The sequence below is a fragment of the Magnolia sinica genome, chromosome 12 (assembly GCF_029962835.1).
Source record: "Magnolia sinica isolate HGM2019 chromosome 12, MsV1, whole genome shotgun sequence".
Lineage (NCBI taxonomy): Eukaryota > Viridiplantae > Streptophyta > Magnoliopsida > Magnoliales > Magnoliaceae > Magnolia > Magnolia sinica.
This window is the reverse complement of record NC_080584.1, coordinates 46,870,882-47,015,060: the sequence shown is the minus strand read 5'-3', so window position 1 is coordinate 47,015,060 and position 144,179 is coordinate 46,870,882. Positions and strand designations below refer to the sequence as shown.

At 39.7% G+C, this 144,179-nt stretch overlaps 1 protein-coding gene across 4 annotated transcripts; it reads left to right on the top strand.

Annotated features, from left to right (window-relative positions):
• The first annotated feature begins 64,016 nt into the window (after nt 1-64,016).
• Nucleotides 64,017-107,117, top strand: LOC131221317 (uncharacterized). Of its 4 annotated transcripts, none has more exons than XM_058216534.1 (3): nt 64,017-64,179; nt 64,471-64,580; nt 105,506-107,117. In XM_058216534.1, the coding sequence occupies exon 3, from the start codon at nt 105,531-105,533 to the stop codon at nt 106,641-106,643; it is 1,113 nt and encodes a 370-aa protein (XP_058072517.1). In that variant the 5' UTR covers nt 64,017-64,179; nt 64,471-64,580; nt 105,506-105,530; the 3' UTR covers nt 106,644-107,117. The 4 variants fall into 4 exon arrangements, with proteins under 4 accessions (XP_058072517.1, XP_058072514.1, XP_058072516.1 ...); XM_058216531.1 differs by having other exon boundaries at nt 105,476-107,117; XM_058216533.1 differs by lacking the exon at nt 64,471-64,580.
• Nucleotides 107,118-144,179: the final 37,062 nt, after the last annotated feature.

Genomic DNA, 144,179 nt, shown 5'->3' with positions numbered 1-144,179 from the left:
AAGCTCTCCTTAAATAGGCAAAGAGATCCAACGGTAATAAAATAGTCAGTTTTTGATAGAGTTCGATATCATCGATCCATCTTCGATATCATTGAACGTATACTTTCAAAGCCATCGAGGGACAAATCGATGATATGATTCTAGTGACAATCACAGCTGAACCTCTTATACACAGCTCGATCATATCGAACATTCTTCGATATCATCGGATTTCGAACTCCGATTTCATCGAACCACGGTTCAATTTCTCGACAATGAAAACATGAGAGCAGGCTAAATATGAGATAACTGGCTTCGATATTATCAATCCTCCTACAATGTTATTAGAGTTCAAATGTTGATGAGATCGATACCTAGTTCGATTCATCAATATTTCATCAACATTTTATAGAAGATTCCTATACGCTCGCTGGACACTCCATTGTCCAAATTCAATGATATCGACATTGTTTAGATATGATTGATATTTGAATATCGATATTATCAAGGGAGTCTCGATTCCTCGAACATTTAAAGAGGATTTTCCTAAAAGCTTACTGGACAAGTATGGTCCAAATTCGATACAATTGAAGATCCATCGATATCATCAGAGTTTGAGTTCTAAGGATATCAAGGTGCTCTTTGAGTCATCGACAAATATGTGATTTTCCTTTACAGCTTGTTGGACACAAACTAACCAGAATTCGATTATATTGAGCCGTCTCGATGATCTTAGAATTCGAATGTCGATGGTATCGATTAGTCCATCGATTCATCGATAATTTTGTCCAGAGATTAAGTTAGTTGTTGGACACAAGAGGTCCTCAATTCGATGATATCGAGTGTAGTTTGATTTCATCGATACCAGGTGTCCGATCACATCGAGGGATCTCTATATATCGACAAAAGTTGAAAACTTAGAGATTTTCCTGATTTGCAAAATAGTTTTCATACATTAAACTCTATGTTGTTCTATCCATTTTTAAAGGTTTTATATTCCTGGGTGTTTTGGAACATGAGATGTGAGACTAAGTTTACCTTTAATGAGCACACATCCGGTTGAGGCAGACGCTTGAATGATCTTGCTATAGGGCTCACTTGACTTGCTGACTCAACACCCATACTAATTGACAAACCAGGGCACTTTCACATAGACATTTATATTTCTAATGGGGCATGGCGTTCATGTCCCACTATTTACATATGTTGTGCTAATTAAAGCCAATTATCAGATAATATGTCTGATAACATGCTAGTGTACTTCTCATGATACAATACATTGATAACATGTTTAGTGTAATGGATATCATGCCCAGTTATATGCCCATACCCATCATTTGTATGCCTGTTGTGGATGACGATTGTTCATAGCTTATGCCTTTTGGCTTGAGACGCTTAGGGGACCCCATACAAGATAAGGTCTCCCCACACGATCGCACGGTATGTGTAGGTTTGGTGCAAGACTTGGATAGTATGACTTAAGCATTTAGCATTTTATATGTCATGATTGACTCCATACCCTAGCGACATCGGGGTTTTGGCCACCACAAACATGTCATGACTGACAGGATTGGATATCGAAAATGTGTTCTAACACTTAGGCGTTATAGATATCCTTAGGTGAAAGTCCCTAAACCCTAGAGCACCGATAGGATACTCCAACGTCAAGATCGCCCAAATACCAAATACTAGTAGATCGCGTCTCCCACTATGTTGAAGTCAGGTGAAAAGAATTATGGCCTTATCCACCTAGGTGTAGGGGGTTATAAGTTAGGCTAAGTCTGACCAACTGATGAAATGGGTCCGTTATTGATGAGTCGGGTGGGAATTGACATACCACTAGCGAGACAAATAGTGAGGTTTTTTTCCACTCACTTGGTCATACGCATGATGAGCGACAACCAATGTCAAAGTGTAATAGACTCCCATGATGTTTCCAGTTACGAACTATTCTTATACATGGACTGGTTAAGGATTGGCATGTTTATGTTGCATCTCTAGCATATGACACTCGGTCATATAGGCCTTGCATTGCATAGCCTTGGTATGGCTAACGGCATCCATGAACTTGACAACTTAGCCCTCCATTTTTTGCTTTACTCTGATGTCTTTGTTATTGTCATATACATTGCGTATGCACACAACACTCTATTGAGCTTCGTAGGAGGCTTATGCGCATTTGTTTACGTTGCAGGTGATGTTAGGGCATATCAACTACATTGAGCCTAAAGCATGACTCTAATCTTTTAAATTTTGATTGCATTTTGTATCTTCTTTTCCAACACTGTACTCAAATATTATATAGTGGATGTGTGATGATAATGTTTTTGTGACCTTGGTTCATTTATGGTTATGCTCCTTTACAAAATAAATAAATAAATAAAAATCACCTTGAAAATTCTCTTTGTAGGATCTCAGGATTGGAACTTGGTATATAGAATGGGGTACTACAGAGGTTGTCGGCACTGAATTCGGCAACTGAGACTTTGTTGAACCTAGTTCCCGAGTTTGGGGGTTGACATATATTGTTCGGTCCCACCTGAGATTAGTTCCGTCCTACCGAATGTGCACAGAATAGTCCAGTAAGGAATTGTGATTTTTGAAAGAAACTCGGCTCGACACTTAGGTGCGACCAAAGCCATGTTTAGTGCCACCGAAGGAGAGTTCGGTCCAACCTAAGGGAGGCAAGATTTCAGATCTATTTTAAAGAAATTCGGCTCTTACCAAGAGAAGGTTCAGTGTGACCGAAGGTATGTTCAGCTACAACCGAAGAGTACAGTCGATGCGACCGAAGTGTAATAAAAGCGCATAAAATTGATGTTAGTTTCAAGTCAGTGTGAATTTTTCCTATTTAAAAGGGTGGATCTAGCCTCCTAAAACACGAATTAGGGTAAAAGGGGAAGAGTAAGGAGTTGTGGAGCTTATACAGATTCCTTCTCCTTCTCCAATCATTCGGTTCTTCTTTGGTTTTTCTATAGTTTTAGTTCAATCATGTCTTTAGTTGACTGAATCTCTTAGCTATACTAAGAGTTGAAGATTGTAGTTATTTTTAATATCTTAATTTACTTTAATTCATGTTATTGGTCTGATTGTTGAACAATTCATTGATATTTGGTTTGAATGAAGATATATTTTTAATTTACTTTGATCCATTGTCGACTCCAAGTATATTAGATGCTTAGGAAAAGCTAAAAGTAATTTCTTATCTTTTTAGTAAAGGATTGATTAGTAAAATCCATTTATCTATTGTAAACTAAGGGCATAATATATGCTTTGAATTCCTTGCAATCAATTTTTTGATGCTTTATGTGAGAATCAATTTTATTCAAGTTCAAATTTATTTTGGTTATGTGAATGATGATTTAACCACTCCTATTATCTGGTTGGATAGGATAGGACTTCAATTCCAATTGAGTTATATGATTGAATCAAGTGATTTAAACATTAATGGTGGCTATAAGTAGATCCTTGGCGCTTTAGTGTTTTATCTTTATTAATTTCCTTCTCAATTACATCATTACTTCTTAAATCAAAATTTCATAACTTAGTTTAGTTCTAGTTCTAGTTCTAAAGTGTTACAGTAATCACACAAATATAAGTCCATTTAGGTTTGACCTCGGTCTCACCGAATTATTACTACATCACAGCCCTGCACTTGGGGTTGTTAACCCTTAGGTTAGATCAACTTCCCTTTAGAAAATTTTTAAGAAACTAATGAATTGAGCCAGGTACATCGAAAAGGGTTACTTATTGTTTTGAGAAAAAAAAAGTGAAAAAAGAAAAATAAAATAAGAAATTTTAAAGATTGAAGAATGATGATATGCGATTGAAAAAATAAACAACAAGAAGAGAAGAAGAGAAGAATGAATAGTATGAAAGTCGTCACCATAAAACTGCAAGTAAGCTGGAATATCATTAAGGTGAACATCCACAAATCTCGCAATCCTGGATAGCTTGCAAGGTTTTGACTCAGTGACTTTGGTTGATCTGATCAATTTTAGTGATTATTGGTGTTAGCATTATTGTAGATAGCTAAACTCTTATTAGTGTTAAGTTTAAAAATCATTGAGCACCCCGGTACTCAATTTTTGAAAATTTTCTACTGGATGATTAATGACTTGAATTCAAGTTGATTATCCACTGAGGGTGCTAGAATATAGGCTGACATTATTCATAAAACTTTGTGCCTTAAAATTTTATTATTTAGGTCACTTAAAGGCTACATGAATCTATAAAATTTAATCTTCTAAATAATTTTTAGTCTTGGGTTTTTGAAGTCTTTTCGCATTCCTTTGCTCGTGACTAGAAAAATGTTGGTTGGGGTGTGCACGCGCGCACATGTGTGAAAACTGCTTAATCCTGCATGATAAACCTTAATTCCACATTCTTTTCTCAGATGAATTTCCATTGTGCAAAAGATTGATAAAAGTCCAAGACGATTTGAGCTGTTCATGAAGTCCAAAGCCCAAAAGTAAAGATGGAGTGTTAAAGTTATGAAGATTCCAAGTTTGGAAGATTAAAAGAATCGGCTATTTTCCATGGTGGAAATCATCGATTGTGCGCCTTTAATTCAAGTGTAGAACAGAGAGTTTTTTATTCAATCGATAGGATTTTCGATTCGATCGATGGTTCATTGATTGAAGTCGATTTGATCAAGAAAATTCTGAAAATTTGAATTTGGTCACTTGACGTTTTTGGGCACCTTCAATTCGATTAATGGTCTATTGATTGCAGCCGACTCGATCGAAGAGTCTGATCGATGATTCACATGGAATTGCATAAGTGTGAGATTTCTTTCTAAGTTGGTAAGGAACTCTATTTAAACCATGTCTAAGCGTGATTATGGCATATTGTGGATGGAGAGATAAAGCAAAAGCGGAGAATCTTTATCTTCATCTTCTTAGTTTTCTTCTTCCTTTTCTTTTTTATTTTAGGTTTTTCATGTTTTCTTCTTTGAGATTAATTCTTCTTAGCACTATGGTTGGCTAATCTCTTAGCTAAGGCTAAGGGGTGAACCTTTTTGATAAATTCTTAATGTTTAATTCATTTAAATTCAATATTAGATATTTGATTAATGAATTTTAATTGATTTGATTGAATTTCTACTTTGGTGAAAGTTTTTTATCTGTAAACCCCTTGATCTATTGTTAACTCCGGATATAGTGAATGTTTGGAATTCTCTGTGATTAATTACTTAGTTCTTCATGATTAGATCGATCGATTGTGATTTATATCTTTATTGGGAATTATAAAATAATTTAATTGTTTCATCTTCATATTGGAACAAATCCTTGTTCAATTCCAATAGAGTTATGATGTTGGATTGATGAATTAAGTATTGATGATTGATTAAAGGGGGATCTCTTAGGCCTTAGTTTTCTCTTATTGTAAGACCCATACCCCGATTAATCGACCTTATGCTTCAACTTCAGCATTGGCATGTTTTGGGTGGATCATATCGATGAGTTTTGATCACAACCCTATTTTAGTATTGCAACACCCCGAGACTTATACCCTATCGACCATGTGAGCGCTATGATTCCATGCCACATGGCACACCCCTTTACGACCCCCAGATTATAAGTTACAGTTTTGGCACAATTCGAGGTGGGTCACATAATGCATGCATGCCTCACTTGCACAAATTCCAAGGTTGTCCAATCAATCAATCCATCCACTAATCAACCCATCACCTCTCTCTCCCCATTAGTTAAAGAAGCCCATACCCCTACCCATGCAACCCATACCCTTGCCCATACTAAGCCACTCCTCTATCGTTCTCCCTCTTCCCATTTTATCCCTCCATCTTTTTCTTAATCCCCTCTCTATCCTAAAAGTTCCACCGTAAATCCCAAAATCTCTTTCATTTCTACACCTTTAGTAGCAAGAGATAGAGAGTAAGAAGCAAAGAGATTAGAGAGATTAGGGAGAGATCGAGAGGTTAAGAGGAAGAGGAGAGAAAAGAGATATTATAGGAGATTAGGAGTGGAGGGGAGCTTGGTGGATTATTCGACCACCGATCTAAACCGATCGAACTGTCCGTCTTCGTTGTGAGTGCATGTTAGGATAAAAACCCTCACTTTCCTTTGTGTTATCCTTTTTTAGTGGGCCCACAATGGTAGGACCCACCTTGAGCATGTATGGAGTTTATGCTGGACCCCCATATTGGTAAGGGGCCACCCCGATGGCCAGATATTTTTTCCATTGCTTTTTCTTTCCCTTTCCTTTCCCTTTCTTATTCTTACTTTGATGGTGTTGTGGCACCCACAAGTAGGCCACACTATTGGAGAGCGTGCCCTGCACGCTATCATAGCGTGGCCAGCTTTTTTTTTTTGGTTTAGCTTGCTAGTACACACCCATGTCAGTACACACACTCCATAGTGTGGCCACCTTGTATGGGCCACTATGATGTTTATTTTTCATCTAATCTGTGATTTAAATAACATCGATTTGGATGGTAGAAAAACACCAAGATTAGGTTCATCCAAAGCCCCTTGGGCCAGCCTCAAGCTGGCCCACTTGATGGATGGCTCAGATCCCCATGTGGACCCCACTGAGAAGGGGAAATAAATTTTAAAAATACATTTTTGAGTCCAGTCGCTAGACGTTCACAGCTCCTGGCGCTAAAATTATCTAGCATTGGACCTTATTAGATTGAAGGGAGTGGGCCCACTCTTGGGTCCCACCATGGTGTATATGTTTCATCCACACTGTCCATCTGTTTTTCGAGACCATGTTAGCCGTTGAGCCCAAAAAATGAAGCTAATCCAACTCTTAGGTGGGCTACATCAAATGACATTATGCATGGGAGTTGGGGAAGTGGGTTCCCACTCGTGGGACCCACATTATTTTTTTTCTTCAATCCACACCTTCCATCTGTTTTCCCAGTTAACTTTAGATGTTGATCCCAAACATGAAGATGATCCAACCAACAGGTAGACCACACTAAAAGGAACAATGGTCTGGGAGGCCACCCCCACCAGCGCCCCCATGCAAATGTGGGAGGGGTGTCCCCCACTTGTGGGACCCACCTTCATGTATTTGTTAGATCCACATCGTCCATCTGTTCCTCCAGATCATATTAAGCCATGGACCGAAAAATGAGGAAGATCTGAGTCTCGAGTGGGCCACACCGAGGGGATTAATGGTCATTGTTGAAATCTTCAAAGGCCCGTTGTATTGCCCATGTTCGTCCAAACTAGACCAAGTCAGGGCCTATTATGCCTCTCTCAAGTTGCTCAATCCTATGAATGGACTGGATCAACTAGCCTCACTTGTGTGGAAAAACATATTACTGAAAAAAAAAAAAAAGAGTCAGCCAGTGTAAGTGCCATTGTGCTTATTTAGCACCCTTAGTGTTGTCAAATTTTGTTGTGCCAAACCATCTAGTACATGTATCATGCTTTAAATTGAAGTGATCAGGTTTGCATATGTTTTAAAGTTCTCTGGATCCTCATCAAACTTGGCCTACAACTTCAAGTTGAAGTGAAGAATGTCAAAGTTCAATGATTTGAGATGGCCTTCATAAACTCAAGTTCAAGTTGAAGTTCTGTATGTTAAAGAATCAAGAACTCACAAGCGTGACTCAAGCTCAAGATCAAGAGGTTGAACTCAAGCATCAAGTATTACAAGTATTCAAGAATTTGAAGTGAATGATGCTTCAAGTGTTCTTACTCACAAACAGGTTCGGTTGACCCTAGACTGACCCTAGGTTATGTCATATTCATCGCATGTTTTGTATGGGTCATTTCATATATTTATAGGTCACTTTTCGACCAGTCGTACACCTGGTTCAACTAGTCCTGACACTAGCTCGACCAGTCCAAGGTTTGTTACTAATTTTTGGGATTTTCTATTGGACCCTTGACCAGTCCTGGAGACTTCTCGACCAGTTGAGTGAACAGTGCTCGACCGGTTGCACAGGACTCGACTCAAAGTTCAGCAACCATTTTTGGTCCCACTCAACCAGTCGAGCAAGCCACTCAACCATTCAAGGAACGATCTTATCTTATCACGCTCGAAAATTTGAAATTTTGTTGGTCCTTGGACCAGTCGAGTGAATAGTTTTTTCACCTATAAAATTTCAGAGTTTGGCAAGTCATTCAAGCAAAATCAATACACCACTCTGAGAGATAAGTTTATGATATTCTTAAGCTATATTGCGCTCATTTAATATTTTCTTTAATTAGCTTTTTGCATTTGATTTTAAATTCTTTATTCCAATCTAAATTGAAGAAGGGATTTAAGTTTTCCCCTTTTTTAAGATCAAAATCAAATCAAGCTAGCCCAAGGTGATTTAATCTAAAAATCATTTAAAACTTAGAACCCTTCCATAAGTGAGTATGGGCATTCAACAACTACATTGAACATCTACTCTGAATTGGTTCTACCGGGCTTCATCAAATGAGAATATCCAAATAAATATATATACATTTTTGTAAATCTCTTTTTGGTTTTTGAGGTTGTGCCAGAAAAATCTCTCTTTCCTTTTTGGTTTGTCTGAGGTGATCCAGAAAATCTCAGAGTGTGGGGTTTTTGAATTGTGTAAGCCCACCTGAAAGACACAATTGTGAAGGTTTTAGGTGAACCTTGAAAAACCTATTTTATAGTGAAAGCCAATATCCCGTGGGTGAGGATATTGGGAGTAGAGTAGTTGTGTGGCTGTTTTTTAACAGTTGGTGTACACACAAGCGAACTAATATAATTTCTAGTGTTGTGGTGGATGGTTGATTGTGGCTTTGTGTGAATGTTTATTTTATGCATTTATGGTGAATGATTGTAATTTTCTTTCTGTATATGTGATGAATGTTGTAATAGCAGTAGAAATTTATTTCTATTTTATTATATTTTCCTCTGTATCAGTTTGGGATTTTGATACACAGACTGTTCTAGAAATCAGGTTGTCCTACCATAAGCCATTGGTTTTTAGTGTAAGGTTGTCCTTAGAACAACATCTATATCAACCTCTCAGTACTTGTGCATTTAAGGTTGTTATTTATTTCTGCTATTTGAGATTGATAAGTGCTATCTTGTTCTAGTTCCTTCTTTATTCCGCATTTAAATTTTAATTTGACATAGTACTATTCACCCCCCCCCCTCTAGGACTTTTACCTCGGCCTTTTCAGCCAACAACAGACGCTATTGCCAATGTCCAAAGTAGGTGCACGCCCTCCTTGGGTGTGGAGTGGGGGCACACTCGTGGGATCCACCATGATGTTTATGTTTCATCCCTGCGTTCATCTAGTTTTCAAAATCATTTTAGGCCAAGGGCTCAATATTTAGGAAGATCTAAATCTTAGGTGGATCACACCGAGGGGAACCGCTGGGGCCAGGGGGCTGCCCCTGTTTGGCAGCGGTTAGGATCCCACTCGTGAGACCAATGTTTATGTGTCATCCACACCGTTCATCCAATTTTTTGGATCACCATAGGCCATGGGCCGGAATATCAGGCCGATCTAGACCTTAGGCGGACCCCACCGCGGGGATCTTGTGAAGGGTGGATTTCCTTGAGTTTGAAGAATTGGATTTGGAAGTCCTTTGGATTTGGAAATCCTTATTTGATAGTCCTTTGGATTTGGAAATCCTAATTTGAAAGTCCTTTGGATGAAGTCCTTTGGATTGGGAATCCCTTGGACTTGGAATTCATTGGGTTTAGAATCCCTGGATTTGGAAATCCTTGGATGTGGAGCCCTGAATTTGGAATCCTCTTGTTATCTTTGGCACTCTGGATTCAGAATCCTTGTAACCCATAGGTAACTATGTATGATACGTTTACATGGATTTATGCTTAATTTTAATATCTCTAATTAGTGTATGCATGTAATGTTTAACCCAATGGTTGTAGTAAGCATTGAAATATATATTTTGCCTGAAATGAAGAAATCACAAAACTCGGATGGGCCACAAGTATAGGATCACATCCTAGTGACTAACTGACGATTTGTAATCGACAATTTACATCGGCAATGTGCAGACGAAGTAGATCATCCTATAAAAGTAATTATAGTGATGTCATTACTAATATGATTATTTTGGGATATCGTCAATGGGCCATGTGCCCAATAGATTGGTAGCCTAGTGGCACACATGTTGCACATGTAGATGTCCACTTGGGTCACTCCTAATGGGTCCCACCTTGACATATGTATTTTATCCATGCCTTACATCTGGTTACTAGACCTTTTTATGGACAAGCTGCACAAGGAGCCAATGCCAATCTAATGTGCACCACACCACATAAACCTCTATATTTCTAGTGGGGCCCATCATTCAGGTCATCCTTTCTATATATGATGTGTCAATTAATGCTGATTATTACATGATATATCTGATAACATGCTGGTGTACTTCACCTAATAGGACACACTGATAACGTGCTTAGTGTAATGGATATCATGCCCGTTTATATGCCCATACGCATCATTTGTATGCTTATTGTGGATGAAGATTGTTTATAACATATGTAATTCAGCTTGAGACACTTAGGGGACCCCATATGAGAAAGGGTTGCCCCACATGATCGTGCAGTATGCACATGTTTAGTGCATGACTTTGATAGTGTGACTCATGCATTTAGCATTCTATATGTCATAATTGACTCCATATCCTAGCAACATTGGGGTTGTGGCCACCACAGACATGCCGCGGCTAGTAGGATTGGATACCGAAAATATGTTCTAGTACTTAGGCGCTATGAATGCCCTTAGGTGAAAGTATCTAAACCTTGTGGTACTAGTATGATGCTTCAACGTTGAGACCAAGTAGATAAATGAGCACCCAAGTACCAAATACCAGTAGGCCGCGTCTCCCACCGTGTTGATGTCTATTGGAGAGGCTTGTGACCTTATCGGCCCGGGTGTGGGGGGATATAACCTAGGTTGAGTTTGGCCAACTTGTGAAATATGTCCACTATTGACGAGCCGGATGGGCATTGGCATACCACTGACGATGCGAATAGTGAGGACTTTTCCACTCACTTGGTTATGCACGTGATGGGTGGCGGCTAATGTTGGAGTGTACTGACCCCGGTAATGTTTCCAGTTACAAACTGTTCTGATATGTGGACTAGTTGAGGTTTGGCATGTTTACATTGCATATTTAGCATATAACACTCGGTCACATAAGCCTTGCATTGCATAGCCTTAGCATGGCTAACAATATTCATTGACTTGGCAGCTTAGCCCTCTATCATATTCTGCATACTCTGATATTTGTATCCTTATCATATGCATTGTGCACACACACACTCTCTCTCTCTCTCTCTCTCTCTCTACTGAGCTTTGTAGGAGGCTTACATGCGTTTGTTTATGTTGTAGGTGATGCCAGGGCATATCAATAGCATTAAGCCCGGAGTATGTGCCCGATCTTTTGAATTTTGGTTATATTTTATATTTCCCTCACAACACTATACTCAAAGATTATATTAGTGGATATGTAATGATGATGATGTCTTTATAATTTTGGTACACTTATGGTTATGCTCATTTACAAAAAAAAAAAATTCACCATGAAAATCCTCATTGTGGGATTTCGGGATCGAAACCTGTTGTATAGGATTTAAAAGTCGAGAATTGGATACTACGGATGTTGTCAGCATCGAATTTAATGGACAGAAATTTAGTGAGCCTGATTCCCGAGTTTGGGGCGTGATGCTTATTATTATTTCTACGCAATTTTAATTTTCTCTAGTGGAAAACTCAGATTTCTTCCTCTCATTCTAATCGTGTGTTTTATTCCCAATCCATATAGTTCGATCTCGAATTCACTAAATACTTTACTACTCTACCACCTACACTTGAATATACAATATCACAGTTATAGTGTAGTATACTTGAGCTTTATATATGCCTTAATTTTAGGCTCATGCCCTAAAATCGGCCCACAAAATGGATGGATGGCATTGATAAGACACATATATCGCAGTAGACCTTGTAAGAAATTCACACATTCCTTAGTTTTAATGAAAATTACATTGGTAATTAATTATTACCCATTCACAGAGAGGAATGGAAAAACAGATCACCGTTAGAAAGTTTTTGGGTAAATCACAAATATACCTAATATCCGGGCCATTCATAAGGTGGGGTATGGTTGAAACGTATATTAGCCTAAAATAATAGAAACGGATTATGCCGATGTGACCAAGTTTTGTGGCCCACCTGCCATGATGTGTGTGTTATATCCAACCCATCCATCCATTTTCAGAGATCATTTCAGGGCATAATAACACAACTGAGGAAGATCCAAAGCTCAGGCGGACCACACATAGAAAGAAGTGGGGATAATCAAACCTTCCTACGACCCACCATGATATTTATTCGGCCTCAAACCTCTTCATAAGGTCACACGGACCTGAATGAAGGGAAATATCAGACATCTGTTTAATCAGAAACCTCCGTGGCATCCAAGAAGTTTTCAACGGTGAGCAACTTGTCTCCATTATTTTTATGGTATGGTCCACTTGATCTATATATATGGATTATGCCATAAAATGATATTCGATAATAGATGGATGGTTTGGATACAACATATACATCATGGTGGGCCCTGTAAGACCCGTATCCTACCCCGTACCGTTCTATATGCCCCTGCGGTCCTCCCGGTCGAATTCCGGCGACCCGCGACCTGTAGATTTCATTTGCGCTCGACCGTGAGTCACACCCTGTTCACCCGAGTCGATTCGACCCAAGACCTATGCTATCGCGACCATGTCGCCGTTACGATTCCGATGCCACGTCTCGTGCGTCAATCCGACGTCTAGATCCCAAGATATGACCTATGTACGATCATAGCGGTGGACCGCACGTTACGGGCCATGGTGTACACGCTTCCCCATAATCATAATGAGGATGATGTCATCCTAGGGATGACATCACCCTATTCTACAACCTAACCTACCTCCCTACCTAGCCTACCCCATAAATGCTTTCTTCTTTTTTCAAAACTCATTATTACACCTCTTACAACCCATCCTTTCACTCTCTCTATCATCTCACTTTCTCTCTCTTCTTCCTCACTTCCATTGCTAGCCATGGACGTCCCAAGCAAGCTCATTTTTTAGCCCTTTTACCTTTAGATCTCTCTTAATCTAACCCTTAGAAGCCCATCTCCACCATTGGAAGGGGTCCTAGAAGGCTTATGAACCCATGGGAAGAAGAAGAAGGAGAAGATCATAGTGGGTGCCTCTCCCTCTCTCTCTATCTGTTCTAATGTAGTGGGCCCCACTAATTTGTATTTTATTGGCATCGTCCATCATAGATGGTGGGGCTCCATCGTGCAGTGCACACCCAGGTCCATAACTCAACTGACAAACTGAGTGGAGATATCTCGTTTCAACACCTGAGCTCATGGCATCGATCCCTAGTGGGGGTGGCTAACATGGTGTGTGTACTGACGTCACCAAGCTGGTGAATGTGGACCCCACCACATGATGCATGTGTTGCATCAAACCATCCCCGCACGTGAGGCCCACCAGCAAGCATCAGCCGTCCGTCCAGCATCAAGAGACGCTGGACGTGAACTGGAAACAAAAAAAAAAAAAACTTAGCTTGAATCCAAACTTTTCAGTGGGCCACTCATGCAGGCCTCATCTTGATGTATGTATGTAATCCATGCCGTCTATCTTATTTTTCAACTCGTTTTAGGCGTTGAGCCAAAGAATGGAGCCAATCTGAAAGTCTGGTAGGCCACACCATCTAAATATTACTTTTGATAGTGGGGAATTGATAGGGCCCACTGCAATGTTTCTATGTGTCAAAATCTACCAATATCGGGCTGGTTAGACCCATCTTGAGCTAAGGAACACAGCCGACGGACTGGATTCCCTTGATGTGGGCCCCACCTATAAAAATCTCAAAAAAAAATATATTTAAACATAAAAAAAAATAGCAGACGCTGCTGCTGCTGTCAATGTCCAGAGGACGCTACAGCAGGCAGCGTCCGCAGCTTGTATTGGCATAGGGTCAGTGGGCCCCACCTCAGGCCCCACCGTGGTGTGGACCCCACATCAGCGTCGTGTATTTGTTAGTCCCTTAGGGGAGTGGACCCCCTCCAAATCTCATCCATATATCTGGCTCAGGTGGCCCACATCATAGGGAAACAGCGGGATTGAAAGGCAGCCATTGAAATCCTTTTTTTTTGTCACAGAAGTTTTAGGGCACTATGAAATTTGTTTTTCCTATGCATCCGGGTCGGAGTGACCTTATGAACGGATTGGATGGAAAGTGAACATTATGGTGGGCCCCACGTGGGACCCACTGTTGCACGTATGGTGACCCATTGTTGCAGGTATGGTAACCCACACCGTCCTTGGGTGGGACGGCTGGTGTACCTCACTCCAGCAGCCTGCTGGAGTTGGCGTCACTAAGCTATGTGGGCCCCCCTCCTTGTACCATCCATGTCGTCTAGCCATGGACCCCACCTATGATGCATGTTCCTTACATCTATACTGTCCATCCCACACAACAGCAACAAGCTGTTGCACTGACACAGCAAGCTCTGTGAGCCCCATCACGAGGTATCTTTTATACCCATGCCGGCCAGCCATTTCACACGTGTGGCCTACCCACACGTGGTGCACTTGTGGGATGGGACCCACTTAGATGTATTTGTTATATATCCAAACCGTCTGTCCATTTGGAGACAGCGGGACCACTGCTGCCACTGATGTCAACAAGTCCTGTAGGATCCCAGCATGAGGCATGTATATATATCCCAACTGTCCCACCGACGCACTTGATGTATGGGTCTGATCCAGACCGTCCAACATTTTGAACAGGTGGGACCCACCTTGATGCATTTATTTTTATCCACAGCGTCTATATAACAGTATTTGGACTCCACTGCAGTGCATGTCTTATACCCACCATCCATGTGGGATGTACGTGTCTTGTATCCATGCCGCCCATCTGTCCAAGACGTGGGGCCCACCTAGACATACCTGCAGCTTATTTACGTCGTCCAGGGGTGTGGACCCATGTGATGTATTTCCTCACCGCCCAACGAAAGCCACCGTGATATATCTGTCCACACGTCCAACCACCTGGATGGTGGAAAATCACGAATATCAACTTGGTCCCAAGCTGTGGGCCACGTGTGGGTGGAACCCACCTTGTTGTATCTGTTCTATTTCCACCGTCCATTGCTTGGACGGTGGGAACCCATCCCACGTGAGGTCCATATCCAGACCGTCCGTTAAATGGGCGCCTGGATGTTTGGATGTCCTGGACGTTTGGATGTATGATGTTATATATAAAATAAAATAAATATTATAGTAATAAGATAATGGTAATAACATAATATATGGATGTTTATGGAGGTGGGTACCACGTGGGGACCCACCATGCTGTATGTAATCTATACCCACCGTCCATGTGCTCTGGACGGTGGGGTCTTTGCATCTGGATGTGGGAAATCCAAACCGTATGTCCCTTCCATTTAGTGGGCCACACGTGTCGTGTGGACCCTACCATGATGCATGTGCTTTATCTAAGCCGTCCGTCCGTTCTGGATGGGCGGGGCCCACGTTGATGCACTTATTACATCCCTACCGTCCATCTGATTTTCAGGATGGTGGGTCCCACTGACATCAACCAGTTCTGTGTGGGCCCACCTTGTAGTATGCGTTGTACCCACATCGTCCCTCCATGGGACCCTGATGATGTATGTTTTGTAATCCACACCGTCCAGAGTGTCTGGACGGTAATGGACCACCTTTGGACAGTGCTGATAATGATTTGACAGTGCTAGCAATGTTTATGTCTGGATGGTATAGATTTTCCTGGACAATGATTGGACGGTGCTGATCATCATTAGTGGGCATGTGCCCCTTGGGATGATGCATATGATGAAACACATGTTGCACCTGCAACTGTTGAAATGAATTTTTAGATGTAATCCAAGCTCCCATCTGTGAGGCCTGCCTTGATGTATTTTATGGCCCATCCATCAGGCCCACCTTGATGTATTTTGTGGCCCATTCGAGAGGCCCACTTTGATATACTTGAGGCCCAATAGTGTGGCCCATTAATGTAGCCCATTTGATGTGAATAAGGCACATGCGTAGGGCTCACTTATTGTGTATTCGAGGCCCATGAGTTGTGGCCCAATGTGATGTACTTAAGGCCTAGGTACAGGGCCCACCTGTTGTATATTCAAGGCCCATTGAGATATGTGAATTTACCATGGTGCATGTAATGATGTTTATGTGGGCCACTCCTTGGGAGCAATGTTAGTTAAATGTCCACATTGATGGGCAATGATGGTTGGATGTCCACATTGTGACCTTCCATTTAGGCCTGGTTAGGCCCATTTTTACTAATTCCGATTATTGTGGCCGATTGCCGATTAGCGATCGAGGTTGATTATCATAACCGATTGCCGATTTTCGAATTGACGTGACCGATTTACCGATTTCGATTATTAATCGATTCCGATTGTCGTGACCGATTGCCGATTCCGATCGACGTGACCGATTTACCGATTTCGATTATTAATCGATTCCGATTGTCGTGACCGATTGCCGATTTCGATTGACGTGACCGATTTGCCGATTCTGATTATCGATCGATCCTGATTGTCATGACCGATTTACCGATTTCGATTATTAATCGATTCTGATTGTCGTGACCGATTGCCGATTCCGATCGACGTGACCGATTTACCGATTTCGATTATTAATCGATTCCAATTGTCGTGACCGATTGCCGATTTCGATTGACGTGACCGATTTGCCGATTCTGATTATCGATCGATCCTGATTGTCATGACCGATTGTCGATTTCGATTGACGTGACCGATTTGTCGATTCTGATTATCGATCGATCCTGATTGTCATGATCGATTGCCGATTCCGATTGACGTGACCGATTTGCCGGTTCTGATTACCGATCGAGGCCAATTATCATGGTCGATTGTCGATGCCAATTATTGATACCGGTTATAAGTATGTGACAGCATAGCATCATGATACATGCCCATACGCATCATCTGCATGTCTGTTATGAGATGTGGTTGATCATTGCATATGTCATTGAGCATGTTGTTATGAGACTCCCTGATAGGCGGAGGTTATCTCACATGAGCACGTGGTATGCGCAGGATTGATGCATGACTGGATTGTATGACTCATACATCTCGCATTATGATTACTGTACGCCCTATCGACATCAGGGCCGTAGCCTCCACAGGCATATCGTGGATGGCCAAATGGGACACCGGAAATGTTTGGTTCTAGCATATGGGCGCCATAGATGTCCCTGGGTGAAAATCTCTAAACCTCCGTGGCCAGGAGACGCCCCAACGTCGAGACCGAGTAGATACATGAGCGCCCGAGTGCCGAATACCAGGAGGCCGCGTCTCCCACTGTGTCGTGGTCTGTTGGGAGGGGGTGTGGCCTTACCCGCCCGAGGGTAGGGGGCAATACTAGGCTAAGTTTGACCAGCTCGTGAATGGGTCCGCTATCGACATGCCGGATAGGTATTGGCAGACTATTGGTCAGGCGGATAGTGAGGTTTCTTACGCTCACTTGGACTGTGCGGCTGGGAGAGCGGCAATGCCATTTGGAGTGTACTAAACCCCGGTGATGATCCCAGAGATGAACTGTACTGATATGTGGATTTAGTAAGCAGGAGTTGCATACTCATTCATGCATTCATTCATTCACTATCTACTCGGGTTGGTGGTGCGCAACTATTTGTTACACGTGCCTTCGCAATGGCTAGGATTTCTGTTGGGGCGCGCGACTAACCTGAGATCAGGAGTTTACCACATTGAGTCTGACTATCCAAATTTAGGTATGGGACTGGTTTGGATAGAAGTCCCTTGTGATGGGCCCCATAGCCTGCGATACTACGTACTATCATCCCGACTTCACACTCCAGTATGGTCATTCCATTCGCATCGCATATTACATAACATTCGTGGCATGCGGCATTTTAGGTTATTGTGTCTCTGCATTTATATGGTCTAGGTACGGCTGACGCTATTTGAGTTACTCATCAGGAATGTATATTGTATTACATCCTCTGCATCCGATATTTGGCTATCCATGATTCCTCATTTGCATAGTTGTTCTATATTGTGTATTCTGACATTGATTGATTCATGATCTTGTTAATATTTCTGCTTACTCTGATAATTCATGATCTCGTTAGTATTTCTGCTTATTTTCGACATTGTATGATTTATGGATTACCAGTATTTTCGGTATTGTATGACTATGACATTGTATTGGTTACTGGGCACTTACCTTGTGCACACACTTTCACCATCCATTAAGCTTTCTATAAGCTTATGCACGATAGATGCGTGCAGGTGATGTTAGGTTGCAACAGCATTGAGCCTGGAGCGTGCAGCGGCCTTCTGGAGCTTTGATTTATTTTATATATGTATTTCCCTTTCAGTATTGTACTCAAACGATTATATTAGTGGATATGTGATGATGATGTTACTTTTGTAATTTGGGTAATCTTATGGTTATGCTCATTACGAGATAAATGTACATTGGAAAGTCCTTGTAGGATCCCAGGATCAGAATCTGGCGTATATACGCTGGGAGCCGAGAATGGGGTACTACGGAGGCTGTCAGCACCGGATTCGGCGATCGGGATTCTTGCGAATCCGATTTCCGGATTTGGGGTGTGACAGGCCCCATAGAACTTAGTGACACCATCGAGAACTGGTGGTCTGTGGCACACCAAAATAACATTGTGCAGGTCAAACTCGTACGAGGAAAATAGGCGGACAGAAAAAAGGGACACGGATTGCATCCTACCGTGGTAATCTGTTTGGGCAGGGCTCTATGGGGCCCACCATGATGTGTCTTATCCACGTTGTTCATCACTTTTCTCAGATCATTTTAAGGTATGATCCTAAAAATGAAGTAGGTCCATATCTCCATTGGACCACACGAAAGGAAGCTGCATTGGTAACAACACCACCGTTAAAACCTTTCTAAGGGCCACCTTTGAAAAGGCCAAGCTATATGTCCTAGAGGGGGGGGGGGGGGGGGGAAAAAAAATATGCTAAATAAAATTTAATAAGCGGAATATAAATAATAAGATAACCAAATGAATTGCAAATAACCAAAGGAAATAACAACCTCAAAAATCTAGTATTGAGAGGTTGATACAAACTTGGTTCTAAGGACAACCTGACACAAAAAAACCAATGGTTTATGGTAGGACAACCTTACTCGAACGTGGGTGAGTATTAAAAACTCAAACTGAAGAGGATATGAAAGAAATAGAAACTAATCTATTACAACATTCACCACACAATTCTGAAATGTAAAGATTACAACATTCACATCCACAAATACATCTCACAATCTTAAATCCTAAAAGATAAAGAAAATAAACCATACATCCACCAAACAAAAAGCATTATAGTGGTTCGCTTGTGTGTACAGCAACTGTTAAACAACAGCCACACAACTACTTCACTCCTAATATCTTCACACAATGGATATTAGCATTCACAATAAAAATAGATTTTTCAAGGTTCACCTAAAAACCCTCACAATTGTGTCTTTCAAGTGGGCTTACACAATTCAAAAAGCCCCACACTCTGAGTTTTCTGGATCACCTCAGACAAACCAAAACAAAGAGATTTTTCTGGCACAATCTCAATGAAACCAAAATAAAGAATTTACAAAACTGTAAAATACCTGGATATTCTCCTTTTGATGCAGCCCGGAAGAACCAATTCGGAGTAGAAGTTCAATATAGAAGTTCAATGCCCACACTCACCTATGAAATGGTTATAGGTTCTAAACTGATTTTAGATTTAAAGCACCTTGGGCTAGCTTGATTTGATTTTAATTCCAAGAAATGGGAATACTTCAATTCCTCTTTCAAATAAAATTGGAATGTAGAATAAAAAATTAATTGTAAAGAAAGCTAATTAAAGAGAATATAAATGAGCACTAGGTAGCTTAAGAATATCACTAACTTATCTCTCAAAGCGGCGAATTGATTTAGCTTAAATTCAATATAAAATTCTGAAATTCGTGCTCTATTTATAAGTGCAGAAATCGCACTCTCGACTAGTCTTGAGGTTGGCACGACTGGTCGTAGGACCAACAAACTTTTGAAAATTTGGGGGCGATAAGATAAAGTCATTCCACGACTGGTCGAAGGACCTGCTCGACCAGTTGAGTGGCCTCCACGACCAGTCAAGTCCTGTCCACAACTCGTCATGTGGAACTTGATTTAGTTGCTAGACTTTGAGTCAAGCGTGCAGGACTAGTCGAGCACTGTTCACACAACCAGTCGAGCAACCTCCAGGACTGGTCGAGGCTTTAACAAAAATTCTTAAAAATCAGTAACAAACTTAGGACTGGTCGAGGAATTCTTGAACTAGTCGAGCCAGTGCTAGGACTAGTCGAACATAGTCCAAGACCAATTGAGAAACAGTCTATGCACTTATAAAATGACCCAATTTAAATTATGTATTCAAAATGACCTACCCTATGGTCAATCCAGGGTCATTCATACCTTATACATGATGTATGAACATTGAATCTTCTTTTGCTTCGGTTGATAGTTGATCTTTGAAGTTCATGAAGCTTGAGATCTTGCCATATGATGAAGCCTGAACTTGAGACCTTTTGAAGCTTGAAATCGTAATACGTTGAAGCTTGAGCTTGAGGTTCAAAGTATAGGAACTTTGTCTTAACTTGGACGAAGCTTTGAAAACTTGAACTAATGAAACTTGAAAGATTGAATTCACACTTGATGTTGTACTTGAACATGAACATATAATCTTGCATTTGAATTTCTTGAAGTAATGACTTTTGTCCTTGTACATGAGATGCACTGTCTCGAATATGTAGAAGCGCTACACAAGACAGATTCCAAGAGGTTTTGGCACTACAAAATTTGACAAGCATAGAAGCTAGAAACCATAGCACTTACAATCTCCCTCTTTGTCAAATTTGTGACAAAACACACTCCATAATAACATAAGCATTATACGCACAAAGAATCATGCACCAATTATAAATATAAACCAGTTACAACCTGGTTAAAGAATCATGCACCAGTTATAAATATAAACCAGTTACAACTTGGTTAAAGAATCATGCACCAGTTATAAACAGGTCAAAACAAATCGCATCAATTCGCATCAATTCTTCCAACAATACTCACCCTTACAAAAAAAAGAAGAAGAAGAAGGCTACCTATCCACAATCCACATGTCATATATCACAAGCATGACAAAATTCTCCCCCTTTTTGTCACAATATGACAAAGGAAGGAACTAATAATAGTGGAAGTAAAAAAATAAGGAAGAATAAGAAGAGTGATGAGTAGGAAATGAACAAGATAATTAAGAGATGAAATCCATAAGCACGCAATGTTCAAGCATAATCTATCATGTTCAACCAAATTAAACCAAGTTCAACTAAGATCAACCCCATAAGACAAAAGAAAGCCAAGTATCATAAAAGTTATTACAAACCAAGATAGCAAATACTAATCAGAACCCGGAGAAGGAGTAGGGATAGTAGGATCAAGTTTATGAAGTCCCTTGTTAAGGCGCCTAAGATATTTGCGCATATATTTGAACTGCAAATCATGGGACATATTTATGTTCTCTACCTTTTCCTCGAGTGAGCGCAACCGCGCATTAAAGTCAGATGGCTGATAGTCAGGATCATCTGTTGAGTCGGATTCGATCTCATCAAAAATATCATCCATGTTAATGTCATCTGGAGGTAAATCACCTTCCTCTTCATTCACTGCATCAGCTCCACCAACACCCACATTAACTTGGTCTGTGGCCAACCTCAGATTCATTTTATTTATATTGGAGTTTGTTGAAGATTAGGTGTTGAATGGGAGCTTCCCCAACAGGCATAGCCACTAAACAATGGGTGGCCAACACAGTCATAAGATACGCTAAAGGAATGTCACTGTGTCTAGGATGGAGACGAAATTGAATGATACAATGACAAATTATAGAAGGAAAGCATACATTGGTTCCAAAAATAATAGAATGAAGAATCCGAACCATGAAAGTAGTGAGTTTGGTTTTGTTACCAGAATGAGGATAAACATTTGAAATGAAAATCCTGTGAAGGACTCTGTATCTGGGTAACAAATATTTTGAGGGAAGCGCATTTCCATTAGTACTTCATTCCGTATCTTTATTACATAAAGCGCTAGTAAGCATACGCTTCTCAGATTCAGATGGTTTAGCCACTAGAGTGCTAATGGGAATACCTTCATCATTGACAGGTATGTCCATTAGACCAGAGATCAGATGTTGGTCTACTTCAACTGAACCTTCTCTAATTGCAATAATAAATGTCAGATTTTCAGTTGAAAAATCAGAAATACATGCATACATAACTTGCGTAATAGACCGGTATGCCAGCCTACCCTAATGTAAAATGTTATCCTACCCTACAATTGGAGGAGAGGAAAGATATTAAATGGAGCTAGATGTTCAACATGAACAGGTCATTCAACTATAACATTGCGCAACTTGATATCCCGCATATAAGAGGGATCATCTTCGTGTGACCGAAGGTAGCACACTGTGATAGGTATCGATCTAGAAGTTGAAGGACCACGAGAACTTTTCTTTTTGGCTCTACCTTCCATTTGCAACAAAGAAATCAAGGAACGAAGTAGTTACAAAAGAAATAGAGTGGGTTTTCACAAGATTAGATTTTGGAGAAGAAAACCCTACAAACCACTATGAAACAAGAAATAAATCACACCAAAGATGAAAAGGGAGTGCTACGAACTTGAATCTACAAGAAAAGTGTAAATAAAGTACTAACCTTAAAGAACTAGGAGATGGGTTCGACCGGTTGACTTAGGAACCGTTGGAGAAGAAACCCAAAATGAAGAAAAGTGAATTTTTTCCCCAAATAAAGTGTCAACCCGCGCTACACGACTGGTCGAGTACATGCTCGACCGGTCGTGCCACGACTGGTCGAGTATGTACTCGACTGGTCGTGCACAGCCAAAAATGTGCAATTTTCATATAATCTGAAATTTTAAACATATAAAATAACAAATATATATACATTATGATACAGAAATGAATGAATAATTAATTCAAATTTCACATACTAAGATCAAATTTCAATTTAGAAAACCTGCTTTTGTCAGGCGGTTTTGTGAATATGTCAGCAAGTTGAGTCTCAGTCGGAATATATTCCAAAGAAATTATCTTGTCTTTCACTAATTCACGAATGTAGTGATATCTAATGTCAATGTGCTTAGTTCATGAATGTTGGATTAGATTTTTAGATATATTAATTGCACTGCAATTATCACAATATAAAACCATCAAATCATGTGCAATTCCGTAATCGTTTAACATTCTTTTCATCCATACAAGCTTAATACATGCATTACCTGCTGCAATGTATTCAGCCTCAACAGTTGAGAGCGATATGGAACTTTATTTCTTACTTTACCAAGAAACTAAACAATTACCAACATAGAAACAACCACCATTGGTTGATTTTTGGTCATCAATGTTACCAGCCTAATCAGCATCCGTGTAACCAGCTAATTATACACTAGTATCATGTAGATACCAGTGACCAAGATTTGTTAAACTAGCGACATATCGCAAAATGCACTCAACAGCAATTAAATGTGACTCTTTAGGGTCAGATTGATATCTAGCGCAAATTCATACACTAAATGCAATATCAGGTCGGCTTGCAGTTAAACACAGTAAACTACATATCATATTGCGATACAATTTAAGATCCACTCTCTTACCTGTAGAGTCCTTTGAGAGTTTTAAAGTAGTACTTATAGGAGTATCAAAAAATTTTCCATTCTGAAATCCGAACTTTTTAACCAAGTTCAGAGCATATTTGGTTTGAGAAATAAAGAAACCATCAGGTTGCTGTTTAACTTACAACCCTAGAAAATAATTCAATTCTCCAACTATGCTCATTTCGAACTTAGATTTCATAAGATCTGTAAACTCAACAGTCATGTTAGTACAGATAGATCCATAAATTATATCATCAACATAAATTTGAACAATTAAAATGTGATCATTATGTTTCTTTACGAACAAAGTCTTATCAACACTTCCCATTATAAAGTTAAGACTTAGTAGAAACTTAGTCAACTTTTCGTACCATGCCCTGGGAGCTTGTTTCAAACCGTAGAGAGCCTTTTTTAGGCGATAAACATGATCAGTATTCTTTGGGTCTTCGAAACCCGTTGATTGTTCAACATACACTTCTTCATGTAAATCGCCATTCAAGAAGGCATTCTTTACATTCATTTGGTATATTTTGAATTTTCTAAAGCAAGCAATGGATATAAATATTCTGATTAATTCAATACAAGCTATTGTGGAAAATGTTTCATCATAATCGATACTTTCAATTTGAGTGTACCCTTTTACAACCAGTCTAGCCTTGTTTCTAATTATATTACCAAGTTCATCAGACTTATTTTTAAAAATTCATTTTGTTCCGATAATGTGTTTATCTTTCGGTCAAGGAACTAAGTACCAAACATCATTTTTAACAAATTAATTAAGCTCTTCTTGCATCGCAACTATCTAGTTTTCGTAGTAAGAGCTTCTTTTACGTTAGCCAGTTCTATCTAAGATGTAAAGCACACGTAGTTACATATATCTTCTACTTGTTTACGAGTGCGCACACTGGTGAGAGGGTTTCCAAGAATTTGATTAGTTGAAAGGTCTTTAACAGTCCTCAGTTCAGAGTTATTTTGACTTGATGAATCCGGTTTATCAATTAGGAGTACTTTATCATTTTCTGAACTTAAGACGGGTGTATTCAAGTGATCGTTAATAACCACATTAATGGACTCTTGAATTACACCAGTCCTCTTATTAAGAACTCGATATGCTCAACTATTTAGAGCATACCCTAAAAATATCCCTTCATCACTTTTGGTGTCCAACTTACCCAGATTTTGTCGGTCACGTAAAATGTAGCACTTGCTGCCAAAAACTCAAAAGTATTTAATAGTAGGCTTCTTATCAAATCACATTTCATAAGCCGTTTTACTATTTGATTTTCTAGTATAAACGCGGTTAATTATATAACATGTAGTATTTACAACTTCTGCCCAAAGATTTTTAAGGAGCTTCATACTATTTAGCATTACATTTGTCATTTCTTGAAGCATTCTATTTTTCTTTCTACTATACCATTTTGTTGTGATGTTTTGGGTGCAGAAAATTTATGTGATATTCCCTGATCACTGTAAAACTTCTCAAAACTGCTATTCTCAAATTTTGATCCATGATCGCTACGGATCTTACAGACTTGAGACTCTTTTCAGTTTGGATACGTCTACGTATCATTTTTACTTCATCAAGAGTTTCTGATTTGTCTCTTAAGAAGACTACCCAAGTATATCTGGTAAAGTCATCAACAATTACCAGTATGTACTTCTTGCCACCTTGACTCTCTGTTCTGGTTGGTCCAATAAGATCCATATGGAGGAGTTCGAGCGGTTTAGATGTGGTATTGGAGTCCACCTTTTTATGAGAACTCCTAATTTGCTTGCCAATCTGGCATTCGCTACATATTTTATCTATTTTCTGTATTTTGGGTAGGCCTCTTACTAACTCTCTTTTGCTTAATCTATATAAGTTGCGGTAGTGTACATGTCCAAGGCGTTTATGCCATAACTCGGTCTCATCGGTATGAACCATGTAACATGATAAGTTAGATGAGCTTGAATCTCTCACTATGTAGCAATTTTCAGAAGTTCTGCGACCAATTAATATTACAAAACCATTTTTATTTAAAATTTCGCACCCTAGGTTAGTAAATTTTACACTATGATTATTATCACATATTTGAGAAATACTTAATAAGTTATGTTTTAACCCTTCTACAAATAAAAATTTCTCAAATAAAGGGAGGTTAAAGAGTTGAACCGTACCTTGGCTAACAATCTTGTAGTTGCTACCATCACCGAATGTGACTGAACCATCAGTCATGTCTTTAAGATTGGTGAACAGACCTTTATCACCAGTCATGTGTCTGAAGCATCCACTGTCTAGGTACCACTTTAAATGACTTGTAGCTTTGAAAGCACTGTAGGCAACCAAGCAAGTAACCTTAGGAACCTATTTTATTACAGTCTTAGGTTTAGGAGTATAGTTGGTCTTCTTATGTTTGTAGTTAATGTAAGACCGACCCATTGAGTTAGATTTTAAGAGCTCCTTAAGTAAATCAACAATTTTCTCAGCTAAAGGATTATGATTCTGATTTTTATAGTTGATATAATTGCTTTTAGGTTTTAAGGATTGAAAAGTTTTAGCATTTTTAGGATAATTTTGATTTAAACTTTTCCCTTTTGGGTTTAAAGACTCTCCTTTCACAAACTTAGGAGGTGTATTCTTATGTTTGGGAGGAATATTTTTATCATATCCCAAACTAAATCGGTCGCCACATTTTTTGGATCTGGATAAGAGTTTTTCTAACTTAGGATCACCTTGGGCATACCTCCAAGTGTCTTTTAAACTCAAAAGTGAAGAGACTTCAAGTTTTAACTTTTCATTTTCAGATTTTAAATTTTCAACTTGGGAATTTTTGAAATCTAAGTCACACTTAGTTTTTTCAAAACAATCTAAAATGTGAGATTTTTCTAAAACAAGATTATCAAAAAAAAATTAAAGTTTTGAAAACTTTTCTTTCTGAAGTTTTAGTTTTACAGCAATTTTACAACTTTCCTTTTATAGGACATTATAAGCATATTCAAGATCTTTTTCATTTTCATGATCACTATTTAGATTTTCTTCACTAGTTGAATCATTATTATCTGAAAAAGTGAACTTGGCTAGAGTCATAAGGGATTTAACTTCATTACTCGACTCGGTTTTAGAATCTTCTGACTCAGAAGAGGCTTCAGAGCAGGAAGATTCATCCCAAGTAGCCAACATTCCTTTCCTTTTAGGTTTGTCCTTTTTAGGACATTTGTTTGCTAAATGCCCATATTCATGGAAGTTGTAACATTGACTATCGTTTAAAGATTTCCAAGTTTTAGATTTAGATCTTTTCTTTTCATTAGGTTTTTGAAAATCAACCATTTTTTTACTTTTAAAAATCTTATAAAACTTTTTAACTAAAAGGGCCATATCATCTTCAGAATTTTCTAAATCAGAATTATTACTATTTTCTTAAGAAATACATTTTGAAGATTTAAGGGCGATAGATTTACCTTTAGGAGCTTTAAAAGTTAACTCATAAGTCTGTAATAAGCCAACTAATTCTTCTACCCTCATATAATCCATATCACGAAGTTCCTGAATCGCAGTTACCTTTGAATTGAACTATTCAGGTAATGAGCGAAGTATCTTTGTACAGACTTTGCTTTCTGGAATTCTATCACTGAGACCCCACATAGAGTTGACAATGTCATTTAATCTTATATAGAAGTCCATGAAAGTTTCACTTTCTTCTATATGTATTTCCTCAAATTTGGTTGTGAGGATTTGGACTTTAGATTTCTTGATAATTGTTGTTCCCTCGTGTGTCATTTCTAAAACATCCCAGGCTTTTTTTGCAGTATCACGTGATATAATTCTCTTGAATTCATCTGGTGATAGTGCACAAGTGATTGCATTTAGAGCCTTTGCATTGGCACTACTTTCACTTTTCTGAAGATTGGTCTAAGTAAAATAAGGTGTTACTTTAACAGTTACAGATCCATCGGTACCAATCACTTCAGTGGTAGGAGGGGTCCAATTAATCACTGTGGCTTGTCACACGCTCTCATCCATGGATTTCAAGAAAATCCTTATAGCTCAGATCGATTAGCTCATGAAATTAATTCAAAAGAAATAATAATTAAAACGAGCTATTAGGCTTTAATACCACTTGAAAAGGCCGAACTACATGTCTTAGAGGGGGGGTGAATAGGACTATGCCAAATTAACTTTAATAAGCGGAATATAAATAATAAGATAGCCAAATGAATTGCAAATAGCCTAAGAAAATAACAACCTCAAAAATCTAGTATTGAGAGATTGATACAAACTTGGTTCTAAGGACAACCTGACATAAAAAACCAATGGTTTATGGCAGGACAACCTTCCTAGAATACAGGTGAGTCTCAAAAACTCAAACTGAAGAGGATATGAAAGAAATAAAAACTAATCTATTACAATATTCACCACATAATGCTGAAATGTAAAGATTACAACATTTACATTCACAAATACATCCCACAATCTTAAATCCTAAAAGATAAAGAAAATAAACCACACATCCACCAAACACAAAGCATTATGGTAGTTCGCTTGTATGTACACCAACTGTTAAACAACAGCCACACAGCTACTCCACTCCTAATATCCTCACATAGTAGATATTAGCATTCACTATGAAAATAGGTTTTTCAAGGTTCACCTAAAAACCCTCACAATTGTGCCTTTCAAGTGGGCTTACATAATTCAAAAAACCCTACACTTTGAGTTTTCTGGATCACCTCAGACAAACCAAAACAAAGAGATTTTTCTAGTACAATCTCAATGAAACTAAAATAAAGAATTTGTAAAACTGTAAAATACCTGGATATTCTCCTTTTGATGCAGCTTAGAAGAACCAATTCAGATTAGAAGTTCAATGTCCACACTCACTTATGAAATGGTTATAGGTTCTAAACTGATTTTAGATTTAAAGCTCCTTGAGCTAGCTTGATTTAATTTTGATTCCAAGAAATGGGAATACTTCAATTCCTCTTTCAAATAAAATTGGAATGCAAAATATAAAATCAAATGCAAAGAAAGCTAATTAAAGAGAATATAAATGAGCACTAGATAGCTTAAGAATATCACTAACTTATCTCTTAGAGCGGCGAATTGATTTAGCTTGAATTCAATATAAAACTCTGAAATTCGTGCTCTATTTATAAGTGCAGAAATCGCACTCTCGACTGGTCCCGAGGTCGGCACGACTGGTCGTAGGACTAACAAACTTTTAAAAATTTGGGCGCGATAAGATTAGGTCGTTCCACGACTAGTCGAAGGACCTTCTCGACCGGTTGAGTGGCCTCCACGACCGATCGAGTCCTCTCCACGACTAGTCATGTGGAACCCAATCTAGTTGCTGGACTTTAAGTCGAGCCTGCAGGACTGGTCAAGGCTTTAACAAAAAATTTTAAAAATTAATAACAAACTTAGGACTGGTCGAGGAATTCTTGAACTGGTCGTGCCAGTGCTAAGACTAGTCGAACATAGTCTAAGACTAGTTGAGAAACAGTCTATACACTTATAAAATGACCTAATTTAAATTATGTATTCAAAATAACCTACCCTATGGTCAATCTAAGGTCATTCATACCTTATACATGATGTATGAACATTGAATGTTCTTTTGCTTTAGTTGGTGGTTGATCTTTGAAGTTCATGAAGCTTGAGATCTTGACATATAATGAAGCTTGAACTTGAGACCTTTTGACGCTTAAAATTGTAATACATTGAAGCTTGAGCTTGAGGTTCAAAGTATAGGAACTTTGTCTTGACTTGGACAAAGCTTTGAAAACTTGAACTAATGAAACTTGAAAGATTGAATTCACACTTGATGTTGTACTTGAACATGAACATGTAATCTTGCATTTGAAGTTCTTGAAGTAAAGACTTTTGTCCTTGTACATGAGATGCACTATCTTGAATATGTAGAAGCGCTACACAAGACACAGATTCCAAGAGGTTTTGGCACTACAAAATTTAACAATCATAGGAGATAGAAACCATAGCACTTACAACCTTGATTTTTTTAAAAAACCATCCAACCTATTTATAATGTAATGTAGATGTGAATGAAGTGAAAACATGAATATCAGCCTGATCCGAAACTTCTCCAACTCCCAAGAAGTTTTTAATGATGGGCGTTCAATCCCCACTTTATGGTCCACTTAAGACCTGTACCTACCTCGTTTTTAGAATAATACCTTAAAATTATCCGAGAAAAATGATGAACGGCGTGGATAAAACACCTACATCACGGTGGGTGTTCAGGCGGGGGTAGGATGCAATCCATGTCCAAAAAAAAGGTCCAAGGTCCTGCTTGAGAAGTGTACTACCCTGATTTTGGGTACATGGCTCTTTTTTCAAAATGTGTACACGCTATGGGTGGCTTGGATCTCTGATAAGTGTTTTATCTCCCTTACATGGGCCCTAAAAATGAGTTTTTTCCTATATACTCCTCTTTTGAGCCACGTACCTTATTAAGCCCTTTCATAGTTACCTTCTAAGAATACTCCCCTATTGTATGGATGACTTTTAACAGGACCAAAATGCCCCTACTTTATCAATTTTACTCCATTCTCTCCCTTACACCCAAATACACGTCCGAACTCATCTCTATCATCCCTATTCCTTCTTTTCAACCATTTTCTTCATTAAATCTCCATAGAATCTCCATCCTACTATCACATTACATCTTCCATCTTCCATCCTACTCAAGGCTACCTTCATTCTTTTTCTAAGAGGACGCGAATGCATTGATAAATGTGAAATCTTAAAGGCTTTTCTCTAAAGATTGTGTTTCACATCAACGCACTCTTATTTTTCTTCTCAAACACGGGTTTCACTGATACGGTGGCTGTGGGAGGTAAAGATGTTTAAAATCTGAAGAATTTATCTAGAAGTTCGCGGTCAATTTCATGCACTTCTAAGTCAATTTCACACAGTTATTCATGAACTTCAAGAAGTTCGTGGTCAATTTGATGAAGTTCCACGGTAAATTTCACGATGTTCTCGGTCAATTTACTGAATTTATTGGTCTATTTCATGCACTATTCGATCAATTTCACGTATTTTACCATCAACTTCAAGAAGTAAATGGTCAATTTGACGATGTTTTGCCGTAAATTTAATTAATATCTCGGTAATTTCATGCACTTGTCGGTCAATTTCATGCACTTCTCGGTAAATTTCACACATTTATAGTCATTTTCACTCAAATATGACACTCATCAGTCAATTCACTCAATTCGCAGTCAAATTTTACTCACTTCGCGGTCAATTTCAATTAGTTTGTGCTCAAGTTCACTCACTTCGTGTTCAATTTCACTCACTTTGCGGTCAATTTCACACTCACTTCGCGATCAATTTCACTCACTTCGCGATCATTTTCAATCAATTCACACTCGAGTTCACTCACTTCACGGTCAATTTCAGGACCGAGAAGTGAGTGAAATTCATCGCAAAGTGAGTGAACCTGACCTAGAAGTGAGAGAAAATGAACGCGAAGTGAGTGAAAATCACTACGAACTAAGTGGAATACATCCCTGCAATTGATTGATTGAGAACTTCGAAAATTTGACTGATAAGTCAGTCATATTTGACCTAGTATAATGGTGGATTTCCTACTACTTGGTCAAATCCACCTTATACATATGAATACTAAACGAGTTATATCATTGTGTTTGTTTTCAGAAAATGGCTTCGATAATCATCTTATGGTCATATGGTGGGGAGTTAGTAAGCGAAAACAATCGATACACGTACAAGGGTGGAAACTCAAAAACTACTGTTGTGGGCGTTAAGACTACATATGATGAGCTTCTATCTAAAATGTATAGGATTGCAAAGAGTACGCCTGAGGATTATGATATTAGGTTGAAAGCATTGTACCCTTGCTCAAACCAATCAATCCCTCTGGCTGTAATTGAAGACGACGAAGATGTGAGAATGTTCTTGACAACACAGTCCCAGCATCCGGATTACTACATCTCTTTATTCATCGAGACAATGCAGTGCATTAATGAGGCAATACTCGAAGATCCAGTGGCTTACAGTGGTTTCAAATATGACGCCCCAGTAGTTGGAAGTTTGGGTGAGGAATATGACATGAAATATGAATATATGGCATCACATTCACAGGTTCCTCTAAGCAACACTCCAGTACCTGAACCAGCTCAGACATTAAACTTCATAACAAGTCAAGTAAGCGTGTCAGCTGACTTCAAGCTCAGAAGTGAATTTACGGCATCACCTTCATGTACAAAAGTAGATTTTCCCTCATTATCCAATGCCAGATATGTACGTGAAAGCAACATTCCATTGCCCGAGCAAGCTTGAACATCAAACTTCATCACCGGCCATGCCATTGTGCCTTTTGAGGATGATGGTTTTGCCAATGCATACATGTCACTGCATTCATATCCACTTGATGAACTGATTGATATAGTCGTTGGCCAAATGTTTAAGGACAAGAGCCAGTGTAAGTGTGTTTTGATCCAATTTGCAATTCACAATAACTTTCAACACAGGGTCTTGTATTCCACATCCAAGAAATTCACCATTGCGTGTATGGAAGATAAGTGTGAATAGAGGGTACACGCATCTACGGTGAATGATGTAGGAATATTCAAGATTAAGACTTATACGTCCATACATACATGTGGCATGTCATGAATGAAGAGTGATCATCGGCAAGCAAGCAGTAAGCTAGCCAGTGAACTAGTTGTCAATCGCATTGAGCAACGCTTGGGATTAAGGCTGATGGACATTATATTCACAAAGCAAGAGAAGTATAATATTCATATTAGCTATAAGAAGGCATGTCGTACTAAAGAGATTGCAATCAATCGCATAATGGGGTCTTATGAAGACTCTTATAAAGAATTCCCGATGTACTTGCATGAGTTGAGGAGGGCGAACCCGAGGACAGTGACTGCCCTGTTTGTGAATCCACAGACGATGAGGTTCGAGAGATGTTTTGTTGAGCTGGGACAGTGTGTTAGAAGTTTTCAAACATCTCTGCAAAGGGTCTTAGCCATTGACGGGACGCATCTAAAAGGTAAATACAATGGTGTTATGTTTGTTGCTACGGCCTTGGATGGCGACAATCATATCTTTCTTATCGCATTTGGCATCGGAGAATCAGAGACAGCAGCAGTTGGAACTGGTGTCTTACTTACCTCAACTGTTCGTTAGGGGATCTACCTGGTCTTGTGATCATATCAGACTGGCATAAAGGTCTAATGAAAAAAGTTCCCTAGGTCTTCCAAGCAGCAATCCATGGCTACTGCATTTACCATATATATCGAAACTTAGTGGACATGTTCAAAGACAAGTCATTAGAAATCTACTACTGGCAAGGTGTAAAGATTTGTAGTAGGGCTATGTTTAAAAAGTTAATGTACAATATCGAACTTGTTAACCCCCCAATACATGCATGGCTAAGAGCAATAGGGTATGAAAAGTGGGCATCTTTGCACTTTTCAGGGAAAAAAATCAATTTGGTCACTACAAACATAGCTAAGTGCGTTAATGTTATATTCAAAAAAGCACGAGAATATCCCGTGACTATGCTGATAGAGATGGTTAGAATTAAAATTTAAGAAATGTTCTATAAGAGAAGAGAATCAACATCATCATTTGTTGGACCGTTGACACCGTCGGCCAAGAAATAATTAAAGGATCTCATATCGAAGGCATGAGATGTTCGTTGCCATGCAATTTCTCGGAATGAATACTATGTCATGGGAGACTACAATGATACTGTCAAGCTCAGTGAGCTTTCCTTTACATGTCGTAAGTTTGAAGTAAAGGGATTCCCTTGTTTTCAGTTCTTTCAGCCTGTATAAATAATAATCTTCCTTATTATTCATACTGCTCCCCATTGTACATGACGAGGAATTACCAGATCACGTATGAAGATTCCGTGTACCCAGTACGGGACAAGAGCCTGTGGGAAATTTCTACTGGATTCAGGGAGTATTGTGCGAGTATCAAGCCCCCGCAACAGAGGAGGTCAGCTAGAAGACCGAAGAAGTCATGGATCCTCTCATGTGGAGAGGAACGAAAAACAGTAAAGTGCGGACATTGTAAACAAACAAGGCATAATTGTTAGAGTTGTAAATTTTCAATACCTCTGGAATAATGTAATTTGTAATGTAGTTTTTGTAATAGAATTGTGAATGTTATAAATCGAATACATATGTTGCTTTCTTAGAAATTGCAAATTTTTTACCACTACTATTCAGACTTTGAATAAATACTAATGATTGGTGAGATACTTTGTGAAAATCTATGTCCTAGAGGGATTTCAGGAACTTACTATTATTAGGCTTATATTCAAGTTTTGAAAATTCGATTTAGGTGGTGTGAGTAGGATTGCATTGAAATCAGTTCTAAAAAATTAGAATTCTTATCCAATATCTTTCTCAGCATAACCCGATTCATGTCACAAGCTCAAGTTCTTCACTAAGGCCACTTTCATTCAATAAGACATTCACTTCACGATGAATTCCCTTCACTTCGCAATGAATTCCATTCATTTCGCGGTCAATTCCATTCACTTCATTCACTTCGCGGTGAATTCCATTCATTTCGTGGTGAATTCCATTCACTTCGCAATGAATTCCATTCATTTCGCGATCAATTCCATTCACTTCATTCACTTCGCGGTGAATTTCATTCATTTCGCGATGAATTCCCTTCACTTCGCGGTGAATTCCATCCATTTCGCGTTCAATTCCATTCACTTCGTGGTGAATTCCATCCATTTTACGTTCAATTCCATTCACTTCATGGTGAATTCCCTTCACTTCGCGGTGAATTCCATTCATTTCATGGTCAATTCCATTCACTTCGCGGTGAATTCCATTCATTTTGCGGTCAATTCCATTCACTTTATTCACTTCGCAATGAATTCCATTCAGTTCACGGTCAATTCTATTCACTTCAGGGTGAATTCCATTCATTTCGCGGTCAATTCCATTCACTTCGTAGGCATGAGCTCAGTGATTTTCACTCCACATTGTGCACCCACATTGTGTTAAATACATTCTAAGCATGACACAAGTTCAACTCTTTCTCGGCATAACCCAGTTCATCATTATAAGAACACAAGACTCATACATTTTAGGTAACCCAAATTTTTTTTTCCTAGGGCCAATTTCATTTGATAAGACATTCAGTACATAAGTTGCAAAGAAACATGAAAAATGCATAAGGATGCTAACTAATACATGCAGACATATAAAGTTACTATCATGAGGATGCTAACTAATACATGTAAACATACGAATTGAGGGAGTCCATATCCATGACAACTCCCTACTGTGAGACAGAGTCCAACGAGGTAGGGGGGCACTCCCTCCTTTTGCACACAACACAACACTACCTTTATCGTGCGCTGCATACTCCACATCTTACATTTCAGGTAGTGTTGATCCTTCTTAAGATCGAAGATAATAGCCTCGATCGCCCCTAAATGCTCATCTAAACCTAGATGTGCATCAGGCACTTCACTTGCATCATCACCCTCTTCTTCTTCTTCAGTTCGATCCTCTTCGTCACCATCTTCTTCTTCTTCAGCTCGATCCTCTTCGTCACCATCTTCTTCTCCTTCAACTATCTCGTCCCCAATTTCTTCCAACCGTTGTGCCTCTTGTTTAGGGCCACATTGCATGAGATTTAAGGTGTCTTCGGTTATCACTCTTTCTGGCTGTGAGGGGCCGCTAGATGCCCTGAACCCATTATCTTTGGCTATCATGCAAAGCAGGCGGCCAAATGGGAGGGAGGATTGTTATCTTTTTGACCTCGTGGCCTTCATTATATGGTAAAGGATAATCGAGGGCAGACACACATCCTCCTCATGCCCCATTTGGTACATTATCTCTATATAGTAGATAAAAATCTCCGTGCTGTTTCCGCTCTCGAATATACATTATGTGTGAAAATGTAATGTAGCAATTTGTAAATTGAAATCATTTCTATATTTTTGAAACTACTATTTCTCCTCCACTCAATGTGGTGGCCACACAAGCTCATGCTAAGATCACTCCTATGTTGCGATGTGTTCAAGTCCTTAGTGTCAACGAAGATATGGACTGTTTCCAGTGACACGCTAAGTACGTTTGCGATGTGATGTACGTGGATGGGTCATATCCCGTCTCCATATGAAATGTCAAATCTGAGTGGTTTGAGACTTGGGTTAATGATTTGAGAGTAGAAAAACCTTACATCATGGTCATTGGCTCGAGACTTATAATTAAAAGTAGATCCCTAACCGCCGTGCAAGAGTCAATTTAGCACGTCGTTCTCGGCAAATAGTCGGTCCCCCACCGTGACTTCGAAGACCACTTCTCTATTGCGATATTGACCCGCATCCAATGGCCTAGCATTCTGATCATAAGCCATCTTCGCCCTCCTCTCACAATGTGGTGGTGAACAACTCGTTACATCAACATTGGCCCTCTTGACATTTCTTCGAACAGGTGGTGATGATGGACTCGCCTCATTCTCAACGGCCCGCCTCGCCCTTCTTTCGGTCTGTGAAGACGAAGGACTCGCTTGAACCACTCTCTTTTTCCCCATAGAGAGATAATCATGGGGATGAAAAATAACGAGGAAAAGAATGCAATAAATCCCATGAGGATGATGGGTTTGGAAGATGGGAAGATGGTTGTGAAAATAAGAATATAGGTTTGAAAGATGAAGAAAGAGGTGTTTGGAAGATTGTTTTTTGATTGTGAAAAGAAGAAAGAGGTGTTTGGAAGATGGTAAGATGGTTGTGAAAAGAAGAAGATAAGTTTGGAAGATGAGAAGATGGTAGAGGGTAGAGGGTTTTAGATGAAGAGAGTGTTTTAGGAAGGGAGATGAAGAAAGGGTCTGGGAAAGAGGCTTGTGAGGGTTTGGGCATGTGGGAGGCTTTTAATAGAGAGTGTACACCAAAATAGTGGGACCTACGATGGGACCCACCCAAAATTTTTTTAAAAAAAAGTGCCAGCAGCACTACCACCCAGACGTCTAGAGTCTGGCAGCACTACTGCCCGGTCACGTCCAGAGTCCGGCGGCACTACCGCCAGGACAGCAGTAGTGACGATGGCACTTTTTTTATAAAAAAAAAGGGTGTGGGTTGGAATAATTTTGGAGGGCCCCACACCTATTGAATTATTTAGTGGGCTCCACACATTAAAACCACGCCCTCTCTCTCTCTCTCTCTCTCTCTCTCTCTCTCTCTCTCTCTCTCTCTCTCAGGATTAGATACAGATGCTAAGAGCTACTTGCAAAAAAGTTGTTAACAAATTTCTTTAATGGTCCCATGAGCTACTTACTAAATCCGATCGTAGTGAATGAATTAACCGCGAAGTGAATGAAATTCACCACAAAGTGAAGGAAATTGAGCACGAAGTGAATGGAATTGACTGTGAAATGAATAGAATTGACCTTGAAATGAATGGAATTCACCGCGAAGTGAAGGGAATTCATCACGAAGTGAAGGGAATTGACCGCGAAGTGAATGAAGTGAACGGAATTCACCGTAAAATGAATGGAATTAACCATGAGGTGACGGGAATTCATCGCGAGGTGAATGGAATTGACCGTGAAATGAATGGAATTCACCGCGAAGTGAAGGGAATTGACCACGGAGTGAATGAAGTGAATGGAATTGATCGCGAAATGAATGGTGTTGACCGCGAAATGAAGGAAATTGACCGCGAAGTGAATAGAATTGACCGCAAAGTGAATGAAATTGACCCCAAAATGAATGGAATTCACTACGAAGTGAAGGGAATTCACTGCGAAGTGAAGTGAATTCACTGCAAAGTGAATGGAATTGACTGCGAAATGAATGAAATTCACCGCGAAGTGAAGTAAATTGACTATGAAGAGAAGGGAATTCACCGCGAAGTGAATGAAGTAAATGGAATTCACTGCAAAATGAATGGAATTTACCGCAAAGTGAAGGAAATTGGTCACGAAGTAAATAGAATTGACCATGAAGCGAATGAAGTGAATGGAATTGACTGCGAAATGAATGGAATTCATCGCAAAATAAAGGAAATTGACCGCAAAGTGAATAAAATTGACTACGAAGTGAATAAAGTGATTGGAATTGACCGCAAAATGAATGGAATTCACCGTGAAGTGAAGGAAATTGACCGCAAAGTGAAAGGAATTCACTGTGAAGTGAATGGAATTCACCGCGAAGTGAAGGAAATTCACCACAAAGTGAAGGGAATTCATCGTGAAGGAAATTCACCGCAAAGTGAATGGAATTCACCACGAAATAAATGAAATTCACCGCGAAGTGAATGGAATTAACTACAAAGTAAATGAAGTGAATGGAATTGACTGCGAAGTGAATGGAATTCACTGCGAGAGAAGGGAATTGATCGCGAAGTAAATGGAATTGACCGCAAAGTGAATGAAGTGAATGGAATTCACCGCGAAGTGAAGGGAATTCACCGTGAGGTGAATAGAATTGACCATGAAGTGAATGATATTGACTGCAAAATGAATGGAATTCACCCCGAAGTGAAGGAAATTGACCACGAAGTGAATGAAGTAAATGGAATTGACCGTGAAATGAATGAAATTGACCACGAAGTGAAGGAAATCGATCACGAAGTGAATAGAATTGACCGCAAAGTGAATGAAGTGAATGGAATTGACCACGAAGTGAAGGAAATTGACCCCGAAGTGAATAGAATTGACCGTGAAGTGAATGGAATTGACCGCGAAATGAATGAAATTCACCGCGAAGTGAATAGAATTGACAGCAAAGTGAATGAAGTGAATGGAATTAACCATGAAATGAATGGAATTCACCACGAAGTGAAGAAAATTCACCACGAAGTGAAGGAAATTGACCATGAAGTGAAGGAAATTCACCGCGAAGTGAATAAAGTGAATGGAATTTATCACGAAATGAATGGAATTCACCGCGAAGTGAAGGGAATTCACCGCGAAGTGAAGGAAATTGACTGCGAAGTGAATGGAATTGTTCGCGAAATGAAGGGAATTGACCGCAAAGTGAATGGAATTGCCCGCAAAGTGAATGGAATTGACCGCGAGGTGAATTAAGTGAATGGAATTAACCGCGAAGTGAAGGAAATTCACTATGAAGTCAAGGAAATTCACCGTGAAGTAGATGAAATGGAGAGATAATCACAACGAAATGAGTGAAATTCAACGCAAAGTGAAGGAAATTGACCGCGACATGAAAGAAATTCACCGTGAAGTAGATGAAATTAACTAATACACAAATAAATCAACATTTTTAATGAAATCACTATTAAGAAGACATCATTTATAACAAATTACATCAATTCACCCTGAATGTTTTGCAAGGCATCATTTACAACAAATTACAGCATTTCACAAATTTCTCCCATTCCTCTCATGCCTAAGACAAATATAACATCTTTTATGGACACCTAGGTAATCATAGGCTATTGAATTCCTAAAGATGGGAGTGAATTTCTGCAAGTCTGTCCCTGACAAAATCAAATCGCTGCAGCCCCAAGTGTAGGGTCACATGTAGTAATAATGTCGGTAAGACCAAAGTCAAATCGACAGGGACTGAAACTTGTATGTTTCTGAAATTAACTAGAATAAGATGTGAAACTATTTCTGAAGTATTTGAGAGAGTAATTGTGAATAGAGTAATTAAAACTAAGAATTTAAAAGTGAGAACTAGGGTGTCAAGGATCCACTTGTAGTAATCAGGGAGCCCTCTTACTTGATTCAAGTAATACAATTAGAATTGGAGTTCTATCTTATCCAATTGAAATATATATCAATAAAACCAAATCTGAACTTCCCTTAACCTAATTCTCAATGAATGAGAACTATGATAATTGGCAGGGATTCCATCACCAAACCATGCCTATGAGACAATGGCAAACAATAGGATTTACCAATCCCATAATCTCAAAACAGGAGAATTGTGAAGATTAGGAAGGATTTCATTACCCTACCATACCCAAGGGACGATGGTGAACAATAGGACTTATTAATTTCACAATCTCAAATCAGGAAAAGAGGATACTCAAAGCTATTGCAGATCTATTATAATTCAAGTTACAATAAACCATTAAAAACTGAAAGTATTCCTCAAATATCAAATTGAAATCCATATAGTTCAACATAAACATGAATCAAAGTAATAGAAACATCCCATCATGCAACAAGCTTCACCTTTTAGCTGTAGCTAAGAGGTTTAGCTAACCATAGACATGATTAGACCAAAGTCTCTTAAGAAAAACATGAAAACAATTAAAGAAGAAGAAGAAAAACTCTTGACAATGGTTTCTTCACCCTTTTGCTCAACTCCTTAAACCCTAGAAGATCCCTAAGAACATCTTAGAGAGTCCTATTTATAGTTGTGGAACTCTAACTTTCGCACCTAGTTGAAAAACTCTAGAAACTACCTCAAATTTACGTAGTTTGCTAAAATAGACTTTACTATACGTAGTTTCCTAAAATAGACTTCACTCTTCGTAATTTCATAAAATGATCCAGAGTTTCAGAATATACTTTTTTAGGACGATTTTAGGATTCCTTTTCTGTACTTCAAATCTTTGATTCTCTTCATTCCTCACTTGGTTTTCTTAGATCTTTGGCATATGAATTTTTCAATCTTGGTCTCCTAAAATCCATCCCTTGCCTTAGTGATTCTTGAGCATCAAATCCATGCTTTTAGCACCCTTTTCAATCCAAGCTCTTAAATTCACCTTATAACACAAACATGAGTAAAATATAACATTAAGTATTATCATGTTCATAAAACTAAGATATAAATGGGGGATAATATGCAATATTTAACCCTCAACACAATCCCTAACCAACATTTTGCTAGTCCCAAGCAAAGTATGCGAAAAATATTTCAAGAACCACAGGATAATTTCTATAAACTCAAGTATTTAAAAAAAAAAAAAACAATCCAGATAATAGAATTCTAAAATACATCAATGTTGTGCATTACCTTCTCCTAAACTCTAGCACTCAGTAAGTTTCATAATTAACTTCAAAGCATTAATCCTCCAATTAGAACAATTCTAAACATTGTGTTCCATGGGTGTATAATGAAGTCTAGAATTATTACAATCAAAGGTTCAATTCGTCACTTTTATGATAACATTGATAATTAAAAGAGCATTCAGGACAACCAAAACCTAAACTGAAACTTTCCTTACAGTTCATCTTTTAGTTCCCTCTTTTATTCGTCCATCTTTTGATTTTTCCATCGATGGCTTTCATGCTATATCAACCTTTTTAAAGATCTTTAATAGGTAGCCCTTTTCGACAACAATTATTTTTTAACTTGGTATTTTCTTATTCTTTCTTTTCAATTCTTTCCATTGAACATGATGAACAAATTTCCCAGGTTGGTTCCTTCCATGCTTAATAATTATTAAGTTAGCAATTCGATATCAAACTGACACTTTAATGTGTAAGCTGATATGACATATGAAATCATGACTCAATCAATGTTTAAAACTTCTAATCGAGGATTAATGAATTAACTTACTTTTGAGATCTCCAGAGTGAATAAAATCCAAGAGACATAAGGCATCAACATTAAGTATCTTGTAATTCTAATTCATGGATTAACTTCGAGATCACTTAAACTTGCTAAAATTTTAGAAAAATTTCTTAAATTTACACAAATTCGCCCAAAGACTAAAAAAAACAACTGATTAGCCTGCCTAATCCACACCCTCCAACCGAAAATCTACATTGTCCTTAATGTAAAAGAGATAAGTATTCAATGCAAATAAGGCAACGAAGATTAAAAGGGAAGTGGTAGAAAGGTAGTACCTAAAGAAGGAATTCTGAGATTTTTTTTCAAAATATGTTAATGTGAATATAAGTTAGCACAAGAATTAAACTATCAGAAAGCAAACTTTCCTAAACAACAAAGAGCAAACTATCCTAAACGACAAAAAGCAAACTATCCTAAACAGTGAAAAGCAAACTATCCTAACATTAAATTCTTTGAAAGCAATAAACCTAACTAAGAAAACAGGGGAAACCTACTTATTCATGCTGCAAGGTTCCTCCTCTAGCCAATATCTTGATAAATTTCTCAGTAGGTTTCTCAACAAGATCATCCAAAAGCCCTTTTTGCAATAGGCTTGGATGTCCTGGAGCATGAATTTCTAGAGAAATTTGTGGACATCAGCATAAAGTTTCCTTTGAATCTCCTGAGGTGTCCAAAGTACATATGATTCACTTGATATAAAGAAAGTTTCAAAGTTAGTGCAACATGGTAAATCAGAGACTACAAGTAGATAAAATTCAGAGAAACTCTCAGTAGTTGATGTAGTCTCAATATATTCTAAAGTTTCAGACTTTGATTCAACTTTCAACTCCTCCTCCCTTAATGGTAAACATTCAAGATATGTGAAAGGAAGGGTTTAAGAATAAGGGTTCTCTCAGTCAATAACAACTACTGAGGTATTGTTTTGCAAGGCATCCATTATTTCTTTTATCATGAAATCATTTGAATCTGCAAAATATGCCGAGCGATCTTTTAGAGAGTTGAGATAGTCAGTTAAGAGAGTCTCATTTTTCACATTGAGGTCTATGATGATATGCCCAATGGTTCCTCATCTTCTCTTAGAATAAAAGTAAATATGATCTCTTATTCTTCACCTTGGTGAGAGTCAATTGTCACCGGATACATCTCGCCTTGCCCTGCATAGACAAATTGTGGATCAGTAGGCACATTGATGTGAAGACTCTTTTCATTATTACTACTCAGTAGAGATATTATATCGTCAAGTGTTGACGGCTCAGAAGGTGACCTTAACTGAGTGATTTCAAGTACCAGAGTCATCTCGAGAAACTTATCAATCTCCCTAATCATATTATAATCTAAATCAAGGGAGTGGTCTACACATGCCTCAAAAGAGTCACGTGGTTCACTTGGAAAGGACTCTTCCTCCACATGTAAATCAAATGTGTCAGATGGGTGGAGTATATCATTATGGTCGATAATGTCTTGTATCTCGTGATCACTTTCCTGAACCATAATTGAAATAAATTCGAATAAATCTTGGGCAGTAAACTCATGATTCTCATCCCAATACTTATCATCTTCCAATTCAGTACAGTTCATAAGTGGTGTAAGACTCGTATCCTAACTCGTACCGTTCTGTAGGCTTCCGCGGTCCTCTCGGTCGAATTCCGGCAGCTCATGACCTATAATCGGCAGTTGTGTGCGACTCTGAGTCGTATTCCGTATTCCTGAGTCGGCTCGACCCAAGGCCTGTAGCAGTACGACCGCACCGTCGCCGCAATTCCGATGCCGTGTCTCGCGCGCCGAGGCGAATCCCGGGCCAGGAGATGTGGGCCCGCATTCAGTTCGAGAAAAATACTGCGCGTTGCAATTTCGAGAGAATCTCTATGAAACGTCACATCAATCAATCAAATCAAGTCAAGTACAAGCAACCATTCCCAAGTACAACCACCTCTCAAAAAAAGTCAACTTTCCCTTACCACAAGTACACCCATCACCTTTCACCCATCCCTCTCCCATTCCCTCTCTCTCATTCCCTCTCTCTCTCTCTCTTTCTCATTCTCTATGCAAGAATCGTCCAAGCCTCCCCATGAGAAGCCATGTGTGGCCCATTTCCCACCCCCTATCTCCACCATCCTAAGAACATCTCGACCGTTGAAATCGTCTCCTTGGAGCTTTAGATCATGTTGGCAGAAGGGGGAGATCAAGATCAAGGTGGGTGCTCCTTTTTTTCTCCTTCTCATTTTTTTTGTGATGTGTGGCCCACTTGGATGAACCCCACCTTGAGGTATGTTTTATCCAAACCGTACAAGTCATGTGGACCCTACCTTATAGTGGTGGAAACACACAAATATCAAGTTAATTTAAATATGGTGGGCCACGTTCATGTGGGACCCACCCTGGTGACACGTGGGCCACCTACACGTGGGACCCACCATGATGATTGTATTATATCCATGCTGTCCAACGTCCAGGGGACGCTGGACAGGGAGTGGCTACCGTGGTGTGCATGTACTGACATGGTGGTGTACTAATAAGCAAAAGAGAGGAAGAAGAATAGTGTTTTGAGGTGGGCCGCTCATGCAGGCCCCACCTTGATGTATGTATAAAATCCACGCCGCCCATTTCACTTCTCAGCCCATTTTAGGCGTTGAGCCAAAAGATGAGCTGATCTGACAATCAAGCGGGCCATATCATAAGAAATAGTGGTATTACCATTGAAACTCACTTTGACCCTCCTATTCGCCAAAAACACATTGCATATTGGTATCATTTGGTCGATCATGGGCCGTAGAATACAATGGATGAGTCGGATCGATCTAAAGTGGGCCCAACCCCAGAAAATCTATAAAATTCCTTATTTAAAAAAAAAATTTAGGCAGCAGCTGCTGCTGCCGCCGCTGACACCGCCCAAGGACGCACGCACCAGCGTCCTGCGCTAGCGGGCGGACAAACGGACTGGGCCTCACGGCCCAGCTGTGGGCCCCACCGTGACGTGTTTCGAACATCAACGCCGTGCATTGGGTGGGCCCTTGGGGCAGTGGCTCCCCTGTCAAAAATCAACCATATACGGAACTCAGGTGGGCCATACCATCTCAAAATCATGAAGACATGCCTAAAACATATAGAAATCACTCGGTGGGGCCTACCTGAGTTTTGGTTGTTGCTGAAACTTGGTCTGGACCGTCAGTCCAGTGGGACACACATAATGGGTGGACTGGATTTGGGGACCACAATCCAGTGGGCTCCCTGTCCATATGACCCAATCAACAGTTTGGGGAAAAAAATAAATATATATATATATTAAAAATAATAATAAACAAACATTACAACGGGCCCCCTCCCTGACCGTGAGACCCTATTGCAACAGGTCGGATGGCAATAAACATTACCGTGGGCCCATGGTCCACGTGACCAACAAACATCACAGTGGGCCCTACTTTGGTCCACGTGGCCTTATAAACGGTTGGGTGGAAAATAAATATTAAACTGGGCCCAGGTTGTGTGGCAAATAAACATTACTATAGGCCCCAGTCTGAATGACCTTATCAATGGGTTGGATGGAAAATAAACATTATGGTAGGCCCCACATGGGATCCACTTATGTATGTATTGTAATCCACATTCTCCATTAGTGTGGGCCCCATCATGATGCTTGTATTTCATCCAAACCGTCCAACCATTTTGGAGATTATTTAAGGCCCATTGTTGGGGCCCACCTTGATGTATTGGTGGTCCTTGTTGAGGCCCACTTTGATTTGTATAGGGCCCATATTATGAGGCCCATTGTGATGTATGCAAGGCCCATGTGACTAGGCCCATCTTAATGCGTTTGTGGCCCGTCGTTGAGGCCCACCTTGATATATATATATATATATATATATATATATATATATATATATATATATATATATATATATATATATATATACGAGACCCATGTATGAGGCCTATTTGATGTACTGGAGGCCCATGGGTTAAGGCCCGATGGGACGTACATAAGGCCCATTGTAGTGTAATCCCACCATGATGCATGTGTTTCATCCAATCGTCTAACCATTTTTGGAAAATGATTTTAAGGTTTGGGACAAAAAATAAGACAAATGTATTTATCAAGTGGACCATAGTGCACGGTAAGGATTGAACGGCTACCTTTGAAATCCTTGCGATCTTATGATTAGATTGGATGGGAAATAAATGTTATGGCGGGCCTTGGGAATTTTAGTAGTAGAGATCATTATCACCACTTATATTTGAGTGTGGCTCATTTGATATACATGTGGCCCATGTGGTGTGGCCCACTTACCATGTTTATGGCCCATTATTAAGGCCCACCCTGTTATATATGAGGTCCCTGTGATGTGGCCCATTAGATGTATTTAGGGCCCATGGGTCGAGGCCTAATATGAAGTATATAAGGCCCATTTCAATGTGTGATTCCGCCATGATAAATGTATTGTATATCCGCACCATTTAGCCCGCTGGATGGTGGGACTCCCCCCCCCCCCCCCCCGATGTATGTATTTTATATCTGCACTGTCTACCCGTCTTCATGGCGCAGGGCTCGCTTGCTGCATGTGCTGGGCCTGCCTACACTGTACAGGCCCACCATGCTGTGTGTACTTCACCCATACCGTCCACTTGTGTGGCCTGCCTAGATGTATGTATTTTGTATCCACACCATCCATAATGTTGGGATAGTGCTGGACAATGTTTGGTTGGCACCGATTTTCATGGATATGTTGGACAGTGCTGATCATCATACGTGGGCCATGGGTGTAATAATACACATGTTATACCTACAACTATTGAAATGATTTTTGGTGAGGCCCATAAAATGAGGCTCACCTTGATGTATTAGTGCGGCCCATTGTGACGTATGTAGCCCATTATGATGTGTTTGGCTCATGTGCGGGCCATCTGTTTGTCTTGTTAGGTCCATGAGACGTGGCCTACTGTGATATATCCGAGGCCAATGGGTGAGACCCACTTGATGTGTATGAGGCCCATTGATGTGGTCCACTTACTATATTTGAGGCCAACGGGTTGCGGCCCATTATGATGTAATGGGGCCCATGAGTTATGGCCCATTGAGATGTATACTCGGCCCATACATTGTGGCCCATTGTGATGTGTTTTTGACCCATTTAGTGAGGCCATTGTGATATATTCCTGCTCATATGATGAGGACCATTGAGATGTATTTTCCAGCCCATGTGAGACGGCCCATGGCGATGTGCATTAGGCCCATGTGATGCGACCCGCTTGATTTATGAGATCATTGTGTGAGGCCATGGGCCCATTATATGTTTGGCCTTATGTGGGTCACTCGTTCGGAGCAATGTTGGTTAGATGTCCACATTGTTGGGCAATGTAGGTTAGATGTCCACATTGTGACCTTCCCTTAGGCCTTGTTAGGCTCATTCTCTTCATGGGTTAACCCAAATAAGTGGGGCCCATTCGCCGTAGATGGATGACTCCGTGCTCTCGGAGTTGACATAACTACGGCCGAGTACCAATATTTATACTATGGTTGATCGACTGATCATTTATAGACCCCGCTTTGTTTATCTGTTGGTTATCGGTGCCATTGTCGTGACCGATTTGCCGATTCCGATTATTGACCGATTCCAACTGTCGTGGTCAATTACCGAATATCGATCGAGGGTGATTATCGACCGAGGTCGATTACCGATTTTGATTTGTCTTGACCAATTGTTGATATCGATCGAGACTGATTATCGATCGAGGCCGATTACCGATTCTGATCTATCTTGGCCGATTGCTGAATATCGATCGAGGCTGATTATCAATCGAGACTGATTACCGATTCCGATTGTCGAGGCCGATTTTAATTGTCGAGGCCGATTGTCGAGACCTATATGATGATATGTGATCCATAGTTAAGGCCCATTGTGATGCATTGGAGGGTCAGGCGATGGAGTCCATTATGATGTATGTTAGGCCCATGAGAAAGGCCCATTATGATGTGTGTTAGGCCCATGAGTAGGCCCGCCTGCTGTGTATATGTGGCCCTTGAGTAAGGCCCAATGTGTTGTATATCAGGCCTTTGTGTGAGGTCGTGGGCCCATTATATGTTTGGCTCTATGTGGGTCATTCCTTGGGAGCAATGTTGGTTAAATGTCCACATTGTCCAGGTCGATTGTTGATGCCAGTTGTTGATACCGATCATGAGTATGTGATAATTTAGCATCATGATACATACCCATACGCATCATCTGCATGTTTGTTATGAGATGTGGTTGATCATTGCATATGTCATTGAGCATGTTGTTATGAGACTCCCTGATAGGCGGAGGTTATCTCACATGAGCATGCGGTATGCGCAGGATTGATGCATGACTGGATTGTATGACTTATGCATCTCGCATTATGATTATTATATGTCCTAGCGACACCAAGGCCGTAGCCTCCACAGGTATATCGTGGATGGCCAATGGGATACCAGAAATATTTGGTTCTAGCATACGGGCGCCATAGATGTCCCTAGGTGAAAATCCCTAAACCTCCGTGGCCAGGAGAAGCCCCAACGTCGAGACCGAGTGGATACATGAGCGCCTAAGTACCGAATACCAGGAGGCCGCGTCTCCCACTGTGTCGTGGTCAGTTGGGAGGGAGTGTGGCCTTACTCGCCCGAGGGTAGGGGGCAATACTAGGCTGAGTTTGACTAGCTCGTGAATGGGTCCGCTATCGACATGCCGGATAGGTATTAGCAGACTATTGGCTAGGCGGATAGTGAGGTTTCTTACGCTCACTTGGACTATGTGGCTAGGAGAGCGGCAGTGCCATTTGGAGTGTATTAAACCCTGGTGATGATCCCAGAGAGGAACTGTACTGATATGTGGACTTATCGAGTAGGTGTTGCATACTCATTCATTCATTCATTCACTATCCACTCAGGTTGGTGGTGCGTAACTGATTGTTATGTACCTTCATAATGGCAAGGATTTCGGTTGGGCGCGCGACTAACCTGAGATCAGGAGTTTACCACATTGAGTCTGACTATCCAAATTTAGATATGGGACTAGTTTGGATAGAAGTTCCTTGTGGTGGACCCCATAGCCTGCGATACTACGTACTATCATCTCGACTTCACTCTCCAGCATGGTCACTCCATTCACACCGCATATTGCATTACATCCGTAGCATATGACATTTTGGGTTATTGTGTTTCTACATTATATGGTTTAGATACGGCTGATACTATTCGTGGACTCATCAAGAATTGCATATTGCATCACATCCTCGGTACCTGATATCTGACTCTTTATGACTCCTCATTTGCATAGTTGTTCTATATTGCGTATTCTAATATTGATTGATTGATGGAGTTGTCCGTATTTTGCTTACTTTGTTATCGTATGATTTATGATCTTGTTAGTATTTCTGTTTACCCTGATAATTCATGATCTTGTCAGTATTTCTGCTTATTCTGATATTGTACGATTTATGGATTGCCAGTACTTCCAGTATTGTATGATGACGGCATTGTATTGAATACTTCGCACTTACCTTGTGCACACACTTACACCACCCTCTAAGCTTTCTATAAGCTTATGCACGATAGATGCATGCAGGTGATGTTAGGTTGCAGCAGTGTTGAGCTTGGAGCATGCAGCGGTCTTCTGGAGCATGACTTTCGATTTATGTATTTCTCTTTCAGTATTGTACTCAAATAATTATATTAGTGGATATGTGCTGATGATGTTGCATTTGTGAATTGGGTAATCTTGTGATTATGCTTATTACGAGTTAAATGTATATTTAAAAAAAAAAATCCTCCTTGTAGGATCCCAGGATCGGAATCTAACATATGAATGCTAGGAGCCGAGAACGGGGTACTACGGAGGCTGTCGGTACTGGATTCGGCGATCGAGATTCCCGTGAATCCGATTTCCGGGTTTGGGGCGTAACAAGTGGGATGAGATCACTTTCCTCACACTGTTTTCTCAAGTTGAGTTAAGCTCAAATAAACTAGCATCTTCCTCCTCATTGAAGTCAAGTGCGTCATATGACTGGAGCGTGTCAGTATCATTATATTTGAAAGACACCTATGTCTCTTGATCATTCCTTTAGATAGTCCTCGAGATCGACTCTTTGAGAAATTGAGTCGTATACTCGTTAACACAATCCAACTCTTCATTCTCAATTTCAGTACTCACCACAAGGGAGGTAGGATCACTTTTCTCGCATTGCCTTTTTAGATTGGGTTAAGATTGTGATAACCTAGCCTCTTTAACCTTATCGAGGCGCAATTCAATTGCTTCCAATAATTTCATCATGCATGCAACATGTTGGTTGAACTATTCTTGATAGTTCGTGAAATTCAAATGTGAATCCTCTTAGATCATTTCTAGGTGGATTTCAAAGGTAGAGGATCCAAGAGAATAGTCACTATAATCAATTGTTAATTCATCTCTCTAATGTTAATGTTTCCACTGATCATAGTCCTATGGGTCATAGGTAGGAGAGTCTGATGGTTGTTGGTACATATTATTACCCATAATATAATCTCTCATTGTTTTTTCTTGTCTAATGGGTGATAATAGTTTTCACTCTCATAATTATGATAACCCTAACAATCACGTACTGTTTTCTTAATCTATGGGGTGTAATTATTCTCCTGCCAATGATCGCATAAGGACTTCTTAACTGGTGAAGCATTGTATTCTAGTTAGTTCTCTATAATAGTTTCAAAAAAATTTTGAGACAAGTTATTTCCTAACATAATCATCTAACAACCCTTCACAATTTCTCGCATTCTCTAGAACTAGCTCATCATACTGATGTTCTCACTCTTGCATATACATGATGAAATCCTAATCCTAAAACAGAATAAAAGAAAAATCCTACAGCAATATGGAAAGTAAGTAGAGGAGAAGTCAGAATGAGTTTACCGGTTTGGAGAGTTCTATGTTAGGATCCTATAAAACAGAAAACAATGTTAATTTCTAAAAGTAAATCAGAAAAAACCCTAACTTAAAAACAAAAGAAAAAGTTAGTCCTAAAAACAAATTAGTTTCTAAAAAAATATTAAGAAAGTTTCTAAATCTGGAAATATAAAGAAAAGTTAGTTTTTAAAAACAAATTAGGAAAGCTTCTAAATCTGGAAATAGAAAGAAAAGTTAGTTTTTAAAAACAAATTAGGAAAGTTTTCAAATCTAGAAATAGAAAGAAAAGTTAGTTTTCAAAAAAAAAAAAAGGAAAGTTTCTAAATCTGAAAATAGAAAGAAAAGTTAGTTTCTAAAAAAAATGAAGATAGTTTCTAAATCTGGAAATAGAAAGAAAAGTTAGTTTCAAAAAAAATAAAAAAAATAAAAATTTCTAAATATGGAAATAAAAAGAAAAGTTATTTTCTAAAAACAGACTAGAAAGAACCCTAACCTGAAAATATAAAGTAAATAAATTATAATCGTAACATAATTCCAAAACTATCAAATCCAGAAAATGCAACAGTCAATCTCTGACAACAATGCCAAAAACTTGTTCACAACCCTAAGTGTAGGGTCGCGATGTAGTAATAATCTCGGTAAGACCGAGGTCGAATCAACAGGGACTGAAACTTGTACGTTTCTGAAATTAACTAGAAATAGAACTAAAAGAAGATGCGAAACTATTTCTGAAGTATTTGAGAGAGTAATTGTGAATAGAGTAATTAAAACTAAGAATTTAAAGATGGGAACTAGGGTGCCAAGGATCCACTTGTAGTGATCAAGAAGCCATCTTGCTTGATTCGAGTAACACAATTAGAATTGGAGTCCTATTATATCCAATTGGAAAATATATCAATAAAACCAAATCTGAACTTTCATTAACCTAATTCTCAATGAAGGAGAACTATGATAATTAGCAGGGATTCCATCACCAAACCATGCCTAGGAGACAATGGCAGACAACGGGATTTACCAATCTCATAATCTCAAAGCAGAAGAATTGTGAAGATTAGGAAGGATTCCATCACCCTACCACGCAGATGGGACGATGGTAAACAACAAGACTTACTAATTTCACAATCTCAAATTACGAAAAAAAGATACTTAAAGCTATTGTAGATCTACTATAATTTGAGTCACAATAAACCATAAAAAACTGAAAGTATTCCTTAAATATCAAATTAGATTCCATGGAGTTCAACATAAACATGAATCAAAGCAATAAAAACATCTCATCATGCTACAAGCTTCATCTCTTAGCCCTAGCTAAGAATAGCTAACTATAGACATGATTGGACCAAAGTCTATTAAGAAAAACATGAAAACAATTAAAGAAGTAGAAGAGAAACTCTTGACGATGGCTTCTCCACCCTTTTGTTCCACTCTTTAAACCCTAGAAGATGCCTACGAACATCCTAAAGATTTTTATTTATAATTGTGGAAGTCCAACTTTCGCATCTAGTTTGAAAACTCTTTAAACCACTTTAAATTTACGTAGTTTACTAAAATAGACTTTACTCTGCACAGTTTTCCAAAATAGACTTCACTCTGCATAATTTTATAAAATGATCCAGAGCTTTAGAATATACTTTTTAAGGACAATTTAAGGATTCCTTTTCTTCACATTTTTTTAGAAAGTAACTTTTTTTTTTTTTCCAGATTTAGAAACTTTCTTAATTTGTTTTTAGAAACTAACTTTTCTTTCTATTTCTAGATTTAGAAACTTTCCTAATTTGTTTTTAGAAACTAACTTTTCTTTCTATTTTCATATTTAGAAACTTTCCTAATTTATTTTTAAAAACTAACTTTTCTTTCTATTTCTAGATTTAGAAACTTTCTTAATTTTTTTTTAGAAACTAATTTATTTATTTTTTAGAAACAAATTTGTTTTTAGGACTAACTTTTTGTTTTGTTTTTAAGTTAGGGTTTTAAGTTAAGAGTTTCACCATATATATGCAAGAGTGGGAACGTCAGTATGCTGAGCTAGTTTTAGAGAATGTGAGAAATTGTGAAGGGCTGTCAGATGATTTTGTTAAGAGTTTCACCATATATATGCAAGAGTGGGAACGTCAGTATGCTGAGCTAGTTTTAGAGAATGTGAGAAATTGTGAAGGGCTGTCAGATGATTTTGTTAGGAAACAACCTATGTCTTAAAATTTTTCTGAAACCATCATTGAGAACAAACCAGAATACAATGCTCCACTGATTAAGAAGCCCTTATGTGATCATAGGTAGGAAAATAATTACATCCCACAGATTAAGAAAACAGTACATGATTGTTGGGGTTATCATAATTATGGGAGTGAGAACTATTATCACCCATTAAACAAGAAGAAAACAATGAGAGATTATATTATGGGTGATAATATATACCAACAACCATCAAACTCTCCCACCTATGACTTGTATGACTATGATCAGTGGAAACACTAACATTTGAGAGATAAACTAACAATTGATTATATTGACTATTCTCTTGGATCCCCTACCTTTGAAATCTAATTAGAAACGATTCAAGAGGATTCACGTTTGAATTTCATGGACTATCAAGAATAGTTCAACCAACTTGTAGCAGGTATGATGAAATCATTGGAAGCGATTGAATTGTGCCTCGATAAGGTTGAAGAGGCTAGGTTATCACAATCTCAACCTAATCTAGAAACACAATGTGAAGAAAGTGATCCTAAATCACTTATAGAGAGTACTGAAATTGAGAATAAAGAGTTGTATTGTGTTAACAAGCATACGACTCAATTTCCCAAAGAGTTAAACTCAATAACTATCTAAAAGAATGATCAAGAGACATAGGTGTCTTTCGAATATAATGATACTGACATGCTCTAGTCATATGACACACTTGACTTCAATGAGGAGGAAGATGCTAGTTTATTCGAGCCTCAACTCAACCTAGAAAAACAGTGTGAGGAAAGTGATCTCATCCCACTTGTGAACTGTACTGAATTGGAAGATGATAAGTATTGGGATGAGAATCAAGAGTTTACAGCCAAAGGTTCACTGGAATCGATTTAAATTATGGTTCAGGAAAGTGATCACGAGGTATAGAAAGTTGTCGACCATAATGATCTACTCCACCCGTCTGACACACCTGATTTAAATGTGGAGGATGAGCCTTTTCCAATCGACCCTTCCAGCTCTTTTGAGGCATGTATAGACCACTCCCCTGATTTAGATTATAATATGATTAGGGAGATGAATGAGTCGCTCAATATGACTTTAGAATTTGAAACCACCCAGTTAAGGCCATCATCTGAGCTGTTAACCCTTGACGATATAGCGCCTCTGCTGAGTAGTAGCAATGAACTAATCTTCACATCAATGCGCCTACTGATCCACAATCTGTCTATGTAGGGCAGGGTGAGATGTATCCGGTGACAATTGACTCTCACCAAGGTGAAGAACAAGAGATCATGTTTCCATCTATTCTAAGAAAAGCAAAGGAATCATTGGGCATATCATCAGAGACTTCAATGTGAAAAATGAGCCTCTCCTAACTGACTATCTTAATTCATTGAAAGATCGCTTGACATATTTTACAGATTCAAATGATCCTATGATAAAAGAAACAATGGATGCCTTACAAAACAATACATTGGTGGTTGTTACCAATCGAGAGAACCCTTATTCTAAAGTCCCTCCTTCCACAAACTTTGAATGTTTACCATTAAGGGAGGAGGAGCTGAAAGTTGAACCGAAGTCTGAAACTTTGGAATACGTTAAGACTACATCACCTACTAATAATTTCTATGAATTTTATCTACTTGTAGTCTTTGATTCACTATGTTACGCTAACTTTGAAACTTTCTCTATATCAGGTGAATCATATGTACTTTGGACACCTCAGGAGATTAAAAGAAAACTTTATGCTAATGTCTTCAAATTTCTCTAGAAATTCATGCTCCAGGACATCCAAGCCTATTGCAAAAAGGCTTTTAGATGATCTTGTTGAGAAATCTACTGAGAAATTTATCATGATGTTGGCTAGAGGAGGAACCTTGCGGCATGACTGAGTAGCTTTCCCTGGTTTTCCTAGTTAGGTTTACTACTTTCAAAGAATTTAAGATTAGGATAGTTTGTTTTTCACCGTTTTAAGATAGTTTAATTTTTATTGTTTAGGATAGTTTGCTTATTGTCTGTTGAGTCTTTTGTGCTAACCCATCTTCACACTAAGATTATTGGAAAAGCCTCAAAATTTCCTTCTTCAGTTATTATCTTTCCGTTACTTTCCTTTTTTTTTCATTACCTCTTTTGCATTACATGCTTATTTCTTTTACATTGAGGACAGTGTAGATTTTAGGTTGGGGGTGTGGATTAGACAAGTTAATTAGTGTTTTCTTAGTCTTTGAGCAAAAATTACGAAAAATTGAATTTTTTTTTGAAAAATTAGAATTACAAGATGCTTAATGTTGATGCCTTATGTCTCTTGAATTTTAGTCACTTGGGAGATCTCAAAATTAAGTTAAGTCATTGATCCTCGATTAGAAGTTTTAAACATTGATTGAGTCATGATTTCACATGTCACATCCAACCTACACATTAAAGTGTCAGTTTGATATTGAATTGTTAACTTGATGATTATTAAGCATGGAAGGAACTAACCTGGGGAATTTATCCATCATGTTCAATGAAAAAAAATTAAAAAGAAAGAAAAAGAAAATACTCAGTTAAAAAAAAACTGTTATTGTTGAAAAGGGCTACCTATTAAAGACTTTAAAAAGGTTGACATAGTGTGAAAGTCATTGATGGAAAAATCAAAAGTTGGAGGAATAAAAGAAGGAACTAAAAGATGAACTGTAGGGCAAGTTTCAGTTTAGGTTTTGGTTGTCTTGAATGCTCTTTTAATTATCAATATTATCATGCAAGTGACAAATTGAACCTTTGATTATGATAAGTTTAAACTTCATTATACACTCATGAACTCAATGTTTGGAATTGTTCTAATTGATGGATTAAGACTTTGAACTTGATTATGAAACTTACCGAGTGCTAGAGTTTAGGAGAAGGTAATGCACAATATTGATGTATTTTAAAATTCTATTATCTGGATTGTTTTTTTAAAATCACTTGAGCTTATAGAAAATATCCTATGATTCTCGAAATATTTTTCGCATATTTTGCTCAGGACTAGCAAAATGCTGGTTGAGGATTGTATTGAGGGTCAAATATTGCATATTATCTACCATTTATATCTTAGTTTTATGAACATGATAATGCTTAATGCTATATTTTACTCATGTTTGTGTTACAAGGTGAATTTAAGAGCTTGGATTGAAAATGGTACTAAAAGTATGGATTTGATGCTCAAGAATCACCAAGGCAAAGAATGGATCTTAAGAGACCAAGATTGAAGAATTCACATACTAAAGATCCAAGAAAACTAAGAGAAGAATGAAGAGAATCAAAGATTTCAGTGAAGAAAAGGAATCTTGAAATTGTCCTAAAAGAGCATATTCTAAAACTTTGGGTTATTTTATAAAATTGCGTAGAGTGAAGTCTATTTTGAAAAATTACGCAGAGTGAAGTCTATTTTAGTAAACTGTATAAATTTAAGGCGGTTTCTAGAGTTTTCCAACTAGGTGTAAAAGTTGGAGTTCCACAACTATAAATAGGACTCTCTAGGATGTTCCTAGGCATCTTCTAAGGTTTAAGGTGTGAGATCCAACCCTAGTTCGCATGTGTGCATGTATGTGTGTGAGTATGCATTCTATCTATTTTGGTCCCGCGGTCCTACCGGTCAAATTCTTGTGACCTGCGACCCTTAGATTGTGTTTGTGGTCATCCTTGAGTCCGGTCATATAGGCCCGACTCAGATCGACACTAGACCTATGCCATCTCGATCGTATCGTCGCGGCGGTTTTAATATTGCGTCTTGTGAGTAAATTCGATGTGTCCATCAAAAGTTGTAGGCCGCATATTATTTGGGCCATCGATTATGATGTGAGGCCCAGTTTACCCATGTGCACATTTTTCCATGTGGGCCCACCTTAGGTTCCATGTGCCTAGCCTATGCTACACCTCCCTATAGCTAGCAATGATAAAAGTTCTCTAACCTAGGCAAGGATAGCCTCTTTTCAAGAAACTCATGATGTGTTGCTCTAACCCAAGTCGTCTTTTCTAGCAAAAATCTGGATTTTTCTCTTTTCAAGAGAGAAAACTCATCATTCTCCTCCTCTTTCTAGAAATCACATCATTTCTTTGCTATACCTCTCTCATTCCTCTTCTTTCTCTCTCTCATTCTCTCATTCTCCTCTCCTCCTAGCAAAAACTTTCAGCCCCTTCTCCCCTCTTTTCCAACCCTTTCTTCCCTCATTTCCTCTCCATCTAGCCATTAGTAACCCATCTACAACATTTAATCATCTTCCTCTTGAAGCCTAACACCTAGATCTTGGAGCTTGAAGGCATATTTCTAAGTGGGTGCTCTCCTTAGCTTCTTCTCTCTTTCTTCTCTTTTCTTTCACCCGCCAATCCATGGTGGAGGTCCTACATGGTTCCTAGGATGAGGCCATTGGCCTAAATCCTCCATATTTCTATCCATGGTGGGTCATTCTCTATGGACCCACCATGATGCTTCCTCCTCATTTCTTGCACCCCATGGGCCATTTAGGCCTTACATGCATGTGGGAAAAAGGATCCCTACCCTCCAGCAAGTTCCTTTGATGTATTATAGCATGCATATATCATAACATAGTGGACGGTATGGATTTGGGTGTGGGAGGTCCATTAGTGGCCGGACCTTCCACCAATGGCCAATTGCTTCTTCCTTCTCCCTTTCTCTCTATTTTTCTCATGTGTATTCTGATGATGTGTGGCCCACCAAGGAGAGGTCAACAACATTTCAGACCCTTAGCTAGATGGGAAGTCCAAGCCCACTACGCATGTATAGTTTGGGCGGCCTCCAAAATGGCTTTTTCATGGAGGTTGAGTGAGCTCATGGGTCTAAAATTTTTTTAACCCATCAAGGTGGACCCCACATGTTGAATCAAGGCCATAAACCCTTTGATTAATTTATATGGGCTGAAATATGGATAGCATATGTTGCTGTCCCGATTTCAGGCCCAGTTTGAGCATGACTTTTGAACTAATGTTTAGATATGTTTGTATGCCCTTTTCTCCCAAATTTCTTTAGGATTTTTCTGAGGCATGGACCCCACCTTAATGTAGGATGGGCCCCACATCATTTAACCCTTGATTAAGGCCTATGGGATGGGCCAAAGTAGGCTAGATGTCTAGAAATTTCTGGACAGTCTAGCAATGTTGCATGTTGGAGACGAGCCTATTGTACCTTGAATTTGGGGAAGTGGGCCACTCCAGTGGACCTCACCTATTGTCCTTACATGGGAGTACCAAACCCACCTATTTTCTCAGTGAATTGAGAGACCTATGCCCACCCCATGAGGTGTCAATCATGGGGACAGCAACATTGTGCAATAGCAGATTTTTTTTGGAAAACATTGCTGTCCAGAATTTGTATCAATTAAATAAAAAAATTTTACCACTTCAAAAATTCTAAAATTTTGCAGGAGGATGGATCATCTATAGTAGGATACACCTACAAAATCACAGGGCCAATGGATACTTGTACTCACCATGGCAATAGCTGAACCGGTCCACTATATTCTGGTGTCCAAATCAAGTAGAATCTCAGGATAGATTGTTTTCTTAAAATAAATTAAAATATTTATAGTTGTCCAAAAATCTTAAAATTTTGCAGAGAGGTGGCCAACTCATAGTAGGAACCATATACAAATTTTTGGAGCCAATAGACCCTTATGCACACCGTGGCAAGGGCTGGACCTGCCCACCACGTTGGAACATATAGGTCAGTCTAATTTTCTGGATAGACTGATTTCTATAAATTAATTAAAATACTTTTAGTTATCCAAAAATCATGAAATTTGTGTGGAAGTGTGGCCCACCCATGGAAGTATCATTATACAAAATTTTAGACCCAACGGACATTTGAGATGACCATGGTGCAGCCAGGAGTGGCCCACCAGTCAAGTACACCCAGGCTGGGGCGTCTAGCCTGGGCTGGCTATCCAGCCTGCTTCGTGGGCCCCCCTTGATGTGTTCTATACCCCACCATCCATCTATATGGGGTCCTTAGGGGATTGATCATCCTCCCTTTTTTGTATTCAATTGGGGTCCATTGGGTTGATTTTTGGGCCAGATACCCCAGGCCCATAGGGCTGCCTACACATGGGACGTCCCTGCCTTAGGCTATTGCTGGGCCTGCATTCCAATGGCCTGGCCCACTTGATATATGTGTTGCATATCCTCTCTCATCTGGTGGGGCCCACAGTATTGTGTGTGGGCCATCAGAGATTAAATATACTAAGAAATACTTTTATTGTTGGACTCTAACCAACCCAGAAATTTGGGTGGCCTGGAATTTGGCAATGGGCCCAATGTTGCCACCCATAAATGAATTGGGGCGGCATGGCCCACCAGATATGAGGAGGACTTATATCAGTTATCTTACCCTTTCTCTACAGCATTTTGGGGTGTGATTAGGTCCCAGCTAAGGCCCACCTAAGTTGAGTTTTATTGGAATGTTGCGTGTGATTAGTTGACTAATTCCTTAAGCCTTATGGACTAGATCCTTTTAGTAGGCCCATTGACCTTTGGGCCTATACTCTTCTACTTATTGTGATGGGTTTAAGGGCTACAGTATGCAAGTAGTTGGGCCTTTTGGCTGCCCACTAAATTGACCCTATACTTGGGCTAGGATGTGAGGCCCAACTCGCTTGTGTTAAGCGCAAAATGGCCCATGTGAATGAACTATTGGGTCGCCCATGAGGCCCACCACAATATGTGGACTTATGATGGTTGGGTCCAAACCTTGCTTGAGGGCCCACCATACTGTCTATGAGTTGGGCTCATGTATAGCCCATCAGGCCATGTATTGCTTAGGCCTTAGACCTTATTTTATATGCGCAATGGGCTACTTTTTGGGACCCATTTAATGTTGAATGTCCTTCTTGGTGGCCTTAAGGTAGGCCCATAGGGCCCTTATTGGTGGTTGAAGGCCCACCTTGGACCTTGTTAGGCCCGTCTCCTCCTTGAGGCTTTATGATTCTCCTAACTTGTGGGTTATCCCAAAGTACTGGGCCCCCACTAGAGGACTTCGCTTCTCCTTAGTACCTGTCTATGTACCTAGACCTTGTCCCTCCTTAGGATAGAAGAATACATTCTACAGGTAGCACACTTACATTATTATGACCCATATGCATCATCTGTATGAATTGATTGCATTGTATGGTGGTCATTGAGGGATGAAGCTTCTCTCCTTGTGCACTTTGAGTGCCCGAAGCTTGTGCATGATCTATATGGGTGACTCTTGCATTGGCATCGCATTTTATGATGATACCGCCCTTGCTTCATAAGGGCCTTGCCTCCACAGGGATATTCGTGGATGGCCGTATGTGTGGGCACCGAAAATATTGCTTGAGCATACCGGGTGCATAGGATGCCCATGGGTGAAATTTCCAAAACTCTTATGGTACTAAGGATCTGCCCCAACGCCGCGACCGAGTGGAAACTATGAGCGCATGAGGGCCTTATACCATTAGGCCGCGACTCCCACTGTCGTGTAGTCGGTTGGGTAGGGATGTGACCTTATCCGCCCATGAGGGAGGGCATTGCTAGGCTGAGTCTGACCAGCTCGTAAATGCGTCTGCTACCGTCAGGCCTTGCTGGTGATTGACTGTTTACAGGCGGGTAATGAGGTATCTTACGCTCGTTTGACTGTGCGAGGTCTATAGAGCGGCAGTCATTCAGCAGTATAATAGACCCCGGTGATTTTCTTATGTTTGGAAATGTATTTGACATATGGTTTAGATATGAGCACTTGCATTACTTGCATCGTTTTAACATTGGTTGTATAAGGCCCTTCATGCATTGCCTTGGTATAGTGCCCAGTACTCATTGCATCGTATTCATGATAAGCCTTGAAAAGGCTAGTGATATCCTCCTTGAGCATGATTCTCTTCTTGCATATCCCATTATTCTTTTGTATACCGTTGTCACACACTTTCACCACCCTCTAAGATTTTATAAGCTTATGCACGATTGATGCATGCAGGTGATCCTAGGTAGGTTCCGTAGAGCGGCAGAGCATGGATTAGAGCTGAGCTTGAGGACCCAGTGTTGCTGACTTTCTCCCCTTTTTTATTACCTTCTGTATGTCCTTTTGAACCTGATGTAAACTTGTAAAAGTTCAAATTCATAGTGGATTTTGTGATATGTGCCTTGTTACTCTTAGATATACTTGCTGTAATCTTCGGTATGCTCATATTATAAATAATTACACTGTTATGGAAATCCTTCTTGTAGGATCCCAGGATCGGAACCTGTCTCAGGAGCCGAGAATGGGGTACTACAAAAGCTGTTGCGACCAGAACCGGCCATCGGGTTCCTTATGAGTTCGGTTACCGAGTCTAAGGCATGACATAAGGAGTAGAGCAAAAGGGTGCAAAAGTCATCACCAATAGTTTTTCTTCTTCTTCCTTAGTTGTTTTCATGTTTTTCTTAAGAGAATTTGGTCTAATCATGTCTACAGTTGGCTAAACCTCTTAGCTATGGTTAAGAGGTGAAGCTTGTAGCATGATGGTATGTTTCTATTGTTTTGATTTATGTTTATGTTGAACTCCATGGACTCTAATTTAATATTTAAGGAATACTTTCAGTTTTTAATGGTTTATTGTGAATTGAATTACAGTAGATCTGTAATAGCTTTGAGTATCTTCTTTTCCTGATTTGAGATTATGAAATTAGTAAGTCTTGTTGTTCACCATCGTCCCTTAAGCATGGTAGGGTGATGGAATCCTTCATAATCTTCACAATTATCCTGCTTTGAGATTATGAGAATGATAAATCCTGTTGTTTGCCATTGTCTCCTGAGCATGGTTTGGTGATGGAATCCTTGGCAATTATCATAGTTCTCCTTCATTGAGAATTAGGTCAATGAAAGTTCAGATTTGGTTTTATTAATATATTTTCCAATTGGATAAGATAAGACTCCAATTATAATTGTGATGCTTAAATTAAGCAAGAGGGCTCCCTGATCACTACAAGTGGATCCTTGGCACCCTAGTTCCTATCTTTAAATTCTTATTTTTAATTACTCAATTCACGATTACTCTCTCAAGCACTTCAGAATTAGTTTTACATATTCTTCTAGTTCTACTTCTAGTTAATTTTAGAAACGCCCATTGAGTTAAATTGACCGTGAACTGATTGTGTTTGATCGCGGAGTAAGTGAAATTGGCTAGGGACTAAGTGAAATTGATCGGGGACTATGAAATTGACCGATAACTTCTTCAAATTAACATTTTGAATTGAGTTAAATTAACCACGAACATTGTAGAGTTGACCAAGAACTGAGTTAAATTGACCACGAACAACGTGAAATTGACCACAAATATTGTGAAATTGACCGCGAACTTAGTGAAATTGACCACAAACTAGCTTAAGTTAGAGAAATTGACCGCGAACTGAGTTAAAATTACCGCAAACTAAGTTAAATTGACTGATAAGTGAGTGACAAGTAGTTATCAATCAATTTCACATAGTTATCGGTCAATTTCAAGTGGTTATCGGTCAATTTCACATAGTTCTTGGTCAAGATGTCAGTTTCTTGCGGTTCCGAGTCAATTTTACTTAGTCCTCGGTCAATTTAACTCAGTTTGCGGTCAATTTAACTTAGTTCGCGGTCAATTTAACTCAGTTCTTGATCATTTTAACTTAGTTCGCGGTTATTTTAACTTAGTTCGCGATCATTTTAACTCAATTCACGGTCATTTTAACTCGGTTCGCAGTCATTTTCACTTAGTGTGTCAATTTCATTCACTTCGCGGTAGATTTAACTCAGTTCGCAGTTATTAAAACTTAGTACGCGATCAATTTAACTCAGTGGGTCTTCGGTCTATTTCACACGGTCTTCGTTCAGTTTCACATCGGTCTTCGTTCTTTGTTTAAAAAAGCCTCAATGTGGGCCATTTGAGCATTGAATTTGCGAATTTATCAGGACATTCCATACCATAAAAATGTTTAAAAAACAACTGGATTGTGGACCATGCAGATATATCATATAAAATACGGTGGGGTCCATATAATGAAAGCAAGGATTTGAAATATATTTGCCATTCGAAGCTTCTTTAATGGGAGGACCATTTTCATCTTATCTTGGGTTAAAAATTACGTGTGTGCTGAGTGTATTCTCGACCAAATAAAGATACACCGAAAATGAGGGTTTTACTACTAGGGTGGACAATCACAAAATGAGAGAGAAGAAAACAGAAAAATGGAAGTTTTACTGCTAGGGTGGACAATCATAAAGGGGGGAAAAGTAATCAGAAAATGGAGTTTTTTTTGTTAGGGTGAAGGATTAGGAAGAGGAAGGAAGAATTAGAGAGAGAAAAAAAGGAGTTTTTGAAGGAGATGCAGCCTGCAGCTTTCAAAGCTGCGTCTCTGAAGAGGCAAGGGCACTTTAGACTGGTGAGAGTGCGTTTGTATCGCAAGGGAGTATTCTTGGAAGGTATGGAAGGGCTTAGTAAGGTGCGTGGCCCTGGTGGTGTACATCGAGTTGAACCGAGTCGAGCTGGCCTCTGCTCGACTCGGCTCGGCCACTGGCTGACCTTAGTTCGAACTCGACTCGGCTCAGTCCTCGAGCCTAACTGGCCAACTCGGCTCGGTTTGGTCAGCAGCTCGGGCCAACTCGGGCCGAGTTCGAGCCAAGATCAAGCCGAGTTTGCCATTGAGGCATTTCCACAAACACCTGGACTGCACCTTCAAAACCCATCTGCATGTGAAATAGAAGCAATGGTTTTAGAGGTATTTTATTAAACACCTTTTAAGCAATATAAAAACCAAGAAAAACTAAAAAAAACCAAGAAAAAAAAGGTATTTGTTTCATGTACATACCTTCTTAGGGCCCATATTGATGGCATTGTCAGCATATGTAAAGTACTTGGGGAGCAATATACATGAAAGGAAGGTGGAAATAATGACCACACCTTTATTGATGGCACTGCACTAGCCAACATACATGAAAGTACTTGATGGCCCATATTGATGGCACTGTCACCAGCTACACTTTGTTGAGTCATTTTATCAAACACCAACATCAATGGCAAGTAACCGAGTCACCGAACTGGTTCAATCCAAGTTGGATTCGAGTTGGATTCGAGTTGGATTCGATCCGAGTCGAGTCGAATTGGGGCCTACTCGAACTCGGCTCCAACTCATTTTTTAGCTCAAAAAATCAGCTCGACTGGGCTCAAACTCAGCTTCAAACCATATTGAATCCAGCTCTTTCAAGTCCAGTCCAGCGAGCTGACCGAGCTAGCTCGGTTCGTGTACCCCCCTACATGGCCCAAAAGTGAGGAGTACAGTAGGAAAAAACTGCAAAAAAATCCCTAGCCGGGCTGAGTGGATCAGGTGTAACCCTCAGTCAGATCCAAATATCAAGTGAACCACGTAAGAAACCGTGTATTAGAAACTTAGCGTGGCAGACAAAAGTTTTGAATCAAGCTGCTAATATCTGTGTTTCACTTCATCCAGGTCCCTGTGACATTACAAATAAACATTACGGTGGACCACCATCTCCTGTAGTGTGGTCCACTGGAGATTTCTATCTGCATGATTTTTGAGATCACGCCCTAAAATGATCTTTAAAGACTGATGGACGGCGTGGATATACAACATATACATCAAGGTTGGCCCAACGGTCGGGAAAACACCCACGGACCGGATAACACCTGATCCGTTCCCGTGGTGAACTAGTACGGGAATGTTGTCCTCGGGCTTTATCAATTTTTTTTTTCCCCTATTCATTTCCCACCAACAAATTCCCGGCGAGAGAGAGAGCGAGGTGAAACCAGTACAGGAAATAAACCAATAAATCAAGATATTTACGAAAATAACCTTGTAGCAGCTGGCGCTCTTGACTCCTATAAAGCTGCTCCGCACCAGACACGAGCAAAGGTGAATCCTTCGAATCCTCGCTCTTGACTCTCTCTCCTTCCCATTTTCTTCTTTTATTTATTAGGGTTTCCCAAATTCCCTTTTGGAGCTCTTCTGTTGTCTTTCTTTATATTTTATTTTATTTTGATTGAAGATGTATTTTGGGAAATGAGAATATATATATATATATATTTTTAAATTCATTTATTGTGATGGTTTAATTTTTATTAATATAAGAACAAAGAAATTTTAATATTTTTCTTTTTTTTTTTTTTTTTTTGGTGGTTCGAATCATGTATTTTTGTTACGAAGTCCCCAACGATCGCAACGAGGAAACAGTTGTTTGGGGCTCTGAATTGTGAAAAGGGAAGGTATAATAGAAGAAATTAAAGAAAGAGTACAAAAGAAGAGTGATTATTTGGGTGAGTGATTGTCCACCTTCAATTTCTTTGAGGGAATATCATGCCTCCTAATTCAATTATTCATTCTTTTTTGCCAAAGAGTTGTGGGACTTCAACATAAATATGATAAGAGACTCAACCCAAAGGCTGACAATAACCCTAAACGACTGAACAAAATCCTATGTCAGTTGATGTGCAAGGGTCCCAGAGAAGTTCTTGAGCTATAGGAAAAAAGATCTTTATGGGGAGTGATGGAATATCTTGATGTAAAGCGAGGGTGTAGCCCTCTGCATCTGCATCTGTGGGTTGTCTTTATGGCATTTTTGCCTCTTTTTTCTATGGTGGGGCTCTCCAAATCAATGCTCTTGATCATCAAACCTTGGTTCCCATCTATATGGTCATGGTTCTGAATATTGACATTCAAGAATCGATCTATCTATCCATCATATTATTATTATTATTATTATTGTATTTTGGACATGTATATAATTGAACAAATTGAACAAATTCAAGCATGATTTGGTGACTTACGCCCAATTACATTGAGATACAACAAAAAGAAAATGAAAACATGAAACAAGGGCGATGGTCATGGTTTACCTTGTTTCAAAATTTTCCCATAATGTTCCATTCTGCTTCAATTCATTGAATCCCACTCAAGTATTTTGTTTTGATCCCCAAAATAGACCCAGATCTAGTCTAAAATGACTTTATAAGCTTCTTCCATGGTTTAAATGAAAAAAGAACAGGGAAAAAAAAAAGAGAAATTTGAAAAAAAAAAACAAATTTGGGTCTTTATGGCCGTATTGGTCCGTGTTTAGAGTTGTACATGAGTCGAGTTAGCTCGATCAGCTCACTTGACTCGACTCGACTCACCTCGGCTCGAAATTGGATTTAGACTGAGTCGAGCTGGTTTTTGGAGCTCGAAAAAATTTCAAGCCGAGTTCGAGCTTGTCCAAGCTCGACTCGACTCGGCTCGAACCCCGACTTGAATCGACTTGGATCAAATCGGCTCGGTGACTTGGTCATTTTGATCTTGATTCTACTCGCTGAGTGTTTGATGAAATGCCTCAACGAAGTGTTGTTTCTTGGATTGCCCTCATATCGGGGTATTCTCGAATTGGGTATATGAGGGAAGATTGAAGAAAAAAATCCCCACAAGAAAAAACTTTACAATTGTAGGATTGCCCTTATATCTTGATCTTGATGCTGCTTGCTGAGTGTTTGATGAAATGCCTTCAAAGCGCTTTTATTGATTTTGCATTTGAAGTGTGGAGATTGAAGATGCAATCTATGTGTTTGAGAAAATGTCACACAGGTTCGAACTTTGCTCAAGCTAGCCTGAGCTGCTGACCGAACCGAGCCGAGCTAGCTTGTTAGGCTTGAGGACCGAGCCAAGTCGAGTTTGAGCTGGGGTTGGTTGCTGGCCGAGTCGTGCCAAGCTCGACTCGTGTACACCCCTACCCGTGTCAGTTGTATCGAGTTTGAATCAACGGATAGAACACTTTTTCTTTGGGAGGGTTGATATGGCCTTGTATGGAGTATTGTATTGGGTTGATATGTATACAATTCAACTATATTGGTCGATACTATACATATGTTAATGTAGGCCCATGGCCCACTTAGGCCCACTATAGGGCCTTGCAATGTCATAGACTCACATCTCATCGTAGCCCCCAACATGTGTTGATCTTAGGACTGTTTATTGATATATAAGTCAATGATTGCAATTTACTATTTTTAGAAGATACGAGGGCTAATTTAAAGATGTGATTGAAGATATGAGGGGGATGCAATTAAAGATATAGGGCTGATTTAGAGATGTAACTAGGATTATTTTCTATTTTGCTTAACTATTATTAGGCTTTTACCATCTTAGGTAGATTAAACTAGTTTGAAATAAATCATGAGCGATTTGAAATCATTCTCTTAGCTGCAGGGATTTTCATTAAAGAATCATTTAGGGTCTATAAAAGGGGGTGGTGGTGTGGGAGTTAGTTCATTCCAATATTTTCTAAGTGTGATTTTTTCTTATAGTATTGTAAGAGAAGAAGTTTAATATCAATAAAGTTCTCTCCCTTTTTACTCTAATATTCTTGTGAGTGTTATTCTTGTCACTTCTTTGCGATTTAGTGTCGATATCTCATTGGTTCGATAACTGGGTTGCACCATTTTCGTATCATAGTGGGTGATCGTTGGGGAATTCCTAACTCTACATCATCTCGAGGTGACGACAGAAGAGTGTGTGCAATTAATCCAATTGATCCACACACTCATAGAGTGGGTAGATCAACTCACAAATGCAGTTGACAATCTCACTAATCAAGTGGGAGAGCTTTGGTGTGGAGGGAATTTGGAGATTGAGGTTGGAGCTTGTGGACACGTGGGGGAAGGTCCCCACTAAGGTCCTAACCAACAATGGGGCCACCCCTAGTTTATGACTACACCAATAATCGAATCCTTTGATTGTTGGAACATGACAAAGTATTTGGAATTCAATTAGAAATTCCGAAAATGATGAAGAGATCCACGGAGTCAAAGGAAAAGTTGACATCTAAAGTGATTGATGCATTAATGTTGGACTTACACTTGAATTCATCAATGGATCAATTGATTGATCCGATGATAGTGATAGTCAAATTGATAGACATGCAAGTTGGCCTCAATACTCAAATTGAAACACCTTTACAAAAGGTGATTGTGGCACGAAAAACGGCCAAATGTTTTAGGATCCATGAAGAACTTTTAAGTTGCACCAAACAAGTTGGCACCCACAAAAGTGTTGGCGAAAAAGACATCATCTACAGTGGATTCCAACAAAGGTTGTGCCGAGCCAATGCTTAGGGTTGCACCATCAACTTTCACCTAAGAAGAACGTGATTCGTTGTAGTGGTATTGCAAATCTAAAGGTTGAGATTGGTTTCCAACTCGAGGACGAGTTCTTTATAAGCCGTGTAGAATTAATGCAGGCCCACGACTCATTTAGGCACACTATAGGGCTTGGCAATGTCATAGGCCCATAGTCCATCATAGGGCCCAACATGTGTTGATTTTTGGACTGTTTATTGAGATATTTGGGGGCCTAAATCAAGGATTGTAATTTACTAATTTTAGAAGATAGGGAGGCTAATTTAAAGATGTTATTGAAGATATGTGGGGGATACTATTAAAGATGTGGGGCAGATTTAGAGAGTAATTATGATTATTTTCTATATTTGCTTTACTCATATCAGGCTTTTACCATCTTAGGTAGATTAGATTGGTTTGAAATAAATTATGATTGAGTTGAAATCAGTCTCTTAGTTGCGCAGATTTTCATTAAAGATTCATTTAGGGGGTGTTTGTTTTTTCAATTACATGTGTAAATGTAGGTAAATAACTAATAATTAATTCTGAAGGGTGTTTGTTTAAGAGGAAAGTAAATATGTAATTACATCTTGAAGACCGTGTCCAAAAGCATGAAATCAAGAGGGATTGAGAATAGTTAAAGTCTGTCGGTTTGTGGGTCCCACGGTAATGTATGTGTGTGATCCACACGGTCCATCTATTTTACCATCTCCTTTTAGGGCATGGGCAAAAAAATAAGACAAATTGGAAGGTCAAGCGGACCACACCACAGGAAAGAGGGGGTTAATGGTGTCCACTATTCAAAATTGAAACCTTCCTAGGGCCCATAGGGATGTGCATCTATCATGCAACCTGTTCATAAGATTTACATTGACATGTATGAAGGGTATATTAAAAAATCAGCTTGATCCAAAACTTCTATGGCCCCCAAGAAGTTTTCAATGCTAGGTGTTCAATTTCCACCATTTCTTATGGCGTGGTCCACTTGAGCTTCAAATTTGCCTCATTTTTGGGCTCATGCCCTAAAATGAGCTAGTGGAATGGATGGATGGATGGTGTGGATAAGATTCATACATTTTACATGTGAAAATCGTACAATTATATTTTCTAAAAGTCAGAAGCTTTGTAAACAAGCCCGCTGTTAATGTCAACCTCAGGACAACCATTGCAATTACACATGTAAATTATCATTATTCATTCGCAAGGAATTACACCGGCAAATGAAAAAAAACAAACACCCCCTTAGGGTCTATTAAAGGGGGATGGTGTAGGAGTTAGTCATTCTAATAAATTTTGTGTGAATTTTTCTTAAAGTATTGTAAGAGAAGAAGTTAAATATCAATAAAGTTCTCTTCCTCTCTACTATAATATTCTTGTGTGGAATTCTTGTCACTTCTTTGTGATTCAGTGTCGATATCTATTTGATTCGATTACCGGGTTGTACCATATATTCAAAATCATGTCGGTCGATACTATACGTATATTCAAAATCATGTGGGTCGGTATGGACCCTTTTTTTGGGTGGGTCGATCCGGCCTCATATCACATATCGTATCAGGTTGATATAGATACGATATGGCTCTATCGTTTGATACACGAGTTGTCATGTTTGATCACATAAGTGACTATACCCTACAATGAGTTGGAAAAACTTATGGACGACGTGGATATACAATACATGCGTCAAGGTAGGCCCCACGGTCAGTGCAACATCAACTAGTCTAGTGGTGCATGAAGCTTGATACACATGAAATTTTCCCACTTGGTATATTAATTTCAACTAAATTCATTAAAATGCGGACGCTTGTGAATATGTTAACCATTGAATTATGAACACTTGTTTGTTAAAATAGGACCATTATATAATTTTCATTCCTCATCGTCTAATAAATGTCAAATGATCTGATAGTAGGATGATGAAGTAAGAATGAGTTGGGACCATTGGATATTTTTCATTCTTCACTGTCCAATAAATGTCCACTGATCTGGGGCCAATTACATGAGTGGGATGAGTGCCAATAAATTAGATGAATTTGAGGCTAAGTTGGGGCATCAAGTAGTCCCCAAAATTTGCCCCAAATTAGTGACATATAAATTTAATTTCAATTTTTTCTTTAAATTTATTTTGGGAGAAATGATGTCAAACGCAGTCAGGGTAACCCACTAGTCTAATGGTGTATGAAGATTGATACACATGAAATTTGTCTACTTGGCATGCATTAAATTAAACAAAATCCATTAAAATGCGGACACTTGTGAATATGTTAACCATTGAATCATGGACACTTGTTTGTTGAAATAAGACCATTAGATAAATTTAAATCTTCATTCCCCAATCGATGTCAAATGATCTGATAGTAGGATGATGAAATAAGCATGAGTTGGGATCAATTGCTTAAGTTGGGACCATTGGATATTTTCATTCTTCACCATCCAATAGATTTCCACGGGTTTGGGGCCAATTACATGAGTGGGATGAGTGCCAATAAATTGCATGAATTTGAGGCCAAGTTAGGTCATTGAGTGGTTGCCAAAATGAGCTTGCCAAAATCAACAATTCTATTCATCTGAATTTAATTTCAAAATTTATTGGGGGAAATGATGTCAAATGGTTAAGGATATGTATTGGCGGAATTGGCTCCATAGCTTGCATAAATTTGGGGCTGATTTGGGGGCATTTGAGTGGCCCCCCAAATCGGTGGCAGTATTCATTCGAATTTAATTTTAATTTTTTCTTATAATTATTTGGGAGGAGTGCTGTCAAATGCTTAGGAATATACATTAGTGTGATGAATGCCATGAATTACATGAATTTCAGGACTATTTGAGGGCATTCGAATGGCCCCCTAAATTGGTGACATTATTCATTTGAATTTAATTTCAAAAATTTCTTAAAATTTCTTTCAGTGAATAATGTCAAATGCTTAGGGATTTATTGTGATGAGTGCTATAACTTGCATGAATTGTGGGCCATTTTTTTTTAAGAGTATTGAAATTTTATTGATAAACTGCCTCGACAATTATCGAGGGGGAAAAGTAGTACCCAAACTTACATTACATTCTTTGAAATCCCGAACCCTAGGTACCCAATCCAGGATGTCTTTTTTAAAGGGTAAACCAAAAAAAAAAAAAAAAAAAAAAAAAATCCTTTGCCAATAGTGAGGCCAATTTGACATCAATCTAAGCCTATTAGGTCAATAAAATCATCAGGTAGGCGGAGATGACATTGTCGCTAAAGAGTAGACCATGATGCATCATAAACATGATAAGAAATTTAAAAAAAAAAAAGAATACATATTTGGGACCCTCTAAATATTTGGGATTTCCCCCACATGTTTTTTCGGAATTGTTTGAGCCAAAAAAAAAAAAAAAAAGGAAGAAGAAGAAGAAAAAAAAGACCGTTTACGGGGGTTGTATCGGCCATTATCCCCCCATATTGGCCGATATGCATTGTGGGGATAAATATGTGCATCAAAACCCTGATTCGGCACACCTTGTTGTTATGGCCGACATTATTATTATGGAATATCTTGGTCTATATATTTGCTATCAAAGCCCCATCTAGGATTTGTCTCTGGAACACAGAGCTTCCTACAACTTTAAAAATACATCATCCAATACTTTCTGAAATCTAAATGCCTAGGTTTTTGTTGAAACCTTATGTGGGCCTCCAATTCGGTAGTAGGTGTAAAGTCCTTTAAACATTCTACTCCTTTCTTAGGGACAAGGGCAATAAATAACCCACCCAAGTTAAACTAAAGATGCCCTCTTTCAACAAACTCTAAAATGAAGGCCATTAAATAATTCTTTATCACCTCCCAAAATACCGGATAGAAACCTGTTTGACCTTGGAGCCTTATCCCTACCCAAGGAGGAGCCCACCTCTCTAACTTCCTCTTTGTCCATTGGACTTTCAAGGAATGCTGCCTGCATTGAAGATATATGATCAAATCGCAAATTGTTGAGTGTTTGTCTATGCCAGTGCTCTTCCCTTGGGCGATTCAAGTATAACCAAACAAAAACATCACAAACCTGCCTCTTATCACGCACCCTCTCTCTATCAACCACCACATCGTGGATCATATTATTTGTGAGTCTGTCACTGTTGATACTGTGAATGAATTTTGTATTCTGATCCCCTTTTAGCCAAATCGCCCTAGACTGCTGCTTCCATTTGATTTCCTCCTCCTTAAGTCTCTTGCTAGGCTCAAGGGAAAGCTGGCCGCTTTGCTTCTCTGCCGAAAGGATTTTCACTTCTTCCTTGATGCATATCCCGAAGGATACTATCTCTTTCCTCTTCTTAATTTTCTGAAGAAATTAGATTTCCATCTTTCAATCACCTTTTGAGGACCTTCAACTTCAAAGAAAGACAGTGACTGCTCATCCCTCCACCTAAAAAGAGTCCCACCAATCTTTCACCATTTGAGGGATTCCCTCCACCTCAAGCCACATAAGCTCAAAAGGAAACGGCCTCAGCCCTCTACTTCCAACAAAATTCGGTAATAATCAGACACCAGCCATGGCCTCATTGCATGACAAGAGGAAAGACCACCCAATCAGGGGCACCAAAAAATTGTCCAACCCAGACATGGCAAGCATCTCTTGACCATTTCACCATGTGAATCGTATGTCCTCCATTGGCAAATTAACAATCTCCTGCCTATCAATCCAACCAGAAAAAATCCCTCGTAGTTCTAGTGATCCTGCTCCCATTGAGCTTTTTGAAAGAAAATCTTACCTCATTGAAATCACGTTGATGCTGATCGAGTTCATCCTAGAACAACGTCCTCAGGTTCACATGATTCGGCCTAGACACCAGAGAAAAGAACCATCTGAAATCTGATGCTATATCCTGAATGAGTATTGAGGTAGTGTAACTGCCCTCTTAGGAATGTTACTCACTCCATACTAAGGAATCCTGCATCACCGCAATACTCCCAGCTGCTACTGCTGCATCTAAAGCCACCCAATCCTTGCCCTAGCAAGCCCACAATGAGTCTGCAACCCTGCTATACATAGACTGAAGTTTGCTCTCCTAGAGTGCCACTAGCTAATGCTTTTCACACTTATAAAACCTCCTAATTTGGGTTCTTTTCTTAGGGCAACCTAACCCCCTGAATTTTAGTCTTCTCTCTCTCCTACCTTTTGGAGACATAGGAATTTGATTGAGCTGAATTTCTGAGAGAGGAATCCGACTTTTAGCCGAAGTTCCCCTTCCATGTGGGCTCCCCTTTCCTCCGCCAGCTTGAACAATGCCACAAAATCCTCCTTATTGCTGAACTTTACACATACCATTCTCCCTATGTGATATTTTGCCTCCCTGATCCAACACATGCTTTGGGCCATGCTAATGCTAATGCTGTCCTAGTTTGGGATGGACAAGACATTGTGATGGGCCATATGAAAGACTGCAACTGCACATGGCTGTCAAAACCAACTGTCCTCTATATACTCGCTTAAAGCTCTGACCCATTGGGAAACCCAGCCTAGCTTACCTTTTCTCCACATTCCCATTTTCAACCATCTGGATTGGACAGACCATTGACACTTTCTCCACCAACAGGGCCTTGTTGTTATCAACCACGAGAGCCAGACTGATACCTTCCAACCTCTGATTTTCTTCCCTCGCCATCTGGATTGTAGCCTTAGCTTGAGAGGCATTGCCAACTGATACCTTCTAACCTCTGGTTCTCTTCCCTCACCATCTGGATTGTAGTTTTAGCGTGATAGGCATTGCCGAATGGCTGAATTGTGTCACTTACAAGAGCTAGAGCTGTCCAACCAATTGAATCTGACCCAGTCATATCCACATCACTTGAACCAATATTCATTATAGTTGTTATGCCCCTTTCCTCATCCTCCACCAAACATGTACACCCTTATGTTCTCTCCTTTCCGAGCCATCTCCTTGGCATCCACGTTCACCTTTCCGGGCTTTTGGGTTAGTACAGGGTCCAAAACGTTAGTTGGATTGGCCCTATACGCAATCTCAAAAGGGCTCATTTGTGTGGACCTATTGCATGAGCTATTGTAAGTGAATTCTGCATGAGGCAACATGAGGTCCTACTATCTTGGACGACGGTCTACCAAGCTATGAAGCAAGTTACCCAAGCTTTTATTGACAACTTTGGTCTGTCCATCTGTACATGGGTGATAGGCAGTACTAAAGCGTAGGTCTGTTCCCAACCTCCTCCACAACGCGCGCCAAAACTGGCTGATGGGGACATCATGCGCACACGTACGCCCCCCCTACGCATGTACACAAGGAGGGCCCCACCATCGATCTGGATCAATGATGACGTCTAGGGAGGGCCTCCTAGTTAGAGGACTACGTTTTGGTTCATTGGAGTGGACCCAATATTTATGTGAATCCCACCATGGGTTCTCATGATCGTGGCCCACTAGTCTAATTAAGCTAGTACTTTTGGGTTTTGCTTATTATTGTTATTAGGAATATCATGGACGGTTTAGATTGCTTTGATTAGTTGTTATTTTTTATTACTTCGTCTCTAAGTAATAAGTTGCCTACATGACGCGAGTTTTGAGGTATAGAGTTTTCTTATAAATAGGCATCCATTGTAGGTTTTTTCCCTCATTGAAGATTAATAAAATTTCTGCGTTTTTCTATTCTTCTAAATTTTTGAGTTGTGGAGATTCAATTGGTTATGAAAACCTCCCTTTTTTGAAGGGCTGACTACCGTGGTGCGAAGCCACAGCTATCCCGATTCGCTCTCACCTTCTATCATCCATATTTATCTTCTCCTATAATCATCTACGCTTCAAATCCATCCTCTATTGCAGCCGTTTTTCGCTTTACAGCAGATTTCTAGAATTTGGCCCTGCGGAGGGCTGAAACTTCGGTGGAGCACCACGCACAGACCGTGCATCGGATCAGGCTGAAATTTGGAGGTTTTGTGGCCCACCCCTGGCCGACTAGGGCCAAGGTGGCCGTTTTCCGATTTGTGGGCCCCACACACGTGCGGGACACCTCCAATGCACCTGCGCCTGGGCCTTCACCGCTGTCCACATGTGTGATGCTTTTCTAGTTCGTCTCTCTCCTCTCTTTTGAAAAGGCCAAGCTATATGTCCTAGAGGGGGGGTGAATAGGACAATGCCAAATAAAAACTTATAACAGCGGAATAATAAAGAATATGATAGCCAAAGTAAATCACAATGCAGTAAATTAAAATAACCTCAAAATTCAGATCTTGAGAGGTTGATACAAACGTTGTTCTAAGGACAACCTTACACCAAAAACAGAGTTTATGGTAGGACAACCTTATTTCTAGAAAGGTCTTTGTATCAAGTCTCAAATCGAAGAGGAATATAAAAAGAAATACAAACTGAATTGAAATAACTTGTAATTAAAAATGTATTGTTCTAGGGACAGCCATACACCATAAAAATGGCAGGGCAACCTTGCTGGAACAACTTTCAAATGAAATTAAAATATCAAGCTGATAAAGGAATAGCAGAAAATAAATTCTAAATTATTACAACATTCCCACAAAGCTTGAATTAAATGATTACAGCATTCACCACCATACATACATCCCACACAAGAATAAAGAATTAGAAGAATAAAACAATCATCCACAACACAAGGGTTTATAGTGGTTCGCCTGTGTGTTCACCAACTGTTAAACAACAGCCACACAAAATGCTACTCCACTCCTAATATCCTCACACAGGGGATATTAGCGTTCACTAAAAATAGGTTTTCCCAGGTTCACCCAAAACCCTTACAATTGTGTCTTTGTCCGTGGGCTTACACAATTAAAAAACCTCACTTCTGAGTTTTCCTGGCTTTCCTCAGATAACCAATATAACAAGATTTTTCTGGCAAATCTTGAAAGAAACCAAAATAATAGAAAGGAATTTACAATATGTAAAATACCTGAATATCTCCTTCGTTGTAGCAGCCCGGTAGAACCAAATCAAAGTAGATGATTGAATGTCCAAGTTCAATGTCCAGTACTTGATTACAATGGTTCTAATTCTAATAGATTTTAAATTAAACCAAATAGGGCTTGCCTTAATTGATTTTGATTCCAAAGAAAGGGAATAATAATTCCTCTTTATCAAATCAGATTGGAATAGCAGAAACAAAATCAATTAAAATAAAGCTAAGGAAAGAAAATATTAAATAAGCACACTTAGCTTAGATGGAGCACAGAATTATCTCTCAGAAGTTCGACGAGGATTGGCTTGGATACTTAAATTAATTCGATAATTTCTTCTGAGATTCGTGCACTATTTATAGGTGAGAAGATCGGGTCTTCGACTGGTCTAGAGTGCTCTTCGACTAGTCGAAGCCATAACAGATATTTAAAAGATTAGGCGGGATAAGCTTTGACCATTCTACGACTGGTCGTAGGTCACCTACGACTGGTCGTAGGTTTCCTTCGACTGGTCGTAGGTCCTGTAAACCTTCGCTGGACTTCGAGTCGAAGGTTGTACGACTGGTCGAAGATCAGTCGACACTGTTCCTACGACTGGTCGAACAGATTCCTGGACTAGTCGAAGGCTAATAGATTTTATCCGGAATATGTAACAAACTTACGACTGGTCGAGGAATATCTTAGACTGGTCGAAGCAAGTCTAGGACTAGTCGAAGAAGGCCTAGGACTAGTCGAAGAACAGACCAATCACATGTAAAATAAACATTCGGTTTATGTATCCGAAATGACCTACTTCTAAGGTCAACCTATGGTCAATCAAACCTCAAACATGAAGTATGGACATTGAAACATTCGGAACTTGAGACCTTGAAGTATAAGCCTTGTAATCTTGATGTAGATCAAACCTTGATGTAGCTCAATCTTGAAAGTGTATTAACTGCTTTGAACTCTTCTTGAAGTCTTGCAGCTTGAGTCTTGTCTTGTGAGCTTTGCTTGTTGTGAGCTTAGCTTGGTCATGGAGTCATGAATGTTGATCCTTGAGAGAGCTTCACTTAAGCAGGTTATATATAACATAACAGTGATTTTGGCACCACAAATTTGACAACAAACAGGGATATAAACTATAGCACTTACATCTTTCACCCCTCTTTCACCCCAAATCCCTAACTCTAACCCTAAATTGCTCAACTCCCCAATTCTATGCCCTTTCTTCAACCTTGGGGTTCCCTGAATTAAAATCTGTGAACCCCTTGGATTGGAGAATTATTTCTGCGCATGTGTGGATGAATTTACTCTCCTTTGATTATTGTTTGGTCTATAATTTTGATTGATCCAACCCTAGCTTGTGTAGGCCTGGGCCTACATAGATTCCCCTTGATTGAATGCTTGAACTTTTGTGTAATTGTTTCTAAACTAACGTGATCTAAAGCCTAAAAATCTTGCGCATCATATTTGAATTTCATATCTTGCATCAGTGGTCCATGAATCTTGGCAAACCATGCAATTGAACTAACTCCCGAAAATAAAGGCTGACCATATATGAAGCATTTGAAGTCTTCTTACAAGGAATGAAGTGTGACATTTTAGAGAACTTGTCAACAATTACAAAAACACTGTCCATACCTCGTTGGGTTTCTGGAGGACCCAACACGAAATCCATGCTGACATCTTCCTATGGTGCCATAGGAACGGGAAGTGGAGCATAAAGGCCAGTATTTTGAATATGACCTTTGGTCATCTGGCAAATATGACAACGTTCCACGAACTGTGTTACATCCTGACGCAATTTGGGTAAAAAATAATTTTATTCCACCAATGCCCTTGTCTTGTTGCGACCAAAGTGGCCCGACAAAGCACCTGCATGCAACTCTATAATGATCCGCTCGCGGAGGGAGCAATTTGGGACGCGTAGTCGTGCACCCCTAAATAGAAACCCATCTTGCATAAGATATTCTCCCAATTGCACCCATTGCACATTTGACCAAAATTTTTTAAAGTTTGGAAGAATTTTTTAAAGTCTGGATCTTCCTGATACATCTAGGGGAATATATTAAACCCAACTACGTGCACCTGCAAAGTAGCCAATAATGCCGCCTTTTGACTTAATGCATCAACCACTTTATTATGTGTACTAGACTTGTGCTTCAAAGAGAACATGAATTCTTGCAAATAAGAAATCCACATCGCGTGCCTGCGGTTCATTTTATGTTGCCCATTTATATATTTCAATGCTTCATGATCGGAGTACAAGACCAACTCCCGCTAATTCAGATAATGCGCCAATGTCGTAGGGCCTGGACGATGGCATTAAACTCGATATCATAAGTGGAGCACCGAGTCCTAGCTCCATTGAGCTTCTCGTTGAAATATGCAATAGGCCTTCCATCGTGGCTTAACACCATACTTGTGCCGATATGTGATGCATCCGTATCTACTTGAAACAATAGGCCTTCCATCTTGGCCTAACACCGCACCTATGCTGACATGTGATGCATCCGTATCTTCTTGAAATACTTTTTTGAAATTCGGTAGTGCCAAAACTGGAGCTTTCGACAAATTTTTTTAATCACATCAAAGCTATGAGCCACTTCCTTTGTCCAAACGAATGGACTTTGCTTAATACAATTCTTTATTGGTGCCATGATGGTGCTGGAATTTCTTATGAATCAGCGATAGAAAGATAACAACCCACAGAAACTCCACACTTCCGACATGCTAGAACAACCATCACCTTCTCATTATCAACTTTAATTCCAGCCATTGACACCACATAACCTAAGAATATCACCCTAACAGTCACAAAGCTACAGTTCTTAGTATTGGCATACATTTGCTTATCCCTTAGAACCTCATATATTCTCGAAGGTGTTGTATATGAGCATGCTCGTTTGAGCTGTACACTAATATATTATCAAAATAAACTACAACAAACTTGCCAATGAATGGTCTAAGCATGTAGTTCATCACTCGCTTAAAAGTGCTTGGTGTGTTTGACAAACCAAATGGCATGACAAACCATTTATAAAGCTCTTCGTGCGTCTTAAACGTTGTTTTCCACATCTTTCGAGCGGATTCTAATTTGGTGGTAACCACTTCTCAGATCTATCTTAGAGAATACCTTTGTGCCAATCAACATATCTATCATGTAGTCTAATCGTGGAATTCGGAATTTGTATTTTATCGTGATCTTATTGATGGCCCTACTATCAACGCACATTCTTAATGATCCTTCTTAGGTGCTAAAAGGGCCAGAACGGCACAGAGACTCATGCTCACTTTTATATAACCACGATTCAGTTACTCCATAACTTGCCGATTGAGCTCCTCGTGCCCTTTTGGGCTCATTCGGAAGGCTAGTCTATTGGGCAAACAAGCCCCTAGGACGATCAATATGGTGTTGTATGTCCTGCATAGGTGGCAATCCAACTGACAAGTCATCAATAAAAACATATGTAAATTCCTTCATTATAGGCTTCATTATATCCTACACTTCTATACCACTCTTCGTATCTTTCCCAACCACAGCAAAAACTATCCCACTCTCTTCTATCTTTGTTATAAACTATGTCATGGAGAGGAAATTCACGTCCCCTAATAAGTCGGGTTTCGTAGATTCCTTCTCTCTAGTGGGACCCAATACAACTTTCACATTATCTTTTCAAAAAGTGAAAGTGTTTTTCTGGCCATGACATACAACACTCCAATCAAACAACCATGATCTACGTAACAAAATGCTGCATGCGCTCATCGGGGCGACGTCGCACCACACGTTGCCATGGTACTTTCCTCCAATTGAAAATAAAATAAACGGGCTGAAATTGTCACCTTACTACCTTTCTTAAACTAAGAAAGGCGGTATGGCATAGGGTGCTTCTTTGTAGGAATTTTTAAGCTCTTTGATCACCTCCTAGGCCATGACATTCTCACAGCTTCTTTCATCAAAGATCATGCGACAACAACATCCATTAATTGTGCATCGAGTATAAAAGATACTTGTGCATAGCCAGTCCTCATCCTTTGGAGCCTTAGTTGCTAACAGATTCTTCCGGACTACAAGTGATTGGCCTGAATCGGCAATAAATAATGTCATTTGCATCTTCCGCCCCCACTTCCTCATCATGAAGAGGATCATCCAAGTCATCACCATCTGCTATCACATCACCATCGTCATCCTAGTGGGAAGTTCTTGTAATGCAGGGGCATTTTCACACCGGGCTTGAGTGGGGTTGCCTGTGGGATGCAAAGGCACACTCGGGGTGGGTGGCTTGTGTGAGGCGGGCCCTATCCGTGTGAAGCGGAATCCATGTGAAGTGGGGCCCGCGAGGGCGGTTCGGCCGAGGTCCTAACCTATGCAATGCAGGGCCTGAGCTATAAGATAAAGGGATTAATTTGCCATGCTATACCAGTTTGAGCTTTTAGAGTAAGTGGTTAATTGTCCCGCATCATCTTGTAATATGCACCTCTTTTTCTACATTTGGACGAAATATGCCCCATGCCTGATGTAGGACATGGAATTTTAAACATGATATGCGAGATTCCAGGCTTTAGATCATACTAGTTCAAAACGATAACGCAAAATTCCATATCCCACATAAAATCAAGCACTCAATTAAGGAGAGTCTATGCCGGTCCAGGCCTACACTTACTAGGGCTGGATCAGTTAAAATTATATACCAAACAATACTCAAAGGAGAGTAGATTCAGCCACACATGTATAAGAATAATTTTTCCAATCCAAGGGATTCACAAGTTTCAATTCGGGAAACCCTAGGGTTGGAAAAAAGGCAAAGAAGAGTTTAAGACAATTTAGGGTTAGGGTTAGGGAAATTAGGTAAGAGAGGAGTGAAAGAGAGGAGAGAGTGAACCTAAAGACCGCCCGCGCGTGTGGACAGCAGGCCATGCCTGACGCACGTGCGCTGAGGGCAGTCCGCACGTGCGTGGGGCCCACAAACCCAAAAAACCCCAACTTGGGTCTAGTCGGGGCTGGGCCACACAACCACCAAGTTTCATCTCGATCTGAGTTCCTGTCCGCGCATGGTGCTCCGACAAAGTTTCAGCCCTGTTGCAGGGCCAAATTTTGAAAATCTGCTCTAGGGAAGGATTGACTGCAAAATAACAATGGATTTGAAGGTTGGATGGTTGTAGGAAAAAGGTGAATATGGATGGCAGGAGATGGGGGTCAATTAGGATGGGTGTGGCTTCGCACCATGGTAGTAGCCCTTCAAAGAAGGGAGGGCTTCATACCCAATTAGGTTTTCACAACTCAAAAAGAAACAGGAAAATGTATAAATTTTATTCCAATCATTAATAAGAAAAAAAGACTACAGGGGGTGCCTATTTATAATAAAATCTTATATCCCAAAACTCGCGCCATGTGCGCACCTTATTACTTGGAGACGAAATAATAAAAAATAACAACTAATCAAAGCAATCTAAACCATCCATGATATTCCTAATAACAATAATGAACAAAACCCAAAGTACTAGATTATTTAGAATAGTGGGCCACGATCATGAGAATCCATGGTGGGATTCACATGACGATTGGGTCCACTCCAATGAACTAAAGTGCAGTCCTCTAACTAGGAGGCTCTCCTTGGACGTCGTCATCGATCCAGATCGATGGTGGGGCCCTCCTTACGTACGTGCGTAGGAGGTGCGCGTGATGTCCCCATCAATGCCTCCGCATTTAAAGTAGCGGATAACATCATTCTTTTCCCTTTATCGTCAATCTCGGTGCCATGTCGTCCTCCTAAAGTCGTGCAGTTGGTCCTGTGTTGCGCTCGTTCGACCTTATTATGTTGCTCCACACTTTTGGCACCGCTGCCCTTGCTAACCAATCCCTTATCCATCCAGTAACTTGATGACCTAACCCTTTCAAAGTCCTCTTTTAAAACTTTTCGATAACCAATGCATGTTGGTAAGCCTTCGTAACTGTCCACAATGGATGAACAACCAAAGCCTCCTGCATTGTCGACTTTATGATGTGGGACACATGCATGTGGCTAAATGGTGAAGTGAGATCAATCGGCAAATTAAATTAAATAATCAAAATCACAAATCACACTAAAATTATCAACTATCTTAAGAATCCAACATGAAACTATGAATAATCTAGACCACAATTAACAAACTACGTCATGTATGATCATTGAATACTAGAACTTGGGATCTAATGGATGTGAGAACACCCAAATAGCATAGGAATACACCTATTTCAAAATGGAAGAACTATTACCACCTATAGTTTGCTCGATGAGAATGTATGCTAACCTAGGGTTTGAGGAATTTGGGGGAAAAAGTAAAATTAGGGTTTGGACGGTTTGATTGGCTAAGGGATTTTGGGGTATAAGTATTACTTGAGGGGAGTTAGGGTTAAGTGGTTGGAGTTTTGGGGTTTTAGGTTAATTAGGGAAATTGGGATTTTAGGTTTTAGGGATTTTGGAATTAGGGTTTTTAGAAATTGAGGAAAATATGAAATTGGGGATCTAGAGTTTAGGGTAGGGTTAGCGATGGGGAATTAAGGGGTTTTGATGGGAGAAGCAAGGGGAAATTTAGGGATTGAGGGGCTGTTCGTACGGTCAGCCTAGAGGTTCACACATCTGGTGGGTTGTTGGCTAGGGTTTTGGGGTCCTCAATGGTTGGGTTCGGTTGGGGTTGAAGTTGGATGATGAAAGGTTGAAGTAAAAAGATGATTTGGATGGGAATGGAAGAAGAAAGATGAAGTTTTGAGAAAATGCCTCTTTTAGATAGCAAGGAAGAGAGAATGAAGATGATAGATGGGAAGCCTCACACCTCCGTTGAATGGGCAATGGAATCACATCACACCCAAGCTCCAAATCACATGGAGTATACTTCAAATCACAAGAAGAAGAGAAAATAAAGATTTTTTTTTTTTTTTTTGTTCAAAATAAAGGCATTAGGGCTCCACAGCCCCCTCCCCTCCCACTTTGTCATTTATAGTATCAGAAAGAGACTTTTTTACAAAAAAACATTTCTAAGGAAAGAATTCTCATAAAAAACCCTATCTCAAGCAGTGTTGTCATGTGCGACCGCATATGTGCATATCCATATGCAAATCGCATATGCAATCATGACACATGCGAAATTATGAGATCACATATGCAATGTATGCGATCACATACAACATATGCGATCACATATTGGCCATGGCACATTAAATTATTTTATTTTAGTTTTTTAGCCAAAAAAAACAACATTTTGACTGTAAAAAGGCTTGCAAATCTCCTCCATTTGCAATATTCTCACTTCAAAACTCTCGTACTCTCTTCTTCTCTTACATTTCTTAATTACAATATTTCCTACTTCCAAGTGATCTCTCTCTCTCTCCCTTTCTCTCCCTCACTCTCTCTCCCTCTCTCTCCTACATTGCCTCTCTTGGAAGTTGGAAGATCAAGATTCAAGCACTTTTAAGCGTCAAGGAAGATAGCTTGTTGATTTTCTACAATAATAAATAAACAGCTTGTTGATTTTGTTGTTACTTCTTGTTAACTATATTATTGAATGTCGATGACTTGATGTTTAATTCATTGTTTAATTGATTTTTCTCTCTCAAATGTATTTTAAATATGTACAATTAGTTATCTATTTACTTCGAAAAGTTCCCCTTAGTTTTTTTTTTTTTTTTTTTTTTTTTTTTTTTTTAACATTTTTTCAACACTTTTTTTTTGAAAATTACCCTATTACATATATATTTTTAAAAAATTTTTGAATTTTTTTTTTTTTAAAAAATATGCGGTCGCACATGATCGCATATGCGATTCGCCAACATTGATCTCAAGTAAAACATTAAATAGTCGAAAAACAATAAAATAAATGACAAACTACTCAAAACAAACAAATCTAAACTATCCTAAACTATTAGTGGGCAATGGGGTGGTCCCAAGTTGTTCTGTAACGGTAACGGTGGCCGTAACGGCTACCACCGTTACCTTTACGATACGGGTTGTAATGGCTGTTATAGTCTCTTTTTATTAAAAAAAAAATCCTGAAAAACCTATATCTGCCTCGTAATGTTGATTAAAAAGTATGGAAAACCTGTATGTTCCCCATAACAAATAATTGCAGGGCTCTTATGGCCTTTATGGGTCATTTTTTTCCATAACAGCTATTACGGCCGTTACGACCCCGTAACGTGTAATGGTTGCCATCGTTACCTTTATGTAACGGCCTTTACGGCCTCGTAATGGCCTTCACGACACACCATGGTCCATGATCAAGATGGGCCACGATTAAGAGTGGTCCCATGGTGTCCCGTATCGGTATCGGTTGGCGTAACGGTGCCCTCCGAAACCGATACGGATACGGGGGCGTAACGGCGATACGGGGGCGTAACGGCCCGTAACGGCGCAAATTTTTTTTTTTTGCCAAAAAAATATGAAAAAATATGGATTAAATCCAGAATATTCTAAGCATTCCAAATATGCATTCATTTATAAATTGGAACATGTTTATGGTGGTGTAACGGTCCACTCTTTGGTGAGAAGTTGTATCGGACTGTCTGATTAATTTTTTAACCAGGTAATTTGAATATGACTACAAAATTCATATATTGAATTTTTTAAATATGTAATTTATATACTTAACATCTTGATATCATTTCTCCCAATAGTTCTTTAAAAAAATGAAATTAAATTCAGGTAGATGGCATTGCTAATTTGGGGCTGACTTGGAGGACCAATTTATTCTCCAAATCAACCTCAAATTCATGTCATTTATTGTCATTATCCCACTTATAAATTGGTGGACATTTATTGGATAGTGAATCATAAAAAAAAATAAAAAATCAAAAGGCCCTATTTTAAAAAATAAAAGTTCACAAATTAACAATTAAAACTATTCAAATAATTTGATTTTGGCATTGTGAGTTAGCAATTGCAGTCCATAGTTTAATTGTCAAATTTCAAGTTAATATATGTCTCGTGTACAATTTTTTAAGGCTTGAATTAGGAGGGACTTGGATGTAAAGTGCAGCACACGTGTTAAAGTTTTTTGGGCCTCACCCGTGATGAATGTGTTATATCTACACCATCCATCCATTTTGCCAAATAATTTTAGGGCATGAGCCCAAAAATGAGGCACATCCAAAGCTCGGGTGAATTGCACCGTAAGAAACAATAATAATTAAACATTCATCGTTAAAAATTTGTTGGGGGCTAGAAAAGTTTTAGATCAAGCTGGCATGTGTGTTTTCCCTTCATCCACGTCAATATGACCCAATTAATATGTTAGAGTGAAAATAAACATTACAGTGGATTTTAGGAAATTTTTAATGGTGAGCATTCTGTAACCACTATTTCCTATGGTGTGGTCCACCTGAGATTTGGATATTACTAATTTTTTGAATCCTGACTTAAAATGACGTGGCAAAATGGATGGACGATATGGATAAAACATATATATTATGGTGGGGCCCACTCGGGTCTGATCTGATTGGATGGAAAATAAACGTGACCGTGCGCCCTACAAATTATTTAACCGTGAAAATCATTATCCCTGCTGCTATTTTTGGTGTGGTCCAGATGATCTCCTGATATAATTCATTTTTCGACGGGTGCTCTAAAATGATCTCTGAAAATAGGTGAACGGTGTAGATGTAATAAATACATCACTGTGGAGCCCATATAACTTTGATCTCCTTTGAACCGTTCGTACAACTCGGAGCTCGAGGAGTGTCAGCGCTCGTCTTTGCGTGACACGTACCTACAGCAGTCACCGCTGCAAATAAAAAAAAAAAAAAAGGAGAGAGAGGGAAACGAAAAGAAAAAAAGAGGGAAAGAAAGAAAAGAAAAAAAGAGGGAAAGGGGGGAAGAAGAGATTGAGAGAGCGAGAGAGAGAGGAAGAAGAAGAAGAAGAACAGGAAGCAGAGCAGCCGCAGCCGCAGCCGGGCGCAGCCGCAGCCGCAGCTGCTCGAGAAGAAGAAGAAGAAGAAGAAGAAGAAAGAGAAGAAGAAGAAGAAAAGAAAGGGAAAAAGGTAAGGTTTTTTTGTTTTTTGTTTTTTTTTTTTTTTCAGGGCCCGTAACAGTCGTTACGGGTTTGTAACGGCCGTTATGGCTCGTAACGGCCCCGTAACGGCTGTTACGGTCACAGAAATCCATAACGGCTGTTTCGACCCCGTATCGCGTAACGGGTCCTACCGTTACTGTTACGTATCGGCCGTTACGGCCTATACGTAACCGATTTGGGATACCCTGAGTGGTCCAAAGACCCATTGTGCGCTATTCAACAATCCAATCAATGCGGGCACTCAATCCAACGGTCCAGACTCCTCAAGAATGTATCCCACATGCATATTCCTAGTGTGGGGTATCCCACATACATATTCCTAGTGTAGGGTCTTTAATGTAAGTGTAGGGTCTTTAATGTAAGTGAATGTGCACACTTTTCTCCTCCTGTAGTGTACTATATGCTCTATTCTAATAAAACATTGTGTGTTAGGGCATGTTGGCTATTACACAACATTTTTCCCAAACTCTCTTCTTTCCTCTTCTTCTCTTTCACTCTTCTTCTCTTTTCTCAACACTATAATCATCAAATCATCTTTTACTTGGTATCAGAGCATGGATCAGGGCATTCCGCATCCAATAAGTTGAGAGGCGACATATCACTTTGCTGACGTCAGTGTTGTACGTACGCATGGACTTTATTTGAGCTAAAAGTTTAGAGCTTTGATAGATCTTGATTGTAGAAGATTTGTCATGATTTTTTCAGTATTTTTTAGACTTCCTTTCAAGGTGTTTTGATCAAAATAAAGAAATTCAAAAATTGGGTCTTTCATTCATTTTTCTTCCATCTACCTCAAATTGGTCAGTATTTCTTTGGTTTCATTGCTCAAGATGGATCGAAATCTTCCTCCCAAGCTACTCATGGAGGATTTTTTAAGCTATGATTCATGTTTGGGTGGATTTTAACCTCAAATGGACGTGCGGCTGGGTCGTTTTTCACTCAGTTGTGTTAGATCTGACTGGGTTTCTTGTTATTTTGGAGGATTACTAATTGGTTGAGGTTTATCTCTCATTCCCTTGAAGTATTGAGTGAGAAAGTTGTTTGAATAAATCCTTCTTACTTATAGTCTCCTATGGATGACAAAGAGCCCTCATCTCTTGTCTTGGGCTCTCTTGAATCCAACCTCTTGCAGATTACCTCCATTAAGTTGAATGGTGATAACTATCTTCAATGGGCGCAATCTGTAAAAGTGTTTTTAAGAGCCTATGAGAAGTTGTATATTTTGGATGATCCTTTAAGCTCTGTAGATGCTACCTACAAGTCCTAGACAAATGAGAATTAGCAAGTTATTGCATGGTTGTTGAATAGTATGATTCTTTGATTAGCCACTCAGTGATGTTTTTATCCTCGATTAAAGGCATTTGGGATATGCTTCATGATATGTTCTCAGAGTCTCAGAATTTTTCACGGGTATTCTAGCTCATTCAAGAAATTGGTCAATTCCAACAAAACTCAAGATCATTAAAAAATTATTATTCGACACTTCGGAGCATGTGGGATGAGCTGGACCTGTATCAACCTCTTCCTTTCAAATGTAAAGAGGATCATGAACATGCCCATAAGCAGCGGGATGATACTCGTATCATGCAGTTCCTAGCTGGGTTAAACTCTGATTACATCATGTTCGATGTCAGGTTGTTGTGTAGGATCCTCTTCTCCCATTGACGACAGTTTATGCCATGTGCTACCGTGCTATTCCGCTCTTCCTTCCCATTCATTTGTACCACCATAGCGTTCGGTACATCTTGCTGGCGACTAATCTTCTCTTCCTTTTGGCCTTCGGGCACAATCCTTGAGTTTATGACACATTTTTAGTCGTGGCGATCGTGGTAGAGGCCATGAGGGAGATCATAGTCGTGGCGGTCGTGGTAGAGGCCGCGAGGGAGATCACAGTTGTGGCGGCCGTAATATTCGTAGTCGTGGTAGACATGGACGAGGACGAGGACATGATGGTTTCCGCATTTTTTTGCATTACGGTGGAACCAATCACACCGTTGATTATTGCTGGCAGCTTCATGGTCGTCTTACGTGTGTTGCTGCTTTTATTGCTTCCACAATTGCTCCTGAGGGACCATCTTCCACCTCGACAGTTGAACAGTCTTCTTTAGGGGAGTCTCTCATCATTTCTTGGGTTGCATATGATGCCCTGATGCGGCTTCATGTTCATGATATTCTTGAGCCTTCTCACGTAACTTAGGCCCAGTTAGGTATTGTTCTTCTTACGTCATTCTCTCCTATCTCCTGGGTCAGACTCTGGAGCTTCCTCCCATATGACTGGTTAATCACAATTCTTTTCCTCTTATTCTTCTTCTCCCCACACTCAGTATGTCATAGTCGCAGATGGAACCCAAACTCCCATCTCTGGGATTGGTTCCATCTCTCTCTCCTTCCCTACCTCTGTCCTGTATCAGCCGATAGACTGATTTGGGCTTTCTTTTTTTCTTAACTAGTGCCAATACAACTCTGTATCACGTAATTGTATCGAGCCAATACGGACATGCCCGTATCAACTGATAACATATGGATATTTCAATACATGGTCTCTCTAGGGTCCTGAGAGTTCAGAGTTCATAGATCTCACCAGGAGATTTGATGCTAAACTAGAATGCATGTGTGAGCACAAAAATGATCTAGCGAAATAAATTAAGCAAATCAATTGAAATATTCACATTCCACATCATAAGAAAGATAATAATAAAGGGAACATGCAACGGTTGTAGACCATCATTACAATCCTGCGGTATTGTATTCAAATCATGCGTGGATTGGATCCGCCGAGGGATGGGACCTCCCAATCTTGCATGATTTCAATCCAACAATCAATGTAGCTTCTCTAGTTCAGGAAATCAAAGAATTTTTGGAATAGGGACGGCTAGAAAATCTAAGAGAGGGTTGGGATCAATTCTCAGTTTTTCAAGGTCAATAGCAACCAAAAAAAGAAAAAAAAAAAAAGAAGAAAAAAAGACTAGGCATAAAAAAAGTAGAAGAAGGTCAGAGGGCTAGAAATAAAAGTTAGAAGAAAAGAAGAGATTAGGGGAAGAGAAGAACTTACCACAGAGAGAGGGAAATGAGGCACCAAGTTTTCATTAAAAAAATATTATTAGATTTAGGGTAGAAAGCACCCTATTTATAAAATTCGCAAAACAAAGCTTTCAAAAAAATGAAAATAAAAAAAATCATGCGTAACAGATAAGTCTTCTAACTCATCATACACGTGTGCCCTCCTAATGTGGGGCCTTCAATTAATCTAAGGACACGTGTAAGGTCTTTAAAATCATCCTTAGTTTTGCGAGTAACCAGATCTTCAAAATCATCATTTAGTTGTGCAATAAACCATATCTTCAAAATCATCCTCGGTCGTGCCATAAACCATCATCAAGGCATAAAGATGTATTCGTCGGCCGCCTTCGTCTTTGATAAACTTTGAAGGGTCTGATGTCCACATCAAGATCACTTTGTAACCAGTTTATAAAAGAATGTTTGAGTCCTCTATATTGAACTTGTTATGGCAAATCTATGCATGTTGAATGAAATTTTCCTTGGGTTCCTGTGATGGGAATTTTTCTGTTGAGCTGAGAATCTGAGATGCTTCCAAACATCTAGGAGTGGAACTCCTCTTGTGGGTTTTGCTTGCGGTGAGACTCACAAGTACTTATCCACTTTATTCCTCTACTCTCTTAGCCAGCATTTGTGCTACTGTTTCTGCATGAGACTGCTTCCATCACTATAATGGTGTTGGTCTCAAATCTACAGTTGGAAATCTGTTTGAAAGTCACAGTCTGCAATTTTCACATTTTGCAGCAAGCAGGCCTCTCATTCAGGTTTGCAAGACATCGTCAGCAATGGGAAAGAATCCAGATCTCAAAATACCTAGATCCAGAATCCACACTACAATCGCATTAATGGTATAAAAGCAACTTCTGGTTCTGTTTCTTGACTTGTTCCTGCTGTTTTGCTGGACTGTCTATTTCCTTACTTCACCCTGAAGCCAACTCAGCCTTTATCCCAGTTCATGCATTCAAACCCTGGTCAAACTCCAAACCCGCAGCCCTTGTAATCCAGTCTGAAAATTATGTCCGGTCTTTACTCAACCTTAAACCTAAGGCCTATACTAAATCCAATTTCCTGTACCTATAATAACAGCTGCAACCTTTCTAAAATCCCAATCTAAACCTCCCCATCATAAAAAACCTTAGATCTACCAAAAGCCTGCCAAGATCAACTGCAGGATCGATACATCTAATACCAATATCCATAACCTCAAAAACCAGACCCCAACCTGCTGAAACTAGATCCAGTCCTGCCAAAACCCAGAAATCTCCAGCTCTGAACCTCTAGATCCTAATTTCCCAATTTTATCTCGTTCTCCAAAATTCCAAGTATGAAACCCTCTATTTCGGAGATCAAAACAAAATATTTGAATAGGATTTCTCTCCCTCCATTTCAAACCATAAAGCTTCAAAAGTCATCATTTGACTAGCAGATCAAAACAAAAGATTTGAGTAAGATTCCAAGAATCAAAGTGGAATGGATTATTATGAGAAAAAATGGAAAAAAATGGTAAACCTTAAATTTTTTTTTTTCATGTTTCTATTGTCCTTTTGTTGTATTTAAATGTAATTGACCCTAATTCAACCTACCCGGGCTTTGGGCGAACGGCAAGTGTCGTGGGTGTGCTCCACATAGACGCAAGTTCGATTCTCCTCTTCGAGATTACCAGATGCATGTGGTTTGCGGGTGCTTGCGTGCATCCGTAGGGAATAGTCTTGCCTCAAAATGGGTGGGGACACCCTGACATCATTAAAAAAAAGGCCCTAATTCACCAAATCATGCTTGATTTGTATTAAAGAATGGTTTGATACACTATTATATGATGTTCAAAGTACAACAAAAAATGATAGATTCTTGAATATCTCATTTTTCCATTTCCCGATGTTTCCTTAATTCTTTGGCTTAAAAAATGATCAAATACGAGCCAATACTAATGAGTGACACCCATATCGTATTGTTTTTAGACCGCACTGATACGCCTTCTGATACCGATATTCAAAACCGTGGCAATGAGGATGTGGGTGATCCTAAAGGAAGAGCTTCAAAGATGGTACGACAAACCGTTCATGCATCCAATCATTCCGAGATGCGGTGCTGCAAAAGGAGAAGATGATGAGACGGATCGAGTGATGGCATTAGCGAAGTTCTTGGATCATTTTGAAACTAGCAAAAAGTGATGGCATTAGTGAAGTTCTTGGATCATTTTGAAAATAGCAAAAAGGCTCGAAAGAGTCTGATTTGAGATTGGACGGTTAGATTGGATGATCTAAGTGGGGGACCCACAAACATACCCATGACTGGATCATTATTAAAAAATATAATTCAGAATAAAGTTTCTAGATTCATTGTATCTAGAGTGTGTCTAAATTTATTGTATCTAGATTGTGTCAAAGTTCGTTGTATCTATAATAAAGCTTCTAGATTCATTGTATGTAGATTGCGTCTAGATTCGTTGTATCTAGATTGTGTCTAGGTTCGTTGTATCCAAAATAAAGTGTCTAGATTTGTATTTTTCTATTTACAAGTATATAACTCTTGCAAAAGAGAACGGATCTTGATAATTCTTGCATATCAGTAAAAACTTCTTGGCTTGGTTTTCTTGGTGTAAACCTTGTTGGTAGAGCATGTTGAGACATGAAATCAACACTAGCAGGGTCGTATTGTACGTATCTTGCTTGTGTTAACTCTCTATTCCTTGTTATATTTTGCATTTGCGAGGAGTGACTATGCTAGTTAGGTATTAGAGCTTCCCAATCTTGATCCAACAAGGATCTAATTGATTCTTTCCTCACAGAGCAAGAGGTACAGGTAAGTGTGATGAAGGAGAAGCCAACTCCAATGTGCTCGACTCCTGTGATGTGGAAATAGAAGAGTTGAGGAGACAGGTGGAGATCTTGACCTAGCGCCTAGAGTGCATGGAACAGTTGGTTCATCATGATGATTTTAATGATGAATCAAAGGGATGAGATTTTTATAATGAGTTATATGATAGATAGCCAATTAAAAGACCTCGGATCGTGGAGCAGAGGTTTATTGGAGAGGAGAGAGGAAGAGAATTGGAACCTATTTGCTTGATTTTCACAAATCAAGGCCCTTTGGAAGATGAATAGTAATTGTGCACTATTCATCCATTAAAAAAAATTCCTTAAATTTCTCATGGGAAATAATGTATATAGATCAGGAATAGTCTCGCCTTAAAGGGGCAGGGACGCCCTATCGTCACAACATATATATATATATATATATATATATATATATATATATATATATATATATATATATATAGATTAGGAATATGCATTAATGGAATGAATCCCATGGACAAATTTTGAGCCATTTTTGGACCATTAAAGTGTACCCAGATCGGGCTGGCACTATTCATCCATTTTGTTTTTTAAATTCCTCAAATTTCTTGAGGGAAATGGTGTATATGGATTAGGGATATGCATTAGTGGATGAATTCTATGGATTCCACAAAATTTGGGTGTTGTTGGGCTATTCAAGTGTACCCAAATGGGGCCGACAGTGTTCACTTATTCATGAATGATTTATTAGCTGTTTTCTTTTATCTACATATGCTTAATTGTACTTGAAACATTCACATCATTTTATCATTTCATCCTTTTTATCGTATATTACACTTGTTAACTTGTCATTTGAGTAATTATGTAATCATTACTCATATGTGAACTTATAATCTTATGTATTGATATTAGATATTTAGAATGTTATATTAGAATTTTAAAGTCAATCAGGTGCTTTGTAGTTTGTACTCAACTTTACACTGGCAGCCTGACAAATAAGATTCTTACCAAAGAATGGCCTATTACACCATCAAATACATGTCCAACTCATCATTATCATCGAAGCCCTGTCTCAACTAACTGGGTTCGGCTATATGAATCCTTTTCTACCATTCCACTCTTTCAAGGGCCATAACTTTAGTTAGACCATAGATCATCAAGTCTTTTCTTACCACACTCACATCCTCTTGGGCTTTCCCCTTGCCCTTTTAGAGCCTTCAACTCGTACCAACTAACTTATTCTAACTGGCATAGTTCTTAGTCTCTGTTCCACACGACCAAACCATCAAAGTGTACTTTCCCATGTCTTATTTCCTATTGGCCCTACTCCTAAATTCTCTCAAATGCATTCACTTCTAATTCCATCCTTGTGTTGCCACTCATCCATCTAGGTTTAATAGTAGCGATATCGAAATCCCAAAAGTTACAATGTTTGTAGGTATCAATGATATCTTGGCGATACATCGCTGTGTATTGATATCGTCAAGTTATTGCCACCATGTCGAGTACAATAATGCTATGTATTGAAAGTTTCAGCGACACTATCACCCAGCCCCTCCCATTTCATCAGCCAGTGTGCGTAAAATAGAAAATAAGGGAAAAAATTTTAAAAAAAAAGGAAAAACGAGATTCTACCTTTTTTTTTTTTTTTTTTAAATTTTTTTACACATATAGGTTGGAACTTGGAGGGGGATTTCGGCACCTCATCTCCATACTGTATGGATATTGAATCTCCAATTTGGGTGAGAGTGGATCGGAAGCCTGGTGGGCTGGAATTACAAAAATTAGGAAAAACAAAAAAAAAAAAAAAAAAAGAAATTTTGAGTTTTTTAGGAATTATTTTGGGGATTTGGTTGAGGAGTGGATTCAAGCACTCCTCTCCAATTTTTTTTTTTTTTGTTTTGAATCAAATCTGAAATTTTTGGAGGGAAATCGAGAAGGGGGAAAATGTGCGTAAATAATGTGAAAATCAGTAAATTAAACAAAAAAAACAAAATTTGATTTTTAGGAAATTTTATGGGGATCTGGTTGGGGAGTGTATTTCGACCACTCTTCCATTTTTAATTTTTTTTTTTAATGTTTAAAATTTATTTAAAATTTTGAAAATGAGAAAAAAAACATTGATATTGTTTCATGAAAATCATATTAATGTTTTCTATTTATGGATGAATGCTAATGAGTGATGTGTTGTAATTTTTAGTAAAAACTATTTTTCAAAATTTTAAATATTATATAAAAAATTCTATCTACTTTTTAAAAATAATTATTTTATTTCATAATTATCTATGATTGTATGGATGGATGTATGATATGTGCATGTGTGGATGTGCGGATTGATGGATGTATGGATGTATCGTGGATGGATGGACGAATGTGTTGTGCATGTATGTATGCATCAATAGATGGATGGATGTATGTATTAGGGCATGTATGCATGGATGGATGGATCTTATATGTGTGTTTGTATTTATGCATGGATCATATATGTGTGTATCTATGTATGCATAGATGGATGGATGGATGGATCGATGGTTGAATGGATAGATGGTTGTTTGGATGGATGGATGGATTGAAGCATGTTTGTATGCATGGATGGATGTATTAATGTATGAATGTATGGATGGATGGAGGTATGCATTAATGTATGTATGTATGGATGGGTGGACGGATAGACATGCATGCATGCTTGCATGGATGGATGTATGGATTTTTCTTTGATTCAGAAAAAACTTAAGTGATTTTCGTGTTTCTAATGTTATTATTGGTATGAAATGGAGCCATTTTGGCTGCTATTGCACTGATTTTTTTGTTTTTTTTTTTTGTTTTTGACAGCACATGCTTTAGGCCCTTATGAAATGGAAATTTATTTTGTATATTTTTTAGTTCCTAAATATGTAAATATGTGTATTTTAGCATCTCCTGAAAATTTGCTGAAAAGTCCCACCGTTTCCCCCACGTTTACCCAATGTTTCCCACCAACGATACATTTTCGGGTATTAACGTTGACATCGGTGATATTGATACATGTTTCCGTATCCTCAGCCAGCGATACTTGTAAGGATACCGATTCTACGAACATTGCATTCATCTCAGCATTCTCATTTTTCAGCTACATGTCCCATGAACATGTTGTTCCTTAACTGCCCAACATTCTGCCCCATAAAGTCTCAGTTGCCCAACATTCTGTTCACATGAACATGACTGGTCTTATAGACATCCTACAAATTTCCCTTTCCGTTTTAGTGGTACATGACGATCGCATAAAAGTAAACTCCACAGGCACATTCATTTCTTCCACCCCACTTGAATTTTATGGGCAAGATCCTTCTCAATCTCTCCACGCTCATGAATTATTGACCCAAGATTCTGAAAGGGTCATTATAGGAAACTTCTTGGTCAGCAATCTTAACTAATTCTTCATTTCCACTCCTATTGTTACTAAAATTGAACTCCATATACTATGTTTTAGTCTGACTAATTTTAAATCCTTTAGATTCTAAAGCATCTCTCTATAAATCTACCTTTGTGTTTATGGCCTCCCTCGTCTTGTCAATCAAAACCATCATCTGTAAACAACATACACCATGGGATCTCTTTCTGCAAGTGCCTCATTAACTCGTCCATAACCAATTGGAAAAGGTACAAGCTCAATGCCGAGCCCTTGTGCAAGCCTACAATAATTGGGAACTCATGTATCTCTCCGCTAATGGTCCTTATGTTTGTTACTGCCCCCTCGTACATGTCCAACTCATCATCATCATTTTCTAAGCCTTATCCCAACTTACTGGGATTGGCTAGATAAATCCTTTTCTGCCATTCCACTCGTACATGTCCAGCTTAAAAAAAAAAAGACGAGAAAAAAAGAGAGATTACATAATCAGCTTCCTTGCACTTTTTTGAAAGATTTCCATTACCTTTTGGGATTTTATTTTATTTTATTTTTGTCCAAAAAAGAAAAGGAAAAAGAAAAAGAAAAAAGAAAGGCCGCCATTAAAAAGGCAGTATCTGCTATTAAGTTGGTGTACGAGGGCCAATACTGGTACCTAAAACCTTGTCCTAGAGTGATCTATGAAATCTGGACTCACCCTTTTCTAGACATTTAAAAAAAAAAAAAAAACTTTAGACCAACATTCCCACATGAACTTGAACAAAAAGTAGAATCTTAACAGCTGTCTATGACTATAGACAATAAGATGATTTCTCAAATGGCATGTGCTGTTTACACAATCAGCTCTTGCATAGGGGCATTCTTGTAACACGGTAAAACTTTGTCAATTGTTTCCTTCCCTCTGCCCTATAGATCACATATAAGGGTTGGTGCACCACATTTATAAGCAATTGTGGCCATCCAAATGGAAATAGTGGTCCATAGTTCATTGGAACATGACCAGGACTTGATTTGCCACATGTGTGACCCTTAAAGCAAGATTCATGACATGAATCCGTCAAACCACTCGAATGACAATCTTTGTTGAATACTTGGTCCCTTATGGGTTTTTGCTTTATATTGGGGCTGACTAGTCCTAAAGGGTATTGTCTGCTGTAGGACCTCAGATCCTATGGACTTAGAAGAAGGCTCTTGGAAGTGTTCCTTGGTCTTGCTTGTCATGTATTGTTGGTTTGACGACTCTGAACCCTTCCGATGAATCTGCTTTGCCTCACCTTATTCTTAGAGGGAATGAACCTCAAAAAATCACTAAGAGCTATCTCACTTTGATGACATGTTGATGAAGGATGATTAACCACTTGCTCTAAAAGCTTGAACTGATAGAGCATGGCGAATCAATCTGTTCGTCCCATAGCCCAGGCCCCACATCCCATGGGTTAGGACCTCGGCCGAACCCCCCTCGTGGGCCCTACATGATGGGGACATCTCACCCACATGCGCATGCACGCCGCCCCACCTACGCACGTACGCATGGACTAGGAGGGCCCCACTGTCGATCTGGCTCGATGACGACGTCCAAGGAGAGCCTCCTAACTAGAAGACGAAGTTTAGTTCAAAAGAATAGGTCCAATAGTCAAGAAAAGCCTATCATGGGATCTCATGATCGTGGCCCACTAGTCGGATTGATTTCATATTTTCGGTTTTGTTTATTGTTATTATTTAGAACATCATGAACGTTTTAGATTTCTTTGTTTGGTTTTTATTTTAGTTTACTTCATCGCCAAGTAATAGGTTGCATACATGGCACGAGTTTTGGGGTATAGGGTTTTCCTTATAAATAGGCACCCCTTGTAGTTCTTTTGATTCATGGAAGATTAATAAAAATTCTGCGTTTTCCTACTCTCTGAGTTGTGAAGCTTAATTGGGTGCGAGCCCTCCCTTCATCGAAGGGTTAATTACCATGGTGCGAAGCCACATCTATCCTGATTCACCCTTGTCCATCACCATCTCTACTACCCATCTTCCACCATCCTTTCTTCTCATCTCACCCCATCATCTACACTTCGAATTAATCATCTATTGCAACAATTCCCTTCCCAACAGCAGAATTTCAGAATCTGGCCCTACAGGAGGGTTGAAACTTCGGCGGAGCACCACGCATAAACCGTACATTAGATCGAGCTGAGATTTGGAGGTTTTGGAGTCCATCCCTGGCTGACCAGGGCCAAGGTGGCTTTTTTCTGAATAGTGGGCCCCACACACGTGCGGTCGGGATCACATGCACGTGCGTCTGGGCCATTGTTGTTGTCCACGCGTGCGGTACTTCTCTGGTTCTTCTCTCTCCTCTCTTTCACTCCTCTTTCACCCAAAATCCCTGAACCTAACCCTAAATTACTCAAATCTCCAATTTTATGCCCCTTTTCTTACTCTAGGGTTCCCCGAATTGGAATTTCTGAATCCCTTGGGTTAGGGACTGATTACTATGCACGTGTGGATGATTATTTCTTATCTTTGAGTATCATTTGGTTCATAATTTTTTATTGATCCTGCCCTATCATGTGTAGGCTTGGACCCGCATAGATTCCCCTTAATTGAATGTTTGGACTTTCATGTGGGATGTGGAATTAATATGGATTGTTTTGAATTATTATGATCTAAAGCCTGAGATCTTGGATAGCCTATTTAATTTTCTATGTCCTGCATCACCACATCATGTGTTTCAACTTACATGAGCCACCTGCCTCACACAGGCTGCCCACCCCGAGTGTGCCCCTGCATCCCACAGGCCACCCTACTCGAGCCTGGTGTGAAAATGCCTCTGCATTAATCACTCCCGGTGAGGAGTCTCGAACACGAGACCTCTCACTCTGATACCACTTTGATGTAGGACAATTAAGCACTTCTTCTAAAAGCTCGAACTGATAGAGTATGACGAATCAATCCCTTTATCTCATAGGCCAGGCCCCACATCCCATGGGTTAGGACCTTGGCCGAACCCCCCTCATGGGCCCCATCACATGCGTTTCGCCTCACACAAGCCACCCAACTCACACGGGTGGGGCTTGCCTCACATGGGCCGCCCACCCTGAGTGTGCCCTTGCATCCCATAGGCCACCCGACTCGAGCCTGGTGTGAAAATGCCCCTGCATTATATGTACTTGAGAACTAGATATAACATGTATATTTGGTTTAGTGGCTTATGAGAATTACTTTCATATATTCAATTACCCAAAGGAATAAGTTGCCTTAAATTATAAGTACAAGATACTTATATGCAAAATAAATCAAAATTACAAATTCCTCCTATGGACAAATAATAACATGTTTACATTTGGTAATGTTTTAGTTTAATAGTGAGGGACCCTTGAATCCATTTCAAACAGTCAAAAGTACAGCTTAACATAATGGATTTTTGGCATGAACAATGGGAGCACTATCCTTGAGGTAGTGGCAAAAATGTTGTATCAGGGCTTGGTAGTGTTGAAGAGTGACAAAGGAGAGGTGCCTTTAGTTTCTTGTGTGCATCCAAGGTGGATTATTCTGAATGGTGCAAAGGGTCCTAGAATCCTACAGGGATGAAGTAGGCCATCTTAATCTTTTCCAAGTTGCTGATTGTGGATGTGATTTAAAGAGAGATTTCTGGGCATCCATGATTATTCCCTTTTATCATCAATGAGATTAGATAACTAGTTTTACCATCAGGGCCAATTTTAATCACCATTTTGGTGTTCTTGTATATTCTTCTTATATGAACCATTCTATATGTGCATGTGTCACTCACACACACACACACACACACACACACACACATATAGATATATATGAAGGGTAACAATAAGTGCTGAGATGGGGCAAAAGCTACATCTTAAGAAAAAAATTTGAAAAATTACAATCTTGGAAGACCTCCATTGCCTTGGAAGACTTGTTGCGAAAACATCTCCCATTTCTTTCCCTCAACTGGCCCATAGAGAGGCTGGCAAAATTAGTCTCCAAATAGCTTTATTCTTTTCTCCCTAGCTCCACTATCTGCCAAAGTAAGAATGACTCTCTAATCAATTCTGGCATTACCCAGTGCATGTCGAAGAGTCTGAAGAAACAGCTCTGCACCTGTCTAGCAAACGGACAATGAATAAAGAGATGATCGACCGTCTCGATGTCCACCATACACTACGCACACACTGGGCAGCACCCATAATCTCCTCTGGAGGTTGTCAAATGGTACAAGTGATCACATGTGACCCAAGGGGGCTGTGCATATATGCGATCGCACAGCCCCCCAATTTTATTTTATTTCCAATTAGAAAAATCAAAGAAAAATGGAAAATTTTGTAAAAAAGTATAAAAACATTATGTAAAAGTACTGTTAAGTGTGGGGATTTGGTTTTTTTATAGTTTGGTTACCTATTTTATTAAAAATTTGTTATATTTATTATATCTTTTAGACTATAACAAGTCAACTAACAAGTACTCAAGTGAATGCATATATTAAAAAATGTGAAAAAGAACATAGAAATTTTATTGATATGATTTTGAACAGAGATAATTTAAACTAGAAATACATTAAGCAAATTCAAATAAAAAAATTTCAAAATTGGTTATACACATTGATCCCTAATCCATTGTGGCACATTCCACCGTTATTGACATCATCATTAGAGTCATCTTCCTCTTTGATGTGTTCTTCCTCTTCTTTTGTTTCTTTGTATTAGACTAAGAGTAGGAATGGTAAGACTAAGAGAGAATGAGAGTATTAGAGTAAGAAGAGAGTTAACTAGTTAAGTGGAATGAGTGTTAGGGTATGTTTGTTAACACTAAATATTTTTACTTAATGGGGAATTCGGAAAGCGTTTGGTGTTTAGTAGCGTTTGTTAATGCTGAACATGGAAAGCGCTCCCTAATTTTATGTCAAATTTTTTCGACGAACGAGGTCTAGCTTAATGGTGAATCCAGAAAGCACTCCGCGAACTTAAAAAAAAAAAAAAAAAAATCCAAAATTGCCCAACGTGTTAGAGGTTTTCTCCTCTCCTCTCTCCTTTCTCCTTTATGTAATACACAACCCAACTTTTAACGTGTGACACTTCTCTTAGCCCACCATGATTTATGTGTTAGATCCACACCATCTATCAACTTTTCTATATCATTCTAAAGCACGATCTAAAAAAAATAGGCACATTCAAAGCTCAAGTCAACCACACCATATAAAGTAGTGGGAATGGAATGACTACTGTTAAAACCTTCTTGAGGTCCACCGTGAAGCTTATTTGCCATCTAATCTCTTCATAAGGTCACATAGACCTGGATGAAGGGAGAACACAAAATTCAGCTTGATTAGAGCCTTCTGTGGCCCCAAGAAGTTTTCAATAGTAGGCCCCCAATTCCCATTGTTTCTTTTAGTGCAGCCCATTTGAGCCTTAGATTTGCCTTATTTATTTATTTATTTATTTTTTCATATTTTTTAAAATGATATGAAAAAATAAATGGACGGTGTGGATAAAACATATACACCATGTTAGGCCCCACAAGGCCCTTTAATAGTGATGTTCGTCTTTAGCTTGATCTAGTGGGGGTAGTATGCAGTCCCCGTCCGAATGGACTCTGATTTCATGCGAAAGCCTTTCGCATGAAGTTCCTACGCAAGGATGCTGGGTAGAGCCCACATAAATGTTTGTGAGAAATTCCCCCCGTCCATCCGTTTTGTGTGATCATTTCAGGACATGAGACTAAAATTTGGGTGTTACAACACTCAAGTGGGCCACACAAGAGGAAACAGTGGGCATTCAGTGAGCACCGTTGAAGCATTCTTATAGCCATAAAAGTTTTGTATCAAGCTATCCTTTTGGTGTTTTCACTTCATCCCATTGGGAATGACCTTGTAAATGGTTTGGACAGCATATAAACATCAAGTTGGAGCCCAGGAAGGTTTCAACGGTAGGAATTTCTTTCCCCAATTTTCCCCCTCGTGTGACCCACTTGAGTTTTGTATCCACTTCATTGTTGGTCAAACGTCCTAAAGTGAGCTCGCAAAATAGATGGACGGAATGGATTTCTCAAATGCAGTGGGCCCCACCCAACATCCTTGCGTAGGAACTTCCTGTCAATTGCTTTTGCAGGATATCTACGGAAGTGGATTGCGTCCTACCCTCGCCCGGACGATAATCTGTCCGGGCAGAGCTCTGTCGGGGCCATCGTGATGTAAAGGTCTTATCCACGCCGTCCATCCCTATTTACATATCATTTTAGGGTATGAACCCAAAAATGAGGCAAAACCAAGGCTTAAGTGGACCACAAAGTGGGGATTGAATGGCCACCATTAAAAGCTTCTTGGGAGCTGCAAAAGGTTCGGATCAAGTTGATATTTGTGTTTTCACTTCATCCAGGTCTACATGACCTTATGAATAGGTTGGATGATAAAAAAACATCATAGTGGCCGTTAAAAAGGTTTCAGTGGTGGGTGTCATTATCACTATTGCTTCCTTTGGTGTGGTCCACTGGAGCTCTGAACCTGCTTCATTTTTTGGATCATGCTATAAAATTATCTGAGAAAAGGGATTAATGGCGTGGATAAAACCCTTACATCACGGTGAAACCCACAGAGCCTTGCCCGGATGGATTATCGTCTAGGCGGGGGTAGGATGCAATCTGCTTCTGATATCTGCGTCCTGCCCGGAAATGGGAGTACGGATATGTGCGACCTTGGATTCACCGAGATGGGTGAGACCCACGACTATGGGGCCCACTGTGATGTATGTAACTACATCCACACCGTCCATCCATATTGAAAGCTTATTTTAGGGCTTAATAAAAAAATGAAGTAGCTCCAAATCTCAGATGGACCATTCTACAGGAAATAGTGGTAAATAACCATTATTTTTATTTATTTATTTATTTTACACATGCACACACACCACCACACACTCACGCCATGGTGGAATTTCACCACCTATGGGTACTCGAACCCTCAACCACGTGTTGAAACTACTAAGAGTCTACCACCGCAGTAAGGGTAAGGACCCACCATTAAAAATTTTCTTGTGGGCTACAAAAGCTTTGGATTAAGATGATATTTGTGTGGTCTCTTCATCGAGATCTTTTTGACCATATCATCAGGTTGGATGGAAAATAAACATTTCGGTGAAATCCATGAAGTTTTTAACAGTAGGGATTCAATCACAATTTTTTCATATGGGTAAATGCGTCAAATTAACATATTTCAAACATTTCAGATGTTGGTTAACAAACTGGTTGTTCTAAATTCACCACTTGTTTTCTGACTTTAGATTCAAACTTAAGATTCAGATTTCAGATTCAGACTTTGGAATTCAGATTTAACAAACAAGCCCTTGGTGTAAGAGAGGAGTAAAGAGGGTTGACTAGTTAAGTGGGAATAAGAGTATTAGAGTGTGAGCATATAAGAGAGTCAAGAGAGACTCTTAGAAAGTATGAGAGAGCCCATTTTGGGGGGGGGGGTGGGTCGGTCACAACCATAGAGACATTATGATGGCATCATTGCATAATTATGGCTAATGTGTTCACATACTTCTTTGTCCCATCACATAATGCCCAATGGTACAAAAACTGAACATACCATTTCTTTGTGCAACTGCATAATGGCTAACACTACAAACAAAAACTGCTTATGCCACCATGGCATATGCAGTTCGTGGTCTCCAAATGGCATACGTGATCACATATGACAACACTGGTCCCCACCTTTATGAGGAGCATGGGAACGCCCCTGAAGCTTTTGAAAAGCACACAAGTCATCAATCAAGATGGTTCACTCAAAAGTACCATTGGGACAAAGCCTTGGTGCAAGAATCATGCTGGTCGGATGATACCAACACTATGAATGAGGCCCTGTTTTGTATGAGCCATTGATCGCATGGTTAGAATTATCAACCATAGTGCTACTTGGGAATCATAAGCAATGCAAATGAGGTCTACCAAATAGATGGTTCAAGATGATGATTGGACTTTTTTTGTTTCAATCTTGACGGTCCATTCTGCGTGTTAATGATCAGATGCTTAGGATCATCTGATTGGTGTGAGTTTGTCACGATGGCTTGTCCCTTGTTGTAGGAAAGAATGGAAGGTTCAATCGACAGTTGATTGCCCCATGTGTCAATTAAAAGCTTTGGGGACATTGCTAACCTCACATGAAGGTGGGGATGATACACACACACGCACACATATTTATATATACATGCATATAAGCATGTGAATTTTGGTTGCTGATCTAGAGGGAAAAAGAAGGCAAAGATGTCATTTTGTTGTTCACATGGTTGTTATCATTGTAGCCTTCTCCTAGCTACTTGAATCAACTCTGTAATCCTGTTTCACGTATCTTCATAGGCCCTATTCTCAGCAAGTGAATAAGCATCTATATCCCTTCTCAGCACCTTGATTCAAAAGCCTTTCATTCTACCATCTTTCCAATATGTTCAACACTGATCAATGTCCACTCTCTTTACCAGAGCTGTCTCTGAACTTTGTAGCACATGGCCAACCATCTCAAGATGCTCGAACATTTTTAGGAGTGGCATTGGGCTGGGTGGTCTGACTATATAGTGCCAGGGCCTCGTTCCCTAATGGCTGGAGGGCAGGTCTCATGCCAATGATTAATGGTCATGTTTTAGGGCTACACCGGGCTTGAATCAATGATGAATGGCTTGGTCTAGCCTATGACAGGTCCTTTTTAAAAAATGGAAAGTAACAATATTTTATTAAAAAGAGTCGAAGAAAAAATACAATGCAAATTACACCAACAATGCCTGCTACAATGGGAAAAGATTACATTTTATAGAGGACTTAAGACATGAAGCCCACCCCATAACATCCAACTTAGCCCTTCTAATGGTCAAATACCTGCCAAAAGATTCCAATTCTGCATTTTGCATGCGCGTCACATAGATGTCGGGAATCACCATCTTTCTTTTCTGAAGATTATCGATTGTTAGCACTCTGTTTCTACCTATCAACCAAGTGAATGCTGCTACCTTAGGGAGTCACTGTAGTGCCAAATGCAAGAAGAAACGTTTAAGAACGGTTCCCATCCAACCTACATTTGCTTTTCAATATACTTGGATTTGGGTTGATGTTTCAATGGTCCTAAATCATCTGTATGACAGGGCTCGTCTTTTATGGTCCCTAGCAAAAAATTTTGATTGGACTATTTCAAAACTTTGATCATGTGACTCTTTTCCTTATGGGCCGGCTTTGTGGGGCACGGGCTATGGCTAAAGGCCCTTTCAGCCCGATTAGGGCAACCGTCGGGCAAGGTCCAGGGCAGGGCTTAGAGGAGTAGGGGCGGGTGAGGGGTGAGGGCCAACCCCGGTGCCACCCCTTGTTGTTTTATCTCTACTGCTAGGCAACTTAGGACAACCCCTTTTAATTATGTCTTTCAGTCTTCTCACACATCCATCTCAATGCCTTTATCTTTGCCATACTGAAATCTCTCTCAGGTTTCGTTCTAACATCTCAAAATTGCCCTATATCCCTATAAAAAATGCCTCATATAGCATAGCCCTAAAAAAATGCCAGACTCAAATCTCTCTCACGTTTCTTTCTAAGTGCTCAATACTTTACCCTATATCCCTATTAAAAAGTGCCTTATATAGCATAGCCCTAAAAGGGCAAGGGGAAGGCCCAAATGGACATAGGAGGAGGTACAAGATAAGGCTTGATGACCTATGATCTAACTGAAGTTATGGCTCTTGATAAGAGTGGAATGGTGGAACAGGATTAATGTAGCCGACCCCAATTTATTGGAGATGATAACATAGCCAGTTGAATATGCACAAAGTGAATGGAGGACAACTCAGGAGGCAGGAGGAAAATTTCCACTTAGCGATCCCCCACATCCTTTTGAATAATAGAACCAAGGTGACAAAGCAAATCTCTAAAACAAAAATGGGGCAAAAATTAAAAAATAAAACCGCAACTTATCAGAATATTTTGTCACTCAAATATCTATAGTTTTCTATGGGTCTGTATCAAACATTGCATGACACGGTGCTGTTCTTATCCTTGTCATAATATTTTGATACAAACTCCACATCACATTGCTGTTTATTAGGATAAGAATTGCACAAGAAGAACATTGGCCCATATGACCAGGATTCAATTGGGAGGTGGCACCCTTGGGCTCAATTGTCATTTTATCATTTGGCCCATGTCATCTCGTTTGTTGTGGTGCAGGAAAGAAAGGAGAGGAGTGGCCAAAAATCCACTTTTTCCTTTTGGGATTCTTGCTAGAATCTTGTAGCTTTTGCTGCTTTGGGTTTCATGAGGAACTCAAGTCTGCTGATCAGCTCCCAATAAATCAAGACTGGTAGAGTGCTAATATCTCACTTCCCATTTCATAAAATCAAAAGCAAGTTAAAAAAAAATAATAATGAAAAAATAGAGTGAGCCCTTGCAACCTATTATGAACACATCCCTCTGTTAAAACACAGCTAGTTTTTATTGGGCTTTCTTTGTCCGAACTCCAAAAGCCATACATGTGGCATATGATATTAGGTTCTGGATTGTTTATTGGATCACAGACCAAGAAAGAAAAACTGGCTGGACATTCCTAGCTGTCCGATCAACAGCAGACAAAGAGGCACTAAAATAAGCAGAAAATGATGCAATGGGTGAAACCCTTCAGTCCAGTGGATCAGGATAGTTGGATTTGTGTGCCCTTTGAGCTGTGGACCATCCAATGCAGCTAACCAGATGAGCAGTCAGGACCTCATACATATGTGCCTTGTGTATGTTTTCTGGAACCTGGGGACAAATCATATCCTTGATCAACTCACTCCTTTTCCATTTTTACAATCTTAGTTCTGTAATTTTATTTATTTATTCATGTTAGTTGAGTTAGGAAGGAGATTACAACAAATTGGTTCCCTTTTCCAGGAAATAATTGAATGACTTGAAATCTGGCAGACTGACCTTCATCAGTTTGCGAAAGATGACTGAAGAGAATCAACGAAACGAATCTACTGCTCCGGAAAGTGCCCTTCCTGTGAAGCGCGGGCGTGGCCGGCCCCGGAAGGATGACTATGTGTACCATGGTGAGAAGTCATCGGACCTGCCTGGATCTGATGGAGCAAAGAAAACCCGATGCCAAAATATAGATTCAACTGCAGATGAAGACAGTGCATTTGTTGGTCAGATAGTTTCAGGTGTTCTGGATGGGTCGTTCGATGCTGGATATTTGCTAACTGTGAAAGTTTGCAAAACCGACACTGTTTTGAGGGGTGTGGTTTTCGATCCACGGCTATCTGCTCCTATATCAGCAGAAAATGATGTGGCCCCACATGTTAAGATGTTTAGGAGAAGCAAAATTCCCCTTCCAATTGCTGCTAAACCACTGAATCAGGTGCCCCCTGTCATGCCCCAGAAGGAAGTAAAGAACGATCAGCCTGCAAATCCTCTTCAGTGCAATGTTGCCATTCTGCAATCAGAAGGATCTGTGAGAGGGCCACTGGATGAGACCAATGATATTCTTCCTCAAGCTGCACCGCAAGGCTCTTCACAACCCAAGGCTACCCTTCCAAAAGGATGGCCAGATGGTGTTGATCGGGCGGTTCTTGTTGCCCCTCAAGTCCACACGTCTCAGATTGAGAAAGGAAAGTCAGCCAACATATTGCCCAAGGGCGAGATTATCCTTTTGCCTGACAACCGGGTTGTGGCGCAGGCCTCACAATCAGAACTTAAGAATCAAGCAACGGTTGAGATGTTGGCTCCACTTTCAGAACCCAAAACTGAAAACTGGTCCACAGCATCGCAGGAAAACCAAACTTCGATTCAAATGCAAGCACTGTCCAATGGTGCAGCTGCTGCACCCACGGATACCAAGGTAGAAGCCAAGACAAAACAAGCGATCCAGATTGGGCGTGTAAATGAGATGGGGAAAGAAATGCCAAATGCTATAAAACAAGTGCCTGAGGCTGCAACCCATGCTTGTTCGGAACTTAAACCTGCTATTTCAGTTGGTGCGTCGAAAGGCGAGGCTTATCTGTCGGATGGCCTGCCTGTGCTTGCCTTGCAAGATTTAAACAGTCCGGTAACAAAATTCTGAAGAAAGACGAGGCGGCCCATTTGACCGAAAAGCTGTCAAGTGATGCTGTTGATGCAACTAACAAAGATTTATGATCTGGGCTTCTGGCTAATCAACTGACTGTTCCTCAAGGGATCACAGGGCCTGAGATTCCTAACCTGACCGCACAAGCCCTTGCAAAGAAGGATTCTGATTAAGCAAGTGATTTTGGTTGTTGGTGCAGCTTCTGAGGGGCTCAAGAATGTTGGAGATTAAAGGCCTGGCCAATGGAAGGCTCGTCTGGAATCAAATCCTGACCCAAACACAGCTGATCATGATTGCTGACTGAGATTTCAGATTCTTAGACATACGTATAGAAGATTAACATCTGGTATGTTGAATACTGTATTTATCTGTCTCGATTTCTTCCGAGATCTTAAGATATGGCATTATCATTATCTTTCAAATTGAGGACCCTTTTTATTTGTCTACGGTAATTAAACTTCTCTGTTTCAAGGGCTGCACTACTTTGATGGTTCACCACTTTAGTTTTTGGTGCCTCATCAACCTTACATGTGGCATATATGTGTGCGAATCTGAGTGGATGCGGATTGCCTGCGAAAAGGTTTCCCAGCAAGTTCCTGCACTAAGAAGGTATGTGATGCCCACGGTGAATGTTTATGAGAAATCCACCATCTCTCTCTCTCTCTCTCTCTAACACTCGCACACACACCACCACACACTCACGCCTTAGTGGGATTTCACCACCTATGGGTGCTTGAACCCTTGACCAACTGTTGAAACTCATAAGAGTCTACCACTGGAGCAAGAGCAAGGACCCCCATCCATCTGTTTTGCCAGATCATGTTAGGACACGACCCTGTCCACCGTATTGTTTATATGCCCTCCGAATCATTCATAAGGTCATTCCTACTGCGATGAACTGAAAGCACAAAAAATAAGCTCGATTCAAAACTCCTGTGGCCCACGAATGTTCCAATGGTGGATGTTCAATCCTCACTATTTCCTGTCTTTCGGCTCACTTGAGTTTTGCATCAGTCTCATTTTTGGGCTCATTTCCTAACACGTCTGGAAAAACATATAGACGGGTGGATTTCTCACAAACTTCAAAGTGGGCCCCACCTAGCTTCTTAGCGCAGGAACTTCCAGAGAAAGGGTTTTGCCGGCAATCTGAATCCAATCTGAACCTGCCCAAATCGTGGGTCTCGTTGTGGTGGAAATTCATTGAACAATCTGAACCCAAATATTTTGTTCATTGATTTTGGATGGGTGGCCATTTTAATTTATACCGACTGTTTGATAGCCTCAAGTTGGTTACGATCATGCAATCAGTGTGAATTCTATGCATATGCTCTGCCAGTGGGCCGTTGGTGGTCCAGATTGACATAAATGTATATCTTGTCTATGGTGGATGAGGCACTACAACTTAAAACGTGGAGAAAAAAGGCAGTCTCCCTGCTTTTCTGCATTTTCTTGTTTTAGCGATGTGAGTTGCCATTTGGACTTGTTGTCAATGTCCCTAATCAGAGATGTCCATTCAGTTCAGCCCAGTTGGTAATACATTTATCGATGCTAAGAGTATGAACACATTTCTTGAAAAATAGATAAAACCGTCAGCTTGATTGTACTCATTAAGGATTGTTATATCACTATGATCAAGGATTGTTATTTCTCTAAAGAATCACTATGATCAAGGATTGTTATTTCTCTAAAGAATCACTTCTTCAATTAAATGATCTTAACCATCTCATCCTTAAAATTGTAAAAATGGAGAAGTAGAAAGCAAAGGCAAAGCAAAAATAGAACACTCTCAATGCCCAACGCATACCAGCCTTAACCACCCCTCCACTGTCTAGTAGCATCCACTTTTGGCCAAAATTCCATTCCGGCATAAGTGGTGGACCATAAGATTCCAACTATCAGATGTCCATCAAACAAAATAGAACACTTTTAATGCTTAAAGTGAAGAAATTAACAACTAAAAACCTTATATTAAACATAATATCTTTTTTTTTTTTTTTTAAAATACTATGCTTGCTTAGAAAATTACTTGATGGATGGCCTGATCACTAAGATCAAAGTAAAAATGAGTTATTCGAGGTAACTAGGATATCCCATGTTGAAAAATGTAACCTTATACCTAATCATAAAGCATGCACCCAAACCCAGTTGTATATCAGTAAATAATGTAATCTCACAAGGTAAATGGCAAAATGGACATGTTTCAAACATGAGCAGTCTAATTAGTCCAAAATTGAAGATTAATGGTTGGATTTTCAATTCAAATGAAATAAAAAATAAAAACGTTTAGATTGGACATATATGAAAGACAGTCTAATTAGTCTAATTTGAAGATCCACGGCCCGATTGGACCAATATTTGAGATGAATAGTCTGGTTGTGTTGAAATTGGAGATGAATAGTCTGATTTGGTTCATTTCCGATTTGGCCAACATTGAAAATCAATGACCCAATTAGACTGATGTGAAGACAAATGGTTTGATTTAAGCCATAGTCAAGATAACTATATGATTACATTGATATAATGATGAACAGTCTCAACTTGTGATGGTAGATTCATGTCAAGGAAAAAAGCTTCATCAGTTTTATTGCTTACAATCAATCAAACAAAGCGAAGGCATGTTTTCAGATTTCGTGTGCGATTATGATGTGTGGGCGTGTTAGAGCATACTCGACTCAATGTTTGATTGAACTGTTGCTGCCCTCAGGTTGAGTTATACTAATTGAATATTGGACACAGGATCCAACTGTCCTCTCAACCATCGGTTGTGATCAACGATCAGGTGATTTGTGAAAGGGCGGGTCTAGCTCTTCCCAATGGATTCTTTTTGCCTTGTATTTATGGACTCATGGCCTTGCTCTTTTGGCGTGATAACTATTTTTGTTCAATAATAACAATAGAGAAAAAGATAAAAGCTGTAAGTATTTTTCTGTTAATGATATTTACAAAATTGGCACTCATGGCCTGCTTGAGGGATGACAGTCCATTCGTTGCTTAATTGTGGATTGAGCTTCGTAGCGGGATGATCATGATGTGCGAGATTACTCGATTGAAAATTGGGACTCATGGTGATCTTCATTGCAATTCAGTAAGATGCCATCTATGAAGGGTAAAAAGATAAACTACTAACCAAAAACTAGTGCACTATGCTACGAGCAACATGGGGCTAAACTAAAATAAAGTAAAACGATAAATGTCCCTGTTTGATATCCATGTTTTCTCTTCACCCCAGTCTGTGTGTTCTCGTGGACAGGTTAGATGGAAAACAAAAATTGTGGTAGGCCCTGAGCATGCCCCAATGGTGGACGTCACTATTTTCTGTGGTGTAGACCACCCGAGATCTGAATCTGTCTTACTTTTGGGCCAATGGCCTCAAATGATCCGAAGAAACAGATGGACGGTGTAGATTAAACCTATACATCATGATAGACCCAGGAGCATGGTCCACTGTAAAGCCCAAGAGGGTTTCCGTGGGCTTTAGAAAGTTACAACAGTCGGTGTCATTATCACCACTATTTTCTATGGTATGGCCCAAATGAGCTATATTAATCGGGACAATTCTGTTCTATTTCTTAAAATGATATGCTAAACTAGATGTATGGCTTGGATAGAATACACGCATCATGGTAGGGCTGTTGTGGGTCCCACAGTCCTTTGCATGCAAGGATTGAGAGGAACGTCACATACTTTTTTTTTTTTTTTTTTTTTTTTTTTTAAAAAATTTACACACGCACACAAACCCCACACGCTCACGCTAGTGGAATTTCACCACCAATTGGCACTCGAACCCTTGACCGGGTGGTGAAACTCCTAAGAGTCTACCACCCGAGAGGAACGTCACTCCCTGGACGTTCCAACGTACAAAGAGAGAACGTCCACTATACCCCAAAATTTTTTTGGATATCTTTTATTATATTTTATTATTATTATTTTGATCTAGGCCATGTATGACCGTATGGTTGGGTCTCTCATCACGATGGGCCTTACCGTCAATGGGTCCATCATCATCATCATCATCATCATCAATATCCAAAACCATACAAATAGAAAGGGCATGTGGAATGGCGTGTACTCACCTAGATTAAGGGTGTTGACCACCTTGGATGAATTGGATGGACATGATGGATGACCTTGATGTGTGGCCTACATCTCTCTCTCTCTCTCTCTCTCTCTCTCTCTCTCTCTCTCCCCCTCTCTCCCCCTTAGCTTAAAGGGGTTTAGCAAGGATTGTAACTTAGGCACAAAAGTGGTCTAAGTTGTGTTGGATGGTGTATATTTATATAGATAAGGGTGATTAAGGAGATAGTTTCTAGAGTTGGCATAGGTGGATGGTTCTCCTTATTTCAAGGAGAGTTTGTCCCACTTAAGCATGTTTAAAGGGCTCTAATGACCCTTGATTAGGTGAGAGCTAACTTTCTAGAAAAGTTAGAGACAAAATGCTAGACTCTCCTTAATTCAATGAGATATTTATGACTTTGGTTGCATGAAACTTTATTAGTGGAGCAATAATCACTCTTTAAATTAATTTATTGTGTTTGGTGACCCATAAAAGTGTTTAGGAAGTACTTAATAATTTATAGAAGAGGGTGAGGTGACCTACCTCCCCTTAATTTAAGGAAAATATTGGCTTTTATAAAAATTATGATGTTACCTTAATTAAGTCACTTTAATTGGTTTAAGGCCATGTTATGATATAAATTATGAGGATTTGATTAGTTTAATGAGTTGCTTAGAAAACATTTTATGATATCATGAAGGACACATCGCATATGAGCATTGTTCGGTTCTTCATGTGATATCTCGTAATCGGGCGCTTGTATTGGCATGCGAAGGGTATGAATGGGTTCGTGGCGACGGCGTGGTCGTGTTGGCGTAAGTTTCAAGTCTTTCGGGTTTTGTTCACTCGGATGTGTACTTGCGCGCTTGGTTCAGATCCTAACGAAAACGTCGGACGTCCCACATACAGAATTGAGAGTTTATGGTTAGAGTACTATCAGATTGCGGGTATTACATGAGTGAATCAATTGTGGCGATTAAATGGGTCACGCAACAAGCCAAAAGGTTAGGAATTGTGACCCACTAATCGGCCCATTCAAGTGTGGTGATGAACTAGGCCTTAGTCCGCTTAAAAAACTAGCTAGGCATGTTGAGGTGTTGGATTGCAGTCGAACTATGCATGTGGTGATGGCACATGTGTAGTGATTGTGTGATGTGATACATGTGGTGATGAAGATGTATGTGTGTGGTCATATCATGTATGCGATGATTGTATGTGTATGGTAATTTGATGTAGAGCGGGTCGTAGACACTTTCATGTCCAAGATGGACCAGAGAAGGCCTGATCGGAGGTGGAGGTGATCCGGACCGTCAGAACCTTACAACAGGCGTATCTCGCAAATCGGAATGGGTTACTCAACGTACCATATATGCTTTTAAGGTAGGAGAAGTTACTTTAGCCAACCAACCTGGTTATTCCGGGTTTCCCATGTCGAATTTGCGAGATTCCATCAGATCGACGGTCGACAATTCATTTTATTTCTATTATTACTATTTATAATAAGTTTTAGTTTGATTATAATTCTTCATCCTTTGAGCTTCATGAGTTGTGTCCAACGTGAAAAGTGCTTAGAAAAATTATAAGAATAACGAGGTTAAGTCAAATAGGACACTTACTATAAATAGTAATTTTACTATTTATAGTAAGTTATGAAATTTAAGGAGTTTGAGTTGGAGTTTGATTCTAAAACTTCTTCCAAGGTTTGGTATCACTATTTAAAGGGTTATAAATTCATTTTTATTATCTATTAATGAAAATATGAATTTATTTCTATTCTTTCCTATTTTTTCCTTGTGGATTTGAGGAATCTCTATGAGGAGTCCAGAGAAGCTCTGTGGATTCGGAGTAGTTATCCTCGAGGAAGATGGTGATTAACCTCATCACGTTCATCCCTGTGTCATAATGCTAGCTTATGTTCACATGCTTGGATGGCGATTAAGGGGACCTAAGGACTAAGTGGACCATCGTATGTATTGCCTTAAGTCATAGAAAGTGTACCTAGTGTCGTATGGTGGTGCAACACTTGTGCACCCACTTACCATGGGGCTGATGAGGTGGACCACTTAACCCTTAACCGTGAATGAATATGTTGGCGATACGGCCCAGTTTCTGAATAGCTATGGATTTTTACATGCGAATCTAATACATGTTATGCTATGTGCGTATCCCTTGCAAATATTTGATATACAGCTTGTTGTGGTGACATTATATGTGGTTTTAGCCATGGGATTAGTGTCGAGTGATTGATTGATCCTAGTTGTGCTATTGTGCAGTTGGTGCACACTTATGACGTGGAAGTGTGGACACTCGCATAGCCCCATGATCATGAGGGAGAGTGCACATCGAACCACTGTTTTTCCCATTTAACACCATGATCACTCTCGGCTAGTCTCGTGACATTTGGGCGTATTGCATTTGCACGCGCATGTACATGTACATGCATCATGGATGAGGAGTGCAAGATGTGTATGGTGTGATCTTATGGAGATCATATGCAAGTGGTAGAGGATGTTGGTGCGTAGTGTACATGATGGAGTATGAGCGTATGTTATCTGGTCTGAGAGACTACAAGCTCGGTCCCTGGGTTGAAGTCCCTAAAGTGAATATATCGGGCTTGGTCCCTGGATTGAAGTCCCTAAAGCTCACTTGATACTGAATTATAATTTATATTTATTTTGGTGCTGATGTTACATGTATATCCTTTTAATGATGAGTGTGGATTGAGGTTGGATGTGGTTGATAGAGGAGCATGGTTGGTATTACGGCTGCCTCGTATGCATATATGGCTTACATGCATAACATTGCCTGAGTGAAATTATGCTACATGGTGTGCTTGTGGATTATCATGCCACTTCGAATAACATCTTTATACTAGGTCCCAGACCCCTGGGTGAAATTCCCTAAACCTCGAGTGGTATCCTTGAACCTCATCGCCAAGATCGGGTGGATAACATGGGTCATCGGGTGCCGAAGACCATGGTAGGCCTGACTCCCAAGAGGTTTAACAATGCTTAGCTGAATATGTGGAGTGATTGTGGCTGGGATTGACCAGCCCCTAAAATGGGTCCACTATCGGCGTGCCAGGTGGGTATTGGTATGGCTATAGGTTACCCATTGATGAGGCGAGTATGTGAGGCCTCTATTCAACAAGTTTCAGACTTGCTCTGGATACCAGGCTCCAATGATTTCCGGTGATGATAACTGTATTGTGATATGGATTTTCGAGGAGAACTTGCATGCCTGCATACACCCTGTATACTTTTGCATTGCACCCTGCCCTCTTGGCTTCATGTAGCATTACATGGTCACCATGCTTCAGTTTGTGTACTATAATATTTTGATTGTTACTGTATGCTTGTATACTACGCACACATGAGTGTACTCATTGGGCTTTTAGCCTAAGCCTTCCTTTTCCCATATTTTTTTCAAGGTTAGAGCAGTTTAAAGGACTTAGCTTTTTGGATGCATGCTATCTATTTTGTCATATAGCAATATTAATGTTTTGTACCTTTTAGAAAGCATTATACTTGTAGTTGTTAGGATTTATAATGAAGACTGTTGCTTGGTATTGTGATCATGGATTGTCATGCTTAAGTACTATATAAAAAAATCACTTAAAAAAAAATCAGCAAAAATATCTTCCTTGTGGTGTGCCGAGCTCAGGACTCAATGTATGAGAGTCGGGTGCTAGAATCAGGGAACTACGGAAGCTATCCGTTCCTAGATTTGGGGCGTGATAATATGAACATGCTTCGATCAAGACATAATGTAAGACCCGGCCCGAGTTCGCATGTGTGCATGTGTGTGTGTGAGTATGCATCTCGTTCATTTTGGTCCCGCGGTTTTATCGGTCAAATTCCAGCGACCCGTGACCCTCGGATTGTCCTTGAGTTCGGTCACGTAGACCCAACTCGGATCGGCCCTAGACCTATGCCATCTTGCTCGTATCGTCATTACGGTTCCAATGATGCGTCTCGTGCGTCCATTCGATTCATGGATCAAAAGTTATGAGCATTTCATCATGAGGCCCACTTTTTGTACAAATGCATATGAACCACTTCCATGACATAATTTCCCATGCACACCACCCACACACACTACAATTCCATGGAATAAATACTACCCACCTTAGACACTACCCAAGCCTAACCTTAAACTCTATGAGCAGAGTAATCTCCTCCCATAGCTATGATTACCCTTCTTACAAATCCATCATTACCTCCATACAACTCCTCCTCTCTCTCCCTTTCTTCTCATTTCTCTTCTTTCTTCCTTCCTCTCCAACGTCCAGCCCCTCCTCTCATTTTCCAGCATTTTCTTCCTCTCATCCTCCATCATCTAGCTACCACAATCCCATCTTAGCCTTAGAATCTTAACCCTTAGAGCTTGGGGTTCCTAGTGATGGTGGAAGCTTGAAAATCCGAGGTGGGTGCTTCTACTAGTGCTGATTTCTCTCTTCTCTCTTATTTCCATTGTTTCTTCATGTATGGGACAAGTGGGACCCACCAATCCATGGTGGGGATCCCATCTAACCCTTTGGATGTGGCCATTGGCCATCCTTCATGCATGTGTCATTCCATGATGGGGCCATCCTCCATGGACCTCATCATGATGTATTTCATAATCTCAGCCCTTCCAAGGTCATCTAGACCTTTGTTTTATGGTGGGGATGGCAACCCCACCTCAGATTTTTATTATGGAGGTCCATGCATGCATAGATCCATAAGATGAGCAATGTATAGTTGGTTTTTCTTTGTGCATAAGGGATTTATAGTGGCGAAATCCTTCTTGAATGGCCGATCCCTTTCTCTTGTTCTCTCTTTCTAATTCTTTCCCCTAATATTGCTGATCATGGTGGCCCACCTGATGTGCAAGGCACATCCAACCATCCACCCTTGATGGGAGGTCCCTATGTCCCATTTGTTGGACATATGGAGATACACCTTGCTGTCCATTCTCACATGCAAGGTCCGGATTGGTTTGGAGCATGTTCCAGATGTGTGTAGCCCATCTAGGTGGCCCCGCTTTGATGTATGTGAGAATTTTTCTTGCTGGACTTTTATTTATGGGCTGAACTAGGCAACAACATACCTTGCTGTCCAGAATTTTCATAAGCTCATGTTGCTGATTTTTGAGAAGTATTTGGCACAATGTTTGATCTAATTTTGAAGGAGTTAAGGGTGGATCATTGGTGTGTGGACTCCACCCTGATGTATGCCAACAACCATATCAAATTTTAGCCTCAATGGACCTCATTTGGGCATCCAAAAGGGTGGGCCAACATAGTGGATTGCCAGAAATTTCTGCTGTGCAGTCCAGTAGTATAGTCCCATAAAAATAAAATTTTAAAAATATTTTCTCAAAATGTGGGCCATCTTTCTGCATCCCACCTTGTTGTAGGCTTGATGAGGGACCTTGTGTCCAAATTTCAGGAATTTTGGAGGCCCAGAACCCACCCATTTGGATGGCCCAAATTCAGGACAGTTATATTTCCAGCAACATTTCACCTTGGATAGATTGTAACTCCGAAATTTATTAAAATACTTTTGAGTATCCAAAAATTATGAAACTTTATAGGGAGGTGGCCCACCTATGGTAGGACCCATCTACAAATTTTTGGGGTCAATGGACCCCTGTGCACACCGTGGTGAGGGCTGGACTGGCCCACCACGTTGGGACGTGCAGATTAACCAGATTTTCTGGATAATTTGTTTTATTTAAATTAATTAAAATACTTCTAGTTGTCCAAAAATCCTGAAATTTTATGGAGGTGTGGCCCACCTATGGAAGTATCAAAATAAAAAATTTTGGAGCTAGTGGGCCTCTGTACTACCTGTGGTACGGCCTGGAGTGGCCCACCAGGCAGGGACGCCTAGGCTAGGGCGTTCAGCCTTGGTTGGCCCTCCAGCCTACTTTGTGGGCCCATCTGGATGTGTTGTATATCCCACCATCCATCCATGAGGGGTCCTTAGGGGATTTGATCACCCTCCCCTTTGGTAGCATTTAATTGGGCCCCATGGAATGAGTTTTTGGGCCAAATGCCCAGGCCCATAGAGCTGCCTATACATGGGACATCCCTGCCTTGGGCTGCTGGGCCTGCATTCCAACAGCATAACTCACTTGAATATGTGTTATATATCCCCTTCTCATCTGGTGGGACCCACAGTGTTATGTGTGGGTCATCAGGGATTAAATATGCTATAAAATGACTTTTATTTTTGGATTCCAACCAACCCAGAAAATAGGTGGACTGGAATTTGGCAATGGGCCTAATATTGCTACTCATAAGAGTTTATTTTGGGGCAGCATGGCCCACCAGATTTGAGGATGGATTAATCTGTTATTTTTCTATTTTCCTTTAGTATTACGGCCCATCAGAGGCCCAATCAAGTTGGGGTTTTCATTGGAATGATGTATGTGGATAATTAACTAGTTCCTTAGTCCTTTTGGACTAGAACCTTCTAAGTAGGCCCAATGACCTTGGGGCCTACACTCTCTCCTATTTATTGTGATGGGCTTAGGGGCTATAATATGCAAGTAGTTGGGCCCTTGGCTGCCCACTAAGTTGACCTTATAATTGGGCTAAAAAGTGAGGCCCAACTCACTTACGATAAATGTGAAATTTGCCCATGTGGATGAGCTACTGGGCTGCCCATGAAGCCCACCATAATATATGGATTTATGACCGGGCCCAAACCTTACTTGAGGGCCCACCATATTGCCTATGAGTTGGGCTTTGTGTATGGCCCATTAGGCCATGCATTGCTTGGGCCTTAGACCTTACGTTATATGGGTAGTGGGCTACCTTTTGGGACCCAGTTGAGGTTGGATGTCCTCCTGGGTGATCCTAAGGTAAGCCCATGGGTTTCTCTATGGATGGTTAAAGGCCCACCATAGACCCTAGGCCGTTTATTGAGGCTAAATATGGATGTATGTGGAGTCTACCTCAACGTATGTTGGTCCAAGCCATTCAAGTCTTGGATCGCCCAATCATGGAAGCACTCTTTGCCTTGGGTTGCTGCTGGACTCACAATCTAGTAGCAGGCCCACTTGATCTTTTCATGATATATACACACTCTTCATCTGGTGGGGTCCCTCAGTGAGTATAGTTGGCCTTCATGAGATTATTCCCACACAGTTAATTAATTTCTAGACCTTAGCAGGTCTAGGAAGTCAAACAGGCCAAAAGTTATCAAAGGGCCTTAAATATACAATTTTATGTTTAAAACTTTATTTGGCTGTGGGGCCTACCATATTGAGAACTTATGTACATATTACATGCTTATGTTTTCTTATAATCTTTGGGCTTAATTAGTGCATTCTTTTGGATCACCTTTAGTGATCACATGAGGACCCCATCTTAGATTAGACTTTTGAGGCATCCCATGTGCCTAGAGTGGGTTGGGGCGACCCAGCTTGGCCCAGCCATATATCAGGCCGACTTCCACCATTTTGATGGACTTGTGGGCTGAGATAAGGATAGTATTGGGCCCTTGGTTGCCCACTAAAATTGCTAGTTATTGGGTTGATGTAGTGGGGCCCATTTCATCAAACTTATTTTTTGGGCCATATATTGTGTATGTGGGCTGTCCACCAAATCCAACTTAATGCATGGATTCTATGACTATTGGGAATTGAGCCTTGGGCCTTAATCCCCCTCTTGGAGCCCATGTTGTTAAAAGTGGTATTATATCTATTTATGGCCTATTATGAGGAATATATGTATGTGGTTATCCTTTTTTTTTAATCCTAAATGTAGGCCTTGGGCCTTCTATCCATATAGTTCATGGTTGATAGCCCTTTTTGGGGAATGATGGTTAAATGTCCCCATTATGGACCCCTCTAGGACCGGTTGTATTTAAGAGTTATTGGATACTCATCTTAAACTCTTTCTAGGCTCATTTCTATATTACTTAGACCCGTAGCTTATATACTTAGTCTCGTGGGCCACCCCAAGTAAATGGGCCCCCACTAGAAGTTGGATTCCTTAAGGATATTGTCTAAGTACTTAGTCTTGGTTCCTTCATGGATAGGAGAAATGTAATATACATTGTATATCACCATATAGTGTGATTAAATTCATCATCATGACGCATGTACATCATTATATGCTTGGTTGACACTGTGTGTGTGTAGTCATATTGTGCCATTGGGCATTACATGTTACCTTCTCCGAGGCACGTAGTATTCCCTCTTGAGCACGTTGGATGCTTGGAAGTGATGCATGGTTGATTGTGTGATTCATGCATTTAACATTGCATAGCATATGGACAATTATTGCCCTTACTTCATCAGGGCTGTAGCCTCCACAGTTACATCGTGGATGGCCATGATTGGACACCGGAAATGTTATCTGAGCATATAGGGTGCATAGGATGCCCATGGGTGAAATTCTCAAAACTTTCATGGTACCAAGGATCTGCTCCAACGCCGTGACCGAATGGAAACTATGAGGGCACGAAGGCCTTACACCATTAGGCTGCGACTCCCATTGTTGTGTAGTCAGTTGGATAGGGGTGTGCCTTACTTGCCTGATGTAAGTAGGCATTGCTAGGCTGAGTCTGACCAGCTCATAAGTGGGTCCGCTACCGTCAGGCCTTGCTGGTGATTGGATGTCCACAGGCAGGTAGTGAGGTCTCTTATGCTTGTTGACTGTGCGGGGTCTGTGGAGCGGTAGTCATCCAACAATGTAATGGACCCCGGTGATTTCCTTATAATTGGAAATGTACTTGATATGTGGTTTAGATATGAGCACTGACATCACTTTGCATCGCATTCGCATCGGCTGTATAAGCCCCTTCATGTATTGTCTTGGTATGGTGCCTAGTACTCATCGTATTGTATTCATGATAAGCCTTGGTAAGGCTCGTGATATTGTCATTGAGCATGTTTCTCTTTCTATACCACCTACTATTCTTCTGTGCACCATTGTCACATACTTGCACCACCCTTTAAGCTTTTATAAGCTTATGCACGATTGATGCGTGCAGGAGATCCTAGGCAGGCGTCGTAGCGGTGGAGCTTGGAGTAGAGTCGAGCTTGAGGACCCCAGTGTTGTAGACTTTCCTTTTCTTCTTATATTATATTATGTATGTCCTTTCAGACCTTTTGGATACTTGTAAAAGTTCAAATTCATAGTGGATTTTGTAATGCGTGCCTTTGTTATTCTCAGATATACTTGCTGTGATCTTGGCTATGCTCGTATTGAAAATGATTATACTGTTATGAAAATCCTCCTTGTAAGATCCTAGGATCGGAACTTGCTTCAGGAGCCGAGAATGGGGTACTATAAAGGCTATTGTGGTCATAACCGGCCATCGGGTTCCTTATGAGTTCGGTTATCGAGTCTGGGACATGACACATAAGAAGCTTGTGTTCAACTCTCGTCACTGCATCCTGTGCTTCTTAAAATTTTTGAAAGATGTTGTCGAAATTGTCTATTCCAAAACCTCAAGATGGCTTTGAGCTTCTTCATTTTCTAAAATACTATTGACATTAGGTTCCCTTCAATTAGCACATTCCACTCGCTCTTAACTGTTTCCAGGAACTTCTCATGAAAACCCACATTCTTTAGAACTTAAAGGGATGAGGGATCTTATCTCTATTGATTCTAATATATAGTGATATAACAAAAAATCTAAAATTTGAAATCAAAAATAATAAAAGAAGAATCTAGAGAGATGAGGTACATTATAGTCATTGTCTTAATTACATATTTGTCCCTATATAAAGATCCTTGATGCACTATGTTCCAGTAAGTCTGCCCTAGGAATACAACAATTCTCCTCCAAGATGAAGATGAGTAAGAACATAGTCAACTTCTCATATTATGCCCTAGGAGCTTGTTTTAGACCATAAAGTGCCTTTTTGAGACGATATACATGATTTGAAAATTTAGGGTCTTCAAAACCCATAGGTTGTTCAACATAAACTTCTTCATGTAGTTCACTGTTTAAAAATGCACTTTTGACATCCATTTGATATATTTTAAAATTTCTTTTATAACAAGCAATAGAAAAAAATAATCTAATGGATTCTAGGCGCACAACTGGTGCGAAGGTTTCATCATAGTCAATTCCTTTTATCTGAATGTAGCCTTGTACAACTAGTCGTGCCTTATTTCTAATGATATTTCTCATTTCATCAGATTTATTCTTAAAAATCTATTTGGTTCTAATTATATGTTTATCAGAAGGTCTATGATCTAAATATCAAATATCATTTCTTACGAATTGATTTAACTCTTCTTGTATGGCCACTATCCAATTTTCATCGACAAGTGCTTCTTTTACATTAGTCGGTTCAATTTGAGAAGTGAAGCAAACATAGTTACAGATATTTTCTAACTGTATTCTTGTTCGCACACCAGTAAGAGGATTACCTAATATCAGATCAGTAGGATGGTCTTTGACTAATCTTAGTTTAGCATTAACTAGATTGGATGAAGAGTTAGATTTCTTGATAAAGTTGACTTCATCATCATCTACACTTGATGTGGGTGTGGTCAAGTGAACGTCAATTACAACATTAATAGATTCCTGGATCACTCCTGTTCTTTTATTAAGAACACGAAATGCTCGACTATTCAAAGCATAAACTAAGAATATTCCTTCATCACTCTTGGCTTCAAAATTTTTAAAATTTTTTCGATCATGTAATATGAAACACTTATTTTCAAAAATTTGAAAGTATTTGACAGTTGGTTTCTTATTGAACCATAACTCATAGGCTGTTTTATCTTTTGATTTTTTAATATACACACGATTTATTATGTAGCATGTGGTATTAATAGCTTCAGCGCATAAGTTTTTTGGTAAATTCATACTATTTAGCATCACATTGGCCATTTCTTATAGCACTCTATTCTTCCTTTTAACAACCCCATTCTGTTGAGGTATTTTAGGAATAGAGAACTCATGTGATATACCATGATTTGTACAATACTTCTCAAAATTGCTATTTTCAAATTTAGTGCCATGATCACTTCTGATCTTGATTACATTTTTTTTTTCAGTCTGAATTCGTTTCAATATTCTTTTGACTTCATCAAGAGTCTCAGATTTCTCTCATGAAAGCTACCCAAGTAAATCTGGTAAAATTATCAACAATAACTAGAAAATACTTCTTTCCACCTCTACTCTCCATGCTTGTTGGTCCAACCAAATCCATATGGAGAAGTTCAAGAGATTTGATTGTGGCTAAGGAGTTCATTTTCTTGTGACTATTTCTAGTTTGTTTGCTAATTTGGCATGCGCCACATATCTTTTCAATCTTTTTAAATTTGGGTAGACCTTGAATAAGATCTATTTTGCTCAATCTATAAAGATTTCGGTTGTTAATATGTCCAAGACGTTTATGCCATTGTTCCTTTTCGTCTATTTGGACCATGTAACATGAAAATTTAGAAGAGCATGACTCATTGATAATATAACAATTTTCAGAAGTCCTACGACCATTTAATATCACACATCCTTTCTCATTTGTAATCTCGCATTCGTGATTAGTAAATTTTACGCTGTGTTTATTATCGTAGATTTGAGATATACTTAGGAGATTGTGTTTAAGTCCTTCGACATACAAAACATTCTCAAAAGGAGGAAGATTAGAGAGTTGAACAATACCTTGACCTATAATTCTGCAATTGCTTCCATCACCAAAGTAACTGAACCATCATTCATTTCTTTGAAGTTGATGGATATCTCTTTATCACCTATCATATGTCTTGAACATCCACTGTCCAGGTACCATTTTGAATGGCTAGAGGCTTTGAAGGTAGTGTGGGTAACAAGACATGTAACTTTTGGAACCCATTTCATTATGGTTCTGGGTTTAGGAGATCCATTGGTTTTTCTCTATTTATAGGAGTTGGAATTTCTCTGTCTATTAACTTTGGTTTCATTTGAATTAGATTTAAGAAGCTCTTTGAGTAAGTCCACTATTTTTTTAGCTAAAGGATGTTTATTATATCTTTGATTTCTATAGCTGATGACATTAGAATTAATCTGAGAAGCTTGAAAAGATTTTGCATTTTTGAAATCATTTTGGCTATAATTTCTCAAATTCTTACCTTTTGAGTTTGAGGATTCACCTCTTACAAATATAGGAGATGCATTTTTATTTTTCAGTGAACTATTTTTGATATAGCCTAGACCTGATTTATCGCCACATTTTTTGGATGCAGTTGATAGTTTTTCCAGTTTAGGGTCTCCATGGGCATGTCTCCAAGTATCCTTAGAACATAAAAGAGAAGAAACTTCGAGTTTTAGATTCTCATGTTCAGTTTTGAGTTTTTCTAACTCCGAGGTTTTGAAATTTAACTAAAGTTTTAAAAACAATTAGAAAGATGAGATTTTTCCAAAATATTATTTTCAAGATCTTCTTTTAATTTAAGATATTTTTTCTTTTGAATTTTTACTTTGACCACAATTTTGCAACTTTCCATGTATAAGGCATTATAGGCGTTTTGAAGATCATCTTCATTCGCATTTTCAGGGTCACTCCTGAGATTATCATAATCAGATAAGTTACAACTATCTGAGGAGGTGACTATGGCTATTTACTTCATTTGAAATTTCTTGTTCTGATTCATCTGACTCAGAAGAACTTTCAGAGCAAGATGATTCATTCCAATTAGCTATCATGCCCTTTCTTTTTGGTTTATCCCTTGTTGGTCATTTATTCCCCAAATGATCGTATTCATGGCAGTTGAAACATTGACTGTCTTTTACAGATTTTTACATTTTAGATTTTCCCTTTCTTTTATTAGAAGGTTTTTGAAAATTAGATCTTTTCTTATTTTTGAAAATTCTGTAAAATTTCTTGGCAAGTAAAGCCATATCATCTTCTGTATCTTCAATATCAAAATTAACACAGTTATCTTTTGAAACAGATTTAGATGTTTTAAGAGCAATAGACTTACCTTTAGGAGCTTTAAAATTTAACTCATACGTTTGGAGAAAACCAACTAACTCCTCAATGTTCACAACCCCAAGTGTAGGGTCGCGATGCAGTAATAATCTTGGTGAGACCGAGGTCGAATCCACAGGGACTAATCTCGTGTGTATTCTAAAAGCAATTAGAAGTAGAACTAGAAAAAGATATTAATCTAAATCTGGAATTAAAGGGAGTAATTGTGAAGTGTGTGTTGAGGCATAAAAAATGATGATGGAGAAAAGATTGAAGACAAGAAGAATGAGAGATAGGAAGAAAATTGGAAAAGAAGAAAGATGAAATAGTTTAAGGTGGTTTGCACGGGTCCGTGCAACCGACGTCCATTGCGCGGGACTGCACAATCCAAATTCCAGTTGCGCGGGTTCGTGCAACTTTAGGTCTGATTCTTTGTAAAAAAGCCTAAAGTATTGAAAGGCAGGTCCCATGGTACCAAGATCGAGGCACCACACGTGCGAGGGCCTATAAATACCCCCTCCCCTCCATTTGGGATTGATTGAAGATTTTGGAGAGAAAGCAGAGTGAGAAGGAAGACTGAAGGTAAGAGAGGAAGTCCCAGTTGTTTGCATAGGTCTGTGCAACCAGTATCCATTGCGCGGGTCCGCGCAACCAGACTGCCCCGCAGTCTGTGAAGCTAAAGAGCCGAAATGCTGCCAAAATGGCTAATCTTCAAATTTCCTCTGTTCGAAAGCTTCGAGAGCCAGAAGCCAGTAGAAGAGATATTCGAGTCATATTCCTCTTAAAGAGATGATCAAATTAAGAGTTGAAATGCTGCCGGATTTGATATCTAACTTGAATATTTGAACTTATTCAATTTGTACATTCTAAATGATCTATCTTAGAATCAAGGGATGTTTGAGGATGTAAATGAACTCGGTATTAATAGAATATGATGATTATCTTCTACTCTTTCTCTGTTACGCTAAAATAAGATAATATCCCAAATCAAATGCTTTTGTTTCTTGTTCGAAACAAAATGGTGACTCTGCTGAGGACTCTTATCTTATTTAATATTAACATTGGGAAAGTTATAAAACTTTCATCATAATTTGGCGTCTTTCCGACGCTAAAATGGCGACTCTCATTGGGAACATCCTCCCCTTCATCTCTAAGATAGATTACGTGATCCTTCAAATACTAACTATGGTTGTGTTTCATGTCTGAAGGTTTCTGAATCCAACTACAAATTACAACCAATAGCGACTTTTGTAAAGAAAGTGAGCTTCCGTTTCACTCCAATTGGGTTCGTGATAGAATACACATCGAACCAAACCCCAAAGCATATGACTCAATTTCTTGCAAGCAAGAACAACTTGACTTGAGTGGCAGCTGGGGTTGTATTTACTTCACCTCAACCCGAGGAAGGCGATAAAGGTTGGACTGTTGTAATGTCTCGTAGAACAAAATCGTGGGATGCAATAAGCCCTAGATTAAATCTACCTTCGCCAAGAGTCAGAGGGCTGATAACACATAATGCAGCTAAGAAGAATCCTGAACTCGCTCCCCCTGCAATATATCCTGAGCGAGTAGTTCCGCAGTTTGCCTCGCTCGACTTTTCGACTTTGGTTGCCCCAAGGGTCAGATGGACGAAAGAACATAAAGGTAAAGCGTTAATGGCATGTTCACCAATGCCCATGTCGCCCCAGGCAAGTTCACCAATGTCTGTATCACCCTAATCAATCGATAGCACTGGAAGTGTACAGAAGTCAACTGAAACTCCATTCTCTTCTCTCTTCGTAAGCCCTATCACGTCAACATACTCTCGCCCTACCCCAACTATAGCCTTGTTGAAAAGTAGAGAAGCCATGGTATATATGGCCGAGATAAATCAAGAAAATAGGTTGACTACGGAAGATCGTATCAATGAGATGGTAGAAGCACAAAGAGCACTAATAGATGAGTGCAGAAACCTCAGGGAAGCTTTAGCAACTCTTGCACATAATGTAGCCTAGATAGCGACTCCACCAATGATGAGCACAATGAATGGACAAGAAAACCAGCCTGAAGGCTTTCAACCACAGGGGGCAGGATCATGAGGGTCTGTTCCAGCCATGAGAACCGTAACACAAGATGATGTGAGGCAAGTTGTTAAAGAAGCTGTCAGGATAGAAAAAGCGTGAAAATACTAACCGCTTCAGATACCGAACACCATATCTGAGGGAAGTAGAAGATGTTTTATTTCCAGCCAACTTCAAGCATCTAGATTTTCAGAAGTTTAATGGGTAAGGATCGCCAGAAGAACATTTAATGCACTTCATTACCAGCATGGGGAATTTTTCTACGATACTACAGTATTGCTTGCGATTGTTTGGGTCGTCACTGACACACAAAGCATTCTAATGGTATTCCAGCTTGGCTCCAGGGTCGATACGCACTTGGAAACAAATGAAGGATGCCTTTATGTCAAATTTCTTCTCTTTGGAGCGTAATGTTAGTATTATAGAATTGGCTTCCATACGGCAGAGAGAAGGGGCACTAGTAGAAAAGTTTATAGACAGATGGAAGACATTGGGAGCCTCGTGTAGGCAGTTACCAGAAGAAAGGGAACAGGTCAAGATGTGCCTAAACTCTATGGAAATGGGCATCGCGTTTGGGCTCATTAGCGCTGACATCAGAACTTTCTGTAATCTGGCCACCAAGGCTCATGCTTTGGAATTGATAACTCATAAGATGCCAGCATTTCACCATGAAACAGCTAGGAGAGCACCCAGCAGGATGTCCGTAAACACCGTTGATCGTGACAAGAGAAGCAAAGATACAAGGGACTCCAAGGAAAGGAGACTGAAAGGAAAAGAAGAATGGAATCAGTCAAGAAGTATATATAGTGGAAAGAGGCCCAGGATGCTTAACTCTCATAAGGGGTTTGCGTTTGACAGGGAGGACGTCGTTCCTATGATGAACTAACTACTAAAAGCTAGCACGATAGAGTTACCAGAACCTAAATGCCCTGAAGATGTAGCAAGAATCAGAGAGAGATTTTTGCCGCTATCATCGTCTAGTGGGGCATCTAACGGAGAATTGTTATACATTGAAATGTATAATACAACAAATAATAGACAGGAATGAAATAGTAATTGATAAAGAAAAAGAAAGGGGTACAATAACAATAGTGAATATGATTACGATCTCAGAAAAGGCTCAAGAGGCGAAAGAGAAAGAAAGTTGTGATACAATAAGGAAGGTAGCAGTGATTACATTACGATCAGGGAAGAAAATGACAAGCCTTGTGAAACAGAAAGCAGAGATCAAGAAAGGAAGTTGTTGAAAGGCAAAGCGATGATGAGAAGAATAAAAAGAAAAATGAGATGGCGGAGGTGACTTATGATGTAGTAAATCATATGAAGAGCATACCGGCTCAGTTAAGTGTCTATGATGCGCTTAAGTTATTAGAGGAATTTCGGTAGAGCTTAGTCCAAGCATTGTTTAATCATAATGTCAGAGAAACCTTATTGGCAGAGATGGGACGTGAAGAGCATGATAAGCAGGAAAATTACCTGCCGGTCATTTCCTTTTCTGACGATGATTTGATTTGTGGGGTAGAGCATAACACGCTGTTAATGATAGAAGGTCATATCCGTGGGAAGAAGGTCAAGCAGATTATGATAGATAATGGGTCGGCAGTGAACCTCTTGCCACTCTCAATGTTGAGTAAGTTGGGTTACCGTCGTTCAGATCTACGCCCTAGTGGGATGATGATACAGGGCTTTAATCAAGATGGGCAACACGCACTTGGTAAAATTATAGTAACACTGAAAGTAGGAGAATTGACTACCGATATTGTGTGCCATGTTATAAACGCAATGACAACATACAATCTTCTCCTAGGAAGACCATGGATCCATCGATACAGCATTACACCCTCTACTCTGCATCAATGTTTCAAATATTGTAAAGACGGAATACAATATAAAGTAATGGCAGATGCAAAGCTATATACAAAGGCTGAGTCCTTCTTTGCGGACGCCAGTTACTATAAAGGGTTTGCTAAAGAAGAAAGGAAGAATGATGAAAGCAAAGTCCTAAAGGACATTCAAGTAAATAATGAAACCGAGAAGGCGGAATCATCCAGGATTGTCGAAGTAAAGAAGAAATTCTATTTTGTGTTGAAGCAACTGAGACAACCAGGATAGCCTCCACTAACACTGTTGTCACCCAAACAGTTGAAAATTTTACAGTCCAATTATACAGTATCGCTGCCATATGTTGAAAGAAATAAGCCATTTTCGGCCGCCCCAGGAAGATTTCAGGTTAAGGCTAGTGCGAAGCACCCGGAACTAATAGAATTTTACGCCGTAGTGGAAGCAAAGATAGGAGAGGAGACCGATGATAATATGTATTGCGGTAGGTTGACACCACAAGATCTCAAAAAATATAGTTTGACAAGCGAGAAGATCATGAGAAACATGGGCTTTGACTACGAAGAGCCCACCGGCCTGAACCATGGAAAAGGATTTCAAATTCCTATCGGGGTCGACCAGGAAAATCGGAGCAAATTTCAAGGACTGGGGGTAGAATCATTAGCGAATATGGTTACAACCGAGCGATCATCAGAAGAGAATCTTCAATCAATCGAGCATATGGAATCTTGAGTGAAATACAAGTAGTGTCATTCAGAGTGGCTGTATATCAGTTTATTACAGATAATGCTAGTGTGTAAAAAAAAGAGAGAAGAGGACTTATAGTGGTCACCCGTCGAATAGGGGGCAAATTCGAGCCTAAATGGGATGGGCTGTGTATAATAAAGAAGAAATATACTCCAATGGTGCATACAGAATCATGGATTAAGATGGACAAAGTATCGGTATATCGATCAATGCTTCCTTTCATCAAGAGAAATCATCCTTGAAGATGCTACTGATTTTGATTTAGAATATTATTAGCATAATGATTCTACATCAAAAGGGGGCAAGAATGAACAAGACCATGTCTATATATCATCAAATGAATGTATAAAGAAGAAATTTACGAGCATATTAAGGCTATATGTCAAACAAGCACTATGAAAAGAAAGTGATCATCGCCATCATCAAGTGAGCTCCGCAAAATTTGGCTAAAATTGGTATCGTCACCAAGTTGATATATTATGAACAACACAGACGGATCCTCTTGAAGATATTATCAGAAGTGGTGACATATCAATCTCAGTCAAAGATGTTTATCATTTTCGCGACAACGATGATCACACTTATTATTGTCTTTTAAGGCATTTTAAAGGCAATCTAGCTAAGCCCTAAAAGGGCCAGCTATGCATGAGACCTATTATTTTCCCCATTCGGGCAGTAATGAGAAGCCAGTAGCCCTAAAAAGCCCGTGAAGGCCATCATATGCATACCCATGCAGGTAGTTGATAGGAGCTAGTGACTAGAAGCTTAAAAGGCTAAAAAGTTCTCAATGGCTAGTCACACGTGAGACCAATGTCGTCTGTATAGCTTTCCGACAGCATCATGGGGAACGGAGGGAAATGTCCTCTCGTGAATGGGCTCGACCTTGCAGACGAAGGAAAAGCGGGCTGCAGTGTGAGCTCTTTGGCCATGTTCATAAATAGGTTAACCATGCGTAAGACCTCCTAGATCTTTAGTTGGATTTTAGTACTAACTCATGAGGATGGGTTTAAACCTACTCATTGACAGACTATCAGCCCTAGTTTTGGTACCCCAAAGGTCGCCTTGCGAGCTATGTGAACTCTAGAGAGTTATCGCGACCAACCCTGTGCGTAATTCTAACCGAGTTCACGGCCCCGGTAGCTTCATTGGGCCCCTCTGATGGATCAGGGTTTGTGAACTTCGTAGGTTGTGAGAAGTCCAGCAAAATCATAAGAGTTATAGAAACTATCATGTGAGACCCGACTCCACTACTTAAGAGTCTAAAAAACTGCGTGGGCTCCACTACACAAGAGCTTAAACTGTGTAACTGACTAAATTGAAATTTAACACCGCCAATTAAAATAAAAATCATATAGGAAATCGTGCACTGACAAGCATAAAATGCTAGTGTTATAATTAGTTCCTTATTAGATGTTAGTTAAGATTACTGCATAGATAAATATGGTTGAAATGATATGTGGTATAGAAATGCTCCAGAAGAAAAGAATTGTCTCAAAATATTATCATGAATTCATATATTAAAAGTCAAAAGAAATTACTTGTTCAAAAAGCATATGTACGAGAGAAATTACATGCTTAAAGTTCTTCTACAATTCCTACTACCTCTATATACTTGCGCAAGTCCTCCTTTAATTGCGTCTGAGCTGCGACATGTTTTGACTTTTCTTTAAGAATGATCCTTACTTGATCAAGAATGTCAGCAAGCTTACCTTCCAACGAGGCGATCATCTCTCTGCTCTTGAGCAGTGTAGACTTCTCAATATTAGCAGACTGGATGTTAACCTGTATCCTTGCCTCGACCTCTTATATGGATGTTTCCTTCTCACGATTCTTCAACTCCAGTTGTGAGATTTCTTCTTTTAGAACAACAATGCAGTCTTTAATAATCACTCTGTCATCAGTATAGGCCTTCAGTTGTTCTTGAAGAATTAATTGTTCCTGGTCAAATTTAGAGTTAGAGGAAGCAATAAGAGAAGCTTGTTCTCTGGACATAGTTAATTACTTCTCGTATTCCAGGATTTCAGGCGTGATTGTAACATTCTCCTCTAATGCCAAAGAGATTATTGAATCACGGAATCTGAGAAGGGAATTACGTAAAGTCGAGATGCTGATCTTCACCATTCTCGCAGAACTTTCTAAAATTTCGATAGCGATATCTAGGTTCGACCATTGCTCGGGGTCCTTGAAGATGTGAACTATTGCTGACAAGGAATTCTTCATTAAGAGCATCTTATGGGCAGGGACTTTTGCGAAGGACGACAGTTCAGATGTAGTGGCCACGGAGTCAGAACTTGCCACTCTACTGCAAGGGGGGGGGGGGGGGTTCCTATGGTATAAAGAAGGAAAACATTCAGAGATATTGATAAAAAGTTATGAGATATGCAGTTCTTGATAAAGCAATCGATATATATATATATATATATATATATATATATATATATATATATAGACACACACACACACACCTGCCGCCGGAATATGACTAACAGAAGGAGGAATTTCCTGAACTACAGAAGGACCAACCCTTGTTATATCGGCAAAGGAAGGCGCCCTGGCCTCTGTACTTGAGTCTCTGGTGGTTGGAGTGGGCAAGTCAATGGTCTCTACTGGAAATATAATTTCACGAGCTACCACTTTTTGTGCCGCCAATGGAACCAGAGGAGCTCTTGGCGAGATTACTGACACAATCACAGGAGGATTTTGAGGAGGAGTATCACCCGTCTTAATATTAGCAACATGAGCACCTGAAATAGGGACATGACAATGATAAATAAATAACTACCATTAAATACACAAATATACATATATGAAATTAAATTTCCCTTATCCGGTGAATATCCATATTCTCCATAATCTAAAGGTTCCTCTTCCTCCTCTATTGCCATAAGAGACTTTGTAGGAATCTTAGCACTGGGAAGAGTCTCAGAAGCCACGTGAGGATGTTCCGTTTCAACATCTTCCGCGACTACCTCCTCCTCTCCACCCACATCAACTTCTCCTTCCTCAAAATCATCATCTTTATCTTCGCCGCTTTCGTCGCTCTCATTATCTTCATACTTCGAAGAAGCAATACCCTCTGATGGAGAAGATGAGCTTTCATCTTCTAAACTTTCTTCATCTACTTCTTCAATCACAACTTGCTTTCCCTTAGAAGAGGCAGCTTGGCTAATTTCTGGTGGAGGTTCTTTGCTAGCCGGGATTGAAGGGGACACTAAGGTCTATTTACCTCCTTCTTGAGGAACAGGTGGCGACACTTGCAAGCGCGATCTAGATCTGGTCATAGGAGATGATGAACTGGGAAGAGTAGGTTGTGAATGAGGAGCTGGTTCATCTTGAGCTGGTTCATTCTAAGCTTCATGGTCTCTACAGGAATAGGAGAAGATGTGCCTTCGACATCATCTATGACTCGACCTCCAGAGTCACGAGGGACTTGTTCAAATTCCATTAAGACCCCGTGAGCAAACCAACCATCCAAAGTATTAATAGGCTTCGTCTCACAAATTGGGTCTTCTAGTGATATTTTTCTACAAATTTCACCATGGTGGGATGCGTGGCTCTTCTCCAGAATATAACCAATTCCACTTTCAAGTTTTCTGCCCCTCAGCCTAGGCGGATGAAGAAAGAGGGGAGAATCCACGGGCAGACACTTATTAAACAAGAATGACTGGTGATCCCACCATCGCATCCAGCTATAGGAAGTGCGAACTATGCAGTCACAACTACAGATTATGAAGGAAGAATTGACATGACCGCCTAGCAATTGCTTCCATATCATGGCCCAGTTAATAGGACCAGTTTCATAGCAACTCCTCCTAGTGACCAACCCGCAGTCTGCCAGCACGGTTTAGTCATAGCCAAATTGGCGAGCAAAGTAGCTGGGATAATAGGGCTCTCGCCAAAACTCTGTTCCCTCTCGAAGAGGTAGACTGCAAGAGCGAATAGATAAAAAGAAAGCTCTTTCTGCCACACTGAGTGTTCCATGGTCCACCATATATGTATCTTCAATATAGTGATGGAGACGAAATTGAAAGAAGTCTACTTGGTCAGTGTCTCGGATCTTGTTGGCCACCCAATCGTACACCCTTTTGGCCATGGCCCTTTGTTAGAAGAACCAAAGTGGGAGATGCGCAGGATGAACGTACGCCTTCTCTGGCGCTTCGAAGGTCCAGGGAAAGTAAACTCCTAGCCAGCCTGTGATATAGTGCCATGAAGTGTTTGCCGATGAAGATCCGATAGTAGGGTTCTTAACATGGGTGTCTATTTCTCCAAGGGCTCTGTAAATAGAACACAGCACTGGAGGTGCGAGGGAATACTTGTGTCCCTCTACCAAAGCACCAGCCACAACCAAGACTGTGGGGCGAATAACATCTACCCATTTGGAGCTGGGAAGTACCACGAGGCTCAGCCAATAAGCCAGGAAGGCTGCAAGTTCCCCGAATGAATTATAATCCGCTCTCTCCTTCATCTCATCGCAAAGCTTTGTTAGTTCCTTGGAACGACAATCACGGAATCTATAGGGAAAACGAAAAGATTGGTTTGGAGAAATCTATAAAAGGAAAGAAAGAAAAAAAGGGGAAGTTGACTTCTAGATTTAAAAAATACCTGAGAGTTCTAAGAAAATGTGCCAGCCATTGCAGAGGAGAAAGCTTATGGATATTTAAAAATTTCCTCATCTCCTTGAAGAGCTTAATAGTGGTCTCAGAAATGGAAGGCTTACGATCTGGAGAAGATACGAAGGCCAGTTCTCTGTTGGACGGGATGAATTCATCATAAAATTTGCCCATTAATGGAAGACCCGCTATTTGATGAAGATCCCAAAGTGTGATACTCATCTCACCAAAAGGCAGGTGGAAGGAGTTGGTAGTAGGCGACCGGTACTCAATGAAGCCTTTCAGCACGGTGGGCTCCTTATAGAAGTACTTAGATGCAACTTCTATAGCATCATACAGGCCGATCTTGGCAATTGTACTTGCGTGCTTCAACAAGATGGCTTCTGTCTAATCGGAGTAGTAGCGTCGAGAAGTTAATAGGCCCCTCGTTTGGAAATATTCTGACCCCTAGAGTTGTTCACGGTCTCTAAAGCGTTGCCTGATGGTTTCGTAGAAATACATGGGGAAAAGGTTGTGCGGATTGTGAAAAGGCATTAGAAAGATCATAGTGTGGACTTCCCCAACACTTTGCCACAGTTTGTGCGCTTGTAATATCCCCTCGAGAATACGCGGTTCCCTCATTGCCCATGAATCAGTGTACATCAGCTTTTCGCCATCTATGTAATCCTTTGGCTCACAATCGAGCATGGATTGGTGGCGATGGATATTGATGGGAATTACAGTCATGCCTTCTGAATGAGGGTTATCAAACTTCATGATGCCCTCGATGACTCGAACTGATTCCTATGAATTCTGGAGCTTCTTCTTCTTATGTTCCTCAATCTTCTCCTCAAACTCCTTCGCCTTGTTTTAGCAAGTCTTCTTTGAGCAGGAAGTGGGAGGAGTGTCTTCCCGAAGAGGGGGTCTATGACTATCTATGCGGATATGAGCAGTTGTTTTCAACCACTCATCCCAGTCATATTCTCTACCATGCTTTGGAGGACTTTCGGGTCTCCCAGTGCAATTGCTCGATGAATGGGAGATGGTAGTGATTCAATGCGGTCAGTGAAGTCAAAGGTTGGAAGTACGGGCTCTTTAAAGTATGCAGGATTACAGGCAGTGGTTTTGGTTCGTTTAGTTGGCGGTTGATTGGAAGAAGGGGAAGGGCGATAAGAAGATGGATCGGGCAAATCAGGGTGAGAAGGTTGGTCAGTAGGAGGGTCTACAGGACGATAGGTTTGTTTAATACGAGCCATGATGGTAGGGAGTTAAGGGTTTGAAGGTAATTGAAGAAAAGGTGTAAAGGAAAGTTAGGAGATCGGCTAAGTTTTGGTTGCGTGGGACCGCGCAATGGAAGTATGTTGCTCAAAACGGCGCACCTCCCAGAAAACTTGCGTGAAAAACAGAGTTGTTGCGCAGGACCGTGCAACGGATATTGGTTGCATGAGGAAAATCACAGAGATAAAGGTTCGCCACACGCAGAAATAAACTGCCAGGTGAGAAGTAATTGGGGTATTTATACTAAAGGCGGTTGAGTGCGGTACGCTAGTATCTATTGTGCGGACCCGCGCAAACCCTTCCAAGGTGATTGTTTTGATCCTTTTCTTTGATTATGGAGAAACAAAGAAAGGATCAAGGGGTCATCTGTAGAGGCATAAAAAATGATGATGGAGAAAAGATTGAAGCACAAGAAGAATGAGAGATAGGAAGAAAATTGGAAAAGAAGAAAGATGAAATAGCTTAAAGTGGTTTACACAGGTTTGCGCAACAGACGTCCGTTGCGTGGGACCGCGCAATCCAAATTCCAGTTGCGCGGGTTCGCGCAATGGACTTTAGGTCTGATTCTTTGTAAAAAGCCTAAAGTATTGAAAGGTGGGTCCCATGGCACCAAGATCGAGGCACCACATGTGCGAGGGCCTATAAATAGCCCCTCCCCTCCTTCATTTGGGATTGATTGAAGATTTTGGAGAGGAAGCAGAGCAAGAAGGAAGACTAAAGGTAGGAGAGGAAGTCCCTGTTGTTTGCGCGGGTCCGAGCAACCAGACTGCCCTGCAGTCTGTGAAGCTAAAGAGCCAAAATGCTGTCGAAATGGCTAATCTTCAAATTTCCTCTGTTCGAAAGCTTTGAGAGCCAAAAGCCAGTAGAAGAGATATTCGAGTCATATTCCTCTTAAAGAGATGATCAAATCAAGGGTCAAAATGCTGCCGAATTTGATATCTGACTTGAATATTTGGACTTATTCAATTTATATATTCTAAATGATTTATCTTAGAATCAAGGGATGTTTAAGGATGTAAATGAACTCGGTACTACTAGAATGTGATGATTGTCTTCTACTCTTTCTCTGTTACGCTTAAATAAGATAATATCCCAAATCGAATGCTTTTGTTTCTTGTTCGAAACAGTGTGTAATTAGAAACTTAAGAATTTAAACATAGGAACTAGGGTTTCCAAGGATCCACTTATAGAGATAAGGGAAATCTATGCTTGATTCAAGGTCACAACTGGAATTAGAGTCTCATCTTATCCAATTGGAAGATATCTCAGTAAAACCAAATCTGAACTTCCTTTGACCTAATCTCAATAGATGAGAGGTGTGAGAACTGAAAGTGATTCCATCAGAAAACCATGCCCAGGAGACAATAACTCACAATAGGATATACCAATCTCATAACTAAATATAAGAGAATTATGAAGATTAAAAAGGATTTCATCACCCAACCATGCCCATGAGACGATGGTGAACAACAGGAGTTCCTAATTTTACAATCTCAATACATGAAAAGAAGATACTCAAAGCTATTGTAGATCTACTGTAATTTGAGTCACAATAAACCATTAAAAACTAAAAGAATTCCTTAAAAATCTAATTAGAATCAAAGAGAGTTCAACATAAACATGAATCAAAGCAATAGAAAACATCCCATCAAGCTACAAGCTTCACCTCTTAGCCCTAGCTAAGAGGTTTAGCTAACCATATACATGATTGAACTAAAATCTCTCAAGAAAAGTATAAAAATAACTAAGAAAAAGGGAGAAAAACTCTTGGCAACAGCTTCTCCATGCTTTTTCTTCCCTCCTTAAACCTTAGAAGATGCTTAAGAACATCCTAGGGAGTCCTATTTATAGTTGTGGAACTGTAACTTTTGCACCTAGTTAGAAAACTCTAGAAACCGCCTCAAATTTACGTAGCTTCCCAAAATAGACTTTACTCTGCGCAATTTCACAAAATGACCTAGAGTTTCAGAATATGCTTCTTCAGGGAAATTTCAGGAATATATTTGTTTTCGGGATAATTTCAGAATTCCTTTTCTTCACTTTAAATATTTGATTATCTTAATTCCTCACTTGGTTTTCTTGGATCTTTGGCATGTGAATTCTTCAATCTTGGTCTCCTAAGATCCATCCCTTGCCTTGGTGATTCTTGAGCATCAAATTCATGCTTTTAGCACCCTTTTCAATCCAAGCTCTTAATATCACCTTGCAACACAAACATAAGTAAAATAGAACATTAAGCATTATCATGTTCATAAAACCAATATATAAATGGGGAATAATATGTAATATTTGATCCTCAACACAATTCCTAACCAACATTTTGTTAGTCCCGAGCAAAGTATGCGTGAAATAAATCTCAATGCTTAATGTCCAAAACCTCTCTAGGAAAACAATCTTTTGTACACTTAAGTATGAATGGGTAAAGTTAAGATACAAAAGTGGGGTTTTGAAAACTTAAAGCTGAACGACATAAGCAACCAATCAAGTAAATTCTTTGTCCATTAAATCGAGCATAATTTGCATATCAAGTTTTTCAATGTGCTCAGTGAAAATCAACTTACTTCTTGTACGAATACTATTAGTTCACCATGTTAGCCATACTCATCACTTCAAGATTAGTTTGAAACTCAAGTACTACTTCCGAACTTATCTCCTTTTCCTTCTTTTTCTAGTTTTTGATTTTATATCGATGGTAAATTTTTTATTCATTCTTTTTATTTTTGTATTATTTTTCATATTTTTCATTCTTTTTCATGACCTCTTTGTCGATCTCCTATTTTTTAACTGGTTCTTTTCTTCTTTTAAGGTGGATAAAATTCTCCAGACTCGATTCTCACCATCTATCAATGATTCACATAATAATAATCAGAACTTCTAGCATGTCTTACAGAAGACAAATTGAATGTGTCTTATGATTCAGATTAACATGATATTCAAATTATCTCTTAATCAATTGAGCGTAAGAACTTAAGTAATAAATTACTTAGTTGATCAAACTCTAACAATCCAAAATTCAATCTCTATTTTTATCATACCCAACGCATTCTTAAGTATACAATTCATCCCTTCTTAAACAGATTTCAACTTGAAACATTGAATTTTTCAAAAATTTTACTTAAAACTGAGAAAATATTGATTAGTTCACCTACTCCCCCATCCCCAACTGAAAAATCTATATTGTCCTCAATGTAAAAGAAATAACCATATAATGCAAAAGAGGCAATGAAAAGAGGAGAGAAGTGATGGAAAGGTAATACCTGAAGAAGGAATTTTGAGACTTTTCGAATGGTCTCAGTGTGAAGATGGGTTAGCACAAGAATTAAACCAATAGAAAGCAAACTATCCTAAACAATGGAAAGCAAACTATCCTAAACAGTGGAAAGTAAACTGTCCTAAACAGCGGAAAGCAAACTAAATCTACCTATACCTCCATTAGACTAGGAGGTCAATCCTGGTAAATAGGGTTAATCAGAGGTATTGACATGTCCTCTGAATCAAAATTTTCAACAAATGGCTTTAAACGATGTCTATTTACTTTAAATTCATTGCCATTGTTTGGATCCCGAATCTCGACAGCCCCATGAGGATAAACATTAGTAATAGTGAAAGGGTTGGTCCAATGAGATCAAAGTTTACCCGGAAAAAGGTGTAACCAAGAATTATACAAAAGGACCTTTTGACCTGGTGTGAATGATTTTTGAAGAATGTGTTGGTCATGAAACACCTTCATCTTGTCCTTGTAAATTCTCGAGTTCTCATATGCATCATTCCGAATTTTTTTCAGTTCATTCAACTGAAGTTTACGCAGCGAGCTAGCGTTGTCCAAATTGAATTTCAGATTTTTAATCACCCAGTAGGCTTTGTGTTCTAACTCCATAGGCAAGTGACAAGCCTTCCCATAAATGAGTCTAAAGGGAGACATTCCAATAGGGGTCTTAAATGCAGTACGAAAAGCCCATAAAGCATCGGTCAATCAGATTGTGTCATGCCTCAAACTCAAAAAATGGGCTCCCAAAATTCTCGATCGCTGAATCCGGTACCGATAGCCTCCGTGGTACCATATTCTTAGCTTCCAGCGCCCATACACCAAATTCTGATCCCGGGATCTTAGAAGGAGGATCTTCAACATGAATTTCTTTGTAGACAAGCATAACCACAAGTTTACTTAAATCACAAAGGCAACATCATCATCACATATCCACTAATATAAACAGTTGATTACAGTGCTGAAGGAGAAATACATATACCAATAATCAAAGCTCCAGAAGATTGATGCATGCTCCAAGCTCAATGCTGCTGTGACTAACGCCACCTGCACGCATCTATCTTGTATAAACTTATAGAAAGCTTAGAGGGTGGTGTAAGTATGTGTGCAAGGTAAGTGCCAAGTATGCAATGTCAGAGTAATACGAAAACATGCTGGTAAGTCTATAAATACCATCAGCCTTATCCAGCCTATACGATGCAAAAACATAATAAGCCAATATCATATACTGAGGAAGTAATGTAGATTAGCTATGCAATGCAGAGACATAGTAAGCCAAATATCATATACTAAGGATGCAATGCAATATGCAAATCCTGATGAGTCCATGAATATTGTTAGCCGTATCTAGGCATGCATCAAACCTGCGTATATCTCTTGATCATGTGGGGGCAACTCCATCTCACAAGGAGTCCCATAAACATCTCAGCCCAATGGCATATGCTTTAATCAATCATCCCTCACAACATATATACAAATTATGAGGTCCACAGAAGGACGACGGATCTAGTCCCAATATCAAGATAGGCTCTGAATAGTGGATACACCAAACCTAATATTGCATATCTTTCCATCTACGGTAAGGGGTGATATAGACTACTTTGCCAAAGCTCACTAATTTAAAACACGTCACGACAGTTAAGGAAGGAATCTAACTTATAGCCACCACAACATCGGATGATGCTTTCGATGTGGCACAAAGTTCTGCCTTCACTATATGTACAGTAGCTTGCCAATCACTGGTAGCTCGCCCAGGCCCTTAGGCCCTGCCCACATTAGTGTCCGCCCATGTGTGCAATAGTGACGGAGCGTCACAATATCCCCCACCGAGGGTAGAGCCGAGTCTAAGTACAATAAGTGGGCTTCCTTACCTTGTCTATCATGCAATAAATTAGACTTCCCTATGGGGCCCAATATAAATACAAGGTGGGCTCCAAGGTGTGAGTAATTCTACAAGGCATGGTATAAGGCACCATCATTAATGGGGGCGTAATGGTTTGGGTAGCCCAATGGGTATCACTAACATCAAGGTGGGCCCAATGGTTTGGGATAGCCCAATAAGAGAAGATGGAAATGGGCTTGATAATGGGCTCTAGAGAGGTTTACAATGTGGACTTTTAACCACCATTGTACCTAGAGTATGGACCGCCATAGAATCTAACTTACAATGAGGAAAGGGCCTCATACAATCACAATGGGCCTCATACAATCACAACGGGCCTCATACAATCTCAATGGGTCTCATACAATCATAATGGGCCTTATATAATCACAATGGGCCTTACGCAAGGGTCTCATACATCACAATGGGCCTAATCACATGGGCCTCGTATACATCACAATGAGCCTCACCATATAACATAGGCCTCATATACATCATAATGAGCCTCATCACATAGGCCTCACATACATCACGCTGGGCCTCATCATATGGGCCTCACATACATGGGCCTCATATACATCAAGTGGCCTGCATCACATGGGCCTCATATACATCAAGTGGGCCGCATTGCATGGGCCTCATATACATCATAATGGGCTGCATCATATAGGCCTTACACATCACAATGGGCCATAAATACATCACATTAAGGTGGGCCCTGTACATTCCAAATGGGCCACAATACATCTCATTGGGCCTCTTCAAATGGGCCACAAATACATCACATTGGACCATGCCAAATTGGCCATAAATACATCACAATGGTCCTCAACAAATGGGCCATAAATACACCACAATGGGCCTCGCCAACTGGGCCATAAATACACGACAATGTGGGGTCTGATAAAACACGTATATCACAGTGGGCCCCAAGGATGGACGGTGAGGATATAAATAACATACATCTAGGTAGGCCTAATACACCCCAAAATGGGTCTCATGAGGGAACCCATAATCCAGGAAAAATGGATGGATAGCTTGGATATACAAGGCGTTCATCAGGGTGGGTCGCTACCCTAGACGGTGTGAATGTACAACACATATCGCAGTGGCCCCACGTCCCACGTGGACGGCTTGGATCAAGCACGTACATCATGATGGGCCCACGTCCAGCCCATCTGGACGGACGTGATGGATGAAACCCATACATTGGGGGGTCTCATGGAGGGACGGTGTGTGTACAACACATACATATAAGGTGAGCCCCACACGTCCAGCCAACAGATGGACGACGTGGCACAAAACACATACATTCAAGGTGGGTCCCACTGTCCAGAGTGCTGGACGGTGTGGATAGGACCCATACATCACGGTGCATCCCACCGTTGGACGGACGGTGTAGATACAAAAAACATACATCCAAGGTGGGCCCCACCTCACACATGCAGCACGTGTGGGTGGGTCCCACACACTAGGAAAAAAATAGACAGACGGTATGGGTATGGCACATACCTCAAGATTAGACCCTCAAAACTGCTGACGTCAATCCACCAGCTATGGCTACTGGCCGTCTAGCGGATGGACGGCTCAGATACAAAATGCATACATTAAGGTGGGCCCACACATGTGGGACCCACCAGCTTTAAGATAAAGTTGATATTTGTGTCTTCTCTTGTCCAGGCTGCTAGACGGTGCCATCAGAGCCGGATCGTCCAGCCACCTGTTGGACATCAGCAAGGTGGGCTCCACGGGTGGTCGACATGGATCTAGGATATATACATCACAGTGGGGTCCACTAAGGTAGGCCACACAGCTCCCGAAATAGAGCTGATATTTAAGTTTTCCTTCATCTGGGCTGGCCTGAAAATGGGCAGCAAGATAGGCCCTGCTTGGTGGATGGCTGGATGGTCGCCACTGAATGGACGGCTTGGATATCATGCATCATCATGTAGGTCATCATACATCATCACCATCGAAGAGAGAGAGAGAGAGAGAGAGAGAGAGAGAGAGAGAGAGAGAGAGAGAGAGAAATCGTGTGGAGGGGAGGAGCTCCGCCACTATGAGCCCTCCCTATCTTACAATGCATACATCAAATGGGTCTTGCCACATGTGGGCCCTTAAATCATCAAGATTAATGGTGGAAATCCTAGATCACCTACCAACAATGTAGATTCACCCACCAATTTCACTCCTACTTGGCTCATTAGAATGTTAAGTTCCTTGGCTTCAACTTTGATGGAAGATGATGGAGATTGAAGGGCTAAGATGAGAGATGAGGGGGTAGGAAGTGGGCCACACACTTGACTCTTTCTCTCCTTAGGATTTTCTCTCCTTAGGATTGCTTGGAATGGTTAGAGAAGTGGGATGGGATTGAATGATGGATTGAAGAGATGGATGGTGAGTGATGGGTGTGAGTGACATGAGGGTTGACTTTAGGGATGGCTTGAGTAAGAAAGGGATGGGTTGTGTACTTAACTAGTACTAGATTGATTGATGTGATGTTTGGGTAGAGATTCTCTCGGGATTCATAATGCACAGTGTTTCCTCGACATATACGCGGGCCCACAACTCCTGGCTTGAGTATCACATCAGTGTACAAGTCATGGTGTTGGAACCGCGGGAATGGCGCGGTCACAATGGTATAAGTCTCGGGTCGAGTCGACTTAGATTTATGGGATATGACTTAGGGCCACGGACAAACACCGATTACAGGTCATAGGTCGTCGAAATTTGACGGGGAGGATCGCAGAAGTTTAAGGAAGGGTACGGACTAGGATGCGGGCCTTACAGATTGACCAGTCCTTATGGTCAGGGTTAACTATTTTTTTCAAAATATGTTTAATTTTCCTATTGAAAAATTTGTCTTGCCCACTTATTTGTGGGTGGTATGGAGTGCTCACTTTGTGGGAGATGCCATATTTCTTTATTAAGTTCGAAAATAACCTGTTACAAAAATGTAAACCTCCATCACTAATGATGGCTCGAGGCGTTCCGAACTGAGAAAGGATGTTCTCTTTTAAGATTTTAATGATCGTCTAATGATCATTTTTCTTGCATGGGTTTGCTTTGACCCATTTAGTGACATATTCTACTGCGAGCAATATATATAAATTTCTGAAAGAATGGGGACATGGTCTTATGAAATCGATGCCCTAACAATCAAATGCTTCAATGATCAGAATGGGGTTCAAGGGCATCATATTTTGATGGGACAATGCTCCCAATTTCTAACAACACTCACAAGCTTTGTAAAACTCATGAGTATCTTTGAACATAGTGGGCCAGTAAAAGTCGCACTGGAGAATTTTAGTCGTGGTCTTTTTAGTAGAAAAGTGACCACCACAGGCTTGAGATGACACTTTGGTGTTCATTATCTGGTACACATCTCCTTAAGATTTAATCTGGGCAATATTTGAATAAATATGGATCATCTCAGAAGAATTTGCATACCTCGACAAATAATTTTTTTATATCTTGCACAGTCCAATGTGTCGGCGTGGAACCTGTGACAAGATAATTAGCAATATCCGCGAACCAAGATGATTAAGAGACTTTAAACAATTGTTCATCAGAGAACATATCATTTATATGTGTCGTCTTAAGGGAATCAGAGAGATCAAGGAGGAAAAGATGGTCAGCCACTACGATCTCTACTCCCTTCTTATCTTTTATTTTCAAATCAAATTCTTGGACTAGGAGGATTTATCTTATCAAGCAGATCTTAGCATCATTCTTAGAAAGAAGATGCTTGAGTGTCGCATGATCTGTGTAGATGATGATCTTGGATTCGATCAAGTAGGACCAAAATTTGTCCAAAGCGAATACTACAGCTAAGATTTCCTTCTCTGTAGTTGAGTAATTCACTTGGGTAGGATTTAGAGTTCTACTTGTGTAGTGTATAACATAGGGCTTCTTCTCTTTTCTCTGCCCTAACACTACCCCAAGAGCATCATCGGACGCATCACACATAATTTCAAAAGGAATGCTCCAATCGAGTGGCTGCATGATAAGTGCAGTGTTAACATGCACTTGAGCTTAGAAAAAGCTTCCTGACATTGCTCAATCTACTCCTATGGTACATCCTTCTGAAGTAGATTACATAAAGGACGAGAGAGGTGACTAAAGTCTTTTATGAATCTCCTATAAAATCTGACGTGTCCTAAAAAGGATCGCATGACTGTATATTCTTGGGTGGAGGTAATTTCGAGATAAGATCGATCTTATCTTTATCTACCTCAATTCCTTTGGATGAGATGATATGTCCAAAGACAATCCTCTTACGAACCATGAAATGACCCTTCTCTCAATTTAATACCAAATTCTATTCCTCACACCGCTTCAACACATATTTAAGATTCTCTAAACAATTACTGAAGGATGGACCAAAGATAGAGAAGTCATCCATGAAGACCTCTAAATATTATCCCACCATGTCAGAAAAAATATTCATCATGTATCGCCGAAAAGTGGCGGGGGCATTACACAGTCCAAATGGCATCCTTTGGTAAGCAAATGTGCCAAAGGGACATGTGAATATGATCTTATCCTGGTCTTCAGGGGTTATCTCTATCTGATTGTAACCCGAACATCCGTCAAGGAAACAGTAATAGGAATGACTAGCTAGTCTCTCCAAGATTTGATTAATAAAGGGCAAAGGAAAGTGGTCCTTCCTTGTGACGGTATTCAATTCCTATAGTCAATGTACATTCTCCAACCAGTAGTAACTCTAGTTGACACAAGTTTATTGTCGGCATTGGCTACGATGGTGATTCTGGACTTCTTAGGAACCACCTAAGTTGGACTCACCCATTGACTATCAGATATAGGGTATATGATACCCACATCCAATAGCTTAAGAACCTCGGCCTTAACCACTTCCTTCATGTTTGAATTTAATCTACGTTATAGTTGCC

Bases quoted from the DNA above. Each gene is read 5' to 3' on its own strand.
- LOC131221317 (XM_058216533.1), top strand. From the start codon at position 105,531: ATGACTGAAGAGAATCAACGAAACGAATCTACTGCTCCGGAAAGTGCC.